This window comes from Macaca thibetana, chromosome 9, assembly GCF_024542745.1.
Source record: "Macaca thibetana thibetana isolate TM-01 chromosome 9, ASM2454274v1, whole genome shotgun sequence".
Taxonomy (NCBI): Eukaryota; Metazoa; Chordata; class Mammalia; order Primates; family Cercopithecidae; genus Macaca; species Macaca thibetana.
Window position 1 is genome coordinate 24,793,994 of NC_065586.1, and position 144,179 is coordinate 24,938,172.

The following is a 144,179-nucleotide window of genomic DNA, read 5'->3' on the forward strand; positions in this document are numbered from 1 at the left end:
TTACACACTCTTTCAAATAGGCAGATGATAGAGAGGAATTATAGACAGAATTCTTCCTTTAAGATATTTGCATATCCAGGGAAGGGTGTGGTGGCTCATACCTGTAATCTCAGCACTTTGGGAGGCAGAGGCAGGAGGATCACTTGAGGCCAGGAGTTGGAGACTAGCCTGGGCAACATAGCAAGACACTGTCTCTATAAAGAAAAAAAAATCAAAATTAGCTAGGTGTGGTAGTGTACACCTGTAGTTCCAGCTACTTGGGAGGCTGAGGCAGGAGGATCACTTGAGCCCAGGAGTTCAAGGCTGCAGTGAACTATATTTGTGCCACTGCACTCCAGCCTAGGTGACAGCATGAGATCCTGTCTCTATTAAAAAAAAAAAAAGTTTGGGGCTGTGCATAGTGGCTCACACCTGTAATCCCAGCACTTTGGGAGGCCTAGGCAGGCAGATCCCCTGAGGTCAGGAGTTCGAGACCAGCCCGGCCAACATGGTAAAACCCCATCTCTACTGGAAATATAAAAATTAGCCAGGCATGGTGGCACCCGCCTGTAATCCCAGCTACTCAGGAGGCTGAGGCAGAAGAATCACTTGAACCCAGAAGGCAGAAGCTGCAATGAGCCGAGATCGTGCCACTGCACTCCAGCCTGGGCGACAGAGTGAGACTCTGTCTCCAAAAAACGTTTGCACATCCAACAGCCAAACTATATATTTATTAAACAAATCATCAAAGAGGGCACTTTGACACTCACTGCTCTTTTTTGAGACAGGGTCTTGCTCTGTCACCAAGGCTAAAGTGCAGTGGCACAATCATAGCTCACCGTAGCCTCAAACCCTGGGCTCAAGCAATTCTTTCACCTCAGCCACCTGAATAGATGGGACTACTGGCGCAAGCCATTACACTTGGCTAATTTTTTAAAAATTATTTTTTTGTAGAGCCTATGTTGCATAGGCTGGTCTTGAACTCCTGGACTTAAGCAATCCTTCCAGCTAGGCTTCCCAAAGTGTTGGGATTACAGGTGTGAACCACAGCATCTGGTCACCCATTGCTTTTTAGTTCAGCTGTAACTTCCTAGGAGGGCATCATCCCAGCTCCTATCTGGAAAGCCTCCCAAGCAATATCAAAGAGGATTATTATAGCCTGGCTTATGAGGATTTATTGCGAAGAAGGGAGCAAATGTAACATACCACTGTGTAGTGGATACATAGAGTTCTGTAAGCAATACCAAGTGTCAAGTGAGGTTTTAATTATGGAAGGCTTGCACAGTGAGCTGAATCTGAGCCAGATTTTTAAAAAGGTAACATCTAGGAAGCAGTGGGATGTTTTGGTAGAAGAGTATATTCCATTTATCTTACAATGTGCTGTTTTCATGTTTGAACATCTCTAAAATCAATGGTGTTTCACATCACCATCAACCAGGGGGCAGTTGTGATGTATGCGACGTTATGTACCCAGGAGCAAACTTGGTTATTGTCATTTCAACTGAGTTTTGTCTACTGTTGGTTCTGTGCATGTTAGGTTTAACTGACATTTAAAATGTCTTGGCCAGGCTCAGGGGCTCACACCTGTAATCTCAGTACTATGGGAGGCCTAGGCGGGTGGATCGCCTGAGGTCACGAGTTCAAGACCAGTCTGGCCAACATACTGAAACCTTGTCTCTACTAAAAACACAAAAAAATTAGCCGGGCGTGGTAGCAGGCACCTGTAATCCCAGCTACTCAGGAGGCTGAGGCATGAGAATCGCTTAAACCCGGAAGGCGGAAGCTGCAGTGAGCCAAGATGGCGCCATTGCACTCCACATCTTGGGTAACAGAGCAAGACTGTCTCAAAAAAAAAAAGCTTTACAAAAGATTACACTAGGCCGGGCGTAGTGGCTCACGCCTATAATCCCAGCACTTTGGGAGGCTGAGGCGGGTGGATCACCTGAGGTCAGGAGTTGGAGACCAGCCTGGCCAACATGGTGAAACCCCGTCTCTACTAAAAATACAAAAATTAGCCGAGTGTGGTGGCGAGTGCCTGTAATCCCAGCTACTCGGGAGGCTGAGGCAGGAGAATCGTTTGAACCCAGAGGGCGGAGGTTGTGGTGAGCCAAGACTGTGCCACTGCACTCCAGTCTGGGTGACAGAGCGAGAGTGTCTCAAAAAGAAAAAAAAAAATTGCACTACTATTTGTCCTGGGAAAAGAAATGTTTTTTGTATACAGAAAGATGCCAGAACTGAGCAGAGTGGCAGAATTTGATATTAGTTGAAGGAAGTGGTTGTCTTAGGAGGAAAGACCAATATCAAATGCAGATGAGGAGTTGGTAGCTTGGAATAAAATCCCAGAGATGATGCTGGAGTCCTCTTGTGTGAAAAGTTGGAACATTCCTGACAGTGCAGAAAATATGGTAAAATATGGACACTGACAACTGTGAGTGGGATAGTAATCAAGATAAATCCAGCTATGAATGTAAGGATATTTTAGGATTACAGCAGTCCCCCTTATCAGCGGGGAATACATTTGAAGTCCCCCAGTGAATGCCTGAAACTGCAGATAGTACTCAATCCTGTATATACTATATATTTTTTTCTGTACATATCTAAATTAAGCTTTAATTTATAAATTAGGCACATAAGAGATCAGCAGCCACTAATAATAAAATAGAACAATTAAAACAACAAGCTGTTCACAATTTCACAGACAGAGCATTCATTCTTAGCATAGATCTTAGCAACCTCTGCATACAATTTCTTTTTCTTTCCTTATTAAGTCCATAACTTTCACCATTTCACTTAAAGGAAGCATTTTATGGCTTTGCTTTGGCATATCTGAGTTGCTAGCAGCACTACTCTTGCACTTTGGAGACATTATGAAGTAAAATGAAGGTGAACTGAGAGTTGAACCCAAGCAGTATGATACCGTAACAGTCGATCCGACAGCCTGGTAGACTAAGTGAGACCAGTAAGTGCTACTAGATGGGCAGGGAGTGTCGACAGCGTGGATCTGCTGAACAAAGGGACAATTCAGGTCCAGATGGGATGGAGCAGGACGGTGCAAGATTTCATCACACTACTCAAAACAGCATGCAGTTGAAAACATATGGATTGCTATTTCTGGAATTTTCCATTTAATATTTTCTAACCATGTTGATCACAAGTAACTAAAACTGCAGATACTGAAACCACAGATACAGGAGGACTATTGTACCACTGTACCTTATCCTTAATCTTTTTATGAGAATACATGAAAAAATTATAAGAATACATGAAAAAAATTGTATCTTAAGTCTAAAAGGGCTCTTTCCGCAAGTATAAAATTTGAAGAGAGAAGGAAACATTAAGACAATTAATTGTTAGAGGTTTTTTTTCCTTTGATATAAGATAATGAGAACTTTTTTTTTTTTTTTTTTTTTTTTTTTGAGACAGAGTCTCACTCTTTCGCCCAGGCTGAAGTGAAGTGGTGTGATCTCAGCTCACTGCAACCTCCACTCCCCAGGTTCATGCAGTTCTCCTGCCTCAGCCTCCCGAGTAGCTGTGATTACAGATACCCGCCACCATGTCCGGCTAATTTTGGTATTTTTAGTAGAGACAGAGTTTCACTATTTTGGCCAGGCTGGACTCAAACTCCTGACCTCAGGTGATCCACCCACCTCGGCCTCCCAAGGTGCTACGATTACAGGCTGTAATCGTACCATGACATTTTAGGTTTAATGACATACAGACATGTAAAAAAATTGAATAAGCACAGTATGATATTAGAACATGTTATAGGAGAGCAGAAGTTCAATGAGATGAGAATGGGGCAGAAATCACACTCCGTAAGATCCTCAGAAAAAATATTAGTAAATAATTTTATAGTTTGTTTTCTTTTAAACATTTGAATAAATTGTCTAGAATGCTTGAATTCTGATGTGATTTAAAAAAAAAACTAACAAGTGCAATATAGTTTAAAAATCTATTGTAAGAAAATTAGCCCAAATACGTGTATTAAGGGGATTGTAATAATAAAATATCAGTCGGAAATAATAAAATATCAGTCTGAAAACTCACTTTCTGTACTTTAATTGTATTTACATGGAAAATACAATAGTTCTTAAAGAAAAGCAGACGTCTTATGAAGAATCAATGCCAGATACTATTTAAATGTCCTTATATCTTATGAGATAATGCTGGGAACATAAGACTAACTGACAATATAATAATGCAGATTTTACAAAGTGGATTATTCTGATTAAGGCATTTGGCTTATATTTTTGCTTTTTGAAAACTTTTTTTTTACTTTATAAAAAGTATAATGATCAGTTGTCATCAGCTTGCTTGGTTAATACTGAAATAACTAGAAATTTTGAAGGTTTAGAATCTTGGCACATTCTTTATTTTAATTTTTATGTTATAAAATATACTTAGAAAAAACACAGGATTTACAACTGTATTTTAATTCCATAAAGGGTGTGCCAAAGCTATCTTTAATAATGTTTTGGGTACATTACAAAAGAATTACAGCAATTTAATGGTACAGAGAGATGGTGATCCAAATTCTAAGATAATGTTAAAATTTGCAGACTAACTCATCCATCTCACTGTTTTTACCATCTATAACTTTAAAGCATTCTTGCTAGTTAGTGCTGGACATCATCTTACTAAGTGGGTGGCAGCTGCCCGTCATCTCAATAATTCTGAAAAAAAGCCAGGGAATTTGTTTTAAAGCATTTGTCCAGATTAAACCACATGTGGCCTCCAGGGTGCTCTGGGCCTAAAGCCTAAGCCTGCTGGCTGTGTTGAGCCATCGAGCTTATTCAGAAAAAAAAAAAAAAAAAAAAAAAAAAAAAAAAAAGAACTGCATTCTCAAAGCCAATAAAGATAAAAGAAACCTACATTAGTCCAAAACAGCACAGCTCATGGGTGGGAATTGCACAAGATTAAGATTTGTCCTCAGTATTGGCCTCAGAAAAGTCAGGGGATAGAAAGGAAAGTAGACAGCTGCTGGGTCCTTCTGTTTTTTGTTTTGCTTGCTTGAAAGAAACTTGAATTGGACAGTTAACTTTCTCTTGATTAACTCTAGCGGTGAATAGTGGCCTTGAGAACACAATAGCAAACCATGGTTATGATGTTGATGTGGTTAGGCTTTGTGTCCCCACCCAAATCTCATCTTGAATTGTAATCTCCAGATGTTGAGGGAGAGACTGATGGGAGGTAATTAAATCATGGGGGTGGTTTCCCTTATGCTGTTTCATGATAATGGTTTTTCATGAGATCTCATGGTTTTAAAAGGGGCTCTTCTCCCTTTGTTTCCTACACAGCTCTTCCATCTGCCGCCATGTAAGATGTTCCTGCTTTCCCTTCCACCATGATTGTAAGTTGCCTGAGGCCTCCCCAGCCATGCAGAACTGTGAGTCAATTAAATCTCTTTGCTTTATGAATTAGCCAATCTTGGTTAGTATCTTTATAGCAGTGCGAAAACGGACTAATACAGATGTCTACTTAGGTAATACAGTAGCTACATTGAATCTTTGGCACAGAATCCTATGAGAGATAAGACTTGATAGAATTTCAGCATCTTAGAAAGGATCATAATTTGATTCTTCATGATAGTCATTGAATAAAGTGACATCTAAGTGATGGGAAAGATTGTTAGGCAGGCTGTAAAGCTGTTGACCTTATTATTCCATGACAAAACATTTGGTAAAATTGTCACATGCACTGTCAGAGAAGGGAAGCCACATGCCTTTCTACCCCTTCCTGGGAGTCTGATTGGAAAAACTCAGAATATTGTGGTGGGTTAGAACGACTGCTCCTAAGTCCTGTTAGCAAGATCATATGGAAGAGAAGGACTCAGGCAAGAAGTGTACAGTTTGCATGGAGAGATGTAAGTGTATAGTGGAGATTTTATTGTGTGTGCAGGGAGGGTCTCTCTGCATGCAGCCTGCAATCTAGAGTTAATAAACAAGTAGACTCTCAGCACTGGAAAAATACAATCAAGAAAGAGAAAAACACAAAACACAGGAAGCAGCTGACCCAATGCAGACCCCACCACTGGGATAATGAAAGCAGAACTCAGATGGTTGCAGTGTTAAAATTTGCAGCCTAACTCGTCCATCTCACTGTTTATATCATCTATATCTATAAAGCATTCTTTTTTTTTTTTTTTGAAACTGAGTTTTGTTCTTGTTGTCCAGGTTGGAGTGCAATGACGTGGTCTTGGCTCACTGCCACCTCCACCTCCTGGGTTCAAGTGATTCTCCTGCCTCAGTCTCCCAAGTAGCTGGGATTACAGGCACCCGCCACCACGCCCAGCTAATTTTTTGTGTGTTTTTAGTAGAGACAGGGTTTTCACCATGTTGGCCAGGCTGGTCTTGAACTCCTGACCTCAGGTGATCCACCTGCCTTGGCGTCCCAAAGTGCTGGGATTACAGGAGTGAGCCACCGTGCCCGGCTATAAAGCATTCTTACTAGTTAGTACTGAACATCATCTTACTAAGTGGGTGGCAGCTGCCTGTCATCTCAATAATTCTGCAAAAAGCCAGGGAATTTGTTTTAAAGCATTTGTCCAGATGAAACCAACGAATTTACCAATGAATCCAAATTGGAAAATTCAACACAGTGTGGCCAAGGACAGGGCAGGGAGTGTCCCATATCCATAGCCCCTCTTCCATCCAGAATAAAAACATAGGCATTGAAAATCAAGGAAAGCATTGCTTTCTTAATGAGATCCACAATATTGATGGTGTGTGGTTGATAAAGAATGAAACAATAAAAAAGCTATTCCTAACATAAAGGCTTACACTCATACATGATGCCTTTTATCACAAGAGTCTTCTGATCTTTGTAGGCTATGATAGAAGAAAACCAAGTATCTGTCAAATAGGTGTAATTCTTCTATAGATACATGTATAATTATTTTCATACTATGGCTACTTATATGCATAGAATGTATCCATTTAGAACAATAAGAAGTTGGTCATAGTGGTTGCTTATGTGGAAGGGACATGAGAAAGATGTCTTCTTCCTACTTACCTTTGGGTAAATTATACATTTTAGGTCATGTATATACATTACCTAATCACACACAGGCAAAAACAGCAAAGTAAAAATTAGTTCCTAATAAAATCAACAAGTGCAATGTTCAAGCTCATTCACTGCAACATTGCTTTTAATAGGAAATATGAAAACAATTAGATGTCCATCAATAGGGTACTGGTGAAATATATACACCTACACAATTCAACACCATGCATCTACAAAAAGGAATGAAGAATATGTATGAATAAAAAAATGAGCTTTACAGCATTAGTAACTGAAAAAGGCAAATGTTATTGCATGCTCTCATTTAAATTTTAAAAAGTGAGATGAATATACATATGTGTGTGTAATTATTATGTTTGTGTGTATATATATACACATTTGTTTTTATATAATATTTATAGAAAAGTTACATTAAAAATTGATAACATTAGTTGTCTCAAGAAAAGAGAACTTGGTAGCAGAAGTTCAGGAATGGGATGGATATTTTTTATTCCAAAAGAATTCCACAGATGTTTTTCACATCAGCAATATCATTTAGATAAGTATATGTTCTTGCTTCACAGACATCACTGACTTGAGTGCCTAAGGTAAGGCAGTTTGAAGAAAAAATATACTACCCTTGTTTTCTATATCGGCACCTCCTTTAGAATAAAAAATCTACATCTAAAGGCCATATCTGCATGTGCAGTTTTAAAAATTAGTATGTGCATGGCCTTTTTACACCAGTCCTGTGAAACACTATCTTTCAGTTTGCAGGTATAATTGGTATTCACTTACTCTGTTGCTAATCTCAGTTCTTTCTCATCAAGCACGTTATGTAGAAAGAAAAAAATGCTATTCCCTTTGGCTTCACTCAACAATTTTTAAAATTATGAACACACAGTTTTTTTTTTATTCGTGGCCTCAGACATTGTCCTAAGAGCATAGAATGTTCTTCTATCATTGGAACCTCTCATTCTAGATAAAAGAACACATGCCATTCCTTTTTTTACTTTTCTTTTCCCATCCCTCTCCTTCTCTCCTCTCTCTCCTGTTCCCTCTTTCTCTCTCTCCTCTCTCTCTCCCTTTACCTCTTTTTCTCCATCTTCTTCTTTTCTTCTCCTTCTCTCTCTCTCTCTCTTTTTATAAATAATAGCACTGGCTTCCTAGAGAGACCATGTATTTAAAGTACTTAGAAAAGTAACACTCTGTGGTTGAAAACCTCAAATGACTGTTGTTAAGGAAGTTTTCATCTGAAAACACTGAAAAATTAGTGACAGTTCTTGCTTTACTTAACATTCTTTCTAGTTTGTCAAATCATGTTCTTGGGTTGACACGTGTTGGTGCAAATCATTGGTTCTGTATCCACCAGCGCTTTCCTGCATTCTGATCAGTTTGAAGACCAAACTCTTGTTTGCAGTAACTTGAAATAGTCTTAGAGTTTTATAGTTATGGACCATTAGGACTGGAAGGAGGGTTGGACAAAATCTGGTTCTGTTTCTTTGTATTACAGATAAGGAAAATGAGGCTGAGACTCACTAAGTGATTTTCCAAAAGTTACATAACTTGCTGTCAGTCAGACCTGCTGATTTTTTTTAAACCATAGCACATTTCAACAGAAAGAAACTAACTCTCCAGAAAAATTATCTGGCTCTTTTTTTCCCCCTGATCTATGTTTGTCTCTTACAGGGAGTAACTAGTGTTTACAAATAAATCAAATAAAGAACTTGGAAAGGAGCGAAATTAGATGGTTCTCTTGAGAGTTACTTATGATGTTCACCAGCACTGGCCTCCTTAACTGCTGAAAAATGTCTTTGACCTTTTGAAAAGTTTCCTTCAATTTGGTATTCAAACTGTATTACTGTGGACTGTGTTAATAGGCATGGTGGATCCCATACTAATGTTGTGACTAGTGTTAATGGCATTAACATGTCTAGAAAGAGCAAAGGATTCAATGGTGGAGTTTGGACTACAAATAATGAAACAGAGGCCAGGGTATCAGTGTAGACGTTGACCTGTGTCCTACTCAGAGCCAGGAGAAAGTCTTGGCCAGGGTGTTGAGAATGTCATTCCCATTGTCAAGGATCTACTTTAGGGAAAAGGTGCTCCTTTCTTGAATTTTCTTGGCTTCCTGGTTTTCTTTTGACCTCTCTGGACACTAAACTTTGTTTTGGCCTTTCATCTACGGACTCCTTCTCTCCCACCTTACCGCTAAATGGTAGTTGCTGAGAGCTCATTCATTGCCTTCTCAGTTTGTCCCAAGGTGATCTCATTCACGCTGATGAATCTGCAAACATACAGGTCTACCCCACTTCTCTTTTGATACAAAGCTCTCGCTCTTTCAATGTATCTTTCTGTCTCTTGATCTAAACTTCCAACTAGATGCCACAATTTTCATAAGCCTAACATGTTTAAAATCATATTCTTGATATCTTTACCACATTCTTCTCTTAAACTGCTCCTTCCCTAGGTTTTCCCAGTTCAGAAAACGGCAGCCCCACCGCTTGCCGCCCCACTGCCTGGCTGCTCAAATCAGAATTTGGTTGTCAATTTTGAAACCTCCCTCTTCCCCCGTTCAATCCATCACCAAGTTATATTTTTACCTCCTAAATATTTATTGAAGCCAACAGCTACTCTTTATCTGCACTACTACAACCTTGGTCTGTGCCACTATCTTCTTTACCAAGTAGTCTACTAACTAGTCTCCCCATGCTCATCTGATCTTCCACTTCAGTCCACATAGCGAATGATCATTTACAAATACTGACTGCCTCGTGCCACCTCTCTGCTTAAAACGCATCAGTGGTGCCTGCTTTCCTCCTCTTCAGCTTGCAGCTTTCTCCCCTTTTCTAAGTTCACCCCAGCCCCATGGCTGTCTTGCCTATCCGTCAAGGGTTTCCTGCCCCAAATCCTTCACACATTCTTCTCTCTGCTTGGAATTCTTTCCCCTCTGCAACCCTTTTCTTCTCAGCTTTTCCCAACTTCCACTAATTCTTCAGTCTCATTTAAAATGTCAGAGCCTACAAAATCTGATTTAGGATTCCCTTGATATTCTCTTGCATAGCATCCTGTTGTTTTTTTTTTTTTCTTCCAAAACACTAATTTCAATTTCTAATTATAAATGCATTATATTTGTGTGATTATTTCTGTCTTCCCAACATAGCTATTTTGTTCACCATTATATGCCTAGCAACTAGAACAGTTCTTGGCACATGGCAGTCAATATGGGTTGAATGATAATGAGTGAGCTATATCAGCTGACAGACTTTTTACAAAATAATTTTTTTTCTCTTGGCTCTGTTTTAGCCAAAGTACTTGTTGGGTATTTTTTGTTTGTTTTGTTTGTTCAAGATGGAGTCTCGCTCTGTCACCCAGGCTGGAGTGCAGCAGTGCCATCTTGGTTCACTGCAACCTTCGCCTCCTGGGTTCAGGCGATTCTCCTGCCTCAGCCTCCTGAGTAGCTGGGACTACAGGTGCATACCACCATGCCCAGCTAAGTTTTGTATTTTTAGTAGAGACAGGGTTTCACCATGTTGGCCAGGCTGGTCTTGAACTCCTGATCTCAACAGATCCACCCACCTCAGCCTCTCAAAGTCTGGGATTACAGGCGTAAGCCACCGTGCCTGGCCCAAGGTACCTTTTGATTATGATTTTTCTTCCCACATAGCTTGACAACTGGGACAGAATGCACTTATTATGGAGATTTATTTAGCTGAGAGGTATTTCTTAATTTAAAAATTGATGTTCGGGCAATAACTCATGCTCACATAGACTTTAATTCATGTGTGTCTGACTCTGAGTTTCTGAGAACAGGGAAGCATGGGTCCTCAGGTCAGGTCCTGGGACACATTAATTCACTAATAAATATCACCCATGAGGCTTTGTTGGACACAACCTTGCAGACCTTTCTCAGTGACTCTGGCATCATTACTGATTTAAGCTTATCTATCTTTTTGGAATGCCTGTGCTGAGTAACTTAGGATGTATTGCCAAATTTTTGCCAGTTACTAGAGATAAAAGTTACCAAATATAGTTATCATCTGTGTGTGCCACTGAAGAGATTAACCAGGCTAGGCTAATCTCAGGCTAGAACTTCTAAGCAGTTCAAACAAGTCCTTTTCTGCAGCCAGATTTTATGGGTGTGGGAAATTCTATTGATGTTAATGGGCCTAGCACCAACTGGACAAAAGGACTATGGAATTGAGAGTTCTTAATAGTAAGTCATAGTATTAAGTTGTCTTTCTACATGCCAGGGACTATGCTGTTATGCACATATTGTTCCATTCATTCTTATCATAACTCTACAGATCATGGAATGGGTTAACAACCCCATTTACAGAAAAGGAAAACATGGTTTAGAAAGGTTATGTAGCATACTTAATAAGCAGCTGAGCTGGAATGCAAACCAGAGGCCACCTGACTTCAGTATCTGAGCTCTTAAGCACTATGTGAAATTGCCTCCTCCTACTTTGATTATGTGTTAACTGATGGGTATGGAATCATCTGGTTTGTTTAGTAGTCAAATTCTCTATCCTCCAACTCTGACTTATGTCATGATAATAATGTCAAGAGATCATTAAAATACATGTTTGGGTACGGTCCATTACTTTATTCATTAAGGATTTTTTGAGTATCTTCTCTATACCAGCTGTCCTGCAGATTCTAAGGAATGTAGATGAAAAGATACACAGTGTCTTCTCCCCCACAAGCTTGCAATTTCATGGAAAACAGGCAAATAACCAGATATGCACAATACAATATGACCAGTGCCATAAAGGAAGACCAGATTCTGAGGAATCAAAGAGGATTGTCATGGAAATGTGATGTGAGCTGATGAAGACTAGGGATTTGCCAGGCAGCTATGTAGGATGAGAGAAAGAAAAAGGCAGTTTTCTGGGCAGAGGGAACCATGTGTGCAGATCTGGGAGGCCTCTAGTACCTCAGTACTATCGGAATGCCAGTTACAATGGGTAGGGAAGAAGCAGCATTTCAAGAAATCAAGCTAAAAAGATCACAGACAAGGGGCCAGACCACATCAAATCTTTATTCTACCCATTCTTCCTTTGAACAGGAAGAGAAACCAAGTCAAACTAGCTGCATAATGAAGTTTGACTTTTTAGTTTCAGGTGTCTACTCCCAAGTGACTGCAGTCTCCATGTCTCTTAATTTATGCTCTCAAGAGAGAGAGAATCTGATCAGTCACTGGCCAGCTGTCCAAGTCAGGTGTTTGTCCCTCTTCTGGGTGATAGGATGACCCAGGTATATATGTGTATGGATTGGGGGAGGTTGAACTGGCTTTATCCAAAGTTGGGATCCCATGGTAGGGATCACCCTCCCAGGAACAATGGATGGGAATGTTTCACTCTGAAGGCTGTGTGAAAGAAAAGCAACAATGTCCATCTAGGACAACAGTGTAGACCATAGAGAAAAGTCTAGATTCTTTAGTAGACATTTACAGAAGGCAAAAGAATTAGCTGTTAAAACCACAAAGTTTTCATTTTAACATTTAAGGCAACTCCCACTCATGACTTCAAAGCATAATATCCATAAGGCTAAAGTAATTAGAATATTTTTGCATTGCTACCGATTTTGAATTATTTAAAAATGAGTATGTATAGCAATCATTTCACAAATAAAATACTTACCTAAACATCTCATCCTGAACTGGCAGAGAAAGGCTGCCTGGATCAACAGAGCCACTAGACAAAAGGAGAGTGGGCCCCTGAGTGACTGAGGGAACAGAGTTATACCCCCACCCTTGGTCGCATTGCACAGTGATGTACATGAAAAATGTATCTGTATCAGGCAACTGAGATTTGGAGTTAGTTTGTTAAAGTAACTTAAGTTGCTTACTTAGCGATGCAAACGGGAATGATATGCATCATTTCTAGGCCTGGCCTGTACATGCCTCTCCCTAACTCTGGATCAGGTGCATCCTACCCACTCTGTAAGTCTGGGTCCCTGAGTGACTGCAGAAAAGGGTTCCTGCTGGCCTGCTCACAGCAAAGCACTGCTATGTTAGCAAGAATTGAATATATGTTTATGTAATTATACATTTTGGAGTGTACTATCACAGCTGTTAGCCTACCCTAAATAGCAACCAACCATTCTTGGTAAGTGAGAACGTATCATATATTATCCTTTATTTTATATCCACCCTAAGTTAATAAAGGAATAAAGATACTCATACAGACAAGTTTCAAGTGAATCTTCAAAAAAATTGTATGTGAACTATTTTTCTTTAAGTAGCCAAAATAAGCTTTTCTATAAGGCTTCCAAATTCTGTGTTTGCAAAAAAAGCTTGAAAGACTCCCATATTTTGTTTTTCATGTTGTCCAGAGGATAAAAACCAGTGTAAGTAGTAGGAATGGTTACTTCTCTGATATTTTATAGTTGCATATATTTTACCCAATTTTTCTAATTTAAAATTTCATAAAATAACTTTTTCCTCCTAGATATTTAGAGCTATTTTTCTTATTTTGGGTTGAAAACAGCTCTACTAACATAAACTTATTGCTTAATAGATTATGTAATCTTACAAATGTAACTTTAGAATTCATAAAATAGATAAGTAGAAAGGACCAAAAGGAAAAAAAACATTTAAATAAGATATGCATAGTGAGTTGTGGAATAAAACAAGAATATCGAAGTTAGTATGCTAGAAAGGAGGCTATTCTCCTTAATCATCCTCAGTGATGCCTTTTACAAGTTGTAGTCTTGATTTTGTAAGTTGTCTTCTTAATTTTTCTTCCTCCAAATAGAAGCCTTTCATCATATACAGTGTTATGAATACTGAAAATATTTATCACTTGGAATAACTGCAAATGTCATGGGCCACAGGAAAATACATCTTTTGCATTTGTGGAGTTCAGAAACAATGTGTTGGAGACACTTAGAGTAGTAAGAAGGCACATGTTACCATTTCCAGTTCAAAATACTTAACAGTTTTCAAAGTTGTGCTGTTGGTATCATGCACTGCAGGAAAAAAAAAGTGAAGTTTTGAGTGCTGACTTTATTTTTCAGTACCTAGAAATTAATGTTTATGTGAAACATGTAATAATAATGAATTACATTGTGGAACTGGAACACATATTCTCAAATGTAATAGTTTATATGTGGAAAAGGTGACACTAGTAAAAACAAAATTTCTTCTTGTGTAAGTGAATAACTCAATTATTCTTTGCACATTGCCTAAGCATTCTGATTAAGTCTATTTTTATTCTCTTCATAGTATTTTCCTTTTTGAAAAACGTGGAGTTTTATTTTTATATTTTCCATGTTTTTTTTCCCTGCATTGAAATTGCTATACTTTAAAGATCCATTCTTACTTATTGGCAATATAAATAATTTTGTGCTTTTCAATTACACCAATGTCGTGTTCCAGTTGTTTCATTTCTTCTTCCAGCCTCTGCTTGCGGATCTTCTTTGGTATGGAATCTATAAAGACCGAGAGGGACTGGAATTCTTTATGCACCTCTTCCCAGTTCTTTTTCAGCCCCTGCAAATGGTCAAAGAAACTTGTAAATACCAAAGCAAACTGCAAAAGTAAAGGAAATTGGAAAAGTTAATCGGTAATGAAAAATGTCAATAGGTAAAAGAAACTGACAAAAATAACTTCTAAAATGAAATGTATTTATCAAGTACTTGGCCACAGTAACCAAAAATACTGTACAGAGGCCAAATCCCATCCTTGACTGTGTGCTCAGTTCCCACTGGGAGTATTTGTTTGCTCTGATTTTGTTGTTACTGTACTTGTTTTTACCATCAAAAATGCACATGCAGAGTTATGAGTAGTGTGAAGCTAAAGCTCATGGCAAATATGTGGGTAAAAAACAACTTAGAACAACATTTTTGAACAGGAAATTGTTTTGTAAAATTTTCTTTTTTATCTTCATTCTTCAACAGAGAAATCACATCAAAAGACCTAATTCTGATGTTCATGGCCATATTTTCTTATTTCTAACAAATGGGATTTGTAAAATTGCTGAAATTCACTTGTACAAAAGAAGATCTTCTAAGTGTCTTTTCAATATATTAGAAAGAACCAACTGCCCTCTATATAGTTAAGGGATCTATAGTTCCTATTAATATATTCTATAAATGATTGAAAGGTCATTAAATGTAACACACATGCTAATTCAGTAATGTAGCTAACGTTTTCTATTCTCACAAATCAACAAATGTAAAATTAGGGATCTCTTAGGAGCAATAAAGGTTATTTCTGTTTCTGTATAATTACCATTTTTTATCACAGTGCCCTATGGGCTCCATAGACAAAATGGTCTTAAACTACTAATTAAATTAATTCAATGAAATTTTATAAGTCAACACTTTTTAATTATTCATTATGGGCACATAGATTATTTTATTTACACAAAAGCAAAACAGAAAGTGCAATTTAAGATACTGCCTTGACGGTGAATTGCTTGAGTCCAGGAGTTCGAGACCAGTGTGGGCAACATGGCAAAAACCTGTCTCTACAAAAAATACAAAAAATAGCCAAGTATGGTAGCATGGGCCTGTGGTCCCAGCTACCTGAGAGGCTGAGGTGGGAGGATCACCTGAGCTCAGGAGGTTGAGGCTGCAGTGAGCCATGATTGTGCCACTGCACTCCAGCCTGAACAACAGAGTGAGACCCTGCCTGACAGCAAACCCAAAACCAAAACCCAAAAACTGAAAATACTACCTAGAAAACATGGTCCTTGAAAACCATGGCTGTACATATAGGTGTAAAAGAGGATTAGAAGTGACTCATATAATAATGCCTTCATCGTAAGCTCTCACGGTACAAATTTAATCTTGTAGAAACTTCCGGGGACAATAAAATTTCAATGATTTATTTCCATGCTTCGATAAAAGGGCTGATGACAGGTCATGGCACACCGTATAGAAGAGGTTGGTTGGGGAATGGGGCAACAAATTATGAGACCTTCTTGAGTGAGCTAAGGATCTGGGAAAGGAAAAGGATAGAAGAAAAAGTATCCAGGTTAAAATTTAAGAAGAGGAGGCTACACAGTTCTTGATAGTGTATGCGATGTATTCCAAAAAGAAGCCCTCAAAAGAATTCTATTTCTCCACAGCCTTTCATTATGGAATGTGAAATAGGTTCCCACAGTGCTCCACAGGGGTGTCTATTGCAGAGAGGAAGTCTATGTATTTGTACACTTGCGGATATCAAAGGTTTTTCATAGCTAGTTGGGTGATATTTCCATATTACTTGCAGTCACAGCAGCTACAGTTTTCCTCCATATTTTCTTTTAAAGGATAGTTTGCTTTTATCTTCCAGTGTGTACAATAACGTTTGGATCAAAGTCAACAGTCAGGGATGGAAACTAAATGTAGCAAATATTTCACATTATACTGAAATAGGCTACTTGCTGCCTTTAAGAGGTTTTTTCATTATTTCATCTAAAAAGATATTTCATGTGTTGCAGCAATAGCGATTTTCCCTTATTTTTATTTCTTAATTTTCCTCTCTTCTATTTTAATGCTGAAATAATATTGTTCATTTTGGAAAAAATTCAGATAGGGAGAAGTGATCTTATAATAAGAAGGGCCTTCAGTTTCATGCTCCTTTTGCACCCCCCGCCACCCCCAAACATTCTCCACCTTATGGGGTGCTCCCAGCTCTTTTGCCCTTTGGCCCCAGTTCAGCCACAGAAAGCCCTGGAGGGCGGACAGTGAGGTTGGGGCATTTCTCCTCCTCTCCTAGGACAGTCTGGACACGGGTTCTAGCTGCATTCATCTATGACTGTGACCCTCAGCCCAGCTCCAGCTCTCACTGGATTCTGAGAGCACTGCTTCTTCTGCCTGCTGCCCTTCAAGCCTAGGTGGTGGTTAATTCCTATTGTCCCTACTCCTGGGGTGCCTCAGTGCTTCTTGTTGGTTCCCTTAACCCTACTTCGCTTCTGTCAATAATTCCTTCATGAATTCTCTTCAGTGGCCACTGCTCATGCCTGTAATCCCAACACTTTGGGAGGCTGAGGGAGGAGGATTGCTCGAGGCCAGGAATTTGAGACCAGCCTGGGCAACATGGTGAGACTCCCTCTCTAAAAATAAAAATAAAAAAAAATGAAATAAACAGATTACAAAAAAACCCAGCCAGGCATGGTAGTATCCCAGCTAGCAGTGAGCCGTGATTGTGCCACTGCACTCCAGCCTAGGCAACAGAGCAAGACTGTCTCAAATAAATAAATAAATAAATAAACAAACATAAGTTCTCTTCCAAGTCCTAGCTGAGTGTGCCTTCGATTTCCTGCTGGAGCCCTGACCGATGCAGCCTCCCTTTGCTACCTCCTCTGCAAGTATGTGTTCTGTAGTGGGGGAAACACCAGCCTGGCAATTGGTAAATGAGTTTTGGTCCCTGTTGATGCACTTGATAGTTTTGTGACCGAGGACAAATGAAAATCAAACTCTAAGTTCACTGACACTGAGGACTGTGTTTATTTTGCTTTCTACAGTATCCTTCTGGCTGGAACACAGTAGATATTCAATAAATAAACGAATAAACAAAGGGGCCTGCTTAATGTATTAGTATTAAGGGCTGGGCATATTGGCTCATGTCTGTAATCCCAGCACTTTGGGAGGCCGGGGTGGGTGGATCACCTGAGGCCAGGAGTTCTAGACCAACCTGGGCAACATGGCAAAACTCCATCTTTACTAAAAAATACAAAAAAAATTAGGTGGGCGTGGTGGTGCATGTCTGTAGTTCCAGCTACCTGGGAGGCTGAGGCATGAGAATCACTTGAACCTGAGAGGTGGAGGTTGCAGTGAGCCAAGATCATGCCACTGCACTTCAGCCTGGGTGCCAGAGCAAGACTCCATCTCAAAAAACTTTATATATATATATATATATATATATATATGTGTGTGTGTGTGTGTGTGTGTGTGTGTGTGTGTGTGTGTATTTATATACATAAATAAAATTTATTTGTATATATTGTATATACGTCATATATAATTTATATATAAAATATGTATAAATAGAGAATTTTGGAATTTAATTGGTGAGAGGAACTATGGATCTATGTACATGTGGAGATATGAATGTGTGTATGTATGCAGCTCCTCAGTTTCATAAGGTTCCAAGGCACCAGCCACCACTGGAGGATTATAGATCTTTAGCTGGCCTGAAAAATGTAGAGTGACACAGCATATATATATATATATATATAGCCCTCATTTTAAAAATAAGAAATTTGGAATCACTAGACCAGACGATCCTGTCCAGGTATAATGAGACTGTTATTTTATGAAGAATGAGCAGAATGTGGCTTACTCAGGGGCACACAATCAGATTGTCATCGAACTACACGCAACTCTTGCCCAGGGAAGGATCAGGGCTCATCAGGAGGCCGGCCAGTGGCTTCGTTACTATGGCAGCTCTGCTCCCTGGCTCATAAGGCATCCAGTGGAGGATTTGCTATTGTCACATCAAAGGGTAACTCTAGTGACCGTAATAGGAAGCTGAGGGCTGCTTATCTCCTGCAGCCAAAAAGACACAGAAGGGAAGGACCTGTCACTTCTGAGTTCTTCGTCATATTCCTATTTTTCAGCATCATTTAGGTGTAAAATCCTGGCTTTCACAAAGGCATATACTTTCTGAAAATGGGAACATCCAAATGAGAGAGACAGAATGGGCCACAGACCAGAGCTCTCCCTGAAAATGACATGCCAATTCTCACTTCCGTGTCTGCCAGCCTTCCTTCCTGCCTGTCTGCCTTCCTCCTTTGCAGCAGACCATTTCTGAACATCTGCGTTTCCACTGAGCACTGTGCTAGGCACTGGGGATGCTGCTGTCAGCAAAGAGACACCGTCCTTGCCTTTGAGCCACTCCTAATGTCTGGGACACGCCGTCACTCTACATTTTCAGGCCCAGCTAATGATCTATACTCCTCGGGGGGGACTAGTGCCTTGGAACCTTGTGAAACTTAGGAGCTGCATACATACGCACATTCACATCTATACATGTACATAGATCCATAGTACCTCTCACTAATTAAATTGCACAATTCTCCATAGTAGACATTTTAAAAAATCTTATGCCTTTTAAAATATCCTCAGGGTTTAGCATTTAAGAAATGTTTATTGAGGATTATGATGACATTGATAAAATGTTAAGAATTTATATCAGCATATGAATCCACTTTTCAACAGATTAATAAGACACCAGAAATGGCTTCGTGGGATGTTTTCAAAATGAAAAAAAAAAAAAAACCAAACAATTAAGTATTATTTCTACCTCTATAAGAGAAAGTATGACTATAAAAACCAAAGAGGTGCTTGATTAAACACTTATACAAATGATGAAGCAGAAACTCTGCTTACGCCCCCTAATATTTTAAATGCTTCAGATAAAAGTCCTGCATTAAAAAACCCAATATAAATATATCTTTAAGTCTATTTAATTAAAAACAAGAGAAACATATGTGAAACCTAACACTTGTTTATTTAAAATTTTGGACATGTGGCTTATAGGAAAGAAAAAAAAAGTTGTTTTAAGGACACTTTCAATTATTCTAGAGCTCCATCTAGTGAAAAATATCTAATTTATTATTCTTCACAAACTCAGGGGCATAAAAATGAAAATAAAAATGCTTTATTTGCCTCATTTCATGCGTGTTCATTGTAGAGGAAGGTAGGCTTCCTTACAACCGTAGTTCAGGAGAAAAACAGTTCACCAAATTGGAAATAAAATATTATTCAGTGAATCCCTATATTATAACTTTTTGCTCTCTCCAAAGAGTAAGCTTTGCTGTATGTAGTTTTTAACTGTAATCCAAAGAGATTGTTCTGATTTCAAAATCAAAGTGCTGCCTTTAATCATCAAGGTGCTGGTACACCTTTCTTTCAGAGGTGATCCAAAGAGTTACAGATGAATGTAAATGGCAGAACACACACCTGCAGAACCGCCTCTCTTTCTTCATCGGAGAGCCTTTTCATAGCTGCTTTCTTAAGGTTTTCCTGGATATAGCGATCATATTCTTCTTGGGCTTTCTTTAGTTCCTCGTTTCGCCTACATATGTATTCAGGTGTGACACCATAATCCTAAGAAGATTTTGCAGAAAAAAGTAATCAATATTTTGTATGCAATCTTATATATGTGTACACATCAACCGATGATGGGAGAAAAATAAATGGTACGGACTTAAAGCCTTTGCTCAAAACCCTGTAAATTGACAAAATTCAGTGATTCCCCCCGCCCCTCGTTGAGAGCTAGTAGATTTCTGCCTTTTAAAATGGAGTTGTTATTGGCCAGGCATGGTGGCTCACACCTGCAATCCCAGCACTTTGGGAGGCTGAGGGGAGTGGATCACTTGAGGTCAGGAGTTTGAGACCAGCCTGGCTAACATGGTGAAACCCCGTCTCTACTAAAAATACAAAAATTAGGTGGGCATTGTGGCATGTACTGGTAGTCCCAGCTATTCAGGTCGCTGAGGCATGACAATCTCTTGAATTCAGGTGGCTGGGAGGCGGAGGTTACAGTGAGCAAAGATGGTGCCACTGCGCTCCAGCCTGAGTGTCAGAGTGTGACTCCATCTCTAAATAAATAAATAAATAAATAAATAGATGGAGTTGTTACTGCAGTTGCTTGTTTTTCCTTTTCTTTTTTTTTTTTTTTTCTTTTTTTTTTTTTTTTTTTTGAGACGGAGTCTCGCTCTGTTGCCCGGGCTGGAGTGCAGTGGCCGGATCTCAGCTCACTGCAAGCTCCGCCTCCCGGGTTCCCGCCATTCTCCTGCCTCAGCCTCGTGAGTAGCTGGGACTACAGGCGCCCGCCACCTCGCCCGGCTAGTTTTTTGTATTTTTTAGTAGAGACGGGGTTTCACCGTGTTAGCCAGGATGGTCTCGATCTCCTGACCTCGTGATCCGCCCGTCTCGGCCTCCCAATGTTTTTCCTTTTCTGAATGTTTCCCACGTCTGTTCTTGGCTGATACTTTACTCCTAAGAGTTGGCTTTTCTACCTTCTATGTTCTTCAGTTTTTACCTGAAACATCTTGAATATGATATTCAAGAGTTGGCTTTTCTACCTTCCACCTTCTACGTGCTTCAGTTTTTACCTGAAATATCTTGAATATTTTGAAGTCTCTTTTTCGTGGTCTTGTTAAAGAAAAGACAAAATCTTCCAAAACATTATAAAAACATGTCCCCATCCTGTGCCTATAAAAACCCCCAAGACCCTACCTAGCAGGCAGGCACACAAATGGCTGCACGTGGAGAGGAACACATCAATGGAAGGACATATAAATGGAGGCGGTCGAGAGGAGCATGCCAACATAAGAGCACACCGTTGGGCACTGGCATGCTGGCAGGCCATCGACCAGTGGAACGACACAGAGTTTGGACGGGGTGGTGGGAGGAGAGCCCGAGTCACAGAGCTGCCCGGCTCCAGGGAAAGTCCATCTCCCTTCGGGCTCCCCCATCTGCTGAGAGCTACTTCCACTCAATAACACCTTGCACTCATTCTCCAAGCCCACGTGTGATCCAATTCTTCCAGGATACCAAGGCAAGAATCCTGGGATACAGAAAGTCCTTTGGAAGCCCTCTGCCCTTGTGATAAGGCAGGGAGTCTAATTGAGAAAACACAAGCCGCCTATGGACAGCTAAATTAAAAGAGCACAGCCTGTAACACATGCCCGCTGGGGCTTCAGGAGCTGCGAACATTGACCCATAGACACTGCTGTGGAGTCAGAGCCCCACAACCTGCCCGTCTGCATGCTCCCCCTAGAGGTCTAAGCAGTGGGGCACCGAAGAAGTGAGCCACAGCCCTATGGTACACCCTGCAAGGGGAATAAGACAACTTTTCCCATTTCACAGCGACTGACAGTGAAACCATCAGCTATGATTCTTTCAGCTTAGTAAATGCGTTTGATTTCACCATGTGTAGAAACAGGACTACTATGTATTCCTTCTTTAAAAAATATTTGAGAATGTACTTGGTGTTAGGTATACTGGTGAATAAAAAAGGCAAAGTTTCTGTCTTCAGGGAATTTGCATTCTATGGTGACAGAGACTCACCAAAAATAGAGAATGAAATAATATGTATGTGTTCTGAAGTAAAATAAATAAGGATAGTGAGGGAAAAGAAAATACTAGGGGCCATTTTAGATAAACAAGGAGGTCGGGAAGGACCTCGCTGAAGAAGCAGCAGTTGGGAGGTATGGTAGTCATTAAAATTCTGACAAACATTCTGTTTTCCTTTTGGACACTTGGTAGGACAACACTTTCCTGTGTTGTCCTCATAAAGTAAGATGTAGCCATATGCCCCGAATTGCTCAGTGTCAGTGGAGGTGACCTCTGCCACTTCTGGATAGAAGCCTTAAGAATTAGTGGATGACTTGCTGTGTCTTTTCCTGTCTGGTCTAGTGACAAGCAATGTTTAGATTTTTCTGGGTCCTGGAAGAAGGAAAAGAAGCAGAGCCTGTAACAACCCTCAAAGGGCATGTGGCGAAAGCAAACAATAACACTTTGTGGTTTTAAGTTACTGAAATTTGGGGGTTGTTTGTCATCACAGTGTAACTTAACCCATCCTGACTGAACAAGGGATAGAAATCCTAGATATAAATGTGTCTGGAAGCTGCAGAGGACAACACAAATAGACTCTGGGAGCCCAGTATTCTGGTCAGTTGGTGCAGTGAGACAGGCCAATCCACTTCGGAAAACACTGAGGGAAACACCTCATTACAACTTAATAACAATAATGGAGCTTCATCATGATGATTCTGCAGGATCGCAAAAAGATTAAGTTATATTTGGCATACTCTGTTTAAGAAGGAGAATGACTGGGCACAGTGGCTCATGCCTGTAACCCCAGCACTTTGGGACAGCTAGGCAGGAGAATTGTTTGAGCCCAAAAGTTCAAGACCAGCCTGGGCAACATAGTGAGACTCCCATCTCTAAAAAAAATTAAATTACATTTTCTTTTAAAAAGAAAGGGAATGGCATGATACAGTTCAGGAAAAAAACTCACAAATGAGCAAAAGCGTCAATGATCTGAAATATTTCTATGGGCTGAATCACTGGAGGCTAATGCATACTGTTAATAAAATTGCATATATTATAATATTCACTCTTTGTTCTTTTATTAGGTGTCATATTTTGTGCCAAGTGCTCAATATATTTTATATTATTTAATCCTCACTACGACCCTGTGATAAATCCAATGGATTGTTGGAAATCACGGTTACTAAGTGGCAGAGTTACAATTTGAAATAATGTCTTTACTACTATTGCTAAATACCTCATGAGATCATCTATCCTTGCTTGTTTTCAGAAATCGTTTCTCATGGTACGAATGGCATATAATTCACTTGGAACTGAAACAGGAGTTCACTCATTTTATAAAAATATGACATTGACTTTAAAAGAATTTATTTACTATCTCACCTACCAATAATAGATCTTTAAAACTTAACTCTGATAAGGGAAAAGTAAATTGAATAAGTCTTTTGTGAGCACTGATTGCTAGTCAGCAACACCGAAAGGACATTATGTGCACGGTGCTTTCATGGCTTGGTAAATGAGCATAGACAGATCTGGTATTTTTCTCTTTCCAGGATGGATACTTCAAATTTCCTGTTGAAGTTAGAAAATGCAATAAAGTGGACAGCTTAGAGAGCAGCCAGAAGGAGGGGCAGAGTGTGTGGCAGGTGGTGGCATGACCATCGAAGACTTTTCATATAATCATGGAGAAAAAACGGATTGGAAGTGGCTTTAAGAGCCAGGAGAGTGAGTTTTCCACTTTTCCCTATCCTGTGGGACAAGGAGTATAAAACAGTTTCCAGGGGCCACAGAAGGAGGAAGTACCTGGAGAAGCCTGAAGTAACTTTATTGGCTTATCCTGCAAACTCCTAGATTCCTGAGAAGACAGTGTCCTCTGAAAACAGCCTTGAGGGTCCTGTTTTGATTTTCCTCTGGCATTGGATTCATCATGGTAGATCGCTGGACTCTTTAATTCAAGGCCCCTGTACATCACTATTGCAGTTTCTTTTCTTTTGTTCTTTTATCTCTCTTCCTTTTTCCTTATCTCTCTCCTCCTTTTTCCTTCTGTCCTTTCCTTTCTCCCTCCCTTCCTTCATTTCTTCTTGACGCAACTTATTATTTAGAATTTTGCACTCTTTTTGTTTGTTTTTTGACAGAGTCTCGCCCTGTCACCCAGGCTGGAGTGCAGTGACACGACCTTGGCTCACTGTAACCTCTGCCTCCTGGGATCAAGCGATTGTTGTGCCTTAGCCACCCGAGTAGCTGGGATTCCAGGCACACACCACCATGTCTGGCTAATTTTTGTACTTTTAGTAGAGACGGGGTGTCACCATGTTGCCCAGGATGGACTTGAACTCCCGACCTCGAGCAATCCGCCCGGCCTTCTAAAGTGCTGGTATTACAGGTGTGAGCCACTGTGCCCAGCCTGCATTCATATTTTGTGTATTTCAAACACTTTAAAGCTTTATAAGTATGCAAAATAAAGTAGGATTAAATAAGATTTTTATAAGCTTTTTTATTTTAAAGATCTGTATTTGGCTGGGCGCAGTGGCTTATGTCTGCAATCCCAGCACTTCCGGAGGCTGAGGTGGGCGGATCACTTGAGGTCAGGAGTCAAGCCCAGCCTGGCCAACATGGTGAAACCCCCTCTCTACTAAAAATACAAAAATTAACCAGGCCTGGTGGTGCATGCCTGTAATCCCAGCTACTTGGGAGGCTGAGAGAGGAGAATCACTCGAATCAGAAGCTGGAAGTTGCAGTGAGCTGAGATTGCACCATTGCATTCCAGCCTAGGAAACAGCGTGAGAATATGTCTCAAAAAAAAAAAATCTATATTTAAACTAAAATGTTCACCAATGAAATTATACACCTTTTCAGATACAAATGAAGGACCCAAAATGACTAGATTATTGTATAGTACTTTCAAGTCTTCACCCAAAACCCAAAACCAAATAAATATATTCACGTTAAAATAGGAATGTGAATTATTTATACTACTCTGATGAGATGGATGGCTCTAAAGCTGCATTCTGCTTCATTTTTCTTATTCAGCTGCCAAGTTACTGTAATTAATGACTAAATCTTAAGACCATCTGACAGCTTATTCCTTCTAGATTTACAGTAATGACTGCTTTTAGTGACATTTCCACCTAACCAAAAATATCTTTCAGAGAATGTTTATTGAAATTGTTAAATATATTGATAACCAAAATTAAGGAAAACAACAATAACTTTTATCTACTGAACTATACGGAATTGTTTACTACGAGTTCTTTGTAACTTTATCACATTAGATTTGGACCAAACACAGATTGCAGAAGAATGAGAATCAGCAACGTAGACAATGTGTCCAATGAGAGCACTAATCATGATAATATAGATGATCACCATGAACACCATATTTAAATTATTTGAATCTCAGCCCTCTCATTAATATACCACAAGGCTACCTTTTTATTGATGTACTTTGGAACTAGTCCTGAAGGCTCAACATCATGCTTGTCTCCCGTTCTTTTATCAACATAAATTGGTTTAGGCTTTTTAGCCACTCCCATGATGACATCGGCTGCATTTGTATTTATAAAATTTTTTCCACTCTGTATTCCCATGACAGGATGATCAGTCCTCAATGGCACAGCAGGCTTTTTGGGCATGTTCCGATCAAACTTTTTTTCTGTTAAATATAACATTTCTTTGTTAATATTAAACTACAAACACTGCTACTCAGTACTATTTATAATATCCAGATATTTTACCACTTGTATATTTAAGTTTTAGTCATCATATATTTAAATATTTAAGATAGAAGTTTATACTTATCCTCAAACTCATTGACTTGTGGATATCAAATATGCACAGCTTTTTACCTGTCAATCATGCCTCAATAAAATAATTTTTTAAAAAGAAAAAAAGTCAGTAATTAAAATGGAAATAAATTAAGGGCAACATAATCAATTAGTATGTTGAGAAGGCCAGGCACGGTGGCTCATGCCTATAATCCCAGCACTTTGGGAGGTTGAGGCGGGCAGATCACTTGAACTCAGGAGTTCGAGACCAGTCTTGGCAACATGGTGAAACCCCATCTCTGCAAAAAATGCAAAGTTAGCCAGGCATGATGGTGTGCACCTGTAGTCCCAGGTACTCAGGAGGCTGAGGTAGGAGGATTGTTTCAGCCTGGGAGGCAGAGGTTGCAGTGAACCGAGATCGTGCCATTGTACTCCAGCCTGGGTGACAGAGTGACATTCTGTCTCAAAAAAGATCACATACACACACACACACGCACACATACATATGAACAGTATATACACGGAAGAAGTATTTCTTGCTTATTGGCCATTTTTACATAGCCTCTTCAGCTTGATCATTCCCATTGATCTATTTTGATATAGCCAAATGGTTTGCCACAATGCAAAAATGTGAAATAATTTATTTTTAAGAACTGAAAGCAACAGCTATCTTGAAAATGCCTTATTCCAATTTTAACCCCATCACCATTACTAAGGACTGACTTTATTCATTTATGCATAATTTGACCTTTATTATGAGTTTATATAACTTTTATTATCAGCAAAGCCAATACTTATTGTCAAGTCTATAAACTGGATTAGCCTCTTGTTAGGGACTGAGTTATGTCCTCCTAGAATTCACATGTTGAAGCCCTAACCCCCAGTATCTCAGAATGTAACAGTATTTGTAGAAAGGGTCTTTAAAGAGGTAATTAAGTCAAGATGAGGTCATTAGAGAAGGCTCTGATCCAATATGACTGGTGTCCTTAGAAGAGGAAATTTGAACACAGACATACATATAAGAAGAACGTGTAAAGATACAGAGAAAAGATAACCATCTACAAGCCAATGAGAGATGCTTTAAAGAAACCAACCCTGCTGGGTGTGGTGTTGCATGCCTGCAGTCCCAGCTACTTGGGAGGCTGAGGTAGGAGGATTGCTTGAAACCAGGAGTGTGAGGCTGCAGTGTGCTTTCATCATGCCTATGAAGAGCCACCACACACTCCAGCCTGTGCAACATAGACCCCATCTCTAAAAATAAAAACAAATAAAAATACCCCCCAAAAAGGAAAGCAAAAATCAACTAATCCTCTGACACCTTGATATTGAACTTCTAGTTCTCCAGAACTGTCCTCCAGAACTGTCATTGGACTGAGTTTTTAAAGCTCTTGCAAAACCCTGCATGTCTTCCTTTTTTTCTCTCCCTTTTTTTGAGACAGGGTCTCACTCTGTTACCCAGGCCGGAGTGCAGTGGTGCAATCATAGCTCACTGCAGCCTCAACTTCCTGGGCTCAGGTGATCCTCCCACCTCAGCCTCCCATATAGCTGGGACCACAGACGTGTGTCAGCACACCTAGCTAATTAAAAAAAATATTTTTATAGAGATAGGGTCTCACTTTGTTGCTCAGGCTGGTCTCATACTCCTGGGCTAAAGCAATCCTCCTGTCTTGGCCTTCCAAAATGCTGGGATTGCACTCATGAGCCACTGTGCCCAGCCCTAACACCCCGAATTGATGAATTACTCTAAAGGTCAATGGAATTTTGGGTTTGCTTTTGCCTTAAAATGTTTATAAAATGATAGGTTTCTTCCTTTATTTCTTATTTGACACAAAGGAGATATATATATATATATATATATTGTGTGTTATATCATATGTTTAACCCTAGAGAGGCTATATGAAGACCCGAGGGATACCAGTGGTCCTAAGGCATTGAAAGCATCAAATTCACTTTAAGATTTTCCTATATTCTCAAATGGTATTGTTAGTCATAGAATGCTGGGGCACAATAGGCCAAGACTAGAGGAAGATACAAAAGAGACTTCTGAAGTCACGAATGAAGGATGAATGTTGTATTTTCACACTTGCTTCTTCCATCTTGCCATCTTGCCTCATAGTGCCCTTACCCTTTGTCATGAGATATGGGTTGAGAGAGGATTTGGGGACATTAAATACTGCCATAAAGAGAAGTAGTTTCACTTTTGTTAAAATGTACATCTCTAGCTGGGCTTGAGATGTTGCATTATTTCCTTGATGCCAGCAGACATAAAAAGCCAACATTTTGAAGAGACAGACTCGTTTCTTTCTGTCCTTTCCTTTTCTTTTTCTTTCCCTTCCCTTCCCTTTCTCCTTCCCCCCTTCTTCCTTCCTTCCTTCCTTCTTTCCTTCCTTCCTTCCTTCCTTCCTTCCTTTCCTTCTTTTCCTTCCTTCCTTCTTTCCCTCCTTCCCTCTCTGCCTCCCTCCCTCCTTCCTTCCTCTTTCTTTCTTTCTGTCTCTCTCTCTCTCTCTTTCTTTCTTTTTTTTTTGAGATTGGGTCTCACTTTGTTGTCCAGGCTGGAAGACAGTGGCTTGATCATAGCTCACTGCAGCTTCGAACTCTTGGCTCAATCGATCCTTCCACATCAGCCTCCAGAGTAGCAAAGACTACAGGTGCATGCCACCACACCTAGCTAATTATTTTTTAAAATTTTTTGTACAGACGGGGTCTTGCTGTATTGCCCAGGTGCTCTCTTTTCTTTATTACCCTAAGACATCTGGGGAGACATACCTGGGTTGTGAAGAAATTGCTTCCATGCAAACCTGTCACAGATCACTTTTCGTCTACTCTCCCTTTCCCTGATAGCTTTCTTTCCTGAAATCATTCAATAGACTCCATAACTAGGATCAACTCTATAATTTTTGAGGCCCAGTAAAAAATAAAAACACAAGGCTACTTGATCAAAATTTAAAAATTTTAGTACAGCAAGAGTACAGCATTAAAATAGGCATGGGGCCCTAAGCTGGTTCTACCACTTATTCATGAAGCCTCCTTCATTACATCTAACTCATTACAGTCCAGTTGATCTTAGAGGTCTGGAAGAGTAAAAGCCTATACTCAAAAGTGAGTCTAGTAGTTGCTTCAACAACTGGTAGTAATGGTTGTAATTTTCATCTGTTGGAGAAAAGGCCAGACAGGGTTTAGATGCTGGGCAATCTTGCCCATTAGTCAGATACTGTCTCTGGGGTCTTGACTCTTCCTATAATTGTTGTTTATAATTGAAGCCCCACAGCTAGGGACTAAGATGGTTCGGCATGTGGGCTTCATTGGATAGTCCAAACCCAATCAAAAGTCTATTTGGGGGGCAATTTATCATTCTCCATTCTCTTTTTCTACTCCATTCTCTACTTCCACTTTCTCCTAGTCAAATTCTGTTTAATATGAGGTAAAGCTGCTATCACCTGTGCACGTTTAATATTCATCAACAATACAATAATAGTTAAATCACCTGCTAAAGCTTTTAATATTAAAAAGAAAGCATGATAAAACCTACTGGGTGGTAGAGTTTTTTCCTTTGAATGTTTCTTTAGGAAATCCTTTGGAGAAGGTACTTCAACTTTTGCTGGTCCCATAGTTTTCATTGCAGTTTTAGCTTTTTGCATGTCATCTTTTACAGTTGCCTTAAAAATGGATATGTACCTAAAATTAAATTTAAAAAGTTGTAGCATTTATATTTCTAGTAAAAATTACTTAAAGTTTAAATTTCACATTTTAATTTATTTAAGTCTATATTCATATGGAGAAGCATAATCATAAAACACACTTACCTGAGCCCTGTCCATCAGGCTTAGAAAAACTAGATGGAAGCTCTGCTCTAAGAAAGAGGTGCTAGGGCAATAGTGTTCATAGTATTTCCTTATTATCCTTTGAACATCTGTAGCATTGATAGTGATGTCACTCCTCTCATTCTTGATGTTAGTAATTTGTGTTCTCTGTCTTTCTCTCTCTTTCTCTCTCTGCTGATCAGTCTGGCGAGGGGTCTATTAATTTTATCAATCTTCTCATAGAACCAGAATTTCATTAATATTTTCCAGTGTTCATGTTTTCCATTTCAATGATATCTGCACTTATTTTTACTATTTCTTCTTACTTTGGTTTTAATTTGTTTTTCTTTTTTTACTTTCTTAAGGTACAAGTTTAGGTTTTTTATTTTGAACTTTAATACTTTTGAAGTCTTCTTTGATTTAGAAGTTTGTTTATACATGTTTAGTTTTCATAGATTTGGGATTTTCCAGATATCTAATTGATTTCAGATATATTTCCATTGTGGTTAGAGAATATACTTTGTATGATTTCAATTCTTTTAAATTTTCTGACATTTGTTTTATGGCACAAAGTATGTTCTATTTTAGTAAATGTTCCGTATACACTTGAAAAGAAAGTATATTGTGCCACTGTTGGCTGGAGTGTTCTATAAATGACAATTATGTCAAACTGAAAGTATCTTCAAATGTACTGTATCCTTCCTGATTTTGTCTATTCTATTAATTATTGAAAAAGAGATGTTAAGATCTCTGACTGTGATTGTGGATTTGGCTATTTTTTCTTTCAGTTAAAAGAGTTTTTGCTTTATGTATTTTGAAGATCTGTTTGTAGGTGCATAGCATTTAGGATTGTTATATCTTCTTGAAAAACAGATCACTTCATCACTACAAAATAACATTCTTTATTCCTTTTAAAATTCTTTGCTCTAGATTCTACTCTGTCTGATATTATGGTAGCTACTCAAGCATCCCTTTGACTTGCAATAGTATATGTTTTTCCATTCTTGGACTTTCTACTTGTCTGAGTTTTCCTATAGACTGCATAGAAATTTTATCCAGCCAACAATTACTTTTGTTTAGTATGTTTATACAATTCACTTTTAATGTGATTTTAAAAATTTGTTTCTGCTTAAATTTTCCAGCTTGCTGTTTTTTAAATATCCCCTTGCTCATTCTTTCTATCTTGCTTTTTGTTTTGTTTGGTTTGGTTTTGTGGAAACTGTAGCTTTCCAGTATACCGGTTTAATTTATCAGAGCCTACTGTCAAGTAATATTATAGCATTTTATATATGGTATGAGAACCTTTCAAAAGAATACTTGCATCCAACCCCACCCTTGTCCTAGTGTTGTAGTATATTTTACTTTTCTGTGTGGTATAAAAATCCATAAATGATTGTGATTATGTTCCCTTTATATAATTATATTTTAAATATATTTGAAAAAATCTTGAATATTTACACATATATTTGCCATTTCCAGTGTTCTTTATTCTGCTGTATAAACCCATATTTCCAAAGGATACCATTCCTTCTCCATAAAGGACCTTTTTAAACTTCTGGCTTCCATTGTTTCTAATGATACATTTGCTGTCCTTTTTTCTTCTTCTTCTATATAATTTTTCTTTTTTTTCCTCTGGCTGTTTTAAACTTTTTTCTCTTTATTAATAGTTTTAATAAGTTTGATGATAATGTCTCTTGGTATGATTTTTTTTTCCACTTGGGGTTAACTGTGATTCTTGGATTTTTGGATTTTGAGATTTCATCAAATTTGACAAATTTTTAACCTTTATTCAAGTATTTCTTCTGTTTCCTCATCCGTTTTCTCCTCTTCCACGATTCTTTGACTGATTGATATTGTTCAAGCCTCATTGATTCTCTGCTTTCCTTTTCAGTCTATTTTTTCTCTGTATTTCATTTTGTATTGTTATATTACTGTGTCTTCAAATTCACCTAAATTTTCTTTTTCAGTGTCTTAGCTGCTGTCAATCCAATCTATTACTTATAGTTACATTTTGTACATGGTATTCTTTATGGTTAGAAGTTAGATTTGGATCTCTCCTTCCATTTCTTTCCCCATCTTGGTTCATGCTTTCTTGTACCTTTTGAATACATGATGAATATTTAAAATAACTGTTTTAAGGTCTTCTCTGCTGATTCTCTCATCTGTGTCATTTCTGTGTCTGTCTTTACTATGTTTTCTCTTGGTTATGCATTATATTTTCCTGCTTCTTTGTATGCCTGGTAATTTTTGATTGGATGCCAAACATTGTGAATTTTACATTGCTTGCTGCTGAATTTTTCTCTTCTTTCTCTCTTTTCTGGTGTTCTTTAAATTTTTTCCTTAGCCTTTTTCTGGGATTCAGTTATGATAGTTGGAAACAGGGTGATCATTTTAAAGCTTGCTTTAAGTGTTAGGGTAATTCCACAAGTGCTTTCAGTCTATTTTGAATTTGGCCCCACTACTGAGGCAATATGCTTCTGAGTGCACTACTCAATGCCCTGTGTATTAGGAGGTGTCTCCACCTGGGCTGGTGGGAACACGAACTTTACCTGGCGCTACTGCTTTCTGTTGGCTATTTTCTTGGCCTTGGTTGTTTCATTACATACGTGTGCTATCAACCAAAGACTTTAGGGAAATCCTTGTTCGTATTTCCACAGTCCTGTCTCTATGCAGCTCTCCTCTCTGGTACTCCATGCTGTGAATTCTAGCAGCTTTGGCCTTCACAAACTCTGAGTTCTGTTTCAACTCAGGGAGACTCCTAGGCTTTGTTTTAATTTTTCCTTCAGGATCTTGGCCTGGAAATTCTATCCAGAGAGTATGCTGGGGCAATGGTAGGGTTTGCCTCACTTGTTTCTCTTCTCTTATGGATGACTGCTCTGTGTTGTCTATTGTTCAGTGTCTGATAACTATTGTTTCATATATTTTTTTCTGGTGTTCTGGTTATTTAAGTCGAGAAGATAAATCCCATCTTTGGTTGAAAGCAAAAGTTCAGCGATACTGTTTGTAACAACTTGTATTATCTTCTTCCTTATGTAGATAGACTTATTTGGAGACACATTATTGTTTTTTTCCTTTTAGGAGCCTTGCCTCAATCCTGAACTTAAAGGCTGGGAATCAATTATAGTCCAAACCGAATGAGCTCATTAGATACTTTCAAGAAATAATGTTCAAGCCAAATCTGTGCCTTAAAATGCCCATAGAAGTTGGGGTTGGCAGATACGGTCTCGTGATTAAGAAGATAATTTCATTTGGGGTTAAAAAAAGGTGTCTCTACCCCCACCTCTTTTAAATTTGTAAACCCATGATTCAATATGTTTTTGTGTAGGTATACGAACTGAAAGCCTGTCCATCTATTATAGAAAATAAGATACTCTATTTTATATAAATGATATTTTCCAAATTACAAAAATAACATTAATAAGTAAATTAAAATCTAGGTCTCCTCCAGCTCTCCAACAAATTTTCCAGAATAAATTCCATTTCAGTGTTTCTTTCTTTCCTTCTTTTTTTTTTTGTCTGCTCTGTTGCCCAGGCTGAAGTGCAGTGGTGTGATCTTAACTCACTGTAACCTCTGCCTTCTGGGTTCAAATGATTCTCGTGCCTCAGCCTCCTGAGTAGCTGGGACTACAGGCACGCATCACCATGCCTGGCTAATTTTTGTATTTTTAGTAGGGACAGGGTTTCACCACATTGGCCAGGATGGTCTGGAACTCCTGGCCTCAAGTAATCCACCTACCTTGGCCTCCCAAAGTGCTGGGATAACAGATGTGAGCCACCGTGCCAAGCCTGTGTTTCTATTTTTGTACGAATTGCAACCAGATTTAAAAAACTTAATATAGTGTGATATCTTAATACACATAAAGCTTATTCTTTATGTTAAATAGCTGCATTTTATTCCATTTTCTGAATGGTGTGGTTTTATTACAAAGATCTAATGGTGACTTTATTAGATAATTGGCTCTATTTTCTTTTAAGTTCAGGGATACATGTGCAGATTTGTTATATAGGTAAACATGTGTTACGGGGGTTTGTTGGACAGATTATTTCATCACGCAGGTATTAAGCCGAGTACTCATTACTTGTTTTTCCTGATCCTCTCCCTCCTCCCACCCCCACCCTCCGATAGGTCCCAGTGTGTGTTGTTCCCCTCCATGTGTCCATGTGTTATCATCATTTAGCTCCCACTTTAAGTAAGAATCTAGCAGTATTTGGTTTCATGTTCCTGTGTTAGTTTGCTAAGGACAGTATTACCGCAGCATTACACTATTGCATGGGACTCTGAACTCTGGAGCCTAGGCTGTGTTAGAAAGTTATCCAAATTATTTATTGAGGAGAATTTTTACATGCACACATCCATGTCCTTGCAAAGGACATGATCTCATTCTTTTTTTTATGGCTGAATGGTATCCTGTGGTGTATTTGTATCACCTTTTCTTTATCCAGTCTATCACTGATGGGTATTTAGTTGATTCATGTCTTTGTTACTGTGAATAGTGCCGCAATGAACCTAGGCATGCATGTGTCTTTATAATAGAACAATTTCTATTCCTTTGGGTATATATCCAGTTATGGGATTGCTGGGTTGAATGGTATTCCCATCTTTAGGTCTTTGAGGAATCGCCACGCTGTCTTCCACAATGGTTGAACTAATTTGCACTCCCATCAGCAGTAAGTGTTCCTTTTTCTCCACAACCTCACCAGTATCTTTTGAATAATGGCCATTCTGATTGGTGTGAGATGGTATCTCATTGTAGTTTTGATTTGCATTTCTTTAATGGTCAGTGATGTTGAGCTTTTTTTCATATGATTGTTGGTTGCATGTGTGTCTTCTTTTGAGAAGTGTCTGTTCATGTCCTTTGCCCACTTTTTTAATAGCATTATTTGTTTTGTTCTTGTAAATTTGTTAAAGTTTCTTATAGATGCTGGATATTAGACATTTGTCAGATGCATAGTTTGCAAAAATTTTCTCCCATTCTGTAGGTTGTTTACTCTGTTGATGGTTTCTTTTCCTGTGCAGAAGCTCTTCAGGCAGTTGATTAATTGGCCTCTAATGGGCAAAATGGGCATCTGATTAACAACTTTTCTTTTTCAATTTTTGGCCAGTGTTACTGCAGCATTACACTATTGTGTGGAACTCTGAACTCTGGAACCTAGGCTGTGCTAGAAAGTTATCCAAATTATTTCTTGAGGAGAATTTTTAGATGTACACAGATACCCTTTAAGACCCCCTACAGGCTTGAGATGAGAGTGTTCAATTCAGGCTCATGTCTATATCAAGTAACTAAATTTTCAAAAATGGATGCCAATTCCTCCCCCAGCCTGGTTGTCTGTCATAGCTCTGCTCTGCACTTACTTGACAACACAGACATATGTCATTGAGTATAATGATGATCTTAGTGCTGCTCAATACCTCTCACAAGCTGTTGAGTGAAATAATACATGGAATATCAAAAGACTATGTAGTTAATGTATTCATCTACATCTGTGCTGTGTAATACAGCCACATGTGGATACTGAGCACTTGAAATGTGGCTGGTGCCACATGCTGAAATCATAGTATTTTAGATATATTGCATTAAATAAACTACATAACGTAAATTTTTCCTGTTATTTCTACTTTTAAAAGTGATTAAATTACATATATGATTCTCATTACATTTCTGTTATACTGTGCTGATCTAGATAGCAGGAAAATCTATCCTTGAATTAAACTATATAGTCAGATAGCTGCACACCCAGAGTACAACACATTGCTGTCTCCAAAACTGCTTTGGTTAAGTTATGTTATCGTACTGGGATACTGATCTATAATGAGGGCAATATTAGACTTATGAAACTCAGTACATTTAGTGTAAAAGTGCGGCTGAAATCTTTATTATATTACACACATGGTCTCCTCTCTCCATGAATTCTGGAGGAAGTGTATTTGTGGCAGCACACCAAGAACATTTGTGCTCCTCTTTGGCTACTGCTTTGCTTTTGTCTTTGGACAATGTGACTTAGAGTGTAATTGAATTTTAAAGAAGCATGGGAAGCATCTTTCTTCCTTTGTGGGCTGGCTGCTTAACTAATAGAGTCAAATTTGTTTCAGACTTTAAGCAAATGTACATGATTTTAAAGCGTACATTTCATGTAGGTCCTCATTTGTAGCTTTACTATTGTATCATAAATTTCCCATTTGCTTTGATAGCCTCATCAAAAACACTTACTGCATTAGAATAAGGTTGTGTACAAACACCACATAGTAGTTGATATACAATAAGTTATCAAAAACTAAACAACTATAGATGTTACTGAAACAAAAAAGACTCAGTTTGTTTAACTGACTCAGGCCAAAAGACTGTGCAAACCAATTAAAGTTATGAGCTTTGGTATTAGATTTGTGTCTCCATATCAGCCCTTGTTCTTCATCATTGCCTCAACTTCTGGGCCAGAGATTTTTCTTCTGTAACAAGAGGATACTACTACATATCCGATAAGATTCTTGTGAAAAGAGCAATAACTGGCATATTTTAAATTCTAATACATTGAACATATTGCTATTAATAGTAATAGTATTCTTGTGGTTATGATTATTATTGGATATCCATCCTGATAAAATGTTTTAAAACTGAAACTGTTTAACCCTTTACTTGATTTTACCTGTGTCCTGGAAGACACAGTCTTATTCTGTAAAAATTTGAGTCATCATGTCTAGGTGGTTATAACAGACTGACATATTTCCCTGATTTGCAAAAGTGAATTCTCATATACAATATATTGTTAGTATTGCTTAAGATATTAAACCTTATTCTGTAACAGAATAATCTAAAAAATGAGTCTAACATTCACAAAAGCTCACTTACACATTTCCTTGGCAACTGATTTTAAGAAATATTGTTGTCATATTTTCTTCTCTCAACATTTTTGTGTATATATCAAATGCCAGAGAGGTGTGCTAATACCTTTTACCACATGTTATATTATGTATAGGTTTCTAAATTAGAGGCAGTAACTCAAAATACATATTAAGCCAGTAAATGCAGATGGAAGCCACAATGTTCCTTGCTGAAAAAAATTCTGTATCTGGTTGTCTGTCCCCTCATCCGTATGCCTGAAGGGAAAGGTGCCTTTTGAATTACCCTGTTAACCACATAGTTTTCCAGGCCTTCAATTCTTCTACATTCTTCAGGTAATTCTATTAATTCCAACACATCTTCATTTGTGTGCCTGTGATATATATATGTATATATAAAACATAATATGAATAAATATAAATATATGAGATACATAAGCATGAGAAGGGCAGTTGGACAAAATGTAAGAGATGAAGAGAAGTATTATTGTGGGTCTGCAGAGACTGCCTAGCCAGATGAAAAACATATTCTAACACTTAAATTCTAACACTAAACACTAAAACACTAAAATAGCTACTAACACTAATCATAATGCTCAGAGACCATATATTGCAGCAATGGGAATTTTAGCATAAAATGTCATCATGCCAAACAAAAAGAGACTTTGGAATAGTCTAGACTTTCTTTGAGTATAAGTTAATTAAAAGGGTTACTGCTTTCCTTGATTAAATTCTTGGCTGTAATTAGTTAGCAAAGTGGGTAAGACAAGAAACTCTGGATCAGAAGAAAATGACCATGTCACCTAAGAGTTCCTAATAGTCAAGGAACAGATTTCTCAGCAAAGTCAGATACACAGCCATACTTGAAACAAAGAGACGTTATAAAGACTTCAGAACATATAAGGGTTAACAATATTGACACTGCATAAAGCAGAAGGTAGTCCAAGAAGAATAGGAAGCTCCAAAAATGAAACTCTGATTATGTGTTACAATTAATCACAATGAAAAACAGAACCACGTTAAACAAAAACTAGTGGTGTTCACTGCCTTAAATATTCTCATTTTCAAAAAGTATGCATGCAGAAATTCTATACTATAGAGCCTGATGACAATTTCTGTAAGAGTTGTAGAGAGAATTTTTATTACATTCATAGAGAAGCAATGATTGCATAAGGCCATCTGGAGTTTCAGGTCACCACAAACGAAAATCAATTAAAAAATAAGATTATTTGATAAATAGATTAGGGAAATATTTTAGACATAATAATTTGCATGTTGATGTTAGCAGAGAATCTTGTTAAATCCTTGTTGATAATGTAGAGAAATATGAGTTAATAGGTTCCCTTTGGTGACTGAACACTCAAAAGTATTGCTATCAGCCTAGAGAGAGGTGTCTGGTAGCCTAGTGAAGTATATAGCACTTGCCGTGTGATATGGTTTGGCTGTGTCCCCATCCAAATCTCATCTTGGATTGTAGCTCCCATAATTCCCATATGTTGTGGGAGGGACCCAGTGGGAGGTAAGTGAATCATGGGGGTGGTCTTTCCCATGCTGTTCTTGGGATAGTGAATAAGCCACATAAGATCTGATGGTTTCATAAAGAGGTGTTCCCCTGAACACACTCTCTTGTTGGCCACTATGTAAGATGTGACTTTGTTCCTCCTTCACCTTCTGCCATGATTGTGAGGCCTCCCCAGCCATGTGGAACTGTGAGTCAAACCTCTTTCCTTTATAAATTACCTAGTCTTGGGTATATACTTATCAGCAGTGTGAGAACAGACTAATAACAATAAATTGGTACCAGTAGAGTGGCATGCTGCTATAAAGATATCCAAAAATGTGAAAGTGACTTTGGAACTGGGTAACAGACCAAGGTTGGAACAGTTTGGAGGACTCAGAAGGGGACAGAAAGATGTGGGAACGTTTGGAACTCCTAGAGACTTGTTGAATGGGTTTGACCAGAATGCTGATAGCGATAAGGACAATAAAGTCCAGGTTGAGGTGGTCTCAGATGGAGATGAGGAACTTGTTGAGAACTGGAATAAAGGTGACTCTTGCTATGTTTTAGCAAAGAGACTGGTGGCATTTTGCCCCTGCCCTGAAGATTTGTGGAACTTTGAATTTGAGAGAGATGACTTAAGGCATCTGGTGGAAGAAATTTCTAAGTGGCAAAACATTCAAGAGGTGAGTTGGGTGCTGTTAAAAGCATTCAGTTTTATGTATTCACAAGGATATGGTTTGGAATTGGAACTTATGCTTAAAGGGAAGCAGAGCATAAAAGTTCAGAAAATTTGCAGCCTGATGATGCAATAGAAAAGAAAAACCCATTTTCTGAGGAGAAATTCAAGCCAGCTGCAGAAATTTGCATAAGGAGAAGCCAAATGTTAATAGCCAAAACAATGGGGAAAATGTCTCCAGAGCATGTCAGAGGTCTCCACAGTAGCCCTTCCCATTACAGACCCAGAGACCTAGGAGGGAAAAATGGTTTCATGGGCTGGGCCCAGGGCCTTGCTGCTTTGTGCAACCTTGGGACTTGGTGCCCTGAGTCCCAACCATGGCTAAAAGGGGCCAACGTAGAGCTCATGCCATTGCTTCAGAGGGTGCGAGCCCCAAGCCTTGGAGGCTTCCACATGGTGTTGGGACTGCAGGTGCACAGAAGTCAAGAATTGAGGTTTGGGAACCTCCATCTAGATTTCAGAGGATGTATCAAAATATCTGGATGTCTAGGCAAAGATGTGCTTCAGAGGCAGAGCCCTCATGGAGAACTTCTGCTAGGGCAGTGTGGAAGGGAAATGTGGGGTTGAAGCCCCCCAATAGAGTCCCCACTGGGTCACCACCTAGTGGAGCTGTGAGAAGAGGGCCACTGTTCTCCAGACCTCAGAATGATAAATCCACTAAGAGCTTGCACCATGTACCCAGAAGAGCTGCGGACACTCAACCCCAGCCCATGAAAGCAGCCAGCAGGGGGTCTGTACCCTGCAAAGTCATAGGGGCAGAGCTACCCAAGACCATGGGAACCCATCTCTTGCATCAGTGTGACCTGCATGTGACACATGGAGTCAAAGGAGATCATTTTGGAACTTAAAGGTTTAATGACTGCCCTATTAGAATCTGGACTTGCAAGGAGCCTATAGTCCCCTTTGTTTTGGCCAATTTCTGCCATTTTGAATGGTTATATTTACCCAATGTCTGGACCCCCATTGCATCTGGGAAGTACCTAACTTGCTTTTAATTTTACAGGCTCATAGGCAGAAGGGACTTGCCTGGTCTCAAATGAGACTTTGAACTGTGGACTTATGAGTTAATGCTGAAATGATTTAAGACTTTGGGGACTGTTGGGAAGGCATGATTGGTTTTGAAATGTGAGGACATGAGATTTGGGAGGGGCTGGGGTAGAATGATATGGTTTGGCTGTGTCCCCACCCAAATCTCATCTTGAATTGATGAGATCCCATAATTCCCACGTCATGGGAGGGACCTGGTAGGAGGTAATTGAATCATGGGGGTGGGTCTTTTCTGTGCTGCTCTCATGATAGTGAATAAGTCTCATGAGATCTGATGGTTTTATAAAGAGGAGTTCCCCTGCACACACTCTCTTGCCTGCCACCATGTAAGATGTGACTTTGCTCCTCCTTTGCCTTCCGCCATGATTGTAAGGCCTCCTCAGTCATGTGGAACTGTGAGTCAATTAAACCTCTTTTTAAATATAAATTACCCAGTCTTGAGTATGTCTTTATTAGCAGTGTGAGAACAGACTAATATACCATGTTCAATGATAGATAAGAGATATAAAAGACAAACTTATTAAATTTGCAAATGACACAAAGCTGGGAAGAATGGTTAACAGAATGTATAAAAGATTCAAATTCAAAATGATCTCCATAGATTAATGAGTTGAGATAAAAAGGAATCAGCTACATAATTAGAGGATGGGAGAGATCAACCTTAGTCAAAATCCATACAGGGTATTTCAATGTGAGCCAACAGTTGGACACGACTGTCAAAATACTTATGGAAGCTTAGGCTGAATGGATGAAAATATTGTGCCAAGAATTATGGAAAAGAGATAATGGTTTCATGGACTGTTCAGACCATAACTGGAATATTGCTTTAAACAAAATGGAAAGAGGGAATGACTGGAGATATTCAATAACTGCAGACATCAATAAAGGGTGATAGGCCAGGCATAGTGGCTCATGCCTATAATCATAGCACTTTGGGAGGCAGAGGTGGGTTGATTACTGGAGGTCAGGAGTTCAAGACCAGCCTGGCCAACATGGTGAAACCCCGTCTCTACTAAACGTACAAAATTAGCCGGGCATGGTAGCAGGGGCCTGTAATCCCAGCTACTTGGGAGGCTGAGGCAGGAGAATCGCTTGAATCCAGGAGGCAGAGGTTGCAGCGAGCCGAGATGGCACTACTGCACTCCAGCCTGGGCAAAAAGAGTGAAACTCTGTCTCAAAGAAAATTAATTAAAAAAAAAAAAGGGTGACAGATTTGGTGAAAATCTTGGAAACCATCTTATGCATCAGATTTTGAAAACTGAATCATGACTTCCCATTGACTTTGAGACTTTCATAACTTAAGTCTCAGCCAATAGTTCAACTGCAGAAAAGTGCCCTTCATCCGATTTTGGTCACATACATTCATCTTCTAAGTTCTCAGTTAGTATCTTCATCTCTCATTAGGGTTTTCAATGATAAATTTTAGTGTTCATATTTCAGTTCCCCAAAAAGACTGTAAACTCTGAGGCGTGGGAGATCAAAAGGTGGGCAGTTGTCAGAATCTTGACAGTGTAAATTGACTTTAACCTAACAGAAATGATTCTTGTGGCATCACATTTGGGTGCCTCTATTTCCTCTCATCACAAATCTTTCTTCTACTCATTTCTTTATAGTAAAACCAAGAAGTCTGTGCTATCACTCCAACAGCACCAAGAACAGATATACTAGTGCAATATTATACACATAATTGGGGCTCCATTAATGCTTGCCAAATGAATAAAGACTGTTCCTATAAATGTTTTCGAAAAAAAAAATCGTCTAGATGCAGTACAACTTTTCAATTTGCCAAAGAACAGAGTACCTACTTAACAAAATAACACTCAAATTCAATATTCTATAGAAATACAATCTACCAATGTGTTACAGAGAGGAGGAGTTTTATCTCGTGTAATATGCAGGAATTTGAAACCAAAAGTTGGTTCAACAATAGACAATTTGAACTCTACTCATAAATTCTGCAACCGTGCGATAACTTACTTTATATTCCTCTTTCCAATCTCTAGATTTTGATATGCTGATGGAAAAGTAATAAATATAGTTACTGCTCTGGTTTAAACCAAATATTTAAAGTTGAAGAAGCTGCCTACTTGTTGAGCTATTACCCTAATACTAGTAAAAATAATTGACCATTAGATCTAAAAGGGGCCTTGGATATTACCTAGTACATTTATCTCACAGATCAGTAAACCAATGAAACTTTATCCAAGATCACAAAGACAATTAATCGCTAGGCCTGATTTTCAGTCCGACAAGGTGATGGTATACCAACAAGCGTGATGGTAAAAGACAGGAAACATTTCAAGTCCTAGGAGAGCTGAGATTTTCTCCACTACTTTCTTTGCTCCCCACAGATTTAAGTAAGTTCTAAGAAGTCCCTACAGATGGGAGTAACTGAAGTGCTTCCTCTGCACGTTTTTGAGATTTGGAGAATATAAGAGGTTCTAAGACCTATGTAAAATTTCAACTCAATTACATATTTTTTGGTTCATTATCCACCAAGTCTTTCTTCCATTAAACCATTAGATCTGAAAAAGTCCTTAGAAACTGCCTAATAGTAGTAGATATTTCGTTTCACTGATCAAAAACCTGAGGTTCAAGAGCAAATGTAAATTTATATTTCATAAAAATCTTGGGGGGAAAGATAAGTACTATCCCATTAGAGAGGGAGAAGTAGTGCAGTTAGAAATACAACACCGAACTCCTGAAACCAAACATCAAGTATACTTAAACAAGGTAACAGAATTGTTATTTTTCTCTTTTCAACAACATGAAACTTCGTGCTATGTTGTATACATATCACATATAATTAAATTACACAATAATCATATGCAGTATTAATAAGAGGTTAAGTGTAATATAATCAAATGGTCATCTCACAGCGCCGGACTGCCCTCTCTGTAAAACTGTGAGATGCTAAATACCTAGATATTTCGACCTTTTCTCTAACAAGTTATCCTCCAAGGCTACTTCATCGAGGCATAAATACATTTTATTATTAAAAATCCCAGTATATGTATGTTTAATTAATACTGACTATTCCCCATTCTTGTTTCAAGTGATGGTCTTTGCTTATCCACATACCTAGGAGGCTGGGGAGGCTCCTTCAAGTCACTGGGTATGAGGTTATAAATGCACTCAGAAGGGCACGTTGGATCCATGGTCACCAAATGACTCCTTAAAAGCTATTCTCAGCTTTTTTCTCCCTGTCCCAGTATCTCTGTCCTTCTTCACTGCTTCCCCTTTCTTACTTCTTCGCCTTCTCAAGGACCAGTTTCTCTCTTCACATCGTCCCCCCTTTGACCCCCTCTTAGCAGTCCTCTCTCGGGAAGAAAACACCCTATTTCTCCCGGGATTGCTAAGCGTCGTTGACTGTGCGGTTGCCGTGGAAACCGTTACTAGGCAACGAGGAAGTACACGGCGGCACTGCAAACTAGGTCTCCGCTCTTTCTGTATCGCCTTCTACTGGAGAAGCTCATTTGGAAGCCACTGTTTTTACGTGCCTTTGAAAGTTAACGGGGTGAAAATGGTGTCCCCTTAAAAACTGCTCTTTTCTATCTCTGTGTATCTGGGGAAAAAGAAAAATCCTACTGCAGACACAGCAAAGCGCAGCTGGTGCGCAGGCGTGACACAATAACGTTTTCGTGAGCAGGCCCCAATCCCGGTGTGGGCGGAGCGATCGGCTGAGACCGAGCAGACGCACGGCCAAGGCCGCCAGCGGGACGAGGAAGGGGAGGAGCCCGAGGAGCTCGGAGTGCTTGGATAGGCTACAGTGAGAGAGGAGGTCACGTGCCCTGCGCGAGGCTGCTCCTGGCGTGGGCGTGGAGCGGAGGTACGCTGGCCGCCACAGGCACAGGCAGAGTCCACTGCGCGGGGGCGGGACCGGGGAACTAGCCGGAGGTACGGTGCTCCGTCTCCTGTATCGGCTTTAGCGGTTCGTGGAAACTGCTTCCCCATTTCCTTTCATTTTCCCCGTCTTCTCAATGAGATTTCCTTGGTGAGTTACTGGAGGAGAGAGAAAGGAAAACTGGAAGCCACCCCGCTCCCATCGCATGCCTTTCCCTGCACCGTCCCTTCCCCTTTCCGCTACTCGCTGGTCATCTTAACTCTGCGCGCATTTTTCCTGCCGATTCTGGTCGAGGCCCCTCGGAACCCCGCGAAGCCTTGCCCGCCACCTGTGTGAGTGCGCGCCCGGGACCCGCGGCCTCCTCCGCCTGCTGCCTTTGCCCTGCCACGCCTGCGCCCGCTACAGCCTCTTGGGCGGCCCTCGGGGTCTGCTCTGCGCCTGCTCTCCCCCCGCCCCCCCGCCCCGGTCGGGACCCTTCCTCTAAGTCCTTCAGGAACCAGTGGACCTGCTCTTTGTAAATGAGCATCCTAAACTGGGAGGAGAGCCTTTTAAGTGGGCCTTTACGTTTTTGTCCAGTTTTTGGCGTCCCATGTTGAAAATTGTCTTCTGAGAAGCAGTTTTATTCGTTTTCGCTCCGCCTAGTCACCCGTAAATCTACGCACATAGGACTGCCATAGGAAAGTCACGTAGACGCTTTTACCTGAGTGTTTAAAAGACATTTTGGTAATAGGATTTGGGGAGGAAAATGGATGGCTCTGAGCCACCCGTACAGAGGCCACTCTGCCCGAAGGAAATAAAGCTTCCCGGAGAGGAGAGAAAACACAGGAGTTTGGGTTTCTCACTGCCTGGTTGCCTGGTGGAGACATTAAAACAACACAATGGCCTGGTGAACCTTTTAGTTTGTATAAAAAGGCTTTACTGAATGTGGAGATCCTTATTTTGGGCTCTTACTGAATTGCACTAGATAAGAATACAGTAAGTTTTTTTTTTTTTTTGTATACATTTGTTTTTAATTTTTGTCCCAGACGCTTAGGGAAAATTCTCCAGATTTCTTCACATCAGATTGTCTTCCAAAACATTTTAGATAGATAGATCTATAGATCTATATTTAGATCTGGATCTAAATCTATATCACTTTGTCCTTTTCTTTTCGCCCTTGAGTATTTTATGTTTGGGGTTTCTGTTTTAGCAAGTGTAGAGAAAAATTTTGGCGGGAAACTTCCTGTATTTACGAAGATTCAAACCAAGGACTCATGGAATAATAACACCATTAGCCAAGTGGATAGTCAAAGACTAAAGCTTATAAATTTTCTAATTAGAAGGAACACCTTGAGACTATTTGTGTTAATCAGTTCCTGAAATAGCAAGTAAGGGCAAAACATGATTTCTGCAGTTAGCACTAACTGGCCTTAGGTAGCCTTGATGTTCTGGGGTTATTGAAATAAAATAATTTAACTGATGTCTGTATATTTATTATGCTTTAAAAAATGCTAAACAATTTGTGCTAGACCTCACTGTAGTATGGTTAGTGTACAGTCATGAGCAGGTTGTTAAATCATTTGGAAAAGAACTTTTCTTTTTTCTTAGACATTTAATCTGCAATTCTCCTTGTCTTTCGAAAGTGTGTTTAAGCAAAATTATTTCTAGTTTTTATAATTCTCTTGAAATGACAGTTCAAAAAAAATGCCCGTGTCCATCTCATGTCCACAGGGAATTAACTGGTATATACCTATAGGGATGAACAAACTATCTGTAACGGGGTAGACGGTAAATATTTCAGGCCTTTGTGGGCCAAGTGGTTATGTTGCAACTACTCACTTTTGCCACTGTAGCTCAAAAGCAGCCAAAGACAATACTGAACAAATGAACAAATGTATGAGCACATGAATGGGACAGGGTCTTTATAATTCTCAAAGTTACAGAATTGTGGATACTTAAGTTTTTTCAGTTAAATATTTGAGATCATTAAGAACATGTCTAACAGCAGAAGTCTAACGGCAGAAAAGGCTTAGCTTTGATAGTAATATAAAGACTTAAGTGATGAACTTGCAAAATTAATTGTTTTGGTTGTAAGATCCTTGTGATTACAGAACAATACTGGATTGTGTGGTCCTTCCACCCTCACCTCTATTTCATGGCAAGTGGGAGGCCCTTTGAAAGAAGGGTTTGAGAGAATTTTTGATTAGAAGTCAGAAGCAGTAGAGCTTAACCTCCTTTTGGCTAGTTTGTGTCCTGATACACAGTTGGATCTCCATATCTGTGAATTTCCCATTCTCAGATTCAACTAACTACAGATTGAAAATATTTTAGTATTTTGGTTGGGCGCAGTGGCTTATATCTGCAATCCTAGCACTTTTCAAAGGCCAAGGCAGGAAGATTGCTTGAGCCCAGGGATTGGAAACCAGCCTGGGCAACATGGCGAAACTCCCTCTCTACAAAAAATACTAAAATTAGCTGGGTATATTGGTGCGTGCCTGTAGTCCCAGCTACTTGTGAGGCTGAGATGGGACGATTGCTTAAGCCTAGGAGGTCAAGGCTGTAGTGAGCCAAGATTGTGCCACTGCACTCCAGCCTGGGCAACAGAGTGGGAGCCTGTCTGAAAAACAAAAACACGAAAATAATGGAACAGTAAAAATACCACAAATAAAAAAGCAAATTAGTATACCACCTCTGTACGTAGCATTTGCATTGTGTTACATATTATAAGTTATTCAGAGATGATTTAAGGTATACAGGAGGATGTGCACAGGTTATATGCAAATACTACACCATTTTATATAAAGGACTTGCACATCTGCAGATTTTTCTCTGAAGTCCGTCCTGTTAACCACTAATTATCCAATAGCTCTCTCAATGCTTAATCCAAATAATTGTTAAACACATTAAAGAGAAGAGTATCGAGACCGAAAGCCTTGGAGTGCACTACCAGAAATTTCCCTCTATTCAACAGAACCATTTTTTATGATCATTCAACAATATCCTCAAATCCTTTTTTCCATTTCTCCGTGAATTGAACAAATATTTAGTGAACCGTGGATAATGCTTTGGTGAAGTCCATATATATGCCTTCTGTGTATATTCCTGACTGGCCATTGCAGCAGACATTCTCAAAAAGAAAATGAGGATATCTTTTCCTCATTTGGTTTGTTAAAAAATGTTGAGCCCCTAAAATTAATTTGTGGTTAAATGTTACAAAATAAAATTTAGTATGTATCTTAAAATAGAATATATCTTTATTGTTCTTTAGAAATAATATAGTACTTAACTGCCTTCTCCTAGTCTAAGGAACATGTTTTTGGGAAATACTGATACAGAATTTACAAATTGAACTGTCATAATTTAAAAATATATATATATATATGTCTACCCCAAAGTCTTGAAAAAGGGAAGTGAAGTAAAATTTTAAAACGAGAGGGTAGAGGGGAACTAATATATAGGAAAAGTAAGATTGCAAAACATAAGGTGAAGGTAACATAATGTTTGCCTTACAATCTACTTTTAATGAAGTTGATGTTAGGCATGGTAGCAAGCAACATAAAGCAGAAGAAAAGATGAAAGATTTACTGGGCCGGTGTGGTGGCTCATCCCTGTAATCCCAGCACTTTGGGAGGCCAAGGTGGGAGGATTGCTTGAGTTCAGGAGTTCAAGAGCAGTCTGGGCAACATGGTGAAACCCTGTCTCTACAAAACCTACAAAAATTAGCTGGGTGTGGTGGTGCACACCTGGTGGGAGGATGACCTGAGCCCAAGAGGTTGAGGCTACAGTGAACTGAGATCATGCCACTGCACTCCAGCCTGGGTGACGGTGGGAGACCCTTTCTCAAAAAAAAAAAAAAAAAAAAAAAAAAAAAATTACTGCACTTGAAAACCAGCCACTCAGATTATATACAATTATTCCTGATACAGATACCAGAAAGTTATGTATTGGAAACTCAAAAAGAAGAGACTGTAATGTTGCAAGCAAAAGCTTCCTGAATAGGAGGTTAATCAAACTGTTTTACATAAGTGCCCTAAAAGCAGCTTGTGCTTTTAAAGTCCAGTACCAGAATACCGTTTAATAAAATAAATTGATGTTATGATTCAAGTATATAATTCTTTCTGGTCCCTGGTTTACTTCAGGGAAAGGATTAGACTGTGTGTGGCAAAACAGTTCTTGATTCATGGTTGAACACCACTGTATTCTCTGAAGGTTTATAAACCAAGCCATAAAAAAAAAAATGCACATTGCCTTGTACCTACATATTTGGATTCAATTTATATATTCCTAGCTCATTGTCAGTGAGTGACAATGATTAATCTTACTGTAAATATTTTGTGCTAACCACTATGATATGTGCTTTGATTTTATTATAGAGACACTTATATAGCTAAAAGAGATCTTTTTGTGGCAAGAGTTTTTTTGGGCTTTTTATAGTGGATATTGTTACATATGAATATATAGTGATTTTGATAGATAATACAGCCTAAAAAACAATTCAGACACTAATTTCATAGCTGTAGTCCACTGATTTTTTTCCCCTCTGATCATTATACAGCAAAATCATTAAAATTCCAGGTATCCTTCTGAAAGGTTTTGTATTTGTTATTATTTGGTTTTTTATTGCTTGATGGTAGAAATTCCTTCCGTACTGTTTAGTGAAATTATTTTTATAATGAGACACACATGTTTAAAAACGGTATCTTAATCTAATAACAGAGTTGGGGAAACATGAAAAGGGTCAACTTTTCTGTATTTTTAAAATTGCAGATGAGCTTTTCAAATAATAGACTAGTCTATATGTAGAATTTTATGATACTGTATACAGTTATAATTAACTTAAAATTTTTTCCATTATAGACTCCACGTTTTGCAAAGATCAGTTTTGCCTCAGAGTCAACCAACTCTTCAGATTGGTTCTGGTGTGTCCTGTGTTTACAAGTCAGTGGAAATTAAGCACAGCACATACAACTTGAAAAGTCAAATAAGGAAATGAATTACTTCCCTTGACAGCTCTAATTTTACTTGTAAGTTAAATTCAGAGTTAGCTTAAAATCATTTAAATGTTTAATTACAAAACAGAGTTTAAGTAGCATAGAAAGTCAGTATTACATGATTAAAAGTTGTCAGCACATACTTAAACATATTATCTAGTATTTAATATGTTTTAGTTGCATATTGGTTCTACCAGAGAACACGTGATAAGCCCCACTATGTGTCTGTGACATTACTTCAGGCAGTTTACATGAACATTGCAGAGGTATTATATTGCATTTTACATAACCAAAGACTTGACTTGTCTGGCATACATTTTTGTTTTAATGGTGAGTATATTTCCAAAGACAAGGACTTGGTCAATATGGGAAATTATAGAGCTTCTTTGGATGCCAGAATAATTGTTTTCTCTCATCATTGGAAACATTCCTGAGGTTCTTGGCTATTGCCCTGGGCCTGGAAATTGAGTTAAATCTCTCCACTGAAGATTATAGGATTAGAAACAAAAATGATGGTTCCATGCAGATAAGGTTATATGTAGCCTTTGACCTCATTGCTGATTATTAATTTTTCTTAACTATTTGTATAATAGTATACCTTTCACTTTGGCTCTTTTTAAAGCCTTCAGTATGAATAATATGTCACAATGATTCTTAATATGCATGTAAAAGGCACATAAGAAAGAAAATATCATACCTTTGTTCTGTAGTTTGGAAAACTAAGCATTTTATAAGCAAATATGTTCTTTTATTCTGGTTTCCTGTTATGAATTCTGTAAGAAATTTATGAGTAATATAGTCTATCATGATGTTCATATAACTGAAGAGAAATTAAATATAAAGAATATTATTCAACTTTTGTGAATTCTAAGTAGATAGCACTCCAACTCCAAATCATCTTTATATGTGATATAAACAGATAAACCATGAAATAATTTCCATTAAAAGATCTCAATACGAAAAGAAATAGTAATTTGATTTAGTATATATATACTTTTAAAAGCATCTACAATCTGGCACTCTGTGAATACAAGTTTCTGTTGTTTATAGTTACAAATTTTGTCGAAGTTTTGATTTTTCAGTGTCTTGAGATTTTAAAAGATATCATTAAGAAGGATAATATGCAATATATAAGAATTTGGGTTGGAATACTTTTTTTAAATTCCATAAGTTTGGCAGATTTTTAAACAGTTTATGTACCATGGGCATGGTTATATTCAATCCTGTTGGGATTTTAACAATCTACTGAAATTAGTAACCAAATTATCTTTTGTTGTTTGTTTGTTTGTTTTGTGTTTTGAAAAGGGCTAAAGCCCATTTTTAGGTTGGTGTGGGCAGAAAAGTGAAAAGAGAATGTTCCACTTTAACCGATGTCAGCATCTGAAAAAGATAACACAGAAATGTTTTTCTAGTATACATGTTAAAACGGATAAACACGCACAGCAATTTCTTTCAAGAACCTTTGCACTTGCGGAATTAAGGAAGTCATGGTATTCCACCCACTCTCTTGTTGGAGACAAAAATATTATCCTGATGGGACCTCCTGGTGCTGGGAAAACAACAGTAGGCAGAATAATAGGTCAGAAACTAGGTTGTTGTGTCATAGATGTAGATGATGATATCCTTGAAAAAACCTGGAATATGAGTGTGTCTGAAAAATTACAGGATGTTGGTAATGAGCAATTTTTAGAAGAGGAAGGAAAAGCTGTGTTAAACTTCTCTGCATCTGGAAGTGTGATTTCCCTTACTGGGTCCAATCCAATGCATGATGCTAGCATGTGGCATCTGAAGAAAAATGGAGTAATTGTATACCTGGATGTACCTCTACTAGATCTAATTCATCGTCTGAAATTAATGAAGATAGATAGGATTGTAGGTCGGAATTCTGGAACATCTATGAAAGACTTACTTAAATTTAGAAGACAGTATTATAAGAAGTGGTATGATGCTCGTGTTTTCTGTGAAAGTGGGGCTTCCCCAGAGGAGGTAGCTGACAAAGTGCTGAATGCAATTAAAAGATACCAAGATGTGGACTCGGAAACATTCATTTCAACAAGACACGTTTGGCCTAAAGACTGTGAACAGAAGGTTTCAGCAAAATTTTTTAGTGAAGCTGTAATTGAGGGGTTGGCTTCTGATGGTGGACTCTTTGTTCCTGCGAAGGAGTTTCCAAAATTAAGCTGTGGGGAGTGGAAAAGCCTAGTAGGAGCAACCTACATAGAAAGAGCACAGATACTGTTGGAAAGATGTATCCATCCTGCAGACATACCTGCTGCCAGGTTGGGAGAAATGATTGAAACTGCTTATGGGGAAAACTTTGCCTGCTCAAAAATTGCTCCTGTCAGGCACCTTTCAGGCAACCAGTTCATCCTGGAGTTATTTCATGGACCAACAGGATCATTTAAAGATTTGTCTTTACAGCTTATGCCTCATATTTTTGCACACTGTATCCCACCAAGTTGCAATTATATGATACTTGTAGCTACTTCAGGAGACACAGGGAGTGCAGTCTTAAATGGTTTTAGTCGTCTTAATAAGAATGATAAGCAAAGGATAGCTGTGGTCACATTTTTTCCTGAGAATGGAGTAAGTGATTTTCAAAAAGCACAAATAATTGGCAGTCAGAGAGAAAATGGATGGGCAGTGGGTGTTGAGTCAGATTTTGATTTTTGCCAGACAGCTATAAAAAGAATTTTTAACGATTCTGATTTTACTGGCTTTCTTACTGTGGAATATGGAACAATTTTAAGTTCGGCTAATTCCATAAACTGGGGCCGACTACTTCCGCAGGTAGTTTATCATGCTTCCGCATATCTCGATCTTGTTAGTCAAGGATTTATTTCTTTTGGAAGCCCAGTCGATGTCTGTATTCCCACAGGAAACTTTGGTAACATATTAGCAGCAGTGTATGCCAAAATGATGGGAATCCCAATTCGAAAATTTATCTGTGCCTCTAATCAGAACCGTGTTTTGACTGATTTTATAAAAACAGGACATTATGATCTAAGGGAAAGAAAATTAGCACAGACTTTTTCACCGTCGATAGATATTCTCAAATCTTCAAACCTAGAACGACATTTACACTTGATGGCTAATAAAGATGGACAACTAATGACAGAATTATTTAATCAATTAGAAAGTCAGCATCACTTCCAGATAGAAAAGGTTCTAGTTGAGAAACTTCAGCAGGATTTTGTAGCTGACTGGTGCTCTGAGGGAGAGTGCCTAGCAGCTATTAACTCCACCTATAATACTTCAGGGTATATTTTGGATCCACACACTGCTGTTGCAAAAGTGGTTGCAGATAGGGTGCAAGACAAAACTTGCCCTGTGATTGTCTCATCTACAGCCCATTACTCAAAGTTTGCACCTGCTATCATGCAGGCTTTAAAGATTAAAGAAATCAATGAGACTTCATCAAGTCAGCTGTATTTACTGGGTTCATACAATGCATTACCTCCACTGCATGAGGCTTTATTAGAGAGAACAAAACAGCAAGAGAAGATGGAGTACCAGGTCTGTGCAGCTGATATGAATGTCTTGAAGAGTCATGTGGAAAAACTTATCCAAAATCAATTCATATGAAAGCTTTCAGAGTAAAATTTTTTTTCTGGCTATAAGCATGCAATAATAAATCTCAAACACTGATTTGGAGTACAGTAGCATTTTGTCTTTTATGTAAATATCTCTATATCTGTTTGGAATTTCAATAGTCTGGTCTCTAGGGCTGACATTAGACCTCCATGGCACCTCCTCAGATCTTTAATCTAGAAGTGACAAAAGGTAACACAGTGCACGGACCTTTGAGCTGTCATGCTTTGCCTTGTGCTCATGTGGGGTATATCAGTTTCCACTCGCACACCCTCATTGTTACGTGGACCAAAATATCTGCTACACTATTTGGCAATTACGATATTTAAGCCTAGTTTTCAGGTACTACATCTGTAACTAGTGAATAGTTCTCTATTAGAAAGTTAATTTACCACTCAAAATGGCTAACTTGAATGGAGGAAGTAGTAAACTCTTCTATTAGGATTAGGGCCAGTGTTTTGTTTTGTTTTTGTTTGGCGCAGTTTCAGCTCACTGCAACCTCCGCCTCCCAGGTTCAAGTGATTCTCCTGCCTCAGCCTCGCAAGTAGCTGGGATTACAGGCATGCACCACCACGCATGACTAATTTTTTTGTTTTTAGTAGAGATGGGGTTTTGCCAAGTTTTCCAGGCTGGTCTTGAACGCCTGACCTCAGGTGATCCACCCACCTCGGCCTCCCAAAGTGCTAGGATTACTGGCGTGAGCCTCTGCAGCTGACTATGGCCAGTGTTTTTAACCCTCCTCAAATTCCATTTTGGACTACAACTAATGTGTTTCTCACACTGTCTAAATTAAATATGTACTCTGTCCTTCGCTGTCTTTTGGATGTTTATGGTTAGGGTGATGATGTTTGAAAATCAAGACATAACTGAAGTCCAGGATGAAACAGTAAGCAGAACTATTTAGAAGTGAATACAGAAATAAAATGATCTATTTCAAGAGGAAAGTTTTCCAAAATTAAGAGTACTTGAGTAGTCTCAATAGGAGGGTATTTATAGACAGCAGTTTCACTATATTATTTGGAGTCAATTCTTACGTAATTTGTTGTTTCTTCAGTGAACATTGTATTTTTCTGGCAGCTGAAACTGCACACAACTGATACATGTATTTAATTTGTATTCCTTTGTCGTAGTACATTTTAACCATGATTTATGTTCGTGAATTTAATGGATGTTTTCTTTCTGAATTAAAGATTGTCAAGACCAATTAGTGTAATGGACTACTGTCAACCACAAGATGGCATTCCTAACATAATTTGTCTTTGATAACATTCAGTTTCATATTCTGGGAGAACAATCTCCAAGAAGAAATACATTGAAAGTTGTAATGAAGAAAACATTTTAATAGTTTAATAAACAAGATAAATTTGTTTTAAATTTTTTAAAAAAATTAAGCCAATTGTATATTAGCACCAGATCTCTGGCTTAGCTTCTAAAAAGGAGGTTCTAAAACCAAAAATTGAAAATCAGGAGCAGTTACAGGAAAAAAAATGGAAGATTCAAAGTTCTGTTTATTCATGTATGTCTTTATTATTTTATCATTTACTTTTAAGGATATTTCAGTAGATGATATATTTAGAAACTGCATCTAAATATTCACCATACATAAGAATGCATTATTTTGCTGTGTGTGGTGGCTCACACTTATAATCCCAGCACTTTGGGAGGCCAAGGCAGGCAGATCACCTGAAGTCAGGAGTTCAAGACCAGCCTGACCAACATGGAGAAACTCTGTCTCTACTAAAAATACAAAATTAGCCAGGCATGGTGGTGCATGCCTGTAGTCCCAGCTACTCAGGAGGCTGAGGCTGGAGAATCACTTGAACCTGGGAGCTGCAGGTTGCCATTGAGCAAAGATCACGCCATTGCACTCCAGCCTGGGCAACAAGAGCAAAACTCCATCTCAAAAAAAAAAAAAAAAAAAGCGTTATTTTTCTGAAAGTAAGAGGAATAGTGTTTTAAAAAGACATGATTTCTGGCTGGGCACAGTGGCTCACGCCTGTAATCCCAGCACTTTGGGAGGTCGAGGAGGGTGGATCACCTGAGGCCAGGAATTCAAGATCAGCATGGTGTAACCCCATCTCTATGAAAAATACAAAAAATTAGCTGGACATGGTGGTGCACACCTGTAGTCCCAGCTACTCAGGAGGCTGGGACACAAAAATCGCTTGAACCTACGAGGCAGAGGTTGCAGTGAGCCTAGATCACACCATGCACTCCAACCTAGGCAACAGAGCAAGACTCAGCCTCAAAAAAATAAAGACATGATTTCTGCCTTCAATAACTGTAGTTAACAAAACAACGCAAAAATTAAATCATGTACAAGCAAAGAGTTACTGCAAGATGGTGTGTCAAATGAAAAATGAATGATACAGCTAAGTGCTGTAAGATTTAAGAGGGAAGGATTACTATGGGATAATCAAAAAAGGTTTCACAAAGGACATAGAATCTAAGATGAGTCTAGAAGGATGGGAAGATTTTCTAAATGAAAAGGAACGGGGAAAACATTCTAGCAGAGGCAGGAGAAACAGGGAAGATGAAATGCCCAAAGAGTTCACGTGTATTTATTTGTGGACAGCACGTTCTCTTAATGGCCAAAACAGATTTCATGTCTTTTTCTGAAAACCAACTCTGGCCCTTCACTCTCAGCTAATAACTTTGCTTCATTCTAGAGGAACAAGTGACCATACATAACATACCTCAGGCTTCCCATCATCAAGTGTATATGTTTGCTGCACCCATTTCTGTCCTTTTCCCCTCCCCTTTGATTGAATTGGGTGGCATTCCTTCTCTTTTTAAAGACGAGTCTCTTCACAGTGAGACAAGGAACTTGCCCGGGATCACACAGAGGAGTCATAGTTGGCAGTGCTCATCCAAGTATACTTTAGAGAATCTGGTCCTAGCGGCAGGTCTTGCTCTTTTGTGGAATTGATGTAATCAACCATCTTATCCTCATGTCATTAAACATTTAAATCATGTAAAAAAAAAAAAAAAAAAAAAAAAAAAAAAGACGAGTCTCTTTAGATGTGCCTTGGATCCTATTCCCTTCAACCTACTTAAATGGCGTGTGTCATCAGGTACCTTCCTCTTGTTTCTTCAACTTCTCCCCTCCTGTGTAACCTTACTTTCTATGGCATTTAGAGTCTTTTTGTACTTTAGCATAAGAAGAAAGTCTCTGTGAACATCAACCTTTTTCCCATCTGTGCTTCTTTATTCTCCAATCAAGATAAAGTTCTTCACAGAGTTATCTACATATATGGTCTCCACTTTCCTGCCTTTCTTTTTCTCCAGAGTGTAAAATATATGTACAGTTTAAGGATAAGCATTAAATACGTAAGTATTCATCACCTCACTCAATAGAACATGACTCACCTTTGACTCTTCTTTGATTACATTCACTTTCTTCCCCAGCCATAACGACATCATACATTTTCTGTTTTTCATTCCCTTTCTCATAGTTGTACATTGTTTAGTTTTGACTCTTTGAATTTTATATAAATGGAATCATATTGTATGTGTTATCCCATGACCTATTTCTTTTGCTCAGAGGCTTCCAAATTCATCCATCCAGATGAATGAAGCCACAATTCATTGAATTGTATTACTAAATAGTATTCTATTGTATGAACACCACAATCCACTTACCGACTACTGGACATTTGTGTAATTTTTATCTGTTCTTGTATCAAATAGATATACTGTTTTATAAAATTTATATTGAAAGTTAGTGACTGTAAACTTCTTAACATTTGTGACTCTTCTTAATAGCATGTAAAACCATCTTTTATGTCAACATTATTAAAAATCTATGAGTTTATGAAATGAAAATTGATAAATTTTCAGGCTATGGTTATCTCTAGCTTTCACTGTTTGAAATTAATTTATAGTATCATAAATGTAGTGAATTTGTAAGATATTTGAGAAAAATTAGATTTTTAAGTTATATATGAAAGTTATAAAATGTGTTTTCATCAAAATAGAGTTTAGAAGACAATAAATTGTATGAAGTTTTAGTTAAATTTTAATAGCAATTCACTTTCAAAAATAATCATGGATGACAAATATTGTTTCTCTCAATCCATTAAATCATTTATAAACATTTTATAATTCAGACTACATAATGTTAGTTAAAAAAAATTATGAAGTACCTGTTTTCATGTGAACTTCAAACCCATGGAAACATAATACTGTTTTTGTCCCTATCCAGGAAAATGAATACAATCTACATATGAAAAAGTAGTTTGTGTAGGCCTCATCTGTGCACTTCAACCATTGCTCAAATCATTAACTTATTATCATTTTGAAACTCTTACTTTAAAAACAAACAGTCTCCTTCAAAAACAAATATGCTTTTCTGACTGAAAAAAGCCAAGCCAAGAAAGTCGCCAATGTCATGGAAAAGGGACAGGTCAAGTGCAGGCAACTAAATCAGCATAACTGATATCCGGCAATACTTTGATCAGCTGGTATCAGGGGAACTGGCCCCCAATATTTCAACGTAGGTTCTTTCTATTTTCCATAAGTGTCGGTGGGCTGAGAAATAAAGAGGAAAAGTACAAAGAGAGGAATTTTACAGCTGGGCCTCTGGGGGTGACATCATATATTGGTAGGACCATGACACCCACCGGAGCCTTAAAACCTGCAAGTTTTATTGAGGATTTCAAAAGGGGAGGGGGTGCAAGAACAGTGAGTAGGTCGCAAAGATCACATACTTCAAAGGGCAAAAGGGAAAACAAAGATCACATGTTTCTGAGTAAACAGGAAAAAAGGCAAAACAGAACTACTGATAAGGTTCTATGTTCAGCTGTGCATGTATTGTCCTGATAAACATCTTAAACAACAGAAAACAGGGTTCAAGAGCAGAGAACTGGTCTGACCTCAAATTCACCAGGGTGGGGTTTTTCTCCACCCTAGTAAGCCTGAGGGTACTGCAGAAGACCAGGGCGTATTTCAGTCCTTATCTCAATTGCATAAGGCAGACACTCCCAGAGCAGCTGTTTATAGACCTCCCCCCAGGAATGCAATTCTTTTCCCAGAGTATTAAAAATCAATATTCCTTGCTAGGAAAAGAATTTAGCAATATCTTCCCTACTTGTGCGTCTGTTTATAGGCTCTCTGCAAGCAGAAAACTATGGCTTTATTTTGCCAAACCCCACAGGCAGTCAGACCTCATGGTTGTCTTCTCTTGTTCACTAAAATCGCTGTTATTCTGTTCTTTTTCAAGGTGCACTGATTTCATTTTGTTCAAACACACGTGTTTTACAATCAGTTTGTACAGTTAACACAATTATAGTGGTCCTGAGGTGACGTACATCCTCAGCTTATGAAGATAACACGATTAAGAGATTAAGACAGGCGTAAGAAATTATAAGAGTATTATTTGGTAACTGATAAATGTCCATGAAATCTTCACAATTTATGTTCCTCTGCTGTGGCTCCAGCTGGTCCCTCCATTTGGGGTCCCTGACTTCCTGCAACAAGCTGGCAATATTTTGATCGTAGTCCTATGATCAAAATGCAGAGTTGCTAATGGCAGGTAAGTTTCATTTACAAATAAAGGGGAGTTTATAATTTTAAATTCACAATGGATTATTTTTAATGAACAAATTCTTATTTGGTGAATGAATTCTAAAATGCATCAATTCAATACCATCTAATCATAAGTTTAATAGTATCTTTGCAAGGGATTTTTTAAGCAAATGCTTTATTACTAATTTTCAAAACAGCAACTTTGAGGTAGATATTTCAGAGCTCATGAGAAATACTGAAATTAAAAAAGCCCTTAGGAACCATTTTGAACAATAAGAATAAGTTAAAAAAATAATAACCACCACAAACAGTCTTCTTGGTACTCTTAAAGCACAAATATCAACATATGTTAATTTTTAATGACTTAACTTTATTTCAGACTAAATTAGACTTACCTGTATTTGTGATGACATTAAAACTTAATTTATAACTATAGGCTCATCAATAGGCTTTCTTTGGAAGCCATGTAAAAAATAACATTTGGGGGTTTCTTGGCAGCACATGGTCCAGGTTTGCAATCCTTGTATCATATTTTGTTTATCCATTTATTGGTCTGTGGACATTTGAGTTGTTTCCACATTTGGCTATTGTGGATCATGTTGCTGTGAGTATGTGTGTACAAACACCAATACACATGTGCTTTCTAGACCTTTCTTTCAATTCTTTTGGTCATACACCCAGAAGCAGAGTTGCTGGATCATATTGTAATTCTATTTTTAATTTTTTGAATCTCTTGTATTGTTTTTTATAGCAGCTACACCATTTATATTCCCACCAGTGAAAACTTGTGTTACATCTAGAACACAAATTTATGCATAGTTTAAGAAGTCAAATCGTTTTATAAAGCTAAAATGTAAAACAGTAGTACCCACTCCCCAGAGGTAATTACTCTCAAATCAGCAGTTTCCTCTGGTATTACCCTCCATATTTCTTGATAACAAGCTATACTACCATTTCGAATTTTGGCTTTAGATATTACCTACTGACATTCTTATATAAAAGTAAAATATTTGGCTGGGCGTGGTGGCTCACACCTGTAATCCCAGCACTTTGGGAGGCTGAGGCAGGTAGATCACCTGAGGTGAGGAGTTTGAAACCAGCCTAGCCAACATGAAACCCCATCTCTATTAAAAATACAAAAATTAGCCAGGCACAGTGGTAGACACAGTGGTAATCCCAGCTACTCGGGAAGCTGAGGCAGAAGAATCACTTGAACCCGGGGGGTGGAGGTTGCAGAGAACCAAGATTGCACCATAGCACTCCAGCCTGAGTGACACAGTGACACTCCATCTCAAAAAAAAAAAAAAAAAAAAAGTTAAATATTTACTTCTGCTCCCACTGTTCTGTCCCACTATCCTCTCATTTCCTTACTTCCCATCCTCCTAATATATTGTAATTTTGGATTAGGTTAAGATTACTGTTTGCCTTATAATGACTATTACCCACATTTGAATTACATAGTATGCTATAATTTTTGGGTTTGTTTTATTTTTTGGATTAATAGTTGTGGTGTTTATTCAATTTGTTTAACTTTCTACATATGTAACAAATTCATCTCCAAACTTTCTGCCAGATGCACAAATGTCAACGACTATAAATTCATTAGGTAATCCAACCATTTTATTTTTTTTCTTGAAGATTTCCCCTCTTGAGTGCTCGGTTTTCCTGTTTTAAGGCAGACTGGTTGATTTATAGGGAGACTACCCTATAGGGTCTCTCTAGTCACCTTTCCTTTCTATTCACATTGTCCTTCCACTTTTTGCTGAGTGGATCCAGCTTCTTACTTTTCCTTGGTTTATTCCATAATTTTGGTAGAACTCACTCTCCAGTAGCTTCCTATGATAATGTTGTGATTTTAGCATGTGCTTTTAATTATTTGAGAAATTGTTTGTCTAACAATGTCTTTATTCCATTTCAGACTAGATTAATAGTTTTGCTGTGTATAGAATCCTACGTTGGAAATAATTTTTTTCTTCAGAAATTTGAAGGTATTGCTCCACCATCTTCTAGGTTCTCTTATTGTTTTTGATAAGTCTAATGTTATTCTGATTCTTGATTTTTAAAATGTAATCTTTTTTTTCCTCTCCTGTAGAAGCTTTTAGGATCTTCTCTTTATGGTCAGGGTTCTAACATTTCATGGTAGCATTTATTGGTATAAGTCTTTGTGCTTGTTTGTTTTGCTACTGGAGCACTTTGATGGGCTTTCTAAATATGGAAATTTATGTCCTTCAGTTCTGATAATTATGATAAAACTTATTTTTGAATTTCTTTTTCCTGTCTTATATTTTCTGTTCTTTCTTTCTCAAACTCCTATTTTAGGGATTTTGGACACCTTAAAATGATCTTGTGTGGTGTGGAGGATTGATTCTAAAGGTAGTGCTTGGCCAGGCAAGGTGGCTCATGCCTGTAATCCTAGCACTTTTTGAGGTGGAGGCAGGTGGACCACCTAAAGTCAGAATATTAAGACCAGTCTGGCCAACATGGTGAAACCCCATCTCTACTAATAATACAAAAATTAGCTGGGCATGGTGGCAGGCACCTGTAATCCCAGCTACTCAAGAGGCTGAGGCAAGAGAATTGCTTGAATCCGGGAGGCAGAGATTGCAGTGAGCCGAGATTGCACCACTGCGCTCCAGCCTGGGTGACAGAGTGAGACTCCGTCTCAAAAATAAAAAATAATAAATAAATAAAGATAGTGCTCAATGATACCTCCCAAACCTTATGTGCATGCTATTCCTCACATCAACAAATGAAGTCCATATTCCCTTCCCTTGAATCTGGGCTGATCTTGTGACTTGCTTTGATCAATAGAAAGTGGCAGAAGGTATATGGGATTTCAAGGCCAGGCCATAGGGGTGCTAGATACTTCTACATCCTTCATTTTTTTATGTAAAGATACTTGGCATGGATTATCTCATAATGAAAGGTCATGTGGAAAGAGGCCTCAGAGAGTGAAAAGACATCTTGGATTATTGAGCCCTAGCCAAGTTACTAGGTGAGTGTAGCTATGTGACTGCCTTAAGCAAAAGAGCAGAAGAAATGCTACACTGAGCCCAGTCAACCCACAGAATATTGAGAAATAATAAATTGTTTTAATCCACTAAGTTTTGGGGTAGTTTGTTATAAAGTATTAAATAACTGAAACACCCTCTGATTCTCTAGAATATTTCTTTCCCATGTCCCATTTCTTCTTCTTTCTTTGAATTCATCCATTTATCCTTTCTGGGAGGGATTCCACTTCCTGGGTTTATTTCTTTGTTAACTTTTCTATTATAAGTTATGATTATCATGTTTTTAGTTTTTTCTTTTTTGTGCCTTTTAAAGTTTTTAGTTGCTTTCTGTTTTTGTTTCATGGATACAAAAATCTTTTTTTTTTTTTTTAATTTAAACTCTTTAAGGAATTTTTTAAGCCTTTTTCTTTTCCTATAGAGATGGGATTTTGCTATGTTGCCTAGACTGGCCTTGAATTCATGGCTTCAAGTGATCCTCCCACCTCAGCCTCCCAAAGTGTTGGGATTACAGGCTTGAGCCACTGTGGTCAGCTAAGGAATTTAATTATAGTTAGAAAATTCATTTGAAATTTGTTTCTGTTTCTTCTGAAGTCCACTTTTTGTTTGCTTGTTTTGGTCTCTGTATTTCCTATTGAGACATTCCTCAAGTGATCTTCCTCTCTTATTCACATTTAATTTTCAAGCAGTAAGAAATTGATTGGAAACCATATCCTGGATGGGCCTTATCAATTGCTGGACTTCACTGTATGATTATGAATTGGGCTATTTCAGTGAGTACCCTCAATTCTATCTGTAGGACTTTTCTTTTAGCCTCTTTAGGCTTCCTGGAAAGAAATCCTCCAGGGAATTAGAATCAGAGTAAAGAAAGGGGGGGTTATGATTGTTAACATTCAACATGTAGATTTTTCAGTATGGAACCTCTCACTATTTTGTGGTATTGGCATGTACTATTTCTGCTCTCACCTATGCCTAATATCCCAGAATTTGAAGTCTCTCCATAGAATAAGCGCTTATTCAGCAGTTGCCCTGCTACATGGGGTGGGGAACAGTTTCCAAGGCTATAACTGCTTTTCATACAGATTTTCGATGAATTCTCTTGTTGTTAGTCCTATACTCCTTTCCCCCAAACCCACTTCCGGGTTCAGAAGTAAATGTTACCTCTAATTCTTGAACTATTTTAGAGTCTTGATGTGCTAATCAGCGTAATTTTGAAGTTTTCATACTAGAGACATAGAACTCAACTCTCCCTAGTCTATTAAAGTAGTAAGCAGTCATTTGTGTGCTTTCTGGCCTCCAAACTGCTACTGCTGGTCTCTTCCCCTGCTGTATTTGTCAGCTTATGACTTTCCTTTTTCATGGATCTACTGCCATTTTAGTGGTGCCAAAACAGCAATCCAGTGATGTGACCTGGGAATTGTTTCTGGTGCTAGCCTCTAAACTTGATCCCTGGCTTCCCTGGAGAATATTTTGCCCATTTTTTATCTCTTAATAAATTTACTTTATGCTTAAACTTGTTGAGAGTTATTTTTATTATTTGCAATTAACAACCCTGATTAATATAGTACTAAATGATGATTACAGGTAAAAGTAGTGATACTGACACCAACTACTATAGAGTAGGTAAACATTTTTAAGTTGGTTCATTAAACTTAAATAGTTTTAGCAAAAACAAAAATCTGTGGTCAGCAGGGCATGGTGGTTCATGCCTGTAATCCAAGCACTTTGGGAGGAGAGCTTGAAGCCAAGAGTTCAAGACCAGCCTGGTTAACATAGACCTCTCTACAAATATTTAAAATATTAGCAAGGCATGGTGGTGCATGTCAGCAGTCCCAGCTATTTGGGAGGCTGAGGCAGGAATATTGCTTGGGCTCAGGAATTTGAGGTTGCAGTGAGCTATGATTGTGCCACAGGTCTCCAGCCTGGGCGACAGAGCAAGACCTCATCTCACAAAAAAAAAAAAAAAAAAAAAAAATTTCTGGTCCAATACTTTTAGTAAATGTGCCTTCTATATTTCCTTTTTATAGGATTTATAATGCATATTAGCATATTAATCCTACATTAAGGAAACTCATTTAAACTTTGCTTAACCCTTTCTTCTGAAACTTATTTATCAAGGAAAAGAAAACTTGTAAATATTTTGCAGGAAACAGTTAAAAAATACTGGAATAGGTGAATATAAGCTGGAGAATTTAGAGAAGTTTAATGGGTCCTAAAATAGGGCTTCTAAACTATGTATGTTTGGTTTTTTAAAATCAAGAAAAAAACAAGGAAAGTACAACATAAAATTTGTAGAGATGCAGCCATAGTGGAATTTAGAAATGTATGGCCTGAACTGTGTTCATTTAGTATGTATGTATGTATGTCTATATATCTATCATCTATCTCTATCTGGATGCAGACGTATGCCTATCTCTCTCTATATATATGTATTAAAATAAATGAGCAAGTATTCAGTTAAAGAAACTAAAAGGAGAACTAGTAAACCCAAATACGGATTTAAGAATAAAGGAAAACACCGACAAACACTCATGACTAAAGTACATTTCTACATCAGTCACAACCATAGGTTAACTATGAATGTGAAAGCTATGCAAAAATTAATGAAAGCATTCTGTGAAATCAAAAGTAATTTACAGTAAAACGTATTATTTATTTTTATTTGTAATTTTGTGTTACAGTTTGTTTATATCAGTAAAATTTATAATAAACTTATATGTACTCATGCAAACTTTTTCAGAGAGCCACTTACTACCTACTGCACTGACTATGTGGCAAACACATGATATTACCTTTCTAAAATCTGAAAATATTTGAATTCCACAACCCAATTACCCTAGGGGTTTTAGAAAAGCAATTGTGAACCTGTTCATTTTAGCATAACACAGTTTTCTAATCTAACAAAAAAGATGTGAAAAAAAAAAATAGTATTTCTACTGGGTTGAGTGGCCTAATCTGAATGGTTCAGTTTCCCAATTTGATGAAATTTAAGATTATCCATATTTGTTTTAAATGTTATAAAGCTCAAGTCACCAAAGTTTTCAGGGAATAATTTTACTTGCCCTTGATATTACCTTTTTCCTGGAACTATCTTTCCAATTTGCTCGAGACTTTAAACATAATTGGTTGACATTATATTTAAACAACTGCCAAGTCAACATGGGTCATTACCAGAAAATAACACCATTTCTTGTAAATTCCGCATATGTGTAGGATTCTTCTCTATTAAAGTAATGTAATTTAATCCTAACAGATCATTACAGCTTATTTTTTCACAGTATTCTGTATATTTTCCAGAAAAAGAGTCATCAGTTCAAGAGAGACCCCCTTTTCCCTTAAATGTTGTTGCTTACTATGAAGAAACACAGAACATCTTTCTCTTGAGGAAAGTTGAGTATAACAATATTTTACTGGCAGCAGAAAGAAGGAAAATATTAGTTTAAATCAGGTCAAGAGCATAAAATTTATTTGGCTGGCCAAAAGCAGTACCAAGATAAAATTTTATTTTAGAGAGACAACAATCAAAGCTAAAATATCCTTTGAAATATGAAAGTCATTCTTGTCAAAGAAAAAATATATAGGAGCTTTATAACTTTGAAAACAGTTACACATATATTATTGGATTTTATTTTCCCAAGACCTCAGAAAGGTGACAGTGCCAAGTGAAAGGTCTAGAAGTAACTTTTTGTCCATATACTCAGTTGGTCAAATTTAAGACCTTGCCTGCTAATCTTACTTGTAAGAGAATAATGCACAAGATAGAATGTAAGTTTATCAATCAGGCACAGTGGCTGACCCCTGTAATCCCAGCACTTTGAGAGACTGAGGCAAGCGGATCACCTGAGATCAGGAGTTCAAGACCAGCCTGGCCAACATGGAAAAACCCTGTCTCTACTAAAAATACAAAAGTTAGTTGGGCATGGTGGTGTGCACCTGTAGTCCCAGCTACTTGGGAGACTGAGGCAGGAGAATTGCTTGAATCTGGGAGGTGGAGGTTGCAGTGAGCCGAGATTGCGCCATTGCACTCCAGCCTGGGCAACAAGAGTTAAACTCTGTCTCAAGGAAAAAAAAAAAAAAAAGAAAGAGTGTAAATTTATTGATTTATAATGGTTGCATTTTTCCAGTGACCAGAAATTTGGTCTTCTCCCTCCAATATTCTTCATTTTTTCTATGACAGTATCTATGAAATTGAACGAACAGTCAGTTATCTGGTGAATATGAAGATAAACCAAAAAGAGAAAAATAATTTTAAGGGACATTTCTCTCACAATGATTGGTATCTGACTCACAATAAAGAATGCCTCTTTAATGAACAGAATATTCTTATCTGTTTGACTCAAGGTCATTCTTCTCTGGACAGCATTGAACATACGCTGCTAAATCTTGATCTTTGGGTGTCAGTTCATTGCACTTAAAGATCACACACTTTGGGTGAACATGTTTTTCATATTTGTTACAAAACAAAAAAGTTTTGGCCTTTGTCCTTGTGAAGCTTATGGAGACCTTAGACAAGTAATTCAACAATATTGTGCGATAAATATTATGATCAGGACCAGACAGAAACATAGCATGGCCTGAGAAAGCTAATTAGGTATTTGGTTTCTGATATGGTTTGGCTGTGTCCCCACCCTAATCTCATCTTGAATTGTAGCTCACATAATTCCCACATGTTGTAGGAGGGACCTGGTGGGAGATAATTGAATCATGGGGGCAGTTTCCCCATAAGGCTCACGAGATCTGATGGTTTTATAAGGGGAAACCCATTTTGCTTGGTCCTCGTTCTCTCATCTGCTGCCATGTAAAACGTGCCTTTCACCTTCCTCCATGATTATGAGGCCTCCCAAGCCACGTGGAACTGTGAGTCCATTAAAACTCATTTTCTTTAAAAATTACCCAGTCTTGGGTATGTCTGTATCAGCAGCGTGAAAATGGACTAATACAGTTCCCCTTCAAACAGATGTTTTTAAAGTATTTGTTCCACTTTTCTTTGGGGAAAGATCACAGTTTTGCACAGACTACTGCACCACAAGCACAGTGCAGTGAAGGATGAGGAAGGATGTCTGCTAGCAGAGTATTGTTCTAAGCAGTTCAGCTCTGACTTCAAATTTGCATACCTACCTAGCAGAACAAAAACAGAAAGTAACCAAACCCTCTTTGAAAGGTATTTTAAAAGTGATTTATTACTATTGAAGCATATTCCTGGGTCATTTTAGACTTCTAATTCCTAGAAGCTTGTCAAAGCAGTCTCCCAGCCACATAGAGTATTGATCTGCAACATTCCTAATGATGTTTACATTTTCTTGAGGATTGGAGCCCTGGACAATTGCCTGCTGGTCCTTTCCTAATCCCCTTCAGGCTATGATGGTGTTTTACACCTGAGGCTATTGGAGGGGAGCCAAGAAGAGAAACATCAAAATCAGACTGAGAGATTAAAGAAGGCAGGCATTCTGAGGAAACAATCCCATGCAAGCCAAAATGTAAAGCCAAGTGATAGTTACACAGGCAAATTGATGGCTGAGGGAGACAGCATGGCATGGAGTATGTGCTGTTCACTTTCCTGGAACAAAGAGTACCTGTATGGAGTCGTGAAGATGAAGCTAGAAAATTAAGCAGGTTCCATGAGCATACACTTTTTTGAAAGCTATGAGGTGTCACTGAAGGATTTTAAGTAGAACACCATAATCCTCTTTATTTTAGAAAGATCATTTTGGCAACTTAGTAGTGATGGAGAAATTAGACTCATGGGCCTGAGACCAATTAGGAGGACATAGTATGGACTTAAGAGGTGGAACCAGAAAGCAGTTGTCAGTCAAGAAATATTTTTAAAATAGCTTTATAGGATTTGGTGACAAATTAGATGAGAAAAGCATGCAGAGAAATTCTGGCTTGGAAAATGAGGAACAGAGTAAGGAAGAGATGTTGATTGTTTTGCATGTCTAGCTCATCAAACATTTGATTTTCACTTTTATTTCCCATTGCATCTTAAAATAAATGATTTCCAAACCCTCTTCCAGGAAGAGAAAGCAAAATGACTCAACTACTAATGAAAGCATCTGGAAATTTGGAGAACTTTTACCTCCAAACAAATGAATTCCTATTTCTGCCCATAACTAACTTATAAAGCTGTTTTGCTCTTCTTTCCTCTTGTCTTTCCTTATCATTTCCTTAAAACAACCTCCTAGATGACCTCCTAGATCCTGCCAATTTACTTTAAACATTTTCAAGTTGGAATTCAGGATTGACTTCACTTCATTGTTCCCTGAGCAGATGCCATCCTGTTCATTTCAGCTTTAGCATTTATATGCCGTTTATGACTCCTCTCTGGTTAACTTGCTAAGATCCTGGATTTCTTTCTCCTTATCATTTTCATAATTTAATCATAAATTTCTTTAAAAGGGTAAATTCTCAGTTAATTGGCTTCTTGTTATGCTTCATTCTGATAACTAGCAGTAAAATAGATCCCACAATAAACCACTGAATTTTAAGCTTATTGAGCAGCCTTAATGGAACATTTTAATTTGCAGTCGCTTTCTAAAGTACATACTATAATAGGATACTTCTGGTTCTCTCTAGGTACCATTTGTCTTCAATATCTACTCTCAATTGTTTTGTGAATTGTTTTGTTTATTGTAAGATAGGGTATCATAGGAAATGATGGTTTCCTTTTAAAAGGAACTGTTGTTTGACTCTTTTGGTAATCAAGAAAAGTGACTGAAGTCTGATAACTGTCTGAAAGATTTCCATGAAAGTTATACTTTAAGTAGACATGGAACTGTGTTATGTCCTCACTTCCCTACCTGTGTTACAGGGCTGAGTGTGCCTGTATGTTGTATCTCCACTTATAATAATACATGAACTAAGCATTAGACATTCGTTTTACTTTTAGGAAGCTTAGGCTTAAAATTTAACTTCATTATAGTGACAGCGAGCATCCTTCTTGTCTGCACAGACCTCTGTTTCTAACTCTATAAAATTGATATATGCCCATTATGAGGATCTAATAAAATAACGCGTGCAAGGAGGGTTTTAAAGGATACATCATATTATTCTTATGAATGCTGTTGCTATTACTGTCAAATTTGGAGAGAATTCATCTTAGGAAATCTGTGATCTTTTTAATATAGCAGCTTCCTTTTCTGGGAATGATTTTAATATAACCGGGAAGAATCCCTACAACCCTGTCTTAGGTTGATGTCTGAAATGAATGCCAGTTATCAGCACCTGAACAGAATGGGAGACTATGATTTTAAATGCATACTATGTTTTTAAATGAATGGTAAAAGGTATCTGTTTCTCATAATGTTAACTATGTGAAATGACCTGAAGTTGCTTATTTAGGACTTGGAATGAGAAAGATTCAATAGTTGTCAAAGGTTGTGTGAGTTATTTAAATAAAAATGTGTACAGTGAGAATTACTGAGATCACCTTGATAATTTGTTGCATGGTAGATGTCTCTACACTGAACTCAACATTTTTACTGCCATGAATTATTATAGTCACTTTAGCAGAACATTTTTTAAAATTATTTGCTCTGTTACTGTGGATTTTCAAATATACGTTTGTAAAATGAACTTAAGTCTACATTACAATTTTAAATGTCAGAATCACAAAGCTTTAAACATTTTTTTCTTATAATAGGATATTGGTGACTGATACCCGCTTGGAAATCAAATTCATTAAGCTTTGTTTGAATACCTCAATTCAGTCTTTTCAATAAGGAGAGTTTTGCTGTTGTACTGTCATTCAAAATGATTGCTAGGCCAGGCACGGTGGCTCACACCTGTAATCCCAGCAGTTTGGTAGGCTGTGGTAGGAGGATCGCTTGAGTCCAGGAGTTTGAGAGCAGCCTGGGCAACATGGCAATAACCCATCTCTACAGAAATACAAAAATTAGCAGGGTGTGGTGGTGCATGCCTGTCCTCCTAGCTACTCTGGAGACTGAGGAAAGAGAATCACTTGAGCCCGGGAGGTGGAGGTTGCAGTGAGCAGAGATCATGCCACTGCATTCCAACCTGGGTGACAGAGTGAGACCCTGTCTCAAAACAAAAACAAAAACAAAAACAAAAACAAAAACAAAACAAAACAAAAACAAAAACAAAGTGGTCATTGCTTATTCTGACATTGCTTATTCTCTAGCTATGTGCAATGCATACCTTGTTGTTAAGATTTTTAACTGAAAGTATTATTTCAGTCATCTACTGCTGCATAACTATCACAAAACAGTGGCTTAAAACCACCAGCATTTGTTGATGACCCTGTGGATCAGGAATCCAGGCAGAACTCAGTGTAGAAGGCTTATCTTTGTTCCACATTGTTTCAGCCAGGAAAGCTCAACTGGAGCTGGAGGATCCAAAATAGCTTCACTCCGGAGTCTGGGCCTTGGTGCTGGCTGCTGGCTGTGGTTAGTACTCTGTTCTTTACTGTGTGTCCTCTCTCTTTTATGGCCTCCCATCCTCAGGGGCCTCTCTCCTCACTTGCCTTCTCTTTCCACTAGAGTAGCTTTTACATAATTGCTGGGTCCCAAAAGCAGAAGCAGAAGCTACAAGGCTGCTCTTTAAGGTATAGGCTCAAAAATCCCAGAACATCATTTCCGCTGCATTCTAGTGGTCAAAGCAAGCCACAAGGCCAGCTAGATTCAAGGTGCGGGGAAACAGATTCCACTTCTTGATGGAAGGAGTAGGTGAAGTCACATGACAAAGGTGTGTGGACTAGGGAGGCACAATTCATTGATGCCACTTTAAACACTCTACCAGAGGTACATTAAATGGGCTTTTCTTTTCTTTTCTTTTCTTTTTTTTTTTTTTTGAGACGGAGTCTCACTCTGTCGCCCAGGCTGGAGTGCAGTCAAGCTATCTCGGCTCACTGCAAGCTCCGCCTCCCAGGTTCATGCCAATCTCCTGCCTCAGCCTCCTGAGTAGCTGGGACTACAGGCGCCCGCCACCACACCCGTTTATTTTCTTTTTGTATTTTTAGTAGAGACGGGGTTTCACCATGTTAGGTAGGATGGTCTCGATCTCCTGACCTCGTGATCTGCCCGCCTCGGCCTACCAAAGTGCTGGGATTACAGGCGTGAGCCACCGCGCCCAGCCCTAAATGGGCTTTTCAAGAGGAACTCATTTCAATCAAGAAGACATGGCTTTTTGGTCACGATTTGAGAATTGTAACACTAAGATGAAATAATGTTGAAAAGAATACTAATTTCTGAACCTAACAGTAGTTTGACCATTTGATTTTTCTTCCTTAGACAAAGTTGGGCTATTGTCTTTCTGACCTTAGTGAGAACTTGCTGTGTAAATTCAGAAACATACATAAGTGCATCCTTTTAATAGTCTGCTGTTAACACTCAACAAGATTGTGGACATCTTTACATGTCAATAAATATATGAGTAAGATTTGTAATGGCTGCCTAGTAATTTATATAGGTACCCAATAATATATTGAACCCTTCCTCTGAAAAATGTTTATTATTTACAGTTTTTGCTGTTATAGACAATACTGTAAATAGCATCCTATGTGTACATTTTAGTCACTTTTTTTTTCGTTTATTCACGACCAATTCCTAGAAGTGGAATTCTAAGATAAAGGGTGTGAATATTTAAAATGTTTCATGCTGCCCTTCTGAAAAGAATTTGTTCCACTGTCTTCTGGTTTCTATGATTTGGATGAGAAACTGCAGTGATTCAGATCATTGTTTCCTTGTATGTCCTGTGTCTTTTTTTCCTAGCCGTTTGCAAGGGTTGTTTTCTGTGCCTTCTTTTCAGCAGTTGAATTTTCATATGCCTAGCCATGCCTTTCTTTGAATGTATCCTATTTGGAGTTTGCTAAGCTTCTTTAATCTATACATTTATGTCTTTCACCAAATATTGGAAATCTTTTGGTCAATATGTCTTCAAATATTTTTTTCTCTCTCAATCTCTTTCTCTTATCTTTCTAGAATTCTAGTTACATGTATGTTAGATGTTTTCATGTTGTCAAACAGGTCCTGAGGCTTTGTTATTTTTTTCTCTGTTATTTTGTTTTACAACCTTTTTCTCTCTGTTCTTCACGTTGGATAATTTTGATGGCTCTATTGTCAAGTTTACTAACTTCTTCCTCTGTCATCCCAATTCTTATGAGCTCACCCAGTGATTTTCTTATATCAGTTATTACCTCTTTGAGTTCTAAATTTCCCATTTGGTTCTTTTCATTGTTTTTATTTGTCTGCTGAGATTTCCCATTTTTTGAGGGACAGTCTATAGGATAACTGGCTTGTATGGTTGAAAAATGCCAAGGTCATGAAAGACACAAAAGACTACAGAACTATTTCGGATTAAAGGAAAAAAAAAAGCATGACAAACTAAATGAAACTTGTGATCCTGAATTGAACCCTGAACCAGACATTCGTTTTCTTTTGACAGAAATAAAATTAGTAAGTGATTGACAAAATTGAATGTCTGTAGTTTAGATAGGAGTATTAAATCAAGATTAATTTTTCTAAGTTCGGTAACTGTGATACAGTTATGTAAGAGAAAGTCCTGGTTATTAGGAAACTCACATTGAAATTTTTGAAAGTAAAGAGGCATCGTATCTGCAACTTACTCTGAAATGTTTCTGAAAAAAATTATTTTATGTACATATATAGGGAGAGAGAGAGAAAGATTAAAGCTAGATGAACAGCATATACAAATTTTCTGTACTATCATTTCAAAGATAGTATGTTGCCCAGGCTGGAGTGCAATGGCATGATCTCGGCTCACTGCAACCTCCGCCTCCCACGTTCAAGCAATTCTCCTGCCTCAACCTCTCAAGTAGCTGGGATTACAGGCGCCCACCACCACTCCCAGCTACTTTTTGTATTTTTAGTAGAGATGGGGTTTTACCATGTTGGCCAGGCTGGTCTCAAACTCCTGACCTCAGGTGATCCACCCGTCTTGGCCTCCCAAAGTGCTGAGATGACAGGCATGAGCCACCATGCCTGGCCCTGAAAAATTTTTAAGTCAGAAGTTAATTCAAAATATAAAGTTAAAAAAATCCTCAAGATCATGAAAATTAAGAAATGACCTGAAAACTGTACAAGATGGAAGAGTACCTGGGCCAGGCGTGGTGGCTCATGCCCATAATCCCAGCACTTTGGGAAGCTGGGGTGGGAGGATTGCTTGAGCTCAGGAGTTCAAGGCTGCAGTGAGTTATGAGCACACTACTGTACTCTAGTGAGGGTGACAGAGTGAGATTGTCTCAAAAAAATTTAAAAATGAAAAATGAAAAGGTGGAAGAAATGTAAATGCCGTGCATGATCTGAACTTAATCCTAAACCTACTTGGGATAATATTAGGACAATCAGCAAAATTTGAGAGAAATATTTGGATTAGGTGGTAATAAGATATCACTATTAATTTCCTGATTTTGAAGATTATGTTACTGTTATATGTGACAGTGGCATTACGTTTCAGAAATAAACACTGAAGTATTAAGGGAGACCAATTCACCAAAATTAGGTTTGAAAATATGAGAAGACAAAATATCGAGGAAAGGAATATAATTCCACCACATTAATGTAATTGCCATTACCATCTTTTCTCCCCCTTTCTACACACAATAAAAGGAAGTGCTTTTAGTTTTAGTTAACAATAAAACTACTCTGAAATTTTTCTACTCTGGGAGTTCTCAAAGCCACTGAAATAAAATTATAAGAAGATGTAGTGGAATAAATTTAAAGTATTGTTAGTTATGCATGTTTTTATATCAATAGAATTGTGTGAAAGCTTTTTATGTTCTAATTATAATTAATTTTTAATTGTTCAATCTCTAATTAAAAATTAGTCATCATTTATACCTTTTCCCATCCTTGTTCCTGTGTATATAACATCTTTTCCCCAGTACATAATATCTTTTTGTATTGGCTGCTTTCAAGAGTCTCTCTGTCTTTGCTTTTTAGAAGTGTGACCATAATATGCCTAAGAATTTTTAAAAAATATTTATCCTGATTTGAGTTAGCTGAGCTTCCTGGATCTACAGGCTAATGTTTTGGATCAAATTTGGAGGTCTTTCAGACCCTATTTTTTTCAAATAATTTTTCTTTTCTATTCTCTTCTGTTCTACTGGGACTCCAGTTACATGTGCATCAGACCACTTGGCATTGTTCTAAGGTCTTCAAGACTCTGTTCTTTTTCTCCAGTCTTTTTCCTTTCAGCTTCAATTTAGATGATTTTCATTGACTAGTCTTTAGTTAACTCATTCTTTCTTCTGTTGTGTCCAATCTGTTATTAATCACATCTAATAAAATTTTAATTTCAGATATTCTTTTTTTTTTTTTTTTAGTTCTAGGATTTCTGTTTGATTTTTTTTTATACTTCCCACATTCCTTGAATATTCACACCCATTGCAGCCCCATTTTTCCTGTAGATTTAAAACATATTTATTAGAGTTATTTAAAGTCTTGGTCTACTAATTTCAATATCTGGATCATGTGTAAGACTGTTTCTATTGATTGATTATTCTTTTAACTGTGGGTCACATTCTTCTGTTTCTTTTCAGACCTACTAAGTTTTTATTATATAGCTCACATCATGGATAAATCATTGTAAAGATTCTGAATTCTATTATCTTCTCTAAAAGAATGTTAAGTTCCACTCTAGCAGGCTGTTAAATTTCTTGCATATAACTTTGAATTTGTGAACGTTTGGTTTTAGGCTTTATTAGGGTAGGTGTATTTCAGTTTTTCTCTGAGTTCTAAGGCAAATACTTTAGAACTGGGAGGTAGATTTTAGTCCTAAAGCGTGACCCTTGTTAGGGTAGGGTTTTTTTTTTTTTTTTTCTTAGAGATAGCGTTTCACTCGGTCACCCAGACTGGAGTGCAATGGCACGGTCTCGGCTCACTGCAACCTCAACCTCCTGAGTTTAAGCGATCCTCCTGCCTCAGCCTTCCAAGCAGCTGGGACTACAGGCACATGTCACTATGCCTGGCTAATTTTTTCGTTTTTTGTAGAGACATGGTCTCGCTATGTTGCCCAGGCTGGTCTTGAATCCTTTTGCCTTCGCCTCCCAAAGTGCTGGGATTACAGGCATGAGCCACCATGCCCTGCTGGGTCAGGTCTTAAACTCCCTTTGTCTTTCCTGCTAAAAGCTCTGCTCAGTTCGTTCTTTCCAGTTTCTAGTTATTGTTTTCCCTTGAGTATCCTTAGAGTCTTGCCTTGTACATGCTGCATTCAAGAATCAGCCAAGTATTTAAAGGTAATTTATGCCCAGATTTTTGGGGCTCATCTTGACTGTGGATTTCTCCCTTTATGGAATTTCTCTCCTCAATTTCTAACCACTTGGGCAGCTCCCTCAGAGAGGGAGTCAGGTCAGCAAAGTAACTGCTTTTCACTTAAACTTTATCCATTTATGCCTTACCATCTGAGGAGTGCTCTCAGGGAAAAGGTGAGTACATGTGGACCTCATCCAATGTAGTTGCCCTATTTCAAGGGTTGAAATCCTTTTCATTTTTGCTGACTTTTATTCACGGTCCATTACCTTTAAGAGGCTGTTTGATTTATTTTTATTTTGTCTAGAGTTCATAATTTATATTTTTAAGTGGGTTAATCTGATAAAAGTTTCTTTACCTTATCTGAAGCTGGTAGAATGGGCAAGATGAGACCACAACTAGTTAATTTCTTCCAGTGTATTCTTATTATATGACTCATCCTGCCCTATGCTTTTCTTTTGAGGGTCAGATTTCTATTCATTGCCAAGTTATGAAAAGGTAAGAGGATAATATGATATTAACATAATGATTTTTAAAATATAAGCTGTAGTAGTGAGAAAAATAATGAGTTTCTTTCTAAAAAAAAAAAAGAGGAATTCTCCAAGAAATGAAACAACTTCAAATATGCATGAAATATATTCGCATAAAAATATAAACATCTAAGTTTTAGTCACATAAGATCTGCAGGCTAACCATCCCCTGAAAAGTAGTCCTCTGTATTTCAGAAGCTATTTTCTGACTTTTAAATTTGAAACTGAGACATTGATGACTAATAAATAAGAGACAAAAGAATCTACTTCTCTTCTGCTTATAATAAGACAATACAAACAATGTTAAAAGCCATGTTTTTGTTTTATTAAAAACTGTTCAAGCACCCTAAAATGCAAGCTTATGGTGACATTTAAGGGCAGAACCAGTTGTCCTATCAAGTTGAAGTAACTGTGTGCAGCAATTCTACCAAAGGTGGCTTCAGAGAAAAAATAAAAGATATGTATATAGATATAAATACAGACAGAAACATGACTGATAGAATTCTAATCAATGAACCTGATTTCATAATTCAAATATAATTTCCAGAAATTATTTAAGTCATTCTTTGGTTTAACATTGATTAAAATCAAAATGTTCTCATTATCCTTTTTGTCAATGGTAACAGGATTGAAAGAAAAACAAAACTGCAAGAGGATATATCAATCAAAGCTTAGCAAATGCTATGAGAGGTTTATTAATTATTATAACTCAATCTGGCTATTTTCTTCACTGAGGAGATGGAATATCTCCTGGTGGAACAATCAGAATGATATTAGAAATTCTGTCTTTGCAAGGCCAGAATGAGCTATTAAATGCTTAAGTACATTCTATCAAGTTCAGAATTAATCTCACTGATTTAAAAAAATTCACAACCAATAGTACCTTCAGGCTTTTGATGAACACATTATGTCAATCATTAGAACTATTGCCTTCATTTTCTCGTGTGGGTAGTAAGCCCTAATTCCATAGTTGAATTTTTTTTCTTGCATCTGATAATCTCTACAACACCATAGAGATGCAAAACTTTCCATAAGCTTTATAGAAGCCACTCTATAGCCAGATCACCTGCGTGCATCCGCGTCCTGGCTTTATCACCAGCATCAAGACCTTGGGCAAGTGACTTAATCTCTCTGTGCCTTTGTTTCTTCGTCTAGAACATAAGGATAAAAATACCTGCTTTCCTGGTTTGTGAGGATGACAGGAGATAGTGCATATAAAGCTCTATAATTTTTCGCTTTCTACAAAATCATGGCCCTTTCATAGAATGAACCTAAAATAATCTTGTTTCATAAAATATTAAAATCTCACTATAACTTTTCATGAACAGATTGACTTTTTTTTGTTTTTAACCAACCTCTGCTATTGTATCCCAGCCAAAGAGTTTATTTACTAAAGCACCCCAAGGACTTTGTTAAATGGTGACTGTACTTGAAAGTAAGCCCTCTGTGTTAATTTCCATCCTCTAGAAATTCAGAATGTTTCAGTAGAAGCATTTTATTTTATTTAGGTGGAAAAAGAATTTGTCATTTGCAAGTTAATTTGTGGTCAGTCGAACCTGTGGACTCTTACTTTGCTTTTCAACAAATAAAATTAGTTTTTGGCAACAAACTTCAGAGTAATTGACTCTGAGGCTGCTGGCCATTTGGGCATTGTCTATCCAAATTCTTATAGTCCACAGAACGGAAAAACCCAATTTTTCCTTTTATAAATTTAATTCAAACTCTCAAGGTTTGTTCAGGGATGCTAATTACCCTCTTCAATTTTTCCATGATGAGGCTATTACTGAATGTCAGCAAGTAGGATTCAACATCAGGAGCATGTGAGGCCACTGGAAAATGTTCCACTGTCTCTCTTTCTTTCTAGGTCACTCAGTATTTGATTATCCAGACTAATTGTGAACAGGGAAAGCATGAAGAATTGAATTGTACAGACAAGCTCTTGTACCTTATTTTGGCTGAAGACTTCCTTCACCCTGCTTCTCAAACTTTTTCTGTTTTTCAGAAGAACTAACAAGTAAGGTAGAATAGTGTTTCCTGGTTTTGCTCAATTTCCTCTGTCCTTTCAGAAAAGTATTGACAAATAAATCTCCCTCCCAAGTGCCCCATTTCTTCTGCCATAACAAAGCAGTATCAACAATTAGAAACAAAGCACAAGTCTAGGCAATAATTTTATGAATAAGGTAGACTTGCCTGTTCTAGAACTTTCTGATTATAAAAAGGAAGCCAGATCTTGAGCTTGAGTTCGGCTTCTAGCTTTTCCTTTTCTTGATCACTTTCCAACAATTTTAAAGGCGACTTTTCCCCTTTCTTCTCATTATAGGCTTTTTATAGTCTTTTTTAGCACCTCAGAAGTAACAAAGGAAATAAACATTTAACAGATGGTCTCGGCAGTTTTCCTAAAATACATACATAGCACAAAAAGAAAGTGTATAATGGAGTTGGTTAGATCTATTTTAATTTGTCTTGTTTCCCACAGAATGGTCAGTTGGTCACAATTTTTTTTATTGTCATTGTTTCTGCCTTTTATCTTTGTGGTTCCTCACATACAGTTTCCGAAGCATTCTTCAAGGTCAAGTCCTGTACTCCCTCACCCTAATCTCTAGACCACAGAGAAAAGTGGATCATACTGTTATCAAAAAGGGCTTCACCACGGCTCCTCTGAAGAGCGTCTGTGGGAAAAATTTGGAAAATCCCACGTCTACATGTGGTTCTCTCACGAAACCACAGGTCATGGGGTGGAAGCAAGCCAAGGAGTATCAGTAAGAAGTGGAAGCAAGGGAGAAGCCAAGAGAATACACTGAGGACTTCTAATTGATAAGTGGGAAAACAAGAAAACCTAGGGTAAAGATGTTAGCCTCAGGTTATAGGGACGGTCAAGAGAGGAACAGTAGATGATGAAAACTAGGGGTCTATATCCATGAAGCCTGTAGGTGATATATGTGTTCAAGTCCAGAATGTTCACGAACATAAAAGGGGCAGGTAAGTCTCATTAGTTGTAGAAAGCAAAGCCAAGTTCTGAATCTGAGCATTCTAAGATATAAAGGGACGGGCAATGGGTCAGAGCATCAAGGTCTCCATGGGGAAGCACAGTCCAGCAGAAAGAAAACCAAGCCCCAGTCATGGAGTTCACACCAAGCAGAAGCTGCTGATGAGAAGCAGAATCCTACACAAGCAATGGCCGAAATCAACAGCCAAAGCAAATGAGATTCAGTCCATGAGCCAAGGTCTCAGATAGCTGTTCTCAGCCCTGCTTTTATGACTTTGCAAAGGGTGTGCTCAGGCTAGGATTTCAGGGCATGCTGGGAGTCCAGAGAGGCAGGGGATTCTTCCAAAGTCATTCTCAGATGGTGGAATCTCTTGCAGTTGAGGTCTTTTTGTATCTTTACCCCAGAAATTTGGGGTAAGGGTAAAACTTCATTTTTTTTTTCTTGAAGATAGATACAGATCAACTTGGAAATGTCCAATGTTATGGGGAAAAGGGAGGAAATGGAAATGGAAATCAGAAGGGAAGAGGAAGGAGACGGCATTCAGTGCATTTTAGGAGGCTGTATACAAAGAAGGCAATTAAGAAGGTTGGCTTTGAAGTCGTGATGCCTTTATTTTAACCACATCACTACTATTTGCTAGCTGAGTGACCAGGGGAGCATGTTATTGAACCTCTTCACATTTCATCTGTAAAGTGAAGATGATAATATATCCTTTCTCTAAAGTTGTTGGGAGGGTTAACTGTAAATTACTTAGGTGAGTACTTTGCGCAAAGTAGGTGCTCAATACATTTTAGATGCTACTTCATTCTCTAGGGTTACATTCTCTCAGATAAGTATTGCTCTCCCACAATGTGCTAGGCACTTTGCTAGGTACTGGGGAAACTGTGATAAACAAAATGCACAATTTCAGGAGGTAATAAGTGAACAGAATTTGGAAATCTCATTAAGGGTGTGTAAATCAAAACTTATGGAAGATAAAAAAAGTCAACTTGAGTTACAGATGTCAGGAGATCATCACTCTACTAATTAAGTTGGGGAAATAGAAAAAGTAATGTTTGTATCAAAATAAGACTTCGGTCGAGCACAGTGGTTCATGCCTGTAATCCCATCCCAGCACTTTGGGAGGCTGAGGCAGGTGGATCACCTGAGGTCAGGGGTTCGACACCAGCCTGGCCAACATGGTGAAACTTCCTCTCTACTAAAAATACAAAAATTAGCCAGGTGTGGTGGCACACACCTATAATCCTAGCTACTCAGGAGGCTGAAGCAGGAGAATCACTTGAACCTGGGCAGTGGATGTTGCAGTGAGTCGAGATCATGCCACTGCACTACAGCCTGACAGAGTGAGACTCCATCTCAAAAAAAAAAAAAAAAAAGACTTCAATAATTAAAATTTAAAAAAGGAAGAGTAAGTGTACCTGGGAGAGAGTAGTGTATTAGACCATTTTTACATTGCTATATAGGAATACCTGAGACTGGGTAATTTATAAAGAAAAGAGGTTAAATTGGCTCATGGTTCTACAGGCTGTACAAGCAGCATAGTGTCAGCATCTGCTTCTGCTGAGGGCCACAGGAAGCTTCCAATCAAGGTGGACGGTGAAGGAGGAGGAGGCACGTCACATGATGAGAGCAGGAGCAAGAGGGCAGGGGAATGTCCCAGGCTTTTAAACATCCAAATCTGGTGTGAACTAACTGAGCAAGAACTCACTTATCACCAAGGGGATGGTGCCAAACCACTCAGGAGGGATCTGCCCTCATGATCCAATCACCTCCCACCACTGGGGATCATATTTCAACATGAAATTTGGAGGGGACGAGCATCCAAACCGTATCAAGTAGTAAGAGAAACCATTTTGTATTAGTCTTCTCACTCTGCTAATAAAGACATACGCAAGACTGGGTCATTTATAAAGGAAAGAAGTTTAATTGACTCACAGTTCCACATGGCTAGGGAGGCCTCTCAATCATGGCAGAAGCCAAAGGAGAAGCAAAGTCACGTCTTGCATGGTGGCAGGCAAGAGAGAGAGCATGTGCAGGGGAACTGCCCTTTATAAAACCATCAGATCTCATGAGACTTATTCACTATCACAGGAACAACATGATTCAATTACCTCCCACTGGGTCCCTTCTATGACACGTGGGAACTATGGGAGTTACAATTTGAGATTTGGGTGGGGACTCAGCCAAACCATATCATGTTTCATCCTGAGAAACGTGTTAGTGTCATGACAAGGAGCTGGGGTGATAGGAATGTGCAGAAGAGACAGTAAAACCCAGGATTAGATACTGTGGTTTGTGGAGAATTTCTTAAAAGGAGGTAATGCTGTCAAAAAGAACAAGGGAACAGCTATGAGAACTACAAATAAGTGGAGTTAAGTCAGATTATCAAACAATATATATGTGCCCTACTTAAGTTTCAAAAAAGGTGAAGGGCATTTTATGCTAATAAGTGAGAAATGATTACCTTAGTTGAGCAATTTGATAAGACAAAGCAAACGAAAAGTAACCCGAAAGCTAGCCCTGGCCGTCTGTTAAGTAAAGAGGTTAGTATGCTCAACACTGCGTTTTATGGATCACAATAAGAGATGGCCTCATTCGGGCCTTTCAAATTTTTCCTTCATTAACGTATTCTTGTTTAAGTATTAAATATTCTTATATATTATGGCAAGATTACATAATGTTGACTGAACATTTCTAAATCCTCAGGAATAGTCACCTAGTGAATACATTTTCACTAATCATGGATTTAATAAAGTACTAGAGGCGGGACTCAGTGGCTCATGCCTGCAATCCCAGGCCAAGGTGGGAGAATTGCTTGAAGCCAGCAGTTTGAGACCAGCCTGGGAAACATAGTGAGAACTCATTTCTACAGATTTTTTATAAAAATTTAGCCGGGTGTGGTTCTGAGCACCTGTAGTCTCAGCTACTTAGGGGGCTGAGGCAGGAGGATTGCTTTGAGCTCAGGAGTTCGAGGCTGCAGTGAGCTATGATCATGCCACTGCACTCCAGTCTGAGTTACAGAAAGTGAGACTCTGCCTCTCTCTCTCTCTCTCTTTTTTTTTTTTTTTAAACAGAGTTTTGTTCTTGTTGCCCAGGCTGGAGTGCAATGGCACAATCTCAGTTCACTGCAACCTCCACCTCCTGGGTTCAAGTGATTTTCCTGCCTCAGCCTCCTGAGTAGCTGGAATTACAGACATGTGCCACCATGCCTGGCTAATTTTGTGTTTTTAGTAGAGACAGTGTTTCACCATGTTGGTTGGGCTGATCTTGAACTCCTGACCGCAGGTGATCCATTCACCTCGGCCTCCCAAAGTGCTGGGATTACAAGCATGAGCCACCGTGCCCAGCTTGTCTCCAAAAAAAAAAAAAAAAAAAAAGTACTGGAGGAAATAAAATGGGAGGAAACTACTTTTCAGTTAGGCACCTTTTTAATTTTTTTAAATTTTATTGTCAATTGACATTATAATTATATATATTTATGCAGCACAAAGTGACATTACAATATATGTATACAAGGTGGAATGGCTAAATCAAGTAATTAACATAATCCATCACTCCAAATACTTCTCCCTTTTTGTGGTGAGAACATTTGAAATTTATTCTCTTAGCAAATGAAATATACAATACATTGTTATTAACTATAGTCTCAAGCTATGCAATCAATCTCAAAAAACATATTCCTCCTGTCTAACTGAAACTGCACCCTTTGACTAATATCTCCCCATTTCCCCCCCTTTCCAGCCTCCAGTGATCATTATTCTACTCTGCTCCTAGGAGTTCACTGTTTTAGATTTTGCATATGTCAGGCCCTGCCCTATTCGTCTTTCTATGGGCACTAATTTTCTATCATAAATAGTTAGATGCAGCAGCTAGCTCAATGAAAGTAGGTGACTTCAGGTTCATAGGGCAATAATAGTAATATTAACAATATTACCTTTGGGTTTTTTACTGTACCATAATTTATTCAATGAATTTTCCATTCTTGGTCACTCAGGTTGTTTGAAATATTTCAAATTCTGTAAATAACCCTGCAGTGAGCATTCTTGTACATACATCTTTTTACCCAGCACTGATTTTTTAAAATTTATGCTAAAATATTTAAGACACATGAAAAGGCATAAAAAATAATTTAAAAAAATACTCATGCACCTACCACCCAGCTTGAGAAAGTAAACTTTACCAATATGGTTGGAGCCCCCAAGCATCCTTCTCAATCTCAGCTGCTTGCTTATACCAGTGGTCATGTCCTGACATCGGTGCTTATCATTCTGCATTCCTTTATATTGTCACTACTGGTTGGGTAACTCCAAGCCACACATATATTAACTTCTGAATATAACTTTTCCCGACTGCAAATGTAACACATGCTCATTGTAGAAAGGTTGGGGATAAAAAGTTGCTTTAAATTGAATGGTGCTGGCTGGGCACGGTGGCTCACGCCTGTATAATCCCAACACTTTGGGAGGCTGCGGTGGGCAGATCACTTGAGGTCAGGAGTTTGAGACCAGCCTAGCCAACATGGTGAAACCCCATCTCTACTAAAAATACAAAAAATTAGCTGGGCTTGGTGGTGGATGCCTGTAATCTCAGCTATTTAGGAGGTTGAGGCAGGAGAATCACTTGAACCTGCGAGGCAGAAGTTGCAGTGAGTGGAGATCATGCCATTGCATTCCAGCCTGGGCAACAAGAATGAAACTCTGTCTCAAATAAATAAATAAACAGAATAGTGCTTTTTCTCTTTTCTTTCTTCCTTTCTTCCTTTCTTTCTTCTTTCTTCTTCCTTCTTCCTTCTTCCTTCCTTCCTTTTTCATACAGAAGGTGCGCTCTTATTTCTCATCTCATTTAATTCCTTCCTTCCTTCCTTCCTTCCTTCCTTCTTCATACAGAAGGTGCTCTCTTATTTCTCATCTCATTTAATTCCTTCCTTCCTTCCTTCCTTCCTTCCTTCCTTCCTTCCTTCCTTCCTTCCTTCCTTCTTTCCTTCCTTCTTCATACAGAAGGTGCTCTCTTATTTCTCACCTCATTTAATTCCCTAGCATTTCTATGATGTGGGTGATTCATTTTATTTTATTTTTTTCTGAGACAGGGTCTCACTCTGTCACACAGGCTAGAGTGCAGTGGCACCATCACAGCTCACTGCAGCCTCGACCTACTAGGCTCAGGTCCCAGCTCAGGTCCCACCTCAGCCCCCCTAGTAGCTGGGACCACAGGTGCATGCCACAGTGCCTGGCTAATTTTTGTATTTTTGTAGAGACAGGGTCTCACCATGTTGACAAACAGATCTCAAACTCCTGAGCTCAAGAGATCTGCCTGCCTTGGTTTCCCCAAGTGTTGAGATTACAGGTGTGAGCCACTGTGCCTGGCTGGGTTATTCTTTTTCTCCATTTTAGAGATGGGGAACAGAGGTTCTGAGTGATGAGTAAATATCTCAAGATCTCTTGGCTATTAAGTGAAGGAGCCAGAACTCACATCTAGATCTTTTAATTCCAAGTTCTGTGGTCACTTTGTTAAAATATCCCACAATGATGCCACCATATTCCCCCATTAAAATCACCAAGAATCAGTGATGGCCCTTCCTTCTCACCCTTCTCACTCCTCTCTCCTTGCCCTCTTGTGACTTCATTTCAATTTAAATGCCAAGTATCAAGTTTATTTTACATTGATCTTGCTTGCATGCAAAAGTTGAGCAGGGAGAAGAAATAAGGGGTGATTTACTGTAGAGGCCACTTCTAGAAAAAAAAAAAAGGTCCTAGTTTTCACTGGTATTATCCACTTTCCTTCCTGTCTAAAGGCCTGCATTCTGGGCTCAGGAATAGCCCTAACCCAATGCTCTGTGAAAGGCCTATACTTCCCAAACATGCCAAGTTGCTCCCCTGTAGTATAATCTCTCTCCACAGACATGAAATTTCATACATCATTCAGGGAGGAAACAAATTGCCAAAAAAAAAAAAAGGGACTGCCCATCAGATGACTCTCTAAATTTGGTCGAAGTTGGAACGATAATTTCAACAATCAGAAGATTCTACAGAAATGGCAATGATCAAAAAATTATCTTGGATTTTTAAAATTTGGGATACCTTCTATTCCTTTATGAGTGACGGCTGAAAGGACATGGTGAAGCTCCATTGTGTATCTTTTCAGCTGCTCTTTATACTTTTACTGAAGACCCTTAAAATGTTACAATGCATCTGTTTATCCCTGCAGCACCAACCAAATATCTACTTTTCCATTAGAGAAATTCAAGCCAGCAACTGAAGCAACTCCAGCATGCCAGGTATGAAGAAGACTATGAAATTCTTCTGCAATCTTTTTCTGCTGGCATGGGTTGCACTGTATTGCTTATACTCAGAAGTGGGTAAGAATGTCGCACCATTGTCATTGTCATGGTCGTCACCATCATTGTCATTATAAGGGCCATTTAGAGTATCTACTGTATTCCTGACTCTCTTTATCTCCTTCAAGATATTGTTATCTCCATTTTACACATGAGAAAACTGAGGCTCAGGAAGGTTAATCAGCTAGCCTGAGTTCACCCTGATAGTCATAGAGTCAGAATTTGAATCCAGGTCTGTTGGAAATCAAAGCCCATGCTCTGCAATGAGCAGTGCCTTTGTGAAGCACTTATATCACTCATATGCCATGCATTATAGGCTATATACAGAGATGACAATACCTGCCTCATACCCCAGAAGTTCTCAGCTCAGTGGGAAGGAAACAGCACACACAGAATCAATTCCAATGCAGGTCAGTCATGTAAATTTCTATAGAGGGACTAGGAACATCTCTTATGAGCATGCAGGAAGACACATTCATATTTTGAGAAAATTAGGGATTTGAGAAGGCTTTAAAAAGGTAGAACTTCATCAGTTATCATTATGGAATCATTTGGTAAAGAGGATGTACAGATGTTAAGTCTCGAGTTGGGAGAACGTACTTAGTGTTTAGTAGTTGTAAGTAGGTACGAAGATAAGGTGATTGACAGGTGTTATTTCGAGGGAAATATACCTAGAAAGCCAGCAGTCCATTTTTGGAAGGGCTAGAATTCTAATAAAAATAAGAGTAAAGGACTGCAAGACATACTGAAACATTAGTGCCTAATGTACTCTTAGGAAATGACTGGTGTCCCCAAAGGCTAGTGGCGTGTGTGATATCATTGGGTGTCAATACAGAGGGGCTATTTGTTCTGTGTATTAATGGCAAAGTGCCGAAAAGTCAAAACTCAGCACTAGGACCTGGTCTAAATGAGACAGGCACCTGCAGCTAGGATGTTGCCAAGAGTGGCCATTATGGAAGTGATCCAGGTAGGTTCTGGAATCAATACCCACTGAGCACCTGTCTGTGGACAGGTGTCATAGCTGGAGCAGAACTGGTTTCCTCTCTCTCCAGATCAAAGTTGCTGTCAAAGCATTCTTCTCCAAGGTCAGAAAGACACATTTTACTTGGAAATAAATCCCTCCTCCTCTAAAGACTCAACTAATAGCAGTTGGTGAGAAAAAATAAAAAGAAAATGAGACATATAGTACATAATGTATATAAATTTAGAATTGATTTGTCCAAAGTAACACATATTTTTGCAAGATGGTATACATCCACAAAGATACAAACTAAAGTCATCAAAATGGCTGCCTGGAAAGGGAAGGGGAATGGGAGTGAAGTAATGAGATAGAAGAAATCAAAACACAGTGATGCCTTGTGTGGTTTACAGCTAACACTCTGTGAGGGACTGAGATATGTAATCAGCTCAACCCTCTGCACTTGTGGTACACACACACACACGTACACACAATGCCTTTAAATCGCTCTTCAGTTCTTTTCTATGAATGTTGGGGAGATTAAGGACACTAGTATTAGCTTGGTGACCCATTATTGAAAAACAATAACATTTTATCAAATGAATGAATTGGCTCCATAATGCTTCTAGACTCCTAGATTCTGGAAAAGTCAGTATCAGGCTATTGCTGCTAAGTCTGCCATGTCAAAATTATCACCCTTGTACCACTACCTCTGTGGGGTAAGGAAATGGCCTTACTCAACAATCAAGCACATACAGAAAAGGGCATTGTCTCTCAATAGTGTTGGTAGCTGAATTTTAGTGCCCCATTCCTCTTGCCCTCTTGACCAGCATTTTTGTCTAAGAGGCAACCTGCACCTGTGTTTGAGTGACCCTGCCCAGGGAATCTTGGAGAAGGGGCAGTTAGATATTTATTTCAGATCACTGGAAATCTCACAATGCAAACTTTACCTAGTATTTACATATATAAATAGGTAGGCATGGTGGTGCAAAAGTAATTTTATATATATATATAAAATCATGATAAAACAGTGTCTTAAGTTACATCACAAAAGCCTCTCTTCTGTTATCTCAGCCTCAGTAACGCCAAACCCCAAGAGTGGACTGAGGTGAGGGTGGCAGGAAGGAAGCCCCTGTCAGTTGAAACACTTTATGCCCAGAGTCCACGAGTAATCTGTTTCCTTCCTGGTTCAGGAAGGTCTTATGGCTATTGTCACCTTCCTCCCTCTACGTGTCCTCTATCGCTTAATTTTTGATGTTTCTGTTGTTGTTGTTTTGGCTTGGTGTGGAACAGAGTCTAACTCTGTCACCCATGTATAGTGGTATGATCTCAGCTCACTGCAGCTTTGAACTCTTGGGTTCAAGTGATCCTCCTGCCTCAGCCACCCGAGTAGCTGGGGCTACAGGCATGCACCACCATGCTCACTAAATTTTCTGTTTTTTGTAGATATGGGGGTCTCGCTATGTTTCTCAAACTGGTGTCAAATTCCTGGCCTCAAGTGATCCTTCTGCCTTGGACTGTCAAAGCACTGGAATTACAGGCATGAGTCATTGGGTCCAGCCTCATTCAATTTTAAACAGAGCAAAATTGGTTCTCACCCTTGATCTATCCCATACTGATTAGAAATGACACAGAGATAGCCAACAAGAGAGACCTATAGCTGGCCAATTAGTAAGAAGGGGGAGGCTGGGTGCAGTGGCTCATGCCTGTAATCCCAGCACTTTGGGAGGCCGAGGTGAGCTGATCACCTGAGGTCAGGAGTTCGAGACCAGCCTGGCCAACAGAAACCCTGTCTCTATGAACAATACAAAAATTAGCCGGATATAGTGGCTCATGCCTGTAGTCCCAGCTACTCGGGAGGCTGAGGCAGGAGAATCACTTGAACACAGGAGGTGGAGGTTGCAGTGAGCTGAAATTGTGCCACTGCACTCCAACCTGGGTGACAGAGTGAGACTCCATCTTAAAAAGAAAAAAAAAAGTAAGGAGGGGGAGACCTAGGGCCCACCTGAAACTCAGATACAAACCCATTGCTCCAAGAACCAGATGCCCACTTCCCTCCGCACTGGCGCAACCTTCAGATTGTAGTTTCCCCCTTTGTAGTCTAATTTTCTGTTTAAGAGGATGCTTCATTGATGTTTGTTTTGTCTTAATTTTCTTTTTTCTTTCTTTCTCTCTCTCTTTTTTTTTTTTTTGAGAAGCAGTCTCGCTTAGTCACCCAGGCTGGAGTGCAGTGGCACAATCTCTGGTCACTGCAACCTCCGCCTCCCGGGTTCAAGATTCTCCTGCCTCAGCCTCCCGAGTATCTGGGATTACAGGCACCCGCCCCCACACCTGGCTAATTTCTGTATTTTTAGTAGAGACAGGGTTTCACCATGTCTGCCAGGCTGGTCTCCAACTCCTGACCTCAGGTGGTTCGCCCACCTCAGCCTCCCAAAGTGCTAGGATTACAGGCATGAGCCACCACACCCAACCTTGTCCTAATTTTCTTAGTATAGTATTATACTATGTATGGAGATCTGTATATAGCATAAAGAAAAAATTCATATGGTAAAAATAACAAACATCAAGGCAGCTTTCAATACCTCCATGAGGGAGCAGACCCACCCACCTATTTCATTCATTACCATAGCGCCAGCACACAGACCAGTGCCTGCTACTCCCACTGGGCCCTCCCCACTCCAAAAAAAAATGCTAGCAAGCACTTGTTGCATGAAATTACATTTTAGGGCCAGGCATGGTGGCTCACGCCTGTAATCCCGGAGCTTTGGGAGGCCAAGGTGGGAAAATTGCTTGAACAACCCAGGAGTTTGAAGCTGCAGTGAGCTATCATGGTGCCACTGCACTCCAGCCTGGGTGACAGTGCAAGACCAGTCTCTAAAAAAAAAGAAGGAAAGAAATTACATTTTAGTGGGGATAGAAGACTATGCCAGCTGGTGTTGACATAAGGAGAGGCTAAAACCTCCTGGATGAATTGGAGTTGGTTCACCATGTTGCCTCGGGCAGCCTTGTGTGCGTTCTCTGGGGTTGGGAATGATAATCGCTGTTCCTAATCCCTGGTTGTCCCAGGTGAGTGGGTGTCTAATATATGCAACCCTTTTATCTGCCTGGGTTTCTCTGCTTCCTGAAGGCGGGGTGCTTGGGAAGCCTGTGAAGCCGACCTGTCTGTACAAGGAGAGGCCAAGGTAATGGGATGCTGTGGAGTTGAATTCAATGTGATACCAAGAAGAAAACCCGAGGATGACTCAGACTCTAAAAATGTGTTGTGTAAGCAGACCGGGTGCCAGGCTCCCGGGGAATTTGGCTGGGCTGGAACAGGCTCCGGAGGAGGAATGCTGGTCTCCATTCTCATAACACACACTCCAACAGGGAGCCAAAGAATACCGCGACCAGAAATTGATCCACACTGCTCTAATTTCTCAAATAGATCCGCAGCAGGAAACACAGTTCTCATCCTCACAAATAAAGTCTACTGAAGAAAAACAATACTTGAAAGTCCCTTAGTTACAAATAAACTGAAGAAGTACATTATCCTTTCCCCACATACTCTCCACATAAGCATAAATACACCAAAAAGACGATGCCATTTTCCCAGAGGGAACTTTTCCAGTTTCTGTCATCTTCAATTATAAAGTTTGAATGGTGCTTGAACCTAAACTGAATGCTAGAGAGTTCACTCTGTTGGCAGGGTAAACCCCACACAAGCAGTGCATAGGGAAAGATGATAGAAAACCCGCATTTTTTTTTTTTTTTTTTTAGAGAAAGGGTCTCACTCTGTTGCCCAGGCTTGAGTGCAGTGGCACAATCATAGCTGACTGCAGCCTTGAACTCCTAGGCTCAAGCTATCCTCCTGCCTCTGCCTCCTGAGTAGCTAGGACTACAGGTGTGTGCCACTATGTCCAGCTAATTAAAAACACTTTTTTTTTGTAGAAACAACGTCTCACCATGTTTCCCAGGCTGATCTTGAACTTCTGACCCTAAGTGAACCTCCCGCCTCAGCCTCCCAAAGTGTTGGGACTATAAGCATGAGCCACCACGCCTGGCCCTCATGTTTCTTTAGATGAGACAAGGATGTCTCGAAGGCCCGCTATTAAGCTGGCTGCCCAGATGCAAAACCTGTGAGCACAAGAATGTCAGTATTACCTGGGGAGCCACCTCCAGTCACCTGCGCTGTCTTCATGCTTCTTGGTGAACAGTCTCCATGAGAAGTTCATAGGTGTCTGACACGTGTGGCCAGGCCGTGAGCTCTGAAATCGATCCTGGTTTGCAGCTGTATGGTTGATGCTGCCAGACACATCCGAATAGAAAATCAGCTTTCTCCCAGGCTTTCCTGTGCCGCTCCTCCAGCCACCTGCTCTGTTGGGTGTAGCTCCTTCTGTTCCATTTTGCTTCATGGGCTCTGGAAGGAGGAGTAACAGTGCACAGATGGCAAGGTGGAACCTCCCAACACAAACTGAATCTCTCCCTCCTTCTGCTCCTCATTGCCTGAGCCTGCTGTTCTCCCCCCACCCCCGACATTTCTATTTTCAGGAAAAAAAGGAAAAAGCTTCGGTGATCTACAAACTTTGGGTGACTTTTCCTTTGGGCAGGATAACCAGAGCAGCTAGGTGGTTTTCCAAACGCTGGCTATGGCTAAACCCAGTCTCAAACAAAAATGGGAAAAATCAACATGTTTCTCTTCAGATTTTCCAACAACCCCTTTCTTCTCCTCTCTCCAACCTACAGGCTGCCCTTCTCCACCTGACATCCCAGTAGTGGGTGACTTCCAGCAGCTAGAGGCACTTCCCACCTTCCCCAAACCTAGGCCTGCACGTTCTTCTCTCCCTTCGTCTCTGTCTCTTCAGTCTGATAAGTTAGTCTGAGGCGTGACCCATGCGTCATCAATGGGTGCGTTAGAAACCCCAGCGATTCACTGCTATGGTCTTTATAAGTAGGATAGTTACTGGCACATGGAAGGCACCCAGTACATATTTGCTGAGTCAGACTGCGAAAGTGTGCAACCGGCTGAGTCTCTTGGGGGTATTTGCACAGAGAAATAACATAACGATAACGACTACTAGCTAACTGCCGTTTACTAGTCACTTTACACAGTCTAAAAGCAGGATCTCGGCATTTCTAACAGCTTGATGACTTCACGTTTAATGTGGTTTTGTACAGAAATTTCCCTGGAACCCCACGCATGACATTGTTTGGAGCGACTCCTTCCTTGCTTACCTATAAGCCTAATCCTTCTCTTCTTGAGCAAGTGGGACTTGTTGCTGTCTTATCACTTTTCCACCTGTGTTTCTCTCTCAAGGCTTTTTCTCTCTCACTGCTTTTTCAGTGTCTATAGACCGTTGTGGAATGTTTGAGGAAAACCTTGGACTTTTTCACAGCCACTCCCTGTCTGGGCAGCCTTAGGTCAGCCTCCTCCTGCAGTTTTTCTTTCTGTTTTTCCCCTCCGCATGTCCCTCCTAAGAATGTGGTCCTATTTCCTGGAGCAGGAGCCTGTCTGCAGGCATGGCTGGGAAGGAAGCCCTGGCCGTGAGCTGGGGCTGATGGCACCTCTGGAGCTGGCTTTCCGGCAGCCGGTGACACAGGGGGTCTGGCCTCATTCATTACTAATTGTTGACGCTGTGTTCGGAGGAACATGTTAGTAACAGCACGTACCTTGATCGGCCACACTCAGGCCTGGGTGGAGGAGACAGGTGGTGACTCACACAGTGGTGGAAGAGGGCCTGGTCACCTGGGCTGCCCGAAATTGACAGGAAAGGCAGGGCCAGGAGAGGAAATCCCCCTGCACATCACCTCCCTCCCCTTCCCATCACCTCCCTCCCCTTCCCACCATATGCTCCACCCCTGCACCAGAGGCACTTGCTTCCCACTCCTCTGTGCTCTTTTTTTTTGAGATGGAGTCTTGCTCTATCGCCCAGGCTGGAGTGTAATGGCATAGTCTCAGCTTACTGCAACCTCTACCTCCCGGGTTCAAGCTATTCTCCTGCCTCAGCCTCCCAAGCAGCTGGGACTACAGGTGTGCACCACCACTCCCGGCTAATGTTTTTGTATTTTAGTAGAGATGGGGTTTCACCATGTTGGCCAGGATGGTCTCAATCTCCTGACCTCGTGATTTGCCTGCCTCAGCCTCCCAAAGTGCTGAGATTACAGGAGTGAGCCACGGCACCCAGCCTTGTTTTTTTTTTTTTTTTTTTTTTTTTTTTTTTTTATTTTTTTTGTTTTTTTTTTTTTTTTTTTTTTTTTAGAGTCATTGTCTTACTCTGTTGCCCAGGCTGGAGTGCAGTGGTGTCATCACAGCTCACTGCAACCTCAAACTCCTGGACTCAAGAAATCCTCTTGCCTCAGTCTCCCGAGTAGTTGGAACTACAGGTGCGTTCACCATGCCCAACTAAGTGTTTAAAAAAAATTTTTGTAGACATGGGGTCTCACTATGTTGCCCAGGCTGGTCACAAACTCCTGACTTCAAGCCATCCTCCCATCTCGGCCTCCCACAGCACTGAGATCACAGCTGTGAGCCAGCATGCCTGGCCCCTGTGTTTTCACATGTCATTCCCTGTGCTTATAATGCTCCTCCCTCAAATCTGTATTGCTTTGGTCTTCCTTGTGCATCAAAACCCCATTCAAATATTTCTCCCCTTGGAGATTTTCTCCTGTTCCCCCTGGCAATTGAGAAGCCCTTTGTGCCAAACCACACTCTGTAGACAATTATTAAATTGTGTCATAGTTGCTCTGATGTGACTCAGTTGCCAGCAGATTTGAATTACTTGAGGACCGGGGCTCTCCCATGTCCATCTTTGTTCCCACTTTACCTAACCAGGAGCTGCCAATAACAGACACTCACTAAATGTTCATGGGCAGATTGTGGAACAAGGCAGACACATTCTGCAAGGGACAAGTGACACCGGCTCAATAGGTCAGACATGCGCAGATGGTTTGAGAGCAAAGTCTGTAATTCTGGAGTGTTCTCCATCTTCAAGCCCCCTCAAAATCTGTTTGCTCTTCCCAGAAAGATTCTTGCCATATATTTGGTGGTTGGAGTGGTCTTGTCACCGGCCTTCAAGAACACTGATTATTGTTTGAAGGGGATGCTGCCATTGAAAGAGTAGCTGATTTCCTCAGCCACTGTGTGCGTGTCAATAAGATTTTATAAAGTACCTGTCTCAGTGCTCAGCTTTATAAGAAATGAAGTGGAGGATTCAAAAGGGGTAGAAGACATAGACTCCACTCCTGTAGACCACAAAGCCTCGTCCAAAAGAGAACGTGGCTGAAATGAGAACATATGAATCACCAGTGGCAGACCTGTGGTGGCAAGGGGAGAATCACTCAATGTTTTCAAATAAAGAAATTCCTGCTTGTCATTTACCTGGCTCCTTCTATATGAACTTGCTCATGTTCGAAACAGCTTAATAAAATAATTTTAGATTGCACTGAAAATCAGTACTTGCAGTTAAGAGCACTTTATTTTTTTTGGATTTTATTTTTTATTTTTGTAGAGATAGGTGTCTCCCTATGTTGCCTAGGCTGGTCTCGAACTCCTGGGTTCAAGAGATCCTCCCGCCACAGCCTCCCAAAGTGCTGGGATGGCAGGCGTGAGCCACTGCACCTGTCATTGCTCTTGAATTTCAGATTGAGGTGTTGATTCACAGGGCAAGATGGAATGGCATGATGGAAACTCAGTGGGAAGGAGAAACAGAGGCAGAGAATGGTTAAGAGATTCTTATTGTAGTTCAGCCAGGAGGCTACAGGGACTAGACTAGGCTATGGGGACCAGACTAGGCTGCCACGGGGAGAGAAATAGAAGGAGCGGCCCAGATAACTGGTTGCAACCTCTCCTATCTCCCGTAGAAGGAGGGAAGGGTAAAATTTTGCCAGGATAAAGAGCGGGTGACCAAAGAAACAGAGCTCCAAGCAAAGAAGGGATTTTTTTTTTTAATCACTGAAGGCTACCATTATATTTGATTTATTTTATTTTATTTTATTTTATTTTATTTTATTTTATTTTACTTTTGGAGACAGTGTCTCACTCTGTCACCCAGGCTGGAGTGCAGTGGTGCAATCATGGCTCACAGCAACTTCTGCCTCCTGAGTTCAAGCAATTCTCATGCCTCAGCCTCCCAAGTAGCTGGGATTACAGGCAGCTGTCACCATACCTGGCTAATTTTTGTATTTTTAGTAGAGATGGGGTTTTTACCATGTTGGCCTTGGTGATCCATCCGCCTCGGCCTCCCAAAGTGCTGGGATTACAGCCATTAGCCACCTCGCCTGGCCCTTTCATTCTTCAAATAAGAATCGTTTTACACTGACTTCCTCTCTGTCTGGGGCTGGGGATTTGTATAGGAGGTGGTGATTCGTATAGGAGGTGGTGATATGGTTTGCATCTGTGTCCCCACCCAAATCTCATGCTGAATTGTAATCCTCAGTGTTGGAGGTGGGGCCTGGTGGGAGGTGACTGGTTCATGGGGTGAATTTCTCGTGAATGCTTTAGCACCATCCCCTTGGTACTGTCCTTGCAACTGTGAGTGAGTTCTCGTGAGATTTGGTGATCTTAAAGTGTGTGGCCCCTCCCACCTCTCTCACTCCTGCTCCTTTCATGTAGGACACTTACTCCTCCTTTGCCTTCCGCCATTTTTGGAAGCTTCCTGCGGCCTTCCCAGAAGCAGAAGCCACTATGCTTCCTGTGCAGCCTGCAGAACTGTGAGTCAATTCAACCTCTTTCCTTTATAAATGACCCCATCTCAGATATTTCTTTATAGTAACATAGAAACAGATTAATACAGGTAGTAAGGAAGAAAGAAATTCCACGGGAAAACCGTACTTCTGCTTGAAATCTCAACTGCCCCTAATTTTGCATCTGTGTCTTCTTAGACCTGGAAGACGTCTGATCCCTAGGCCCATGTTCTGCTCTCTCTGCCCTTGAGTTCCATCCCCAAGTCCCTACTCTACTCTCCACAGGAAGAGGCTACTGAACTTGATGTTAGAATTGATCCTAATGTACAGACCTAACCCTCAGAGAACCTTTGACCCACCCGTAGGGAGATGGACTCATATTCTCCATGACTCCGGAAGATTCTCTAGCACGCTCCTTCCCTGGGGTCGTAAGAGCGCCTGAAAGTGGAAGCTCATAGATTCTTAGAGTTGAAAGGCCCATGTGCAGGGCATCTTCTCCCATCCCCCCGCCCTATATAGGAATCTATTCCTTAACATCCCTGCCAGGCAGCAACAACCTCAGCCAAACATTACCAGGAACAAGGTTAGACAGAGCAGGGATCCCCTATAGGGGCCTGCCAGTCACCCCAACAATCTTCCCAAGCATGGAAAGAAAGAAAAATGTTGAGTTCATTCAAGTGAGTTCCAGGAAAGAAAAAAAATTTTGAGTTCATTCAAGGGAAGTTCCAGGAAACTAGCTAGCCTTGAGAAGTAGATGAGCAACTTGATAATGGAGAAGGTTTGCTGAGGATGTCAATCTGAACATCCTGCACATGTACCCGGGAACTTAAAATTTTAAAAAAGATTATATCAACCCTCTGTCAGAAAACATCATGAAAAAAACAATACAAAACATTTAAAAAGTGAATAGCTTAAAACAATCCCCAAGGAAGTTAGAGTCACAAAATGTTTTGTGACTGTAAAAACTATAGAAGCTAAAGATGACATCTTAACATATGTCCCTGAGCTGTTTTTCAGAAACCCAGACGCCACCGAATGGAAAATACCATCTGCTAGAACGTAGACCTCAGAGAAACGGAAGCTGAGGACTGAACTCTGACCACCATTCGTTGTTCTAAATTTCTTCCTAGGGGTCCTGGAGGAGGTCACACCCATGAGCCAGAGCTAACATTCTTTTCTGCTGGCCTCAAAATTTTAGAGAAAGCTTCAGCTCCTTAACCAATCTCAAATCAGAAAATCTTCGAACCTGGCTGGGCGTGATGGGCTCGTCCCTGTAATCCCAGCACTTTGGGAGGCCAAGGTGGGCGGATCACGTGAGGTCAGGTGTTTGAGACCAACCTGGCCAACAGGGTGAAACCCCGTTTCTACTAAAAATACAAAAGCAGCCAGGAGTGGTGGCATGCTTTTGTTATCTAGCTACTCAGGAAGCTGAGGCAGGAGACTCACTTGAACCCAGGAGGCAGAGGTTGCAGTGAGCCAAGATCACATCACTGTACTCCAGACAGGGCACAAAGAGCCAAACTTGTCTCAAAATATAATACAATAAAATACAATAAAATATCTTCGAATCTACCTATTACCCCTGGATACCTATTTTGAGATGTTCCCCCTTTTTAGGTCAAACCAATATATCACCTTCATGTATTAATTTATGGCTTTGCTTGTCACCACTGCCTCTCTACCTTTGAAGTCCCGTACCTGTAAGCTGTCAGGGAATTCACATCTTAACCACGTGCTGTCAATTCTCCTTCCTTGGTGTCCTGCAATAAATCTCCCACTTTCTCTTGCTGCAATCCTGATGTCAGTATCGGCTTTGCAGAGCCCAGTGCGTGGACCCAAGTTTGGTTCAGTAAAAGGAAATCAGGACCATTTAGGCCACTGTTGCACATTCCCAAGGCCAGAAAATTCTTTATTTTAAGCTAAAACCCAATTTGAAATGAATTGACATTATGAAAAATTTATTTACTTTATTGCAATATTTTGCCCTCAAAGAAAATAATTTTAGATTGCACTGAAAGACATAATATTTCAGAAAGCACTGGGCATGGTGGCTCATGCCTGTAATCCCAGCACTTTGGGAGGCTGAAGCGGGTGGATCACTTGAGGTCGGGAGTTCAAGACCACTCTGGCCAACATGGTAAAACCCTGTCTCTACTAACAAAAATACAAAAATTAGCCGGGCATGGTGGCGAGCACCTGTAGTACCAGCTATTCTGGAGGTCGAGGCAGGAGAATCACTTGAACCCATAGGCAGAGGTTGCAGTGAGCCAAGATTGCATCACTGCACTCCAGCCTGGGCAACAGATCGAGATTTTATTTCCAGAAAAACATATTTTAGAAAGGGATGAGGGAGTTCATAATCCTCCTGAAATTATGTACAAAAGTATGTATATGTGTATGTGCTCTTCATGTTTTTTTTTTTCTGTGTATTCGGTCCAGAGCTTTTATGGGGCACCTAAGGGTCCTCGGTGATTCTGTACTATCCCCGAAGTGCGATGTTGAGTTGAAGGTGTCACACTTAAACGAAATACAGACAGGCCACATCTCGCTCAGGGGAAGGCATCCTGGCTCGGTCAGCTTGCCCAGCGTGCCAGGGTCTTCTCTGTAGCCCAGAATAAGTCCCTTTTCCCAAGCAGAGCCCAGGGAATGTGCCATCTATCTCAAGCCCAGCCACACAAAATCATGATACCACCTAGGGCCTTTTGTTCGGGTAGTGCTCTCATTTTTCAGGGTGGCAGCCTGTCTGCGCCTTGACTCCTCTACGTCAGCACTGCTCAGCTATGGAAAAGTCATGAGCGATAATGGTGGTGTTGGTAGAGCCAGCATGTGTCATGTGGGTTTTCAGACGAAGGGATACAGACAGATACTCATGCTTTACTAACTCATCATCTGCGCACCCATTCAGGAAGAGGAAACGACTGGGGCCACATCACACCAAGCTTGTCTCTACTCGTCCTCGTGATGAGTGTCTCACACACATAAAGGGACACTTTTTTCTCTTGTTTTCACTAGCAAGCCCTATGTAGGGATGACATCATCTCTGTGCTGATTTACTTTAAAATACTTTGGTGCAATCGACACCCTAGGAGGAGGGAAGAAGGAGGAGGTATTTGAAGTACCCTAATCAGGCATCCACATTCCAAGAGTTGTTAGTTAGCATTTGAAACATCCTAATTAGGGATCCACACTTAGGAGGGAGTTACTTAGCACTTCAAATATTGTTACTGAAATCTACCCCACGAAGGGTATGTTCATTAGCATAAGAGATGGTGGAAGTAAAAATTTCCCTGGTGGAATGGTAGCTTTCAAGGGATGAGTTTGGCTGGAAAGAGTGTGCTTCCCACCACCCCAGCTGGAACAAGGTTTAAGAATGCAGCAAGTCAAAGACAATACTCCCATAGAGCCCCGTGTTTCCTGAGGCCCCTACATCCCCCCTTTCATACTGCATGTAGGACCCTGTTGTCCTGTCTTTAAAATATGGTGGCACTCCATTGCAGTGTGCATTTTGATGTGCATTTTTGGTGCGAGGTGCCTACCAGAGTGTCCAGGATCAGAGAGCAGGACTAGACGTCAACAGGTGAATGACAGTTTCTGTGCCTGCTCGTTAAGTCTTACTTTCACCAGCTAATGAGTGGTGAAACCTACTGAGTAGTGACTACCTGTCACTAACTGCTGTTTAGTCCCCTGTTCAATGGAATGGTCAAACTGGCAACACCAGGTCTCAAAGAAAATCAAAGATAAATAAACTAGAGCCTTAGCATATAAATATCCTCAAGTTTCTCCTGTACTGTTCAAGATCTTTCAAGAAGGCTGGGCACAGTGGCCTGTAATCCCGCCACTTTGAGAGGCCGAGGCAGGAGGATTGCTTGAGCCCAGGAGTTTGAGACCAGCCTGGGCAACATAGGGAGATCCTGTCTTTACAAAAAATGAAAAATTACCTGGCTGTGGTGGCATACACCTGTGGTCCCAGCTACCCAAGAGGCTGAGGTGGGAGGATCGCTTGAGCCTGGGAGGTGGAGGCTGCAGTGAGATTATGTCTATAAGGAGCTCAGTGACTGCACAAGAAAAATGTGATCATTTTTGCTTTTATTATTAATCACCTAGTTAACTTCCACTTGATCATTAAAATTCATCTCAAGTGTCTTCCTTTCTTAGAAGTTTCTCTGGTCACCTCCTTAAGTCCCTATTCTGCCATCAAAAAGCCTGACCAGCTTCTATGGAAGCATGTACCATACTCTATGGTTAATTTCTTTTTATGTGTTAATCTTCACCTGTTAGCTCCTTGATGGCAGGAATTATGCCTTGTTTGTTTTATGTCCCCAATACCTAGTATATAATAGATATTCAAGAAATGTTGAATGAATGAACAAATGCATAAATGAGCTGGGGATATACGTCTTTAAGCAGACACCCCTTGGGAGGGGCCTTTGAGAGTTACCATCCTGCCCAGTGGTTGAATGGTAGCCCGGGGAAGAGGAGAAAACTGAGTTTGATTTGGAAATTACAGATAGAATTTTGCTTAATATACAGAAGCACTTCTGTGACTACCAAAAAATGGAAAGAAATACTTCAGTGGTATTTCTCCAAAGTTATTTCAGCAGAGGTTAGTAGTGTGGTAAATTGTATTCACCCACTTGATAAGAGATTTGCCTACGAGGTGTTTGTCTCTAACATTGCGTGACAATTCCACACGAGAAATAAAGGACTGTGAAACAGTCTCCCATGAATATTTGGGCTTTATTGCATGTTGAGGCTACGTCTTAATATCCTTATCTCTTCTTCTAAGTGTGCTTTTTAGTTTTCGAATGATCTGTATCTCTTTTCGATCAGTTCCTTCCTTATATATGTACTTATAGGCAGTTTTATTGAAAGATGACATACTCTGTGAGGCTTTTGCTTGGCTGTTGGGAAATGGAGATAATTGTAAATTATTCATATCAAATTGTCGGATTTTAGGTCTACTTGCTGAAAACACAGGGATGGCCAAGGAGGTCATTTTGGTTTTAAAACCAGAATGGCTTTTAACAAAAAACAGCTTTAAGACCAAAAGTCAGGTAAATCTTGAGCTGAACTAAATCTCTAACCTCACAGTGTTATTCATTAAATGCTAAAAAAATGTTATAAAGCCTCCAGAGAATAGTCAAACCTCCAATAAATCCAAGGCCCAGACTACTTTTTCCAATTACAGTAGCCAATTGATGATTGAATGGGAATATTCGCAAGCCATAACTGTCTTCAGACCATGTAACCAGGAAACTAGCCATGTTGTCTCTGAAACAAGCCTTTCCACTCAGTGCGGGACACAAAGGGGACCTTTCCACTAAGCAGACAGACTTTGTATTTTGTGAATAGGTAAAAAACAGATCTAATCTACTCATCTAGAATGATCTTGCCATTTTTATTATCAAAATCAGAGAATGGCAGCACTGTAGTAAACTTTAGCAATATTGTTTTTTCCTTTTTTTCCTGAGGCTTTTTTGGAAATACAGGGAGACATCTATTACCTTAGGAAAGAACCGGGTAACTCCAAGTATTTATCTCTCATACATACTTTTTCCTCATTCCTTTATGGATTTTTCTCTGTATCAGTTGAGTAAGGATCTGAGATAGAATGGAAGCTACGCTTTAAGAATACGGATGCCTCTTTTCAGCACCAGGTAGAACGAAGACCAAGATAGGCAGCTAAAATGTGATACTTCCAAGCAAAATAGATTTGAATGGATTTGATACTGATCTGATTTGGCTCTCTGTCTTGGACATAAGAACAGAACATTGGCTATATCTTGGCTTCACTTGAGGCCATGTAGAGACACGGTTTACTGACATTTAACCCTAAGAATTTTGCTTGGCTTTAACAAACTATAAGTATGCTCTTGTTCTTCATGATGAATGTGACAATTGGTCACACCTTGTGGATCACATTAAGGAGATTAACATTCCTGGCAAAAACCTGTGTATAACTAAGTGGATTCATGGCCCACTGACAAAAATAAGCCATTATGGGGTTTCTGCAGGTCTTTCATTATTTGAAAAATATGCACCACATGGTGCTTAGGACAAGCTCACAATAAACTCCATTAGGTTCCTAAAATATTTCATGTTGTATAATGTTGATAAGGTAATAATATTCTCAATCTCGTTACACTGAAATTCCATTTTTCTTTTCCTTTCTAATATGCGGTGTCAACAATAGAATGAATAAAATGACATTAAGTATCTGAGCAGCTGGATACTGAAATTAATCTTATAAGGGTGCCTCACTCACAACTATATGTTACTGTGATTTTTTAATGAAATAATTTTAAGAAATCCTAGGGGAATGTCAGGCTTACAATGTTTTTAACCAGAGAAACAGAATGTGCTAAAAAACAAACAAACAAAACAACAACTGTGTTATATCAATTCTTGCCTTTTTGGCATTAGATGGACTTAGTTTAAAAAATTCCTTGTTTATAAAGAAGGAGGAGGCCAGGCTCAGTGACTCACATCAGTCATCCCAGCACTTTGGGAGGCTGAGGTAGGAAGATCACTTGAGGTTAGGAGTTTGAGACCAGCCTGGCCAACCAACATGGTGAAACCCTGTCTCTACTAAAAATACAAAAATTAGCCGGGTGTGGTGGAGAATGCCTGTAATCCCAGCTACTCGGGAGGCTAAGATAGGAGAATTGCTTGAACCTGGGAGGCATAGACTATAGTAGTGAGCTGACATAGTGCCCCTGTACTCCAGCCTGGGTGACAGAGCAAGACTCTGTCTCAAAAAAAAAAAAAAAAAAAAAAAAAAAAAAAAAAAAAAAAAAGGAGGAAGAGGAAGATAAGAAGAAGGAAAACCCTAATAGTCAAGGTCTGCCTGAAAATTTGCCTTAAGATCCTGTAATTCTTCTTGAGGAATAATGTTTTAGTTTTGAATTTATAACAACTTCTCTGGAGGTAATGCTCGAGAGTCTAGAATTTTCTTAAATTAAGCAATCCTATGAGAATAAAATAGTGGCAGCTATGAGAAAATCAAATGCATGAATTACTTACCACTTATTCTGAATCAAAATAGCCTTAAGCTGTAAGTATTCGACATGGTGCAACCTTTTAGGGGGAAATATATCAGTGCATCTTTACATTAATCCAAATGAGTCAGTGTAAAGATCCAAAATGAATTAGGTCTGTTTGGTCACCATTCTATTCTATAGGGTATGAGTTACATGCTCTGCCCATCCAAGACACTAGGATCATGACTATACATGCCACCTAGGTCCTTCCAGTTAATTTATTCATCCCTTAAGAGATTTTAAGGTAAACGCTACATAAAAAACTCCCCACTGCAACCGAGAAACACTTCATTCTGTTGTTGCTTTCTGTGTCCTGTTACTAATGCCCACTATGGCTATAATAGATTCTTTTTAGTTTATTTTTTTCTAAAGTATACTTATCTATATTAATGTGACATCCTAATATCTAAAGTAGATACATTAGTCATTTCTTTCCATGGAATAATTTCCTCCCTGAAGCCAGTAACATCTGTCAAGCTAAGGAACGCACACAGCCAAATGTCTTCCTGTAATTGTAGAAAACCATACTAGTCTCCTAAATTACCTGTTTGATTATTTGCTTTAAATAGGGTTTGGGGGAGGGGGTTGGAGTGGGGAAGGTGAGATCTTTGACAATGGTGTGGTGACTTCCATTGACCCTGGAAATTTTGGGCATATCCAAGTAAGCTATCATCCATGTGAGACACAACTCATGGGAAGTTACCTACAGAATGGCAATATTTGGTGCATTCTGTTATATTTCTCATCCTCAAATATCTGAGTTCTCTTTCAATAAGTAAATTTCTGGGTAAGAAAGCAAGAAAGCAAAAGGACTATGGAAGGAAACCACTATAGGCTCTTTGCTACGAAACGGTAGTTGGGGTCAGGTCCAAAAGTGTGTGTGTGTAATCGTGTGTGTGTAATCATGTGTGTGTGTAATTGTGTGTGTACATACATATGATCATGTATTGTATAAATATTTGTGTGTATTATGTGTAGAGAATCAGATTTTTGATAACCCTTTTCTTGCTGACAATGTACTCACAGCAATTACTTTAAGTGCAAAGGTTTTTCTAAACTTTAATAAAAGAATTGGGGATCTTTACTTTGAAAAAATGATCATCTGGAGTGTGATGAAGAGGGTGTAGAATGGACCTGATGGATGCTTTCAGTGTGAAAGATTTATCTCATAACAGAGGGATTTAACCCTGAGAGATGATGTGAGGCAGATGTACGATGTTAAGGGCGGAGTGAGAACTGATGAATAGAAGTCATGGTAAAGAATGCTTTTGCTCAAAATATGGAAGAACTTTCTAAATTCTACCTAAAATTGGCTGAACCGAATGATCACTTTTCAAGGGCACTGCGAAGCCAATTTATACACTGGGTTGAAAGATGGACTCTAAGACTTCTTCTACCAGTAACGTTGGGGAACTCTGTTATTCTAAATTGAAATTATACCTGCTGTGTGCTGAATTTCCCTCTGAACTCTTCTTTCAGAGCATGATCCAGGGATCAATTATAAAGCTATTAGAAGAGTGGCTTCCTCAAAAGACTGACTTTGTCTCCTACCTGTCCTAAAGCCTCCGTGTGCTGCTCAGACACTCCGGACTAGGTGTGATCTAGCCAGAAGGTTCTTTGAATGACTCAAGGGAGACAGAATATATTTTCAGCCCAAGAATGTCAATGACATTCATTACACTAACACATTCAAAAGGGAAATTGAAAGATTAGGAAGGAATATATATGAACTCAAAATATTATAATATTTCATTCATCAATAGAAGTCAGGCAAACAGCAGATGAGGTCATAGCAATAGCAATAACTAACCTTTACTTTATCAGTAATATTACTGTTTGACTGTTTGTTTTTTTTTTTTTTTTTTTTTGGAAACAGAGTCTCGCTCTGTTGCCCAGACTGGAGTGTAGTGGCATGATCTCAGCTTACTGCAACCTCCACCTCCTAGGTTCAAGTGATTCTCGGGCCTCAGCCTCCTGAGTAACTGGGACTACAGGCACCTGCCACCATGCCTGGCTAATTTTTGCATTTTTCGTAGAGATGGGGTTTCACCATATTGGCCAGACTGGTCTCAATCTCCTGACCTCAGGTGATCTGCCTGCCTCAACATTCCCAGGTGCTGAGATTACAGGCATGAGCTACCATACCCGGCCTTGAATGCCTATTATTTCACAGTTTTGTCTCATTCCACCTTCATAACAATTTTATAAAATAGACACAACTATTAGCCCAATTTCATGAGCATAGAGATGTTCCAAGTAGGAATGACTAGTAAATGGCAATGAGATTTAAACCCGGATCTGTCTGTTCCCCTACCCCACCACAATCTTAACCACTGTACTCAGAGGAGATTGGGGTCTCCCAAATATCTTGAATGGCCCTACCCAGGTGGCCCTGAATCCGGCTCTCTGTGGGAGATCTTTGATAAAGAACCTGAAAAGACCACACCAGTCCTGGAGCACACAATCTCAGGACTATATGGAGCTTTGGAAGCAAAGGAGGGTGACCTATATGTAACGTATGGGGAAGAGATGAGTAAGTTCAGAATTGGAGGTTATTTGAATGACACGGGAGAAGTTTGAGGAAGTAGACCAGCATTTTCACATAGGCGAAGGTGTATTATTCTATTGTATCTAGTAATGTAGTGCTCTTTCTTTTATTAAGAGCAAAGTAAGAGAATATTTTGAGAGAAATGGTCTAGGTCCAATATGAGGAACTAATTCCTGGAAGAGAAAATTGTAGAGCTTAGGAACACATTGCAAAGGAAAGTTGTGACTTTCAAAAAAATTACCCCCCAATGTGGACTAATTTGTGCTTTGACTACACAAATGACCGTGTGACACTCACACAACTTCAGTAGGGGAAAACAGCTAAATTTGTTGTTTACTCTCATGTAGTCTTAAAAAGAAAAAAAATTAAAAAAAAAAAACTTTTTTGCTTTTGAACTAGCCATACAAAGAGAAAATGAGGACCCATTTCACTTTTTCCAAATGGTTGTGCTGTGACTTCAATGGCACATTGCAAAGCAATGTGTGCTCACATTTTTAGTTTTTTTTGTTTTTTTTTTTTCTTTTTTTGCACTTGGCCAATTTCTGAGGTGGAAGAGTAGGCAGAGGTTATTTGGGTTGAATCTCCTCCTGCTTCTTGCTGCTTTTGGATCCTGGTTTTCAGACTAACAGACACAATTCTCTCCAGTCCATGTGCGAAGCTTATGTGAGTAAGGATGGGCGAGGAGCTTGGGCTCCCTCGCTACACAGATAAATCAACATTTCAACCTCGGGAAAGCCATTCAGGGTGTGATGATCACACATTGCCATTCCCTTGTGATTTCGTGATTCATTCATTTCAGGATGGATAAAATACTAAGTATGGGTAGTACTTTCCAACAAGAAATTTAGATGTCACTCAACCTTTTGGAAAAACTGATAAATCTGTCACCTTGGAGCTGATGGAACTTTGTGAGCAGCAGGAAGGAGATATCTTCAAGAGACTCCTACCATGTGGTTATGATGCCAGAGGCTTTTCCTGATGGGCTTTCTCAGTTGAGTCTTGGTTTTCTCAGCTGTAAAATGGGGACAATGGGACCACACATGCGAAAATGCATGCTAATCTGAATCATACCAGAGATACGCTATGGGAGGTATTAGTATCATTGATAGAGTTCCTGTTGATGTGACATCACTTTTCAATTTGGATCAGTTATCTTTTTTATTTTTATTTTTATTTTTTTTGAGACAGAGTCTTGCTCTGTTGTTGACGCTGGAGTGCAGTGGCGCCTACAGCCTCCACTCACTGCAACCTCCACCTCCCAGGTTCAAGCAATTCTCCTGCCTCAGCCTCCCGAGTAGCTGGGATTACAGGCACCTGCTACCACGCCCGGCCTGGGTCAATTATCAATCAATAATTCCAATATTATTGGAAACGTTGCTTTCCAAATTAACAATAACCCCTAATTATAGAGCCTTTACTATGTGCTAGGTACTGGGCTAAACTCGTTAACATATAAGGTCTTGCTTAATACTTACCACATACTAAGGTAGTGTTATTATCTCTACTAATACAGGTATTTACATTTATTAATCTATAAATGAGAAATCGAGGTTAAGAGAAAGTGAGTAACTTGTTTGATATTACCAAGCTTGGAAGAGCCTAGCAAGCACCTCTCCTACCGCTGTCTGACTCACGCTCCCTGAGAATCTTACTGTGGCTTTAAATTCATTTTCTCAACTGCCAGGACAGGAAGGACTTCCTGGTAAGATAGGAACGGGTTTTAGCGAATGTCTACAGTAGCTTCCTATCATGTTCAGCCGCTCTTCTGCCAAGCCACCATCAGGGCACAGACTTACAAAAGAAAAATAAAAACCCAGGACCTCAATTCATGCTCCCAAAAGGAAAAAAGTAAGCTGAAAGCTGAGTCATGCAAGAAGCTGCTTTCCCTTTTGTTCCTAAGTAGACAGCTACAGATAAAAGGTTAACTGTCTCCACAGGGAGCAAATCTATGTTCATCTTATCTTGTGAGAAGCACCGATTTACTGAGCACAGGAGCAATGTGTCATTGGTTCTTCCCCTACCTGCTCCTTTTCTCTTGCAACATGTAGATTCCCATGCCCCCCCTCTTTCCTCTAGCCTGCTTTTCCCCTTTAAAACTAAAACCCTCAAACTCATCTGTGGAGAAAGGGACAGAACTGTCTCCCCAGTGCATCCTTAACTTTGGCAAAATAAACCTGTAAACTGATGGAGACCTGTCTCAGACACTTTTCGGTTTACAGCCTGATGCTTTTGTAGTGACGGCTGCTTGATATAGTAGAGGCTGTTGCCGCCCCACTTACATTCTCTCCACGTGCCAGCTCATCAGCCTGTATCTTCCAACAACTCACAGCTGCCTCCATTCTAAAGCATTCTCCATTCACCCTGTCAGACCTAGGAGCCTTGCATAACCCACCCACCCACCCTCACAGGCCTTGGCCGATGTTGGACAAGCCCAAGCCAGCCCCTTCACCTCGAGGTAGGATGCAGCTCTGGTGCAATGTACTCCAGGGTGTCCCCATGCGGTCTCCATCTGAGACTACATTCTCGCTTAGCTTCCCCAACCCTAAACCTCCCTTTTTCTCTTATTGTCCCTTCTTTCTTTCTTTTTTGAGATGTAGTCTTGCCCTGTTGCACAGGCTGGAGTGCAGTGGTGCAATCTCAGTTCACTAAAACCTCTGATTCCTGGGTTCAAGTGATTCTCCTACTTCAGCCTCACGAGTAGCTGGGATTACAGGCGTGTGCCACCATGCCTGGTTGATTTTTGTATTTTTAGTAGAGATGGGGTTTCACCATGTTGGTCAGGCTGGTCTCAAACTCCTGACTTCAAGTGATCCACCCATCATGGCCTCCCAAACTGTTGGGATTATAGGCATGAGCCACTGTGCCCGGCCTTATTTTCCTTTCCTCAGGGTACAAGCCAATAAATCACTTGAATAAGAATCCTCATTTCAGGATCTGCTAGGTAATCTGAGCTAAGACAGTGGGCATGGTTGAAAGTTTTTCCCTGCTCTAATACTTAATTCAAAGTATTTATAGTACTTAATTTTTTTGAATTAAGTGTATTATAGTATATTATAGTACATAAGTAAAAAATTAAGTACTTATGGTACTTAATTCAAAGTACCTAATTAAGTACTTAATTCAAAAAAGTAATTAATTCAAAAAAATTTAAAGGCTTGGAATTCAAATAATATGAAAGGTGTAATATCCTAAACAGTGGCTTCAAAGAGGTTGTTTTGGCTAATTTACTAAGTCTAATTAAGACATAGTAAATGGCTTAACACAGGTTGAGAATTCCTTATTTGAAATGCTGAAGTGTTTCAGATTTTGGATTTTTTAAAATTTTGGAATAGGGATGGGACCCAAATCTAAACACAACATTTATTTATGTTTTATATTCACCTTATGTCATAAGCTGGAGGTAGTTTTATACAACATTTTAAATAATTTGTGCATGAAACAAAGTACTGACTGAGTTTTGACTAGAATTCATCACATGATTCTTAATTTTCCACTTGTAGAGTCACATTGGTGCTCAAAAAGTTTCAGATTTTAGAGCAGTTCAGATTGTGGACTTTCAGATTAGGGATGTTCAACATGTCCCTTCTAGTTGGGCTGCTGCTTCTTGTCATACATTTACAAAAACATGCTATCTCCTCAGAGAATCTGTAATACAGACAGTTCCCATTTGGGGCACTATGATTGTGATAGCTCCAGTTCTCCAGGGTTTCCAGCCATATGAAGGACAGTGTCTCTTTCCCTCTCACAATGTCTAACATGTATCCTTTTTTTCTTCCCCAAGGGGAGGCATCTTCTCATGGTTTTCTCTTTGCCTTGGCTTCCACGCTGGTTGCTAAATCAGGCTCCAAATAGGACTGTGGTAATTGCGCTGAGGAACTGTGACTATGCTGTTCTGTGTTGCCCTGAAGCAATAACAACAATTCCTTGAGCTAAATAAATACATATACTTTTTCCAAAAGGACCAATTTTAACAATTTGGAAGATAAGTTACTAACACACACACACACAAACACAAACCCACTATTGGCTGTTAAGGGAAAGTATCTGTTTGGGGAAACCACCAAAAGGACTAGGAATTTTGTTTCTACCAGTTAATCATTTACAATTTTTAAGTCTAGGCAGGCAAACAAGGTCCATGACAAAAAGATAAGAAAGTTGGAGACCATCACAGGAACATTCACAGGTTCAAAGTCTAACGATTAGTCTACGTGGCTGATGTGATCAATTTCATGGTTTCCATTCCCCCCCACGGTGCACAGTGTGGGTTGTGTCTTCAGGGCAATGTGAGGACGACAGTGAGAATGGTTTCAGGATTTCTCCACGGCACTAAGCTCTTACTAAGCCGTGGACCCTCCTGACATTTACTTTCTTAAGACAGAGCACTCTGTCTTCAACTCTACAACTTTCCCCATGTCCTAGTGGTTTTTCGCTCATTTGTTATAATCATGATTTACTTAATTTCTTTACACACAGCTGCCCATTGATGAATCCCGTCTCCCCCAAATTTTTATAACCTTTCCTTTCTGATTGAACTTTTTCCAGATCCTGGTAACCTGCAGTTTTTCCCTTTCTGTACAGCCTATCTCTAGGTGAGTTCCAGAATGACTGTTACAATGTAGCTGATATAATTGTTTAGACTCCTGTAGCTCACTAGCAAAAGTCTAGGCGCTCCTTTGCATGATAATTTAAGTTAACCATTCTAGCTTTCTTGCCTCCTCCTTCCCAGAGCATTCTCCTGCCAGACATGGCCTCTGTGGGTCAGCTATAGCCAAGCAAGAGTCTTGAAAAGAGTCTAAGACTAAAGAAGGACTTGTTCTGTACCTGGAGTAGACACCTCTAAGCTTCTTTCGAATCATAATGTATTCATCCAGGTAGTAATTTCCTGCTAACATCACTTTACCAAGTAATGTTCCTTTCCTCACATGGCAAATATTTGCTCCATGGCATTTAATATGAATGTTTTTCTATATGCAAAACACATCCATTCATAGACACTCGCGCATGACCAAATGAATTATACGAAGTATAAAACACCATTTACAACTCATTAAAGATTATTTGAGTCATTCTTAATCAATGTCAATTGGTTATGACTTATACAATCATGAATAAAAATACAACTTGACAAAATGGTAACTAATTTTTCTATATTTTCTGCCTTGTAAAGCCATCAAAGCAAATATCTAAAAAGTTCATTTATCAGTTGGTCTTTTATTGAAAGGACTTGTTTTCACTGGGTAATGTCTTCAATAATGTCATCATTTTTGTTTGTTTGTTTGTTTCGTGATTTTTGATCCTGGAGAATGATGACTGGCTGGGCCCAATGCTGTCCTCTTGCCAGGGAGGCAGAAGAAATGAGTTCTTGGTATCCTCTTACCACCCCTTCCTCAACGTTTTTTTCCCTTTCCTCTATTCACTCCACACCCCCTCTTCACATGCCTGCCTGGGCATTTTCCTATCAACCATCCATTGTTCTTGGTTAGGGGTTGGAATCTCTTTATAGAGAACCACAAAAAGTCTGCTGCCATTTTTTCAGGAGTATTGGGATATAAATTCAAAATTACTTCTTTCCAGTTATAAATTTTAAAAACATTTATTTTAACAGCTTTTTTAAACACACACAAAAAATTGGAAACATGATGTAAATTCACCTGTAATCCTACCTTTCAGAGATAAATTTGTCTTAGACTTTTGGTACCTTTGCTTTAAAAAAAAAATTACAATAATTGAGATCATTTTGTACATCAGTTCTTTAATATGCTATTTTTCACTTGACACTAATTTGTAATTATTTCCCAAGTCACTAAAGTTATTATTGAAGCACGATTTTAAAGGATTCATCATATTGTATTATGTGGCTTCATCATAATTTACTCTACCATTCCTTTGATACAGAGCTTTTAGTCTCTTTCCAATTTTGCTATTGTAAATAATACTATAACAAATACTTTCCCCCACATGTCTGGGGCATTTTATTTTATTTTATTTTATTTTGATAGATTTTGCTCTGTTGCCCAGGCTGGAGTACAGTGGTGTGATCTTGGCTCACTACAATCTCCACCTCCCGAGCTCAAGTAATCCTCCCACCTCAGCCTCCTGAGTAGCTGTGACAAGCACATGCCAACACACCCAGCTAATTTTTGTATTTTTTCTACAGACAGGGTTTTGTCATGTTGCTCAGGCTCCTGGACTCAAGTGATCCACCCACCTTGGGCTCACAAAGTGCTGGGACTACAGGTGTGAGCCACCATGCTGGGCCTCTGGGGCATTTTATCATAATAGGGGATTCTTGAAGAAATGTCTCTTTGTGGCTAGGCATGGTGGCTTGAGCCTATAGTCCTAGCTACTTGGGAGTGAGGTTAGGGCTAGAGGATTGTGTGAGCCCAGGAGCTCAAGTCTAGAGTCCAGTCTGGGCAACATAGTGAGACCCTATTTTTTCTTAGAGAAAAAGAGAAAAAAGAAAGGTCTCTTTGACACTGAACTGCACGAATTGGCTACAGGCAGCAGCTATACTTTTGAAGAGATAAGGGGCTCTTGCTTTGCTTGCTTGTTGAAAATGTTAACTATTTTTGAGTATGTTCGAAGTCAGAGATGATCAAGCAACTGCTGTTGACACCTGCTTAGGTTATCACTTTGGTAAGTCAGGTGAAAGTTGACCGGTTTTCAACTAGTAAACCGAGTCTGCAGGCTTCCCAGTTTCTATTTTCCATGCCTTATTCCAGGATGGGAGTAAGGCTGGCCCTTCTGTGAGTGTTGATGTAGTGTTCCCCATTGTCTAAAACACTGTATCTCCCGTCAGTGATGATCTGTTAAAGGAAGAAAGACATCCATGAATAAAGTGTTCTCCAAAGTGTGATATGTCCCAAGTAGAAGTGAAACCCTTATCCCCTTCTTGCTTCCATCATTGTATTTCAGATGGCTGCATTCTTTTGAAGTTCTTCCCTGTAGAGCTCCGTGGAAGGACCCTGACTCCCTCTAGTGGACAGCACCACTAGGCAAACAGTAATTCTGCCCAGCAAAGTCCAGAAGCCAAGAGTAAGTGTCCTTAAATGCCCTCTTGAAATAATGGAAGCTGTGTTTCTGAAGGAGACTCTTCCCAGTTCACAGAAGTTTTTGTCTTTAGTGGGCCATGTGTGCAACTGCTGCCACAAGACATCAGGGGATTTTTTTTTTCCTTCAGGGCAGCAATTAATTCAATAATCTACAGAGTTGTGTTTCTTTTTCACTAGCGTTAGAGACTTGTTATGTCCAGATTTACTTTATGCCACAAGCAAGAGGCATTACTAATATGAACAGAACCCAAAAGAAACGAGCTATGAATCTGAGAATGCTCATATAAAGAACTGGAAAAAAGTCGTAAAATCATTCTTTTGCTTTAAAAAAATCCATTAGGAATGTAAAGAAAAACAGAAGAGACTGTTACAAGCTGTCTTAATCTGTTTCATGCTGCTATAATAGAGTACCATAGACTGGGTAATTTATAAAGAACAGAGGTTTACTTCTTACAATTCTGGAGACTGGGAAGTCCACTATCAAGGTGAAGGCACCTGGTGAGGGCCTTCTTACTGTTCTTGCTCTGTCATCCCATGGCGGAAGAACAAAAGAGCGAGCGAGCGAGCGAAAGAGAGAGAGAGAGAGAGAGAAAGAGAAAGAGGCAACTTGAAGACTTGAAGCCTGAAGTCCTTTTATAATTGGCACTATGACCTAAATATCTCCTATTAGGCCCCACTTCCCAACATTATTGCATTGGGGATTATGTTTCCAACACATGTTTTTTTGGGGGATACATTCAAGCCACAGCACAAGGATTACTGGAAAACCATATACTGTGTCCAAAGGGTCTATAATATTTTTTTCTCCCAGTTCATTTAATCGCCTCAGATAACCATCCTGCCATTTTAGGAAGGAATTCAGAAGCTTCTATGTATGAATTGTCTAAATCATTTATTGGTCTCTACATGTGCTTATAACGAAGTCTTGGTAACCCAGATAATACAACCTGGCAGTGGACCTATACCTCCTACGTATCTACTTACCTAGGGCAAACTGCTTGGAAACGCTGGGTTTAGATTTTCTTATTTGTAAAATTACAGGATTGAATTAGATGACATGTAAACAGCTCTTCTAGTTCTAAGTGTATATAAAAAAATAACATGTAGTCTCTTCTTAGAGAACACCTAAGGGAAGATTTCTTTCCACTGTTGTCTGCTACCATCACTATTTGCCTGTGATCTAAGGCAAGTTCCATCAACAGAGCAGGAAACATTTCCTTTTTTCTCAATCCTGCCTCAAGTGTCCTCTAAATGTGCCATTGCTGTTATGACCAGGGCATTTGAGCATCTCAAATCTGTACTTGTTGAAGAGCAGACAGCCTCTAGTACTTAACGTGCAGCTCCAGTGGGTGAAGAAAAATGCCCCCATTTTATGGGAATCTCAAGAATGGAATGGCTGTACGTAAATCCTTTGTCTTTTATTTAGACTGAGATCAGAGTGAACACTATAGCTCTGACCTGTGCAAATACAATAAGCACTTCAGCCCAGAAACAGTTTTACCTCTTTTATTAGGTTGGGCTTTCAGTATGTATTTGAAGAGGAGCTATTTATGGGCTTGCAAACAAAGTGCTGGAGGAAAGGAATTTAAAGGACGTCCTTGAGCGAAATCAGGGGGTTTTATTTCAAAAGGCCAAACTGTGCATTAACCCTTCACTTCCTGGCACATACCACCTACATACTGCTCTTCCAGGGGCCTGGGAGAGATGGGTGATTAGGTAGCAGGTGGGGAGGGCAGGATTCACTTGCATGGTCTTGAGAAAGTCACTTCCTCAGGGTGCTGGCTCTTGCTCTGGCTGATGGGGACCTGTGGAATTGGGAAGAAAAAGCAGCTGAAGAAGAAGAAGAAGAAGAAGAAGAAGAAGAAGAAGAAGAAGAAGAAGAAGAAGAAGAAGAAGAAGAAGAAGAAGAAGAAGAAGAAGAAGAAAGAAGAAGAAGAAGAAGAAGAAGAAGAAGAAGAAGAAGAAGGGAAGGGGAGGGGGAGGGGGAGGGGGAGGGGGGGAGAGGGGGAGGGGGGAGGGGGGAGGGGGAGGGGGAGGGGGGGAGGGAGAGGGGGAGGGAGAAGAAGAAGAAGTCTTTTTGAGTAGGGATGTGCGTGCATTGATGCTGACTAGGTTATTTGCATGTCATTCAAGACTTGGTATTTTTTTTAAAAGCTTGATGTTTTCATTTAGTCATAGTGGAAGAATACATGAAATTTTTTTGAAAAAAAGTAGACTACTACTGCATTGGCATGCCCATTGTAAAATATAACTATAGTAGATTTTAAAATAAAAACAATTTGTTGGACAAAACTGCAATTAGTCAAGGCTCAGTTTATTGGAATGCCTGCAGAATCACCTTTCTGCCTGCTTAGGTGCAGACAATAAACACTGTGATGTAACCATGTCATTTTGGTTTTAGTCTGCTCTGTTTACAGTGTACTCATTTAACATCTTTAAGCTTGAGTTAGAGTAAGAAATAAATCTTTTATTTGACTACTGGTTACCTTCTTAAAAATTTGATGAGGGAGGTGGCTGAATCCCCGTTAGAGTAGGGCAGCAATACAGTTCCCAAAATATTTGCATGTGATGCAAGTTAATAAATGATACCCCAGAAAAAAAGGTTTTGTGCTCTAATGAATTTAGTATGTCTCAAAGGGAACAAAGTAATCCCTGTTCTCGCTGGAACCTCAGCTGACCCTGCTGCCGTGTCATCCCATGACTGGTGATAGAAGAAATGAGAGCATCCTTGTGTCCCCTGGCACTTGGACTTGGTCGGAGGAAAGTTGCTGGTCTGTTGCTAGGGAATGTGTGTCTCCTGATCAAATGACTGGACTCCAGTGTTGAAGAACGGCTACATTGCAAGGTGCAGACATCTCGTACATCAGACTCTGTTGTCTCCCAGGCCACCTGGTATATATTCTGCCACGGCTAAGTCAGGCTGGACACAAGAACTCTGGGCCCTGTGTTTCAGAAGACCCTGCCCTGACTCTCCTCCAGCTGATCCCCTCCCAAAAGGGCAATGAAACTATGCCCACGCAGAGCCTGCAGCCCCTCATTCTAGATCAGTAGTTCTCAGAATGTGGTCCTCCAAAGAGTAGCATCACATCACCTAGGAATTTGCTAGAAATGCACATTCTTGGCTCCTGACTCAGAACTCCTGAAACAAAAATTCTGAAGGACGGCTCCTGCAGTCAGTATTTTAACACCGCTGTTGGTGATTCTGATGCTTGCTCAAGTTTCAGAACTGTTCTGAGCTAAACCATGCTCTGGGATGCCCGAGACCCAGGAATTCACTATTCAAAGGTCTCTGCCCACCTTGAGGGATGGCACCAGCGTCCTTCCTGGGTCTGGGAAGAGATGTGCTTCCAGTGGCCAAAAGCAGCTCTCCTAGGAGAGTTGAGAGCTAGACAGACCTTGAACTGGTAGGTAGCTCATTCACAATTATACCTTCTATATCTAAGTCATTATTAAAGTACATCTTTTAAGCATGAGGACAGAACATGATTTATTTAACAGTTTGTTCACTTGATTTCACATCTATTTAGACATATGGTATACAGGCCTCCATTTTTACTCTTGTCCTGGCCTTTGCAAATGTTAGAGGTGGGCATGCTGCTAAAAGTCTATATTCATTCATTCATTCACCCGTTCATTTATTTATTCATTTATTTGTCTATCTCTTTACTGATAGTGTCTATTTGATGTGACATCATCATCACACCTTTCTTTACTTCTTTAATCATGGCTTCCTTTAGTTCTCTGAATAGATTTATAATGGCCTTTTTGAAGCCATTTTCTGTTAACCCCACAATCGATTTGTTCTCTCAGGCAGTTTGTATCACCAGCCTGGTGTATGGGTCATACTGATCTGTTTCTTTGCATGCCTTGTCATTTTTTTATTGGAAACTGGACATATTGCAGTAAACTCTGAGTACCGATCCGCCCCTGCCCTGTCCCAGAACTTGTTATTGTTCTTTGCTTATCTGCTTAGTGACTGCCTATATTAGTTTAGTTAAGTGTTCCCCCCTCCCCAGCCCACTGGGCATCTGCCTCACTGAGCTAGGAAGGGGCAGAAAGAGAGTAGTTTTGGCTCAGATAACATACTCTTTTTTTCTTACTAAATTTTCGTAGATTTTCTTGAATAGGTGTATCTTCTTTTGCTGTATGTCTTTAGGCTTTATGTGGTTGTTTTAAAAATAATTTTCACCCATTTCACTGGGAAGCAGGCCTGCAGAGCTCCCCATATTGTGCTCCCAGACGTTGATCTTTGTGTTAATTTCTTATATTTAAACATTCTGGCTGGGCGCGGTGGCTCACGCCTGTAATCTCAGCATTTTGGGGAGCCGAGGTGGGTGGATCATCTGAGGTTAGGAGTTCAAGATCGGCCTGGCCAACATGATGAAACCTCATTTCTACTAAAAATACAAAAATTAGCCGGGTGTGGTGGTGGACACCTATACTCCCAGCTACTCAGAAGACTGAGGCAGGAGATTTGCTTGAACCTGGGAGGAGGAGGTTGTAGTGAGCCAAGATTGTACCACTGTACTCCAGCCGGGGCGACAGAGCGAGACTCCATCTCAAAACCAACCAATCAACCAACGAACCAACCAACCAACCAACCAACCAACCAACCAACCAAAAACACTGTATTGAGCATCCACTGTATGTCAGGTGCTGTATTAAGTGTTGGGAGTACAGTGGTGAACAAAAGGAGCACAGTCTTTTAGTTTGTGACCTAGCCATGTGTTTGGCATATGTGGCAAACTCAATAAATATCACATAATTAAATGACTAATAAATAAGTGTTTACATTTTTTTTTTCACCAGAGGTCTGAGGAATTCCTAGAACATCTTGATAACTGAGTTTCCAGATATCTAGAGGCACTAGGAATGCTATAAAGACAGTATCTTTGTACAATAATCTTGTTCTATCATGATATTTGCACAATCTTCTTCTAATTCCAACTGTTTCAAAGGAGTACAGGTGGCAGTTACTATCATTAGTCCCTGTTAATTTTTTCTGTCTGCTTTTGGGGACCTTCATTAAGGGTTAAAAGTGTGCTCTTATCACAAGGCTGCAGGTTTGGTGAGTGCTAGAACACACTCTTGGCATGGTCTTGGCCAGAAAAACCTTAGTTTGGGTTGTGTGATTTCAGAAGATCAGTTTGTACTCATCTCCCTGGAGTTCTCTAATTTACGTTTTCGTCTAGAATCTGACATGTCCTTTCCAATGACCTAGAATGTGATTTCTTCCGATCCTTATTGTTCTTTTAGGAAGGCACTACAGAAATGCTGGAACTGAACTCTGATAAGAGGAAAAATGAGGTGTCTAGTCCCAGAAGAACCTTGCTGCTGTTGCTCTGACCCGAGCACGTCATTGGTGAAGGAAAAGTTGGATCAGTTGTCCAGGTGGGTTGTATTTGGCCAGATGGGTCTGAGGACGTATTAGAGTAACTGGAAAGCTTTATCAGAATAAATACATTCTGGCTGGGCATGGTGGCTGATGCCTGTAATCCCGGCACTTTGGGAGGCCAAGGTGGGTGAAATCACATGAGGCCAAGAGTTCGAGACCAGCCCAGCCAATATGGCAAAACTGGATCTCTACTACAAATACAAAAATTAGCCTGGCGTGTCGTGCACATCTGTAATCCAAGCTACTCGGGAGGCTGAGGCAGGAGGATCACGAGCATCGCTTGAACCCGGGAGGTGGAGAATGCAGCAAGCTGAGATCATGCCACTGCACTCCAGCCTGAGCAACAGAGCGAGAGTCTATCTCAACAATAACAGTAACAACAAAAAGAATGGATATGTTCCTACCTGTAAAAGCTTGTCAGAGTCCGAAGTGAGTGTAGCAATGTGGTTGGGTACTTAAAGGGATTCAAGGAGGAAACGGGATGGGTGCAAGTTGAAAAACTTCTCCCCCCAAACACAGATTTAATTTTGGAGAACTAATTGGGTACCCCCAGAAGCTTGTAGATCAAGACTATAGTTTCAGTAAATCTCCAAATAAGCATGTCCTGCCTCCAGCTCATGTCTGTTTGTGCCCTGAACTAAGGCACATCTAGACCCAGCGATAAGCATGTTATTTTAATAACCAGGAGAAGTGCTAAATTAGCAACCCTGGAGAATAGCATCCTTCATGCACAAAATGAAGCAAGAATCTCTTCCTGGAACTCAAGAAAGCCAGGTGAGAAGGAATTGGACTGGCTGGTTGAACTTCTCAGGATTGCAAGGTTGGGATACTTATTTATTTATTTATTTATTTATTTATTTATTTATTTTACATAAAAGCAGTTCTTCAAATATATAATTAAATGTAATTTTACTTTTAGGATTTCCTAAGAATTTTCATATGCTTAAGTTAAAAAAAAAACCCTTATCATTCATATGTTCATTCATTTACTTCATCCATGCAGCCAGCACTTATTATGTGCTAATTATATGCCAGACACTGTTCCAGGCACTAAGATAAAGATGTAAGATACAGCTGGGTGTGGTGGCTCATGCCTGTAATCCAGGCACTTTGGAAGGCCGAGGCAGGTGGATCTCTTGAGGTGAAGAGTTCAAGACCAGCTTGGCCAACGTGGTGAAACCCTGTCTCTACTAAAAATAGAAAAATTAGCCAGGTGTGGTGGCAGGCACCTGTGGTCCCAGCTACTCGGGAGGCTGAGGCAGGAGAATTGCTTGAACTTGGTGGGGGCGGAGGTTGCAGTGAGCCAAGATCGCACCACTGCACTCCAGCCTGGGCAACACAGCTAGATTCCATCTCAAAAAAAAAAAAAAAAAAAAAGATGTAGATGTAAGATACAGTCACTGACCTCAGGAAGTCAGTCCAATAGGGTTAATGGCTCTGTAGGCACATAATTATAATTTGGCAACATTCACAGAGTGATAGAGGGCTCTTTGAGAATACAAAGGGGAAGAATCTAATTCTGATTGGGTGGATGGGTGTTTCAGAGGAGGCTTCTTGGAGGAAAGGACACTTACATTGAGTCTTAGGTGAATAGGAATCAGCCAGAGACTACAGGGATGGCCATAAGAATCTGGGCATAAGGTGAGCCTATACACAGACACCGAAGTGAGAAAGTGAGAAACTTCATGGGCATGTTTGGAAAAGTGCAAGAGCTGGGTTTGGTGAATCATTAGTTGGAAGATGAGGGATGAGAAATGGTGGTACTGTTCCAGAGAGTCTTTTGTGGCTCATTAAGGAGCTTGGATTTTTCGCTCTAGGCAAAGAGCAGTTATTAAAATGTGTTATACAGTGAGGGGGCATGGTCGGGCTGTTGGAATTGGGTAAAGTGGATTGGGGACAATACTGGAGGCAGGGAAACCAGAAGACTGTTGATTGATATATGGAAAGGGAGGGTTACATTTGAGAAATAGTTGAGAGTTATTATCTGGAAGAACTGGAGATTAGTTGAATGTAGGGATAAGGAAGACGGAGTACTGGATGATTGTCAAACCCCACATACTACAGCCAACCTCACCTTAAGAATAAACAGGCTGGTTGTGGTGGTGCACACCTGTAATCCCAGCTATTCAGGAAGCCGAGGTGGGAGGATTGCTAGAGCCCGGGAGTTCCAGGCTGTAGTGAGCTATGCTTGTGCCACTGCACTCCAGCCTGGGCAACAGAATATGACCCCGTTTTACCCCAAGTACTTTGGATTGCAAATCACATGCTTGGAATTCTTCTTTTTTTTAATTTTTAATTTTTGTGGTTACATAGTAAATGTATATATTTATGGAGTACCTGAGATGTTTTGATATAGGCGTGCAATGAGTAATAATCACGTAATGTAAAATGTGATAAACGTCCCTTCAAGCATTTATCCTTTGTGTTACAAACAATTCAATTATACTCTTTTAGTTATTTTAAAATGTACAATGAAATTATTATTGACTTAAGTCATCTTGTTGTGCTATCAAATACTAGGCCTTATTCATTCTTTCTAACAATTTTTTTGTACCCCTTAATCATCTCCATCTCCCGCTGCCCCACTACCCTTTCCAGCCTCTAGTAACCATTCTTCGACTGCCTATCTGCATTACAATTGTTTTGATTTTTAGATCCCACAAATAAGTGAGAACATGCAATGTTTGTCTTTTTGTGCCTGGCTTGTTTCACTTAGCATAATGACCTCCAGTTTCATCCATGTTGTTATTGTGAGTGACATGATCTCATTCCTTTTTTTATGGCTGAATAGTACTTCACTGTGTATAACTGCCACATTTTCTTTTTTCTTTTCTTTCTTTCTTTCTTTCTTTCTTTCTTTCTTTCTTTCTTTCTTTCTTTCTTTCTTTCTTTCTTTCTTTCTTTCTTTCTTTTTTTTTTGAGACAGAGTCTCTCTCTGTCACCCAGGCTGGAGGGCAGTGGTGTGATCTCAGCTCACTACAACCTCCACCTCCCAGGTTCAAGCAATTCTCTGCCTCAGCCTCCCGAGTAGCTGGGATTACAGGCGCCCACCACTACGCCTAGCTAATTTTTGTGTTTTTAGTAGAGACAGGGTTTCAGGCTGGTCTCGAACCCCTTGACCTCGTGATCCACCCATCTCAGGCTCCCAAAGTGCTGGGATTACAGGCGTGAGCCACTGCGCCCGGCCAAGTGCCACATTTTCTTTATCCATTCATCTGCTGATGGGCATTTAGGTTGTTTCCAAATTTTGGCTATTGTGAACAGTGCTGCAATAAACATGGGAGTGCATATATCTCTTCGATATACTGATTTACTTTCTTTTGGGTATATACCAGCAGGGGAATTGCTGGATCATATAGTAGCTCTATTTTTAGTTTTTTGAGGAACCTCCAACTGTTCTCCATGGTGGTTGTACTAATTTACATTCCCACCAACAGTGTATGAGAATTCCCTTTGCTTCACATTCTTGCTAGCATTTGTTATTGCCTGTCTTTGGATATAAGCCATTTTAACTGGAGTGAGATGATATTTCACTATAGTTTCAGTTTGCATTTCTCTGATGATCAATGATGTTGAATATCTTTTCAAATGCCTGTTTGTCATTTGTATGTCTTCTTTTGAGAAAAGTGTTCAAATATTTTGCCCATTTTTAATCGGATTATTACATTTTTTCCTATAGAGTTGTTTGTGCTCTTTATATATTCTGGTTACTAATCCCTTGGTGGATGAGTAGTTTGAAAATATTTTCTCCCATTCTGTGGGTTGTGTCTTCATTTTGTTGATTGTTTGCTTTGCTGTGCAGAAGCGTTTTAGCTTGATGTGATCTCATTTGTCCATTTTTGCTTTGGTTGCCTGTGCTTGTGGGGTATTACTAAAAAAAATTTTTGCCTAGACCAAAGTCCTGGAGAGTTTCTCTGATGCTTTCTCGTAGTAGATATATAGATTAAGGTCATAGATTTCACTCTTTGATCCATTTTGGTTTGATTTTGGTATGTGATGAGGGAGAAGAGTCTGTCTAGTTTCATTTTTTTTTTTTTTTTTTTTTTTTTGCATATGGATATTCAGTTTTTCCAGCACCATTTATTGAAGAAACTGTCTGTTCCTCAATGTATCTTCTTGGCACCTTTGTTGAAAATGAGTTCACCGTAGGTGTGTGGATTTGTTTCTGGGTTCTCTATTGAGTTCCATTGGTCTATATGTCTGTTTTTATGCCAGTATCATGCTGTTTTGGTTACTATAGCTCTGCAGTATAATTGTAAGTAAGGTAATGTGATTCCTCCAGTTTTATTCTATTTGCTTTGACTATTCTGGGTATTTTTTGGTTCCAAATACATTTTAGTTTTTTTTTTTTTTTTTTTTTTTTTTTTATTTCTGTGAAGAATGTCATTGGCATTTTGATGGGGATTGCATTGAATCTGTAGTAGTATGGACATTTTAACAACATTGATTTTTCCAATACATGAAGATGGACTATTTTTCCACTTTGCGGGACTCCCTTCCATTTCCTTCATCAGTGTTTTATAGTTTACATTATAGAGTCTTTCACTTCTTTGTTTAATTCCTAGGTATTTTATTTGTAGCTATTGTAAATGGGATTTTGTATCCTGCAACTTTACTGAATTTGTTTATCAGTTCTCATAGGTTTATTGTGGAGTCATTAGGATTTTCCAAATATAAGATCACGTCATCTAAAAATAAGGATAATTTGAATTCTTCCTTTCCAATTTGGATGCCCTTTCTTTCTTTATCTTGTTTGATTGCTCTACCTAGGACTTCCAGTACTGTGGTGAATAACAGTGGTGAACGTGAGCATCCTTGTTGTGCTCCAAATCATGCTGTGTTTCCCCATTCAGTATGATATGAGCTGTGGGTCTGCCATATATGGCTTTTATTATGTTGAGGTATGCTCCTTCTAACCCAGTTTTTTGAAGGTTTTTATTGTGAAGGGATGTTGAATTTTATCAAATAATTTTTCAGCACCAATTAAAATGATCATATGTATTTTGTCCTTTATTTTATTGATATGATGTATCACATTGATTGATTTGCATATGTTGAACCATCTTTGCATCCCTGATCCCTGGGATAAATCCCACTTGATCATGATGAAATATATATACACATGTATATATCTATATAATGATTATATTATATAATATATAATATTTATGTACCTATATGTATTTACCTGGAGAGAGAGAGACACGAGGTCTTGCTCTGTCACCCAGGCTGGAGTTCAGTGGTATGATCACAGCTCACTGCAGCCTCAACCTCCTGGGCTCAAGCGACCCTGCTACCTCAGTCTCCTGAGTAGCTGGGACTACAGGAGTGTGCCACTATGCCAGGCTAATTTTTGTATTTTTTGTAGAGATGGGATTTCCTCATAATGCCCAGGCTGGTCTCAAACTCCTAAGCTCAAATGATCCACCCATCTGAACCTTCCAAAGTGCTGGGATTACAGGTGTGAATTACTGCACTCAGCTGATGATTTTTTAAATATACTGTTGGATTTGGTTTACATAATAGTATTTTTTGAGGATTTTTAAATTAATATTTATCAGAGATATTGGTCTGTAGTTTTCTTTTTTCAATGTGTCTTTTTTTTGGTTTTGATATCAGGCTAATACTGGCCTCATAGAATGAGTTTGGAGGTATTCTCTCCTCCTCTATTTTGCGGAATAGTTTGAATAGGATTGGTATGAGTTCTTTAAATGTTCTGTAGGATTCAGCAGTGAAACAGTCAGGCCCCAGGTGTTCTTTCCTGGGAGACTTTTTATTACAGATTTGCTCTCGTTATTTGTTATTGGTCTGTACAGATTTTGGATTTCTTCATGGTTCAATCTTGGTAGATTGTTTGTGTCTATGGAATTTTCCATTTCTTCTAGATTTTCCAGTTTATTGACATATAGTTGCTCATAGTAGCCACAAATGGTACTTTGAATTTCTGTAGTATCAGCTGTAATGTCTCCATTTTCATCTCTGATTTTATTTATTTGGATATTCTCTCTTTTTTTCTTAGTCTGTCTACCGTTTTGTCAATTTTGTTTAACTTTTCATAAAAGCAACTTTTTGTTTCATTGATCTTTTGTATTGTTTCTTTATTTCAATTTCATTATCTCTGCTCTGATCTTTATTATATATTTTCTTCTATTAATTTTAGTTTTGCTTTGCTCTTGCTTTTTTAGTTCTTTAAGATGCATCATCAGGTTGTTTATTTGAAGTTTTTCTACTTTTTGATGTAGGCACTTACAGCTATAAACTTTCCTCTTAGTAGTGCATTTGCTGTATCCCATAGGTTTTATTATGTTGTGTTTCTATTATCATTTGTTTCAAGAAATTTTTCTATTTTCTTCTTAATTTTTTCATTAACCCATCAGTCATTCAGGAGCATATTGTTTAATTTCCATGTGTTTGTGTAGTTTCCAAATTTCTTTTTTATTGATTTCTAGTTTTATTCCATTATGATCAGAGAAGATGCTTGATATTATTTTAATTTTTTTGAATGTTTTCAGGCTTGTTTTGTGACCTAACATATGGTTTTTCTTTGAAAATGGTCCATGTACTGAAGAAACAAATGTGTATTCTGCAGCCATTGGATGAAATGTTCTGTAAATATCTATTAGGTCCTTTTGACCTAGAATGCAAATGAAGTTTGATTTTTTTTGTTGATTTTATGCCTGGAAGTTATGTCCAATGCTGAAAATGGGGTGTTGAAGTCTCCAGCTGTTATTGTATTGGGGCCTATTTCTCTATTTATCTCTAATAATATTTGCTTTATGTGTCTGGGTGCTACGGTGTTGGGTGCATATATGTTTAAAATTGTTATATCCTCTTGCCAAATTGACCCCTTTACCTTTATCATTTTATAGTGACCTTCTTTGTCTCTCTTTTTTTTTTTTTTTTTTTTTTTTTTGAACCAGGGTCTTTGTCTGTCACCAGGCTGGAGGGCAGTGGCACAATCTCGGCTCACTGCAACCTCAACCTCCTGGGCTCAAGGCATCCTTCCTCCTCAGCCTCCTGAGTAGCTGGGACTACAGACATGCACCACTGTGCTTGGCTAATGTTTGTATTTTGTGTAGAAATGAGGTTTTACCATGTTGCTTAGGCTAGTCTCAAACCCCTGGGCTCAAGAAATCCATCTGTCTCAGCCTCCTAAAGTGCTGAGATTACAGGCATAAGCTTCTGCACTCAGCCCTTTATATCTATTTATAGCTATTCCTGCTCTTCTTTTGGCTTCATTTGGCACAGAATATCTTTTCCTATCCCTTTATTTTCAATCTCTACATGTCCTTATAGGTGAAGTGTGTTTCTGGTAGGCAATAGATCAATGGCTCTTGTTTTATCCAATCGGCCACTCTACATCTTTTGATTAGAGAGTTTAGTCCATTTATATTCAATGTTATTATTGGTAAGTAAGAACTTACTCCTGCCATTTTGTTATTTGTGTTTTGGTTGTTTTGTGGTCTTAATTCTTTCTTTTCTTCCTGTTTTCCTTTTAGTGAAGGTGATTTTCTATGGTGATATGATTTAGTTTCTTGCTTTTCATTTTTTGTGTGTCCATTGTATCCATGAGGCTTGCAAATACTATCTTATAGCCCATTATTTTAAGCTGATAAGAAGTTAAAATTTTTTGCATAAACAAACAAACAAGCAAAAAAAAGAAAAATAGTAACGATTCTCTAACTTAACTTTGTCCCCTGCTTTTAAACTTTTTGTTGTTTCTATTTATATCTTATTGTACTGCTGTCTTAAAAAGTTGTTGTATTTTTTTATTGCTTTATTGTTTAGTCTTTCTACCTAAGATAAGAGTAGTTTACACACCACAATCACAGTGTTACAATATCCTGTGGTTTTCTGTGTACTTATATTACTAGTGAGTTTTGTATCTTCAGGTAATTTCTTATTGCTCATTAGTATCCTTGTCTTCTTTCAGATTGAATACTCAACTCCCTTTAGCATTTCTTGCAGGACAGATCTGGTGTTGATGAAATCCCTCAGCTTTTGTTTGTCTGGAAAGTCTTTATTTCTCCTTCATGTTTAAAGGATATTTTTTCCAGATATGCTATTCTAGGGTAATTTTTTTTTTTCTCCAGCACTTTAAATATGTCTTGCTACTCTCTCTTGACCTGTAAGGTTTCCACTGAAAGGCCTGCTGTCAGATGTACTGAAGCTCCATTGTATGTTATTTGTTTATTTTCTCTTGCTGCTTTTGAATCCTTTCTTTATCCTTGACATTTGGAAGTTTAATTATTGAATGCCTTGAGGTAGTCTTCTTTGGTTTAAATCTGCTTGGTGTTCTATAACCTTCTTGTACTTAAATATTGATACCTTTCTCTAGGTTGGGGATGTTCATTGTTATTATCTCTGTGAATAAATTTTCTACCCCTATCTCTTTGTATACATTCTCTTTAAGGTCAATAACTTTTAGATTTTCCCTTTTGAGGCTATTTTCTAGATCCCATGGGTGTGCTTTGTCATTTTTTATTCTTTTTCTTTTGTCTCCTTTGACTGTGTATTTTCAAATGGCCTGTAATCAAGCTCCCTAATTCTTCTTCTTGATCGCTTCTGCTGTTAAAAGACTCTGATGCATTTTTTAATATGTCAATTGCATTTTTCAACTCCAGAATTTCTGCTTGATTCTTTTTTACTATTTAAATCTCTTTGTTAAGTTTATCTGATAGAATTCGGTATTCCTTCTCTGTCTTATCTTGAATTTCTTTGGGTTTCCTCAAAGCAACTATTTTGAATTCTCTGTCTGAAAGTTCACATATCTCAGTTTCTCCAACATTGGTCCCTGGCACCTTATTTAGTTCATTTGGTGAGGTCATGTTTTCCTGGATCATCTTGATACTTGTAAATGCTCATCTGTATCTGAGTATTGAAGAGTTAGCTTCTTATTATAGTATTTGAAGCCTGGGTTTTTTTGTAGCCATTCTTCTTGGGAAGACTTTCCATATATTTGAAAGGACTAGGGTGTTGTGATCTAAGCTGTGTCTGTTTTAGGGGGCACCCCAAGCCCAGTAATGCTGTGGTTCTTGCAGACTCATAGAGGTATCACCTTGATGGTCTTGGACAAGATCCAGGAGAATTCTCTGAATGACTGGGCAGAGACTCTTGCCTCTTTCCTTCCTTTCTCCCTGAAAATTGGAGTCTCTTTCTCTGTTCTGAGCCACATGGAACTGGGGGTGGAGTGACGCAAGCACCTCTATGGCTGCCACCACTAGGACTGTGCTGGGTCAGACCTGAAGCTAGCACAGCATTGGGTTTGACTCCAGGCATGCTGTAACTACTCCCTGGATATGGCCTGTATTTGCTCAAGGCCCTGGGGCTCTACAATCAGCAGATGGAAAAGCCAGCCAGGCCCATGTTCCCCAGGACACAGGTGATGCATTCGCTCAGGCCCCCAGTGAGTCCAGAGGTGCTGTCGAGCAGCCAGGGACTAGAGTCAAAAACCTTAGAAATCCACCTGGTGTTCTATTATACTGTCGCTAGGCTGGTGCTCAAACCACAAGATGTGGTCCATTCCACTCTTCCCTCTCCTTTCCAAAGGAAGAGGAGCCTCACCTCATGGCCACCACCACCACAGGCCCATGGGTGTGCTGCCAGACTACTGCTGATGTTCTCTTATTACCCAAGGTCTCTTCAGTCAAACTGTGGTGAATGCTGCCTGGCCTGGGACTCACCCTTTGGGGCAGTGGGTGAGTCTGGCCCAGGGCAGGTCCAGGAATGCCATTTAGGAGTCAAGTCTTGGAACTAGGGACTCCAAGAGCCTGCTTGGTGCTCTACCCCTCTGTGGCCAAGCTGGTACCTAAGGTGCCAGGAAAGTAAAGACAAAATATCCTTTACTTTACCCTCTGCTTTTCTCAAGTTGAAAGAGTCTTGCCCTATAGCCACCATAGCTGGGAATGTGCTAGTGTCACCTAAAGCCAGCAAGTCTCAGAGGCTCATCCAAGGCCTTCGATATAGTATCTGAGTATTGCTACCAGTAATTCAGGGCCCAAGAGTGGGTCTTCAGTTAGCAAGTAATAAATCCTGCCAGGACCAGATCTTCCATTGAAGGCAGCAGGGTCTGTTTTGGCTCAGAGTGTGTCTAGACATGTCCTTCAGGAGCTAGGGTCTAGAAAGGGGGCCTCATGCCTTTAACCGGGGCCTTATACTACCAATTGGTATACAAGGTGGAAGACAAAGTCCTTCCCACTCTTCCCTGTCCTCTCCTCAAGTGGAAGGAAAGGGTCTCTTTTGGAGTCACAAGCTGTGCTGTCTGGGTTTAGGGGAGGGGTGATGCCACCACTCCCAAAACCATGCCAGCCTATGTCGCAGGTGGTCACATGCCCGCCACCCTCCCCCCAACCAACTCGCTGCCAGCCCCAGTCTACTGTATTTAGGCCTAGTTCAGCACTAGGACTAACCTGGGAGTTGTAGTCCTCGTAGCCTAGACTGTCTTTCAAGTTTATTTATGGCCCCAGAGCACTTTAGCCTATGGTGGCGAGGATTGTGGGAACTCACGTTTTGATCACAAGGATCCGCAACTCCCCCTGGCCAGGGCTGATTTCAATACTCCCTCCATGCGCTGGTGTCAGCTGAGTTTGGTCCTGTTTTGTTTTCTGTAACCACAGGGCAACACGGAGTTCAGTGCCTCACAATTGCTGTGCTCTCCCTCTCCCCGGGGCACAGAAAGGCTCTCTGTACCATGCTGTCCCTGCCAGGGGTTGGGGGAGGGGTGGTGTCAGCAATTCAAGACTGTTTTTCCTACCACTTCAGTTCCTTTTTAGGTTATATGAAGTTAAAACCAGGTACTGTGAGTGCTTACCTGATTTTTGGTTCTTTCAGTGTGTGGATAGCTGTTATATTGATGTCCTTGCCAGGGGACAATTCAGTGAAGCCTTCTATTCTGCCATCTTGCTCTGCCTCCTTCTCCACATTCTTGGAATTCTTTTTAATTTCTTCATGTCTTGAAGATTCTTCCTCTTTTTTCCCCCTCAAATCCTATGATAAAATGTAAAAGTTACTAAGAAGCAAATACCTTTAAAACCTGTGATGGTGTTAGCCGAAAGAATTTTTTAAATTGTTGAGCTAAGATGTTTGTGGTTATGACTAGATTATGTTAGTGTATAGTTTGGGGGCATTTTTCTTCCTCTGGGGACTTTTATCACCTGAGCCTTAAAAAAAATATTTTTGTACTTTTTTTCTGAAGGGAGTAGAAGAAGTGGAAAAAGCAAAGGTATGTTGCCCTTAGCAACTTGACTTGAGCTATCATAGCGCCACTAAGCAAAAATAGCAACTTAATTAAAGGATATGGCTCTGTGGAACTTTGCCAGCCTACAGGGGAAAGTCAACCCACCCTGGCTCCAATTGCCATACAGAGGGCCAACATCTCCAGATTGGAATAGAAATTTATCTTTGGTATGAGTGGTTTAATTTATTCAATGAATGTTCTTTAAGCACCTTCTGTGGACAGCACAAAGACAAACACACTGTCCTCTGGAGAAAAGAGAGAGACAGAAGGAGGAAATGGAGGAGCAGGAAGAGACAGAATTTTAGACAGTTAAGATATGCTATGTAGAAAGTGAAACAGAGTAAAGAAGCAGAGAGTGATCAATGGGGCAGGTGTGGCCTGGAGTAGGGGCGTAGATCATACAGTAAGATATGAGTGCCCCAGATTTTCCATTGTCATTGCTGCCATGTTTGACACCTGAAGTGAATGAATCATAATTTAACAACCACCTCCCGTACACAGCAAAAGTATTGCTCTCAATAGGAATTGTAATAGGAAAAGAAGAATGACCAGGAAAGGGCTGGGTGTGGTGGCTCATTCCTGTAATCCCAGCACTTTGGGAGGCTGAGGCAGGAGGACAGCTTGAGCCCAGGAGTTTGAGACCAGTCTGGGCAATATAGGGAGATTCTGCCTCTACAAAAATATATTTAAAAAATTAGCTGGGCATAGTAGTGCATGCCTGTAGTCCCAGCTACTTGGGAGGCCAAGGCAGGAGGATCAGTTAAGTCTGGGAGGTTGAGGCTGTAGTAAGTTATGATTGTGCCACTGCACTCCAGCCTGGGCAATAGAGTGAGACCTTGTCTAAAAAAAAAAAAAAAAAGACCAGAAAAGAAACAGTAAGATTTTTCTTTTCTTGAACTTTGTTTATATATTTAGGCCAATAAAAATAATTTTTTAAAAATAAAGCCTAAGATAAACATTATAACACATAAAAGAGAAAATGTACAGCACTTCAACAGATCTTGTATCTATACAGCAATTTGAACTAACATATAATTAGTCTGATATAATATCTCATGAATAATTTTTAGTAATTATTAGATAAATATTAATAAAATAGATCTGCAAAAAGTATAATTTAGGTAACTATGAAATCATACCATAAATATTTTTTTCTCAACTCATTCTCTACTTTTAAGGCAATTATCTGTAGTCCCAGCTACTTGGGAGGCTGAGGCAGGAGACTCGCTTGAACCCGGGAGGCGGAGGTTACAGTGAGCCGAGATCGCGCCACTTCACTCCAGCCTGGTGACAGAGCGAGACTCTGTCTTGAAAAAAATAAATAAAATAAAATAAAATAAAATAAAATAAAATAAAATAAAATAAAATAAAATGAATACACTTCAAGTTAAAAGATATTATGAAAATTCAGTAAAATATTTAATGTATGAAATAAAGTTTGCACCTAAACCCCCCACCCAAAAAAATAAATAAATTATAACTCACCTCACAGTTCTCATTACTTCACTGTTTTGAAATTTATTTTCATTTTGTTTTTTAAACTTTATTTCAATAGCTTTAGGGGTACAAATGGTTTCTGGTTACATAGATGAACTATACAGTGGTGAAGTCAGGGCTTTTAGTATACCCATCACCTGAATAGTGTATGTTGTGCCGAATAGGTAATTTTTCATCCCTCCCTCACCCTCCTCCTTTTCTCCCCTCTTCTGAGTCTCCAATGTCCATTACACTGCTCTGTATGCCCCTGCACACCCATAGCTTAGCTCTCTCATAAGTGAGAACATGTGGTATTTGGTTTTACGTTCCTGAGTTATTTCACATTGGATAATGGCCTCCTGTCCAAGTTGCTGCAAAAGACATGATTTTATTCTTTTTTATGGCTGAGTAATATTTCACGGTATATATAATACCACATTCTCTTTATTCTCTCATTGGTTGATGGGCAAGTAGGTCGATCCCATATCTTTGCAATTGTGAATTGTGCTATGATACACACACACATGCAGCTGTCTTTTTTGTAGGACTTCGTTTCCTTTGGGTGGATACCAAGTAGTGGGATTGCTGGATCAAATGGTAGATCTGCTTTTAGTTCTTTGATAAATCTCCATACTGTTTTCCATAGAAGTTGCACTAATTTACATTCCTAGCAACAGCATATAAGCGTTCCCTTTTCACTGCATTGGCACCATCATGTGTTGTTTTTTGACTTTTTAGTAATGGCCATTCCAGCTGGGGTAAGGTGGTATCTCATTGTGGTTTTAATATGCATTTCCCTGATGATTAGTGATGATGAACATTTTTTCATATGTTTGTTGGTCATTTGTATATCTTCTTTTGAGAAATACCTTTTCATGTCATTTGCCCACTTTTTAATGGGATTATTTGTTTGCTTTTTCCTGCTGATTTGTTTGAGTTCCTTGTAGATTCTCGATATTAGTCCTTTGTGTTTTAACATTTAAATATTAAATAACAAAAAACTGGTAGTCATGCCCATAATCTCAGCACTTTTGGGAGCCTGAGGTGGGAGGATCACTTGAAGCAAAGAATTTGAGACCAGCCTGGGCACCAAAGCAAGATCCCTGTCTCCACAGAACATTTAAAAAATTACCCAGGTGTGGTGGCATACACCTGTAGTCCCAGCTACTCAGGAAGAAGAGGCAGAAGAATTGCTTGAGCCCCAGAATCAGAAGCTGCAGTGAGATATTTTGGCTCCACTGTACTCCAGCCTGGGAGACAGAGTGAGACCCTGTCCCTAAAAAAACCAAATATACAAAAACAAAAAAACTCTATTAGTGGTCACGCTGAATGCCAAAATTGAGACTCAAATCCATCTTTATAATCATTGAGCTATCGTTGTTTATTTAGAATCCACTGTTTAAACGCAAGGGCATATGGTACCATAGGGATTGCAGACATGAACTTCACCCAAAGCAAGCTCAAAAGATTCTGAATGGGGAAAAACTTACTCTTCAAAGGAACATGTATAGCTGTGTCTGTGTTGGAGGCCAATTGTGTAACTGGGATTTCTCCAAATTAAATTCCGTATAGAATACAATGTGTATTCTAGAATAAGTTATTAAAATGAGGTCATTTGACATTTACATATATTATTAATATTGAACAATAAACTGCAGCAATTGCTCAGAATTTAAACCAGCTAAAGATTTTTTAGTGGGGAGGGATACTTTATCATTGACATTGTTTCAAACTGCTTACAAAGATGATAATAAAATGCAAACTGGTTTTGGTCAGATGTTATTGCTTTGAAATTCTCTGCAGACAATGTTCCCTTTTATCATCTGGGTCTGAGGGCTTCAGTTGCTCTTCTGCCCTTGAAAGGCTATTGGATTTCCCCTAAACTCTCCTTCCCAACTACCTGTGCCTAAAATTCTCCTGTTTTCACCATTTAGGTGAAAGGCTTTTAGAATGCACATACCCTGGAGTCATATTGCTTGGCCCTAATGATAATGTTCACTTTAATCTGAAAGAGTTCATAATAGCTTATCCTGAGAGTTTAGCCATTCATTCTTCCATTGATGTATCAAACATGTTTAACAATCCCGTAATATGGGCCAATGAATGTGGCAGGGTTGTGGTCCTAAGGGAATGTACAATCTTGTGGGGGAAACAGGCACATGGAGCAGCCATTGACAGCAATTGACCTCTGGCATGGTAAGGACGGGTGCCTGGTTGGATGTCCGGAGACCCCACTGCTCTGTATGAGGCTGGGGGAGGGGAGCTAATGGGAAGAAACACCCAGGGGGAAGCCGAGGCCACTGATTACCATCTTAGAGCCTGCATGTTTCCAGCCAAAGGCAGTACATCTGTTGGCTGTGCACCATCGCAGAGGTGGGTTCTGCTGGTGCCAAATACTCTGCAAAGACTCATTTCCGCTGCTGTTGGAGACAATAAAGAGGAAAGTGTCTCACCAGCGGGGACAGGAGGAATGGGAAGATTGAGTGATTCCCTAGAGGAAAGGCAGGACCACTTCTTCCTTAACAAACACCCCGACCTGCCTGATGCAGTGACTCCCTTTAGAGTTCCACTTCCTGAGAGCGGCTTTGATATGAAATGCAGCATGAACCTCCTTTGCATGAATTTCCTATTAATTAATACACTGCTTCCTCTCCGCCTAGACATTGGTGTAAGAGTTTCCATGATACGAGGTAACTGAACTCCTGCCAAACTGTCTATCTTGTGCCTGCTTTGCATAACACAGCTTGTCTGAGGTTGAATTTGGAGTACAGCGACTGGTTCTGGGACACCCTCCCGCCAGGAGCTGAGTTTGTAAGCTGCGGTAGGTGAATGGTTGCTGTCAGGGAGCCAGAATGAACTCCAATAGGGGAAGGCTGGAAGCTGGATACAGCCAACTTGCCTTGTTTTAGGCATCCTGGAGCTGTTTTCTTTAGGGGTAGAGGAGAGGAAGGGAGATGCAGAGAAAAAGGGTTTAAATGAGAAAAGTCTTGGGAAGCCCTGTGTCCAGTCATTTCGGGTCAGGGCTGAGCTGGACTCTGCCCAGGAGCATGGCTAATTAGCATCTGAAGGCAGGAACAGGAGACGGACCTGAAGGCAGGCTCCCCGTAGCTCCAGGAGTTGCAAAAGTAGAGGAAGGGTAAAGAGCAGGCTTTGCTTCCACCTCCACCTCCTCCTCCTCCTTTAAAGCCCAGGGAACCATCTATTTGATACATGCAATAGAACTGGATAATGCCACTCACTAGCTATATGATGTAGAGAAAGTTAACTTTTATGGGCCTTGGTTTTCTCTTCTGAAATATAGATTGGTCTTTTTGTTCTGTAAGCTCTCTCTCCCTGTGCTGAGAATCTGGCCTTGAAGTTCAGTCCTGCCCTGGGGTGGAGGTTAGGAGGGGCTCACGGGCAAAAAATGGCCCAGCTGATGTGTGGAGATCCCTTTCATCTCCAGGGTGGTGTGCTGATGAGCTGGTGAGCCCGGAGGGCACTCAGATGTCATTGGTCATGAAGGGCGTATTTTCATATTCTTGCATTAAAGTGATCACATATTAAGTGTTTAAAAAAAACAATTTCATGGCCCTTGTTCTCAAGGAGTTTCTATAAAAACAAGACATAGACATACAGACAATAAATGAAAAACAACTCAAGATGAAAAAGCTGCTTTAGGGGCCTCTCCTGAAAGCATCATGGGAAGGGGTGTCAGCTGAGTGTTGGAAAGAACAGGTTCTTAGAATTCGCAGAGGGACTGATTAGAGCCTGCTGATTCATGGCTCAGGAAGCATCTCCCCGGTAACATTTTGCAGAGTTCTTTTGGGGAAAAAAGAAGTGGCAGTCATTTGAAAGCTGGAACGAATGAGGCCAAGGTCACAGGGGCTCTGTCTTATACCAAGGATTAAAAAAATTGTTCCGGGTGGGGTGGGAGAAGGGAGAGTATTAGGAAAAATAGCTAATGTATGTTGGGCTTAAGACCTGGGTGATGGGTTGATAGGAGCAGCAAACCACCATGCCACATATTTACCTATGTAACAAACCTGCACATCCTGCACACGTACCCCAGAACTTCAAAAATCAAAAATAAATGTTCCTTAGCCACACATTGTGCCTTCTGTGCCAGGCAGCAAAGAGGACCTCAGTGCCCAAGTCGGGGAATGCCAGCAGGTCCATGTAGCAGCCCCTCCAGGACTGTCTCAATGAAGGAAATTAAACTGCAGGGGCTGCCAGATCAGCACTCCCCAAACCCTGGTTCTGCAAATCCCCTTGCAAGATCGGCCCTGCCAGCTCTCTTCTCTCCCAAACTCCCCAGCAGTGTTGGCATTGGCTTAGTAAGGGGCCTCAGGTCAACATAGCTGGGTCCCACTAGGGCTGAACAGGTGCCAGCCAGTCAGAACCTGAAGTTGCTTCCCCATCCTTGCAGGGACACCGAGGTAATCTCATACCTCTGGGTAGCTGCTTCTTTCTGCCCTGTCTCCACAGCCAGCCCTTCTCTGCCTGCCTATCAAGATCCATTAGCTGTTGCAGCCCTGGCTGTCTTGGATCTCTCAGTTCCAGTGTAACCCAAAGACAATCTTCTTTGGGTTACAATTCTACTTCTTGAGACAAAGAATCTGTTAGCCCATGTTGAGTCAGGTATTGTCATGCCGATGCCTATCGACTTCAATAGGGATGGTACCGCGGCCAAGAGGCTGAAGAAAGGATCCAAAGCCAGTCAACAAGACCTAGGGCTTCTTCAGGAGACTTACATACAGGGATGGTCCACTGGCAATGAGCTGGATGGGAAGACTACTGCTATTTGTGAAAAGCATGCGGTTTGTATAGCATTTTCACTTAGCACCCTCCACCTAGCAACCTCCATTTAACCTGAAACAAAGGGTCTCAGTCCCCTCTACAGCCTGTGTTCAAGGAATAGGCCAGCCTTTTCTCCAAGAAGTCTCTATGCATTCCTACTGCCATCAGAGCGTGTCTCATTTCTTTTTTTTTTTTTTTTTTTTTGAGACGGAGTCTCGCTCTGTCGCCCAGGCTGGAGTGCAGTGGCGCGATCTCGGCTCACTGCAAGCTCCGCCTCCCGGGTTCCCGCCATTCTCCTGCCTCAGCCTCCCGAGTAGCTGGGACTACAGGCGCCGCCACCACGCCCAGCTAATTTTTTTGTATTTTTAGTGGAGACGGGGTTTCACCGTGTTAGCCAGGATGGTCTCGATCTCCTGACCTCGTGATCCGCCCGTCTCGGCCTCCCAAAGTGCTGGGATTACAGGCTTGAGCCACCGCGCCCGGCCCATGTCTCATTTCTTTAATTACTCATATGCAGAGCAGTCCTCCTCCTGCTAAACTGCGATGGATGGTGACTTTCTGAGATAAGAACTGGGTTTTGCTTGGGCCCAGTGGTTCACTCTTATAATCCCAGCACTTTGGGAGGTCGCGGAGGGTGGATCAACCTGAGGTCAGGAGTTCAAGACCAGCCTGGGCAACACAGTGAAACACCGTCTCTACAAAAAATACAAAATTAGCTGGGCATGATGGTGGGTGCCTGTAATCCCAGCTGCTCAGGAGGTTGAGGTGGGAGAATTGTTTGAACCAGGGAGGTGGAGGTTGCAGTGAGCCAAGATCGTACCATTACACTCTAGCCTGGGTAACGGAGCGAGACTTAGTCTCAAAAAATAAATAAAATAAAATAAAATAAAATAACCGGATTCTAGAGTCATTTCCACATCCCCAGAGCCTAGGACCAGGCCTGAAACATGAGCCATGGAAGATTCTAGATACTCAATAAACTCTGTAGACAGAGGCAGTGAGTGATTGGGTCACTTCAGGGTTATCTGGCCAACGAAGGGGTGGCAGAGGGCAAGGAAGTTGGCATTGCGAGGAATGCATAGGATAAAGACTTCATTCAAGATGTTCTCTGTCTGCAGCCCAACAGAAGACCCAAATCTGCTGGTGTGGGAGCAGACTGTTGCAATTGCCATGTGATATTCGTTTTCTTCACACTCATTTCCTATTAATTAACACAATTTTTCCTTAGCAGATGAATTGGCTGGGACCTGCAGAATCAGAGCCGATGGGATATCTGCCAGCCTGTCCATCTTGTGCCTGCTTTGCATAATGTTCCTTGTGTGAGCGCTGGCTGGATCTGGCCTTGCCACCTGAGAAATGACACTTGGCTTCTGCTTTGACAGGAAGATCTCCACCTTTGCTGTTCTTTCCACATCATGGATTTTACTTTCTTGACCCTTCCCGAATTTCAGTTTCAGGACCAGTTTGCGCTCATGAACCAGCTTGTCATATCTGGGAGGAGTTATCTTTTCAAAGGAGGGTCCTGTCACATTCAGAAGTGTTAAGCACTAACCATTCCACATCCATCTCTGCAAGTTTATTGGAACTTCCATTTACAGAAAGCTGTCTTGTCCTCATAATGAAACAGACCTTGATGCTTGGCAACAGGCTAAGGTTAAGCACCTTGATTCCTGTCTCCCATCCTTTCTGGAGGTTGCTCTCTCCAGTTTCACAGAGTTCTTTTTGCTGTAAGTGAAAACTCATTTCTGTTCCCTGAAAGCTACTTTTTAGCTCATTGCCTGAAGCATAATGCTATGGTTCACATTACAGAGGTTTGGATAACAACTTCGCATCTTTTTTTTTTTTTTTTTACAAAACATTATTTTAAAGGAGGGGAGTGACTGAGTAATTTACAATCCCCAAATTATTCTTCTTTTAAAAACCCAATGAATCAAAATTTATAGACATCGTTCTCATTGCCATTCATTTAAAAATGAAGCGAAGTGTTTATATGGGACAATGTCTATTCTCCTGAAGAATGTCCTGGTTTGGGCACTTAAGGATGATGAGATCATTGTCAGGTGCTGAAATTCACACTGGGTAACTTAGGGACTCATCCTGTGACTCTTTATTTGGCTCTGATTGCAAATGCATTTTAAAAGTCTCCTTAAAGAAAAACAAAGCTTTTCATATTTATGATGAGTCTCTGGAAATTATGAAACACAATAGTCTTCTTCTGAATGTGTTGTGAATGTCTTAAAATTGTCAAAGTTTTCCTAATTGTTGGCTATAAAAATCTGCATGGACATGTGTTTTTTATTAAGACATAACGTCACACATCATCCATTCATAACACATTACTGACTCTACTCCCTCTATTAGCAGCTGGAAGGAGAAATGGAAAGTTGAATTGAAAAAATGAATTTATATATTCATTTAGCTTGGTTAATTAGCTGCTGAAATAATGTCCCCATTTTTTAATGGGTGCTCCACTCGATGGATAAGACAGATGCCCATGAGGAGGTGACAGTTCAAAAAGGCACCTGGTTTATGATAATGTTTGTCAAATACATGACAGGAAAAAGCAGGTTGCGATGTTCTATCTGCCAACAAACTAGATGCTGGCAAGCCTGGAGGCAGTTGACTGACAGCTCGTTTGAAGTGAGGCTGCTTACATAATAATAGTACCATTTTGTATTCTTGGTAATGCTAATGTATGCAGATTCATGGGTAATACATTCCATTGGACTACTGTGTACTTGAGCTCTGATGCTGACCATCTGAATACAAGGAACCCCGGGATGCAATCTGATGCTTAACTATACATGATGCTTACCCATGATTTGTTTTTTTTAAGAGGGGTAAATGATTCACGTTGTGCTTTCACTTCTATTAATTGGCATCACCACCATCAACCTTCTGAGGCCACCTCTAGATTGCAATGGCAATTTTTTTGAAAATTGAAGATCTCATTGGAAGGGGAGATAACCTTTCTGGTCTTCAAAAGCCTGACTGGAGTTGACTCAGAGCATCTCCATTTTTCTTTTCCTTGGATATTCTAAAGTTCCCAAAGTTCATTTTATCAGGTTGAAATCATTTACCTTCTCTACATTGCTGAAAGTATGTTGAAGGTAGATATTGTCATTTTTATTTTGTAGAGGGGAAATTGAGATGCAGAGAAGTTGTGGCCTCCACTCAGTTGATTCCTCTGATTTCTAGTTAATGCATTTTTTATATCCTCCTAACTAGGTCACTAGTGAGGGATGCCTGATAATTGGACCAGAAAAATGCTAGGTGTACAGATCTACTGGAGCTGGAAGAGGGGTGTGCACTTCTATTTCAGATGTGGTTAGGAGAGGGCTGAGTGTGGTTTATGAACCAAGCCTCCCAGAGTTGACTCCTACTCTGTCTCCTCAGTTCTTCCTGTCAGTCACAGACAACAGTATTCACTATGTATCTCCTAAGACTTTTATTTTCAGCTTGTTGCTACTTTTTAAATACAACAGGATGTTAAAAATAAAAGTTACTGCAGAGAACATCTATCTCAAACCTTTCTTTTCTTTTCTTTCTTTCCTTTTCATTTTTCTTTTCTTTCTTTCTTTCTTTCTTTTTTTTTTTTTTTTGAGACAGAGTCTTTCTTTGTTGCCCAGGCTGGAGTGCAGTGGCGCAGTCTTGGCTCACTGCAGCCTCTGCTTCCTGGATTCAAGCTATTCTCATGCCTCAGCCTCTCGAGTAGCTGGGATTATAGGTGTGCACCACCACACCCGGCTAATTTTTGTATTTTTAGTAGAAACGTAGTTTCACCAAGTTGGCCAGGCTGGTCTCGAACTCCTGACCTTAGGTGGTCTGCCCGCCTTGGCCTCCAAAAGTGTTAGGATTACGGGCTTGAGCCGCCGCACCTGGCCTATCTCAAGCTTTTCAATTTGTGGACATTTTATGAGGGAATAGACCCAGAGCGTTTAAATAATTTGCCTGGTGAAGTTGCAACTTTCAGCTCTAGTTAGTAGCAGTGTCTGGTTCACTATACATGTCTTGACTTTTCATTATTCTTTATCTTTTAGTGATGGTTACTATTACAGCTAGTTTTAGTTGACCTTCTACTGTGTCAAGCACTACATCTTCCAAACGGGTTACATTATCCTCATTTTGCAAATGGAGAAGCCAGAAGTCTATATAGTTGAGTAACTCATCCACACAACTGCTAAGTGAAAGACAAGTGGCTTGAGTTTAAAGAGCTGGCTTAAAAGCCCTGGCCTTCCTGCTTGTTCTTCCCATTTCACCTCTTTTCTGAAGGGAATGATACTGTTGCTTATTATCAGGATGGCCTAGAAATGGTATCACATATTTGCCATTAATTTATAAAGGAATATTTTGTAATAATGATTTTTTATAAAAATACTGCAGCCCAGGCCTCTCCTGCAGACATTCTGGGTTGGTACCCAGGGAAAGTTTTTAAAGCTCGCCAGGTAATTCTAACCTTCAACTAGGATTTAGAGGTATCGTAGGATGTCAGAGACAGGAGAAATCTCATTACTAATGGCTATCCTAGAATCCCAGATGAACTTGGATTCCCAGAATGTGTTTTCATCATTACTGTAATCACCACTGCTGTCAATCATACTCACACAATGCATTAGAATCAGGTCAAGGAAAGGGTTAGCCCTATTCTGGTACTTCACACTGTAGCCATGATTTAGTTCCTATTTATATTTACCTTGATATGGATGTTCACTTTGTGGAGAAATGCAATGATGCCTGTACCTGTTAACCTCCCTGGCTAGTCATAAAGCCTTGCCATTTGATGTGGTGTGCAGGGCTCAGTCTGGATATCGTAAGTGCCTCTATCGTTTGTACCTCTATTATTTTGCTGGTAACCAGTGGGCTCAGTTGAGGAAAGTCTATCTGGTGCTCAGGTCTCTTTTGAAGATTACGTAAAACAAAAATAAACTCCTAAGCCCCCCAACCAAATGAATGGACCCCCTCTTGGCTAAGGGGATCACAGAGAAATCTGAAAAACTGAATTCCTGGCCATAACAGGAAGGGAAGTTGAACACACCTCATTATACCCTGTGGAGTTCAGGCACAACTGACAAGCATTAACATTAAAATACAGATCATAAGTCTGACCAGACAGACTCTTTGTGGCAATAAGATACCAAATCCCAACCTGACTTCAGTACAGCATCACATGATAGATAGCAGACCCGGAAGGAAATCAAATATAGTTTTTATCTGACCCAAAATATATTTCTTTGATGTAATTTGGAATGACCCTGCAATGCTATCTTTTGTGGTAGAAATTTGCATCTGCAGAGAATCTCCATTAATGCAGCCAGGCCTTCCCAGGATCTAAAAGAGAGCAACTAAGAGTCTCACACCTGTTTAAGATCCCAAAAAAGATATTTACCATCTGTTCTCTGGAGGCTTCATCTACATAACAAGAACCTTGGTTTCTGTAATCCCCCTTATATTAATTCAAGCATTTCTTTTTCACTGGTTTCAAGTCTTTAGATACAATGTAACTCTTTCAACTAATTGTCAATCAGAAAACCTTTGAATCCATTTTTGACCCACTTTGAGAAGTCCTACCTTTTTAGGCTGAACCAATGTATATCTTACACGTATTGAGTTATGTCTTTGTAATTTCTGTCTCCCTAAAATATATAAAACCAAACCATAACCCAACCACCTTGGGCACACTTTCTCATGACCTGTTGTGACTATTCCCTGGGCCATGGACACTCTTGTTGGCTCAGGATAAAACTCTGAATACTTTACAGAGTTTAGTTTTTCCATTAATAGTTTCTAGGGGAAGCGCTCTTCCTTAGGATGATAGCATGCTGAGTTTCAGTGGAGCGATAGATAGCCCAGTCTCTTCTATTCCCAATTTTGACTTTGACTGTTTAGCTTGTAAACTCCTTAAGGACAGATTCCTTGACCTAGATCTCCAATTGCAACAATGAATGGGTTAGGTTGCAATAGTGTTAAGCAGAAAACATAAGAGGCCACAGCCTGGTGAGGTAGCTCACAGCTGTAATCCCAGTACTTTGGGAGGCCGAGCTGGGAAGACCACTTGAGCCCTGGAGTTCAAGACCAGCCTGGGCAACATGGTAATGTTACTGGGAAAAAGTCCCAATCCACACCCCAAAAGAGGGTTCTTGGATCTCATGCATGAAAGAATTTGCGGTGATTCCATAGAGTAAAGTGAAAGCAAGTTTATTAGGAAAATAAAGCAATAAAAGAATGGCGACTCTATAGGCAGAGCAGCGGCTTGAGCTGTTGGCCGAAAGATTCTTACTGTTACTTCTTGATTACATGTTAAACAAGGGGTGGATTATTCATGAGTTTTCTGGGAAAGGGGTGGGCAATTCCTGGAACTGAGGGTTCCTCCCCTTTTTCTGGTAACTTCCTGACATTGCCATGCCATCTGTAAACTGTCTTGGCCCTGGTGGGAGTGTCTTGTGGCATGCTAATATATTATAATTAGCATATAATGTGCCGTGAGGATGAGCAGAGGTCACTTTCATCGCCATCTTGGTTTTGGTGGGTTTTAGCCAGCTTCTTTACTGCAAACTGTTTTATCAGCAAGGTCTTTATGACCTGTATCTTGTGCTGACCTCCTATCTCATCCTGTGATTTAGAATGCCTGATCTCCTGGGAATGCAGTCCAGCAGGTCTCAGCCTTATTTTCCCCAGCCCCTATTCAAGATGGAGTTGCTCTGGTTCAAACGCCTCTGACAGTGAGACCCTGTCCTTACCAAAAATTAAAAAAATTAGCCATCCACATGCTGGGTGTGGTGGCTTACGCCTGTAATCCCAGCATTTTGGGAGGCGGAGGTGGGTGGATCATGAGGTCAGAAGTTTGAGACCAGCCTGGCCAACATGGTGAAACACCATCTCTGCTAAAAGATACAAAAAATTAGCCGGGGCATGGTGGTGGGCACCTGTAATCCCAGCTACTTGGGAGGCTGAGGCAGGAGAATCGCTTGAATCTGAGAGGCAGAGGTTGCAGTGAGCCAAGATCACGCCATTGCACTCCAGCCTGGAGACAGAGAGAGTGTGTCTCAAAAAAAAAAAAAAAAAAATTAGCCATCTGTGGTGGAATGCACCTGTAGTGCCAGCTATGGGAAGCTGGGGGGCTGAGGTGGGAGGATTGCTTGAGCCCAAGAGGTCAAGGCTGCAGTGAGCTGAGATTGCGCCACTGCACTCCAGCCTGGGTGACAGAGCAAGAGCCTGTCTCAAAAAAAAAAAAAAAAAAGAAAAAGAAAAAAGAAATGCCAGAAGCCATTATTAGTGTGGAACCATTAGTAACTTTAATGGGATATTTGCATTATGCAGCTGTCATTCAGGCTGATGGGAGAAGGTGTAGAGAGGAGGCAATAATTTGGTGGGTTTTTTTTTTTTTTGAAACAGAGTCCCTCTCTGTAGCCCAGGCTGGAGTGCAGTGATGTGATCTCAGCTCATTGCAACCTCCGCCTCCTGGGCTCCAGCGATTCTCCTGCCTCAGCCTCCCACGTAGCTGGGACTGTAGGCGTGTGCCACCACGCCTGGCTAATTTTTGTATTTTTAGTAGAGATGGGTTTTTGCTATGTTGGCCAGGCTGGTCTCAAACTCCTGACCTCAAGTGATCCTGCTTTGGCCTCTCAAAGTCCTGGGATTACTGGTGTGAGCCACTGTGCCCAGCCTGGTTGTTCTTTTTAAATTTTGTTTCCATTTTCATCTACAGTCAGGTTAGAACTGGTAAGAACCAACTAGAAAAATGGCCAGTGGAGCAGAGATGCTGACCACCAATACTTCTAAATCTCAGGGCCAGTGTGGTCTAAAAAAATTCAGGCAGGGTGTGGTGGCTCACGCCTGTAATCCAAGCAATTTGGAGGCCAAGGTGTTTGGATCATTTGAGGTCAGGAGTTCAAGACTAGCCTGACCAACATGGTGAAACCCTGTCTCTACTAAAACACAAATATTAGCCAGGCGTGGTGGTGGGCTTCTGTAATCCTGGCTTCTCGGGAGGCAGAGGCAGGAGAATGGCTTGAACCCAGGAGGTGGAGGTTGCAGAGAGCCAAGATCGCCCCACTGCTCTCCAGCCTAGGCAACAGAGCAAGACTCTGTCTCAAAAAAATTAAAAAAAATTTCAAAACTATTACTCCACATCAGGAATTTTATCAGTTATTGTAAAAGACAAGTGGATTTTCTGACTCTCTCATGTCACTTACCTATTTCAGAGCCTTTGCCCGTGGCCTTCTAGTCCAACAGTGCAGCCCAGCCTGCAAGGGCTGATCCGACTCCTTCTCTCCTCTCAATCCCATCTCATCCTGCTTCTCTCTCTCTCTCTCTTTTTTTTTTTTTTTTTTTTTTGAGACACGGACTTGCTCTGTCCCTCAGGCTGGAGGACAGTAGCACAATCATAGCTCACTGTCCTCAAACTCCCAGACTCAAGCGATCCTCCCACCTCACCCTCCCAAGCAGCTGGGACTACAAATGCGAGCCAACATGACCAGCTAATTTTTAAAAAAATTTTGGAGACAGGGATCTTGCTACATTGCCCAGGCTAGTCTTGAACTCCTGGGCTCGAGTGATCCTCCTGCCTTGGCCTCCCAAAGTGCTGGGATTCCAGGCATGAGTCACTGTACCCAGCTCATCCTGTTTCTCACTGCAACCAACACTCGCCATGCTTATAGAGCATCCCTTGCTGCCTCCCACATCTTTGCCTTTGCTCACAATGTTTCTTCTGTTCACCCTTCTCTTCCCTTTTCTGTCCAAGGATTTCCTGACCCTTCCTTCCCCTCTTGGTCTCCCTATTTTATCTACCACACAATAACCTCTTCAGATTTCTGTCTGAGGACAGATAACACTTCCTCACGCATGTTTATTTAGATCATGAGCTTACCCTGTGACTCTCTGAACTCCTATGATGGACTGCATGAACTTCTCAGTGCTGGACCCGTTTGACACAGTCTTTCGGAAAGATACTTAACAACTTTCTGCCTTGGTTTCCTCATCTGTGAAATGGGGATAACAAAAGGATTGTGGAAGAGATAAAGGAAGTGATATGTATAATAATGCATAATAATACTAAACATAAGAGTTACTGATATCCATGACATATAACAACAACTTTCCTAATAACTAACACAGCATTCACAATGTGTCAGGTTCTGCTCCAGGGGCTTTACACATTTAACTCATTTAGTCCTCTGGGTAACCCTATCAGGTAATTACTCTTATTACCCCTGTTTACAGATTAGAAATCGGAGGCACAGAGAAGTTAAGGAGTTTTCCCAAGGTCACACAACTTGTAAGTGATAAAGATGAGGGTTGATTCTGGGTAGTCTGGGCACCAGAGCCTATGCCCTTAGTCACCAAGCAACATTCCTTCAAATGATCGGTGTTTGTTAATTACCATTAAGTATGAATATGTCTAAAATCTATGATCAAGCTTAGCCTGGAAGTTAAAGACCAGTGAGCCAATCCACAGGGAATACTATTCAGGGGCTGCCTTAAAGACATGAGCCAGCCCTGAGAGTTTCCCTCCTGTCCCCTTACTGACAGGTGGACCAAGAAAAAGGGAAAGAAAACCGTATTCCATCTTCACAGAGGTTCCAGTTAGTTCCTAGGCAAAGAAGCAAGAAATCAAAAGCATCCACAGATGTTGTGTCTACCACTCTGAGGCAGAAAGAGCTTAAGGAGAAGGTCTGACAAGGGACAGACAGTTTACTTATGGAAACAAGCAGAAAATTAAATTTGGTCTCTGCCCAGCAAGCATCTCACCTCCCACCATAGTGTCTGGCAGAGAAATGAGCCAAGGTGGCCTCTGGTGCAGCAAATGTTTGGCACGTCCATTTGCACAGGGGAGGGAAGAAGGCGCCTTCCCAAACCCTTCCCATCACCTTTCAGGATCTTAGGTGCCTTCTCCACAGCCACGGCACAAACCTTTACCACTAGGGGGCGCCTAGACATTTCGGTTGGCTACCAGAAAAGCGGCCCGCTCAGGACAGCAGCAGTGCTCTGTGAAAGAATGGATTCCTGCTTTGTTCTAAGTACAAACAAGGAGGAAATGCTTCTGCAGAGTTAAATGAGGTTGACGCGCTCCCCGCGGCTGACGCGACAGTCCCTCCTAACTCTCACCCGCCCTGGGCAGCTCTCTCAGCTGGGTGTGGGGTGGGAGTGGGAGCTGATGGAGGGTGTTCTCTATTGAGACTCTACTTGTTCTAGACTGAGTCACTGGTGGGGGCAGCGGTGTTTGAAAGTGGGCATCACTCGGGCTTCCACATTGACTGTAGTTTTACAGAATGTTTGGTGAGTAACTAGTTTTCTAACTTTATTTCTCTCATGCATTTGTCCATGTTCTTTCCTATCTCATCAAAGAGGATGCCAGGTAAACCCAAAGAAAGGCCCTAGGAAGAAACGAGTACGAGTGCCAAGATGAGCCAGATCCAGGGTGGGGCTGAGAGGCGCCCAGGCAGCTGCTTTCACTGTGCGCCTTCCCCCGAGTCCCAGCCCCAAATCACCATGGTGACAGATACCCAGCGGCACTGAGAAACAGCTTTTTGTTTTCTGCTACTCTTTTAACTCCTCACTCCACTTCTCTCCACCTCCACCCTCTTAAACCTATGTATCTTCTTGCTCATTCCTGTGAAGGTATTGGCTGATAAGGAATAATAAGGACTTCCTAAACAAAGGCCTTTAAAATAAAAGTAGCTAACATTTATTCAGCGCTTACTATATGTCAGACACTCTTCTCAATGCTTTGCAAGTATTGGCTCACTTAATTTTCTCAACAATGTGGCAAAGAAGGTATTTACTTTACAGAATAGGTAACTGAGGCCCAGAGAGGTTATGTAACTTGCCCAAGGTCACACGGTAGATGGGGTAGTCACGATTTGAATCTAGGGAGTTCTTACTTTTAAGATCACACCTTGCTTGAGATACCAGAGAACCTTCAGAGATGTGAAACACTGGACTGTGGGCTACCAGGCCTTCAGAGATGTGAAACACTGGACTGTGGGCTACCAGGGGCCAAAAAGGGATTGTGATTTGGTGTTCTTAGTTGGCAACCCCCAAAATCACAAACGATGTCTACGTGGCAGGCTGGCCAGGGCTGAGAGCTACTGCCTTTGGCTTACATTTGAGCAGATTGCTGTTCTTCTCCTGAATACATGGTTTGGCATCCTTAGGGTTGGTTTATTATGATCCTAAAGACTGGATTTACTTTGTTTTCTTTTTGTTTTTTTGAGGTGGAGTCTCACTTTGTCACTCAGGCTGGAGTGCAGCGGCACAATCTTGGCTCACGGCAACCTCCACCTCCCGGGTTCCGGTGATTCTCCTGCCTCAGCCTCCCAAGTAGCTGGGATTACAGGCGCCCACCACTATACCCAGTTAATTTT

The 144,179-nt window shown here is 40.0% G+C and overlaps 2 protein-coding genes across 4 annotated transcripts; one reads left to right on the plus strand and one right to left on the minus strand.

Annotated features, from left to right (window-relative positions):
• Window positions 1-11,560: 11,560 nt before the first annotated feature.
• Window positions 11,561-90,293, minus strand: ENKUR (enkurin, TRPC channel interacting protein). 2 transcript variants are annotated; one of them, XM_050804855.1, is made up of 7 exons: window positions 90,279-90,293; window positions 88,773-89,028; window positions 29,272-29,417; window positions 25,407-25,630; window positions 19,879-20,025; window positions 14,307-14,476; window positions 11,561-13,953 (listed from the first exon to the last, which is right to left on the minus strand). In XM_050804855.1, the coding sequence occupies exons 2-7, from the start codon at window positions 89,021-89,023 to the stop codon at window positions 13,947-13,949; spliced, it is 945 nt and encodes a 314-aa protein (XP_050660812.1). In that variant the 5' UTR covers window positions 89,024-89,028; window positions 90,279-90,293; the 3' UTR covers window positions 11,561-13,946. The 2 variants fall into 2 exon arrangements, with proteins under 2 accessions (XP_050660812.1, XP_050660813.1); XM_050804856.1 differs by lacking the exons at window positions 88,773-89,028; window positions 90,279-90,293 and adding an exon at window positions 42,743-42,916.
• On the plus strand, window positions 43,461-53,270 carry THNSL1 (threonine synthase like 1). 2 transcript variants are annotated; one of them, XM_050804853.1, is made up of 3 exons: window positions 43,461-43,558; window positions 48,342-48,508; window positions 49,781-52,132. In XM_050804853.1, exon 3 carries the CDS (start codon window positions 49,829-49,831, stop codon window positions 52,058-52,060), a length of 2,232 nt encoding a protein of 743 aa, XP_050660810.1. In that variant the 5' UTR covers window positions 43,461-43,558; window positions 48,342-48,508; window positions 49,781-49,828; the 3' UTR covers window positions 52,061-52,132. The 2 variants fall into 2 exon arrangements, with proteins under 2 accessions (XP_050660810.1, XP_050660811.1); XM_050804854.1 differs by having other exon boundaries at window positions 43,509-43,655; window positions 49,781-53,270.
• Window positions 90,294-144,179: the final 53,886 nt, after the last annotated feature.

Bases quoted from the DNA above. Each gene is read 5' to 3' on its own strand.
- THNSL1 (XM_050804853.1), top strand. From the start codon at position 49,829: ATGTTCCACTTTAACCGATGTCAGCATCTGAAAAAGATAACACAGAAA.
- ENKUR (XM_050804855.1), bottom strand. From the start codon at position 89,023: ATGAAGCAAAATGGAACAGAAGGAGCTACACCCAACAGAGCAGGTGGC. The intron at 25,631-29,271 runs GTAGGTTTTATC...TATATTTAACAG, and splicing joins GGAAAAAACTCTACCACCCA to AAAAAAAGTTTGATCGGAAC. The intron at 14,477-19,878 runs GTGTGTGTTCTG...GACCATTTGCAG, and splicing joins AAAGAGAGGCGGTTCTGCAG to GGGCTGAAAAAGAACTGGGA.